Raw genomic sequence first — 144179 nt, 5'->3', positions numbered from 1 at the left:
AAACAAGTATAGCACATTAATACGAGTAACCTAATGTGATAGTTATGAAATGCATGACTGAAGAGAAACTATGCTCCCAAGTCAGTATCTTCCTCCTCAGTTGTTTGTAAGATTTGACTTATTTTGATGTTACTGAACTGTTTATGTGCTTTGGACATAAGTTTCATAAAATCAAGTATTTTATGATTTAGCATGTAAAACTGCTTTAGTGTTATATACCTTATTCAATGATCTTTAACGATTCATTCTTATCATATTACACATTTGATTTCTATCTTAAATCTTAACTTTAGCACGCATTTGTGTTACTTTACCCCAATATAGTGGAAAACCGATCAATTAGAAAGTAAAATTTAAAAGAAAATAACCTAGACTACCCAAATTTTTATGCAGTCTGGTACATTTTTAAATATTTGTATCTTCGATTTGTGATAGATAGTCAATGGGTGAAAATCATACAAAAAAAAAAGATCAAATTATAAATTCCTTCATTGTTGCCCTTGATTTTGCGCTAACTGGTAAATTGGGAATATTTGGCGAAATTGTATCAGTTCACATCATATTGTAATTGTTCCTTAGACTGATGATGTCATTATTACAACTATAAATCCACAGCCGAGGTACAGATTAAATTAATAGTTTCCTATCTATATATGCTAAATAGGCCTATAACCATAGAAAGGGGGCTTGAATGATGTTCGATTATGGTATGTTTACAAAAAGTTTAAGTATCATATTTGTGAGGAAATGTTAGGATATGAGCCCGACTAAAACAAGTGATGAACTTTAGATGCCTTTTGAAGTCACAGTTTAGTCTCCTTAGTGGTGATGGTCAACTATAGTAAAACGATAAAAGATACAAAGTTCAATTTAAAAGCATGTTAACGAAGAAAACACAACAAATTAATAAATTGCCCCTAAAACTTGAAAAGACATGCACAGTCCACATTATATCAAAATAAGAAGAAATATCAGTGCTAAGTGGGGCACCCGTTTGGCTATGAGGGCTGTACAAATACACAGCCAACCCAGGTTGGAAATGTGATGTTAAATCAGATGTCCCGTGAAGGGTGAGTTCCATACTTACATGAAATAACTAATGGCCTAATTTGCAAATAGATCACAACAAAAAAAACGTTATAATATTTTCTTCGTTCGGAAGCACGGGTTTTCAAAGATGAGAAAACATAAAATATTTGTGTTATATTGTAATACTTTTGTAGGAAATTTTGTGAAGCATATCATATAATATTGTTTAGTACGGTACTGAACAGTACTGAATGTACTGTCAAATCGAAAACCAAATGGTCCAAACTACATAAGACAATAAAAGTCCGGAATAATCCATAAAACTATATTTTCATGTTAAGACATTCCAAAAGCGGTCATACTTTACATTATTGAAGTATTGTTCCACATGCATGTTTCTTTTTCTCTACTATCTTTCTAAACTACATGGTAGATCAATCAATTTTCACAAAGTTTTGAAATAAAGAAACAAAGGTTCGACTTCCTCAGACAAAGTAGACCTTAGATGGATTTGGCTATATTTTATTTAGATCCTTTTTAGATCAGTCATTCAGCTTCCCACGTTTGCAAGTTCTTATACATCTTGACTTTCAAATATTTGGCTGTGAGCGATGAAAAAAAGTCATTAGCACAAATACCGTACTCCAAGGTAAATTCAAAACGGGGGAAGTCCGTAAAACCTGACAAATTCAAACCCTGTTATCAATGAAAAGTAGAATCTCAAAGCAAACAAATAGAACTGTGAACTATTGGTCCTCCCAATAATGATATCCCCGCTTCAAGTATACAAATTTAACAGAAGAGAAATCATTCCGAAAACATTTTACACTGTAAAGCATTATCACATGAAGCTTATAGCAAATTTCAGGAAGGTCTGAATGGTACTCCCGGAGATAAATGCGAAGAAAAATTTTCAATAATGGCCTGTGTGGGTTAGTATAAAAAGTAAAATAATAAAATTACCGAATTCCTGGGAAAATTCAAAACGGAAAGTCCCTTATCAAATGACAAAATCAAAAGCTCAAACACATCAAACAAATGGAAAACAACTGTCATATACTTGACTTAGTACAGACATTTCTTTATGTAGAAAATGGTGGATTAAACCTGGTTTTATAACTAGCTAATAGTTATCAAAGGTACCAGGATTATAATTTAATACGCCAGACGCGCGTTTTGTCTACATAAGACTCATCAGTGACGCTCAGATCAAAATAGTTATAAAGCCAAACAAGTACAAAGTTGAAGAGCATTGAGGACCCAAAATTCCAAAAACGGCTTCTCACTTGTATGACAGTCTCATAGAATTCCATTATATTGACAAAAATGTGCGAGCAAAACAAAGAGACATAATAGAGAAAATTGTCCAAAAATTGGGGTACAGCAGTCAACATTTTGTTATAATCTTAATCACTATGAAAACAAATAACTATTTCAACAAAGAAAAACAAAATGGCATATAGACACTCTAAAGACAAAGTACATAAGCAAAAATGAAAGACAAGAATATAAAAAATGACCATAGAACATAAACATAATGGAGGGATGTAAAAGTATTCGGTAAACAGGAATCGGATGAGTGATGAAGCTGAAACAGCGTCACACAGTATAACATGCCAACGCATAGCCATATAACAAATTTCACGAAGCTCTGATCGGTAGTTCCCTAGACAATTTCATACACGGCTTCTATATTTAGAATATATAAGTATTCGGTTATCAGGAAGATGATGAGAAATAAATTTGAAACCAAATCACACAGTATAGCATACTAACATAAAGCCATATAACAAATTTCAGGAGCTCTGGTATGTAGTTTCTATTAAAAATGCAACGTAAATAACATGGGACGAACGGCCAGATGGACATACGGACAGACATGATATTGTGCCAAGTCAAAAAAACAAACTATAAAAAAAACCAAAAGAAACACGTGTTTTGCTTCAAACTAAACATTACCAATTGGTATTTTTTTTTTCAACAAATAAGAGACGCAGTGATACATTATAATTATAACTTTATTCAGTAAATCTATCAAGCCAAGGAAACAGATTTAAAGAACAGTTCTTAGATTTGTAAGCTTTATAGATAATATTACTGTTAACAGCTGGATTCGAAAGGTTTGACCATTTTGTATACCTGTATTTCAGACATGCATACAAGAGTTTTTAGCTTATTTCATAAATATTATTATAACTTTGCATAATTTGACTTTTTTCCCTTAAATGAAGATGCATCTGTTTCCTAAAAGGTTATTTTACAAACATCTTGCTAAGATGTATGTTTACAGAATATCTCAACAGTGTAATTAATAGACTTTTCGTTCAAAAATTAACTTTTTAAATTGTTTTGACGACATTAAACCCGTAGTCACTGCGCACTCAGGACGTAGAAGGTAAATATAACAGGAAATGACCCAGACTTCACTGTATAATATAAGGAATTCAATTATTACTTGATCTATAGTATAAAATGACTCTAAAATTAAAAAAATGGCCACGACTTCAAAGTGATTGATTTTCTGAAACCAAACTTAAATATTTAACCTGAGAATCAACAGATTTTATTCAATCACATTTCAATTTGAGTGAACAGCGAAATTAGGATCAGAAACCTAATTTGGCAAATGTTTTAAAAAGTTCACATCAAAATTACCTGTGTTCAAAGTTTCAAGTTGATGTTAACATAACTTCGTGGTACTGGACGGACGACCGGACGGACGTTAAGACCGACAACATGTCCCTACCTACTATTGTAGGTGGGACATAACCAAATTAAGAAAGCCGTTGTATATCTGTTATACTTGTAGAAGCTTCTGTAATGCATGTATCATATGCTTATGTAACAACCCTTTCATTTAATGGTATTTTCACCTATTACCTGATGTAAAGAAAAACCATTTGAAAGTTGCATAAATAATCTATCAAACTGTGACCATTACCAATGCAATTTAACTTTCCGCGAAATAGGTATATTTTCCTAAAATGCAATTGAATTTCAAAGGCTTAGAACAAATTCGTGAAACAAAATGTAAATATATCATCAATTACTAGTTACCATAAGTAACAGAATAATTCTTTTGAACATCTTCTGAAGAATCTTTTTTAATAGATTTATGATATGTTGGGATTTTTTAATCCATGTAAGAGACAAAAAAAACGGCCCATAATATATTCTCCTTTAAATCTGCAACAGGGTTACAAGCATAACACATTTCAGGAATTTGCGTCAAAGTTGAATGCTAAAAGTTTCGAATTCTTTCAATTACTTACAACATATTGTAATAATACATTAGATTTTTACTTTGATCAGGCACCTTGTAGATTCAGAGAAGCGGTTAAAAGCTACATTTGGAGGGGGGGTGGTGGGGGGGGGATATAAATCATTTTGCCAAATATAGTATATGAGCAGTCCTATTTCTGTTGTTTCACACACAGACGTTTCTTTATGAGTTTTGCTTCCTCTTACCATCATTTAAAAAAATTGTGGTATAACGCATACTGGCAGACTTCTTGTGGGGCGTTAATTTTTTTTAAAGAACATTGACAAGAATATTTAAATAAAAAAACATAGTGACATGCGTTCAATTAGTTCATTGTATACTTGTTGTATTAGTTGGCTTTATATGTATACTTACGTAGTTGAAACTTTTCAAATATAATTAGTCGTGGTTTGTTAAAGTGTATATGGAGATGGGCCAAAAACACTTAATTAGAGATTTATTTTTTATAAAGCGTTCACTATACTGTCCCTGGCCAGATCTAAGCGATTAGATATGAATAAAAGTTTTTTTTTAAATTTCAATGAAGAATAACTGACTGTTTGTAATATATACCATTCTAGTTAGATTACATTACATCTATGCATGTGGAAAATCTCTTTGTATGGACCCATTTTTATAAATATTTTCAAATGAAAATGAAAAAATACACAATTTATTACTTTAAAGTTCACAGATATGAATTTTATCAATCAATCTATCAATCAAATTAGAGTTTGGTATACAGAAACAACAAACCTCTACCATACAACACTAAAATAATACAATTTCTACAGAATAAGAAAAATATATATTAAACTAGATTTCATTCTCCTACTGTGGAAAACTTTCAATTCATTGTATACTACTGCATGAGTAGCTGATATATGATTTGTAGTAGGGTTTGTTTTATTCTAATTTATCTATTCATTTATTCATCCACATTCATATATGTGGTGTTGTGTTGTTCAATATTTTTGGTGATTCTCTTTATTCCTTTATTGTATCATTCCATTGCGCTTTAGTTTGATTGTGTATCACGGAAGTACAATGGCCGTATTTCTTAAAAAAAACTGTTCAAGCCGTGTTTCATATAAAAACTGTTAAAACAATATTTATTCTTGTCTACAAATTCTTTTCCCTTTGAATTTCTATGAATTCGAATATGGACGGTAACAATTTTAGCGCGTTCGACATTAAGTGATATTCATTAATAAAATGACTTGTTTCTTTTTCGTTGTAATTGTTAATTCATATACAGCAGTATTCCAGACACAGAAGCTTCCTGACATTATTTTGTTTTTGTTTATTGAGTGAGGCCATAGTTTCTTACAAGTTACTTTATTGGCGCTATCATTGATCAGAGATGTGAAATTGTAATGTGCAGATCTAAAGGTCAAATATACTCATAGAAATATATAAAAAGGGGAAACGTTTTGAGTACTGACCCGCCACATGTTAAAGAGGCTGTTCCAAGACAAAAACTTTGTCTGCAGTTGCTAATGCTATCATATTTAAGTGTTATTGTACCTATTATTATTACATTTATTGTACATTTGGAGGGGGGGTGGTGGGGGGGGGGGGATATAAATCATTTTGCCAAATATAGTATATGAGCAGTCCTATTTCTGTTGTTTCACACACAGACGTTTCTTTATGAGTTTTGCTTCCTCTTACCATCATTTAAAAAAATTGTGGTATAACGCATACTGGCAGACTTCTTGTGGGGCGTTAATTTTTTTTAAAGAACATTGACAAGAATATTTAAATAAAAAAACATAGTGACATGCGTTCAATTAGTTCATTGTATACTTGTTGTATTAGTTGGCTTTATATGTATACTTACGTAGTTGAAACTTTTCAAATATAATTAGTCGTGGTTTGTTAAAGTGTATATGGAGATGGGCCAAAAACACTTAATTAGAGATTTATTTTTTATAAAGCGTTCACTATACTGTCCCTGGCCAGATCTAAGCGATTAGATATGAATAAAAGTTTTTTTTTAAATTTCAATGAAGAATAACTGACTGTTTGTAATATATACCATTCTAGATAGATTACATTACATCTATGCATGTGGAAAATCTCTTTGTATGGACCCATTTTTATAAATATTTTCAAATGAAAATGAAAAAATACACAATTTATTACTTTAAAGTTCACAGATATGAATTTTATCAATCAATCTATCAATCAAATTAGAGTTTGGTATACAGAAACAACAAACCTCTACCATACAACACTAAAATAATACAATTTCTACAGAATAAGAAAAATATATATTAAACTAGATTTCATTCTCCTACTGTGGAAAACTTTCAATTCATTGTATACTACTGCATGAGTAGCTGATATATGATTTGTAGTAGGGTTTGTTTTATTCTAATTTATCTATTCATTTATTCATCCACATTCATATATGTGGTGTTGTGTTGTTCAATATTTTTGGTGATTCTCTTTATTCCTTTATTGTATCATTCCATTGCGCTTTAGTTTGATTGTGTATCACGGAAGTACAATGGCCGTATTTCTTAAAAAAAAACTGTTCAAGCCGTGTTTCATATAAAAACTGTTAAAACAATATTTATTCTTGTCTACAAATTCTTTTCCCTTTGAATTTCTATGAATTCGAATATGGACGGTAACAATTTTAGCGCGTTCGACATTAAGTGATATTCATTAATAAAATGACTTGTTTCTTTTTCGTTGTAATTGTTAATTCATATACAGCAGTATTCCAGACACAGAAGCTTCCTGACATTATTTTGTTTTTGTTTATTGAGTGAGGCCATAGTTTCTTACAAGTTACTTTATTGGCGCTATCATTGATCAGAGATGTGAAATTGTAATGTGCAGATCTAAAGGTCAAATATACTCATAGAAATATATAAAAAGGGGAAACGTTTTGAGTACTGACCCGCCACATGTTAAAGAGGCTGTTCCAAGACAAAAACTTTGTCTGCAGTTGCTAATGCTATCATATTTAAGTGTTATTGTACCTATTATTATTACATTTATTGTACATTTGGAGGGGGGGTGGTGGGGGGGGGGGGGATATAAATCATTTTGCCAAATATAGTATATGAGCAGTCCTATTTCTGTTGTTTCACACACAGACGTTTCTTTATGAGTTTTGCTTCCTCTTACCATCATTTAAAAAAATTGTGGTATAACGCATACTGGCAGACTTCTTGTGGGGCGTTAATTTTTTTTAAAGAACATTGACAAGAATATTTAAATAAAAAAACATAGTGACATGCGTTCAATTAGTTCATTGTATACTTGTTGTATTAGTTGGCTTTATATGTATACTTACGTAGTTGAAACTTTTCAAATATAATTAGTCGTGGTTTGTTAAAGTGTATATGGAGATGGGCCAAAAACACTTAATTAGAGATTTATTTTTTATAAAGCGTTCACTATACTGTCCCTGGCCAGATCTAAGCGATTAGATATGAATAAATCTTTTTTTTTAAATTTCAATGAAGAATAACTGACTGTTTGTAATATATACCATTCTAGATAGATTACATTACATCTATGCATGTGGAAAATCTCTTTGTATGGACCCATTTTTATAAATATTTTCAAATGAAAATGAAAAAATACACAATTTATTACTTTAAAGTTCACAGATATGAATTTTATCAATCAATCTATCAATCAAATTAGAGTTTGGTATACAGAAACAACAAACCTCTACCATACAACACTAAAATAATACAATTTCTACAGAATAAGAAAAATATATATTAAACTAGATTTCATTCTCCTACTGTGGAAAACTTTCAATTCATTGTATACTACTGCATGAGTAGCTGATATATGATTTGTAGTAGGGTTTGTTTTATTCTAATTTATCTATTCATTTATTCATCCACATTCATATATGTGGTGTTGTGTTGTTCAATATTTTTGGTGATTCTCTTTATTCCTTTATTGTATCATTCCATTGCGCTTTAGTTTGATTGTGTATCACGGAAGTACAATGGCCGTATTTCTTAAAAAAAAACTGTTCAAGCCGTGTTTCATATAAAAACTGTTAAAACAATATTTATTCTTGTCTACAAATTCTTTTCCCTTTGAATTTCTATGAATTCGAATATGGACGTTAACAATTTTAGCGCGTTCGACATTAAGTGATATTCATTAATAAAATGACTTGTTTCTTTTTCGTTGTAATTGTTAATTCATATACAGCAGTATTCCAGACACAGAAGCTTCCTGACATTATTTTGTTTTTGTTTATTGAGTGAGGCCATAGTTTCTTACAAGTTACTTTATTGGCGCTATCATTGATCAGAGATGTGAAATTGTAATGTGCAGATCTAAAGGTCAAATATACTCATAGAAATATATAAAAAGGGGAAACGTTTTGAGTACTGACCCGCCACATGTTAAAGAGGCTGTTCCAAGACAAAAACTTTGTCTGCAGTTGCTAATGCTATCATATTTAAGTGTTATTGTACCTAAATGAAAAGCGCTTCGGACTCATCAAATTTATAAAATATTATTTTATATTTTAGGAACTAGATGAGTCTAACAAAATCATTTAAGTATTAATTTTTTCATGTTTGTATTTGAAGTTTCTATGAAAAAAATGAATAATAAAATTATTTATAGTTCTTTTTGCATTTTCTTAAAACTTCAAAGTAAAAATAAGTATCATTGTTGTGACAATAGACATGATAAACATGTTAAATTTTAAACTTGCAGTGAGGTGAGAATTTTTCTCCATGTGGAAGGCCTCACTGTGACTTTGAGATGAAGAACATCAATGAAAGCGTTTTTCCTTTGCTTTTTGTGTTTTTTCGCTGTGCATGTTCTGATTTTGTGTCATGGATGGATACCCAATATCCTTTCTTTTGCAATAAAAAGCAATATTTTTCAAACAGATTGTTAGGCTTGTAAAATGTAATCATCTTCAAATGAGGTGAATGGACTCTAAGACGTCTTCTTTTAGTATACAGTCTACCATCGACGTCCAACGATAACACCTTATTGAGTGTGAAGAATATTTGCCACAAATGGTAAAAAAAGTTGATTAAGCAGAAAAAGTACGAGAATAAAATAAATATTTGTGATTAGGCTAGATTTCACATCTAGAGTGAGCTATTCTCAGAAAATATCAACTGTTGGCGCCTGAACAGGTAAAGAGGGATGTTGATTCCATTGTGGTGTTGTGTATAGAAGTATGAGTGTCTGTATGAGTCTTTGGGTGTATATATGTGCCCGCTGTGAGTGTGTAGGTTTTCCCGGTCTGATGGATAAGTGACAAGATGCTATGTGATCATGTATATCATTACTCTGCTAGTGGACTATCAGTCCCCGAGTGTATCATCAGTTCAGAAGTCAATACCTCGGTACTGACATGATTTATAACAAATCTTTCTAAATTTGTCCGTGCTTTATTATTTCTATCGACAATAATATACACCCATACACTGAAAAGTACTTCTCTATCAATTGTACGTAATTCTCACAAAATTCATTGAAACCTTGATATTTTAACCAATTGTTTTATTTCAAACATAAAGCGATTTTTTATATTCAATTTCTGCAGTCCTTAAAATTTCAATATGATAATTAGATGTGGCCTCATTTTTACAAAACAAAATTCTGAAATTTTCTGTCTTACCTTCATTTTTATATGTGTAATTTTTTTGAGTTTTTTTATTAAACTTGATTATTCTCTTTAAGTAATTGATATATGTGAGCATATATCAATAGAAGTGTTGAATTAAATAATACCGTTTGATTGAATTGAAAACAAGTGAAAGAATTTGAAGCCTAAAATGCAGTTGCCGGCAAAATCCAGAGATTCTTTTATAATTAATTTCGTCCTTGGCAAGAGTTCATCCGCTGAGTCATTCTTCTTTCTTTTAATATTATTCCGGGTTGTACTTAGATATTATATTTATTTTCTTTATTACTTTTATGTATCGTATCGATATCGATCTGGGGATCCAATGCCATTTAAACATTTGTAATTGACTTTTAATGACCTCAATGTTAAACATGCGTATGACCATTTAAAAACAATTTTCTTTGTGTATATTTAAAGTCAAACTACAGGGGAATTTTTCTTCTAACATTATGATATGTTAAACATAAAGAAAAACTGAAAATTTTCACGAGTTGTTTTTTAAATGTAAATTGTAATTATTCAAAACGAAACAAAGACATTATTTTAAAAATCAACGGTTTTAGTTGCATTTCCGAAGGTATCAACAGCTCAGTAGTCAGCACTTTTGTGTTCACATATAATTTAATTATTCATCGAATTTTCTATAAATTCACTGTTTATTAAATGTTGAATTATTCGAAACACTATAAAGTTTTCTACCAACAGACTTAGATATTTAGCTTTTCGTATATTCAGCACAACTCTTTGGAATTTTTGGTTTTCAATGCTTTTTCAATTCGTAAATGATTCGATCGCAAGTTATGAGTCTTAACAGCACATTTGGCGTACAAAATTATAAACTTGGTATCTTTGATCAGTTTTAGTAAATATGAAATACAAATCTGATAAAAATTCAATGTTAAAAAATAAGATTATGGATAATTTCAAGAAGAAAGAAAACAAGCAAGTTCTTAAAAATATCTAGCCACGAAGTATAAAGCCCGTAATGGGAAAATATTACAAACCAACCCCATTTTCCTCTTGTAAAATGATATACATTTATGACTCGGTGTGAAATGAGGGCTAAAATGTTTTAAATTTTCAAATACAGATTCAGTTTATTCAGAATTTTGCATAAAATTTTTTAACGTTTGAAAAGTTTCAAGCTGTCCAAAGGTGTATGATAGAATCATTTCTCTCTTATATCATACCCTATTACCCTATTACTGACTATGGGTATTGCAGATGCAATAGGTTACGCGGATAAAAAATCGGATCTACACGATTGCAAATTCGATTTTATAGTAATGGTAATCGGAAAGGCAAGTAAAAAATATACTGTACACGATAGCAAAAACAATTGTTTTGAATGACAATCGCGAAAAAAGATGTTTTTTATCTGCCATAGTGAAAGCTGATAATCGGGTGGGATTTAAATTTATGTTCATTTGAAAAAAAAACATTTCAGCAAGGATGTACTTTTCAGAAGACATTGCTGAAAAATTTAAATTGAAAAGTCCCCAAAATCTTGAAACTGCAGAATTTAGTGATGCATGAGAGTTTTGTCTTTGAACATAGACAATCGCCATAACCATATATCAAGCTCTCATTCTTTTCGCAAGATGAATATCAATATAATAAAAAAAAGACCAGTCACCTGAGATCAACGCAAATTTTTTACTAGACGGAGAGCATTAAAAAGCAAAATTCCACTGACAAGATGCATTGGTCCTGACCTGTAAATTAAATACAGAGAAGAATAAGTATAGATGAGTACAGGTATACCCAAGGAAACTTACTTTATATAATATAATATAAATAGCAATAACTGTCATTTCCTAGATTTATGAATATCAGTTTCAAACGAAAAACTCTGTGCTAAAAATAAGGACAAAATGAACGGTTGTTCTTCTTGAACTTCGCATTGGGCCTTTCAACTATTTTGATTCGAGCGCCACTGGTTAATCTCATTTATACGAAACGCGCGTCAGGTGTACCAAATTATAATCCTAGTGTCTTTGATGATTTTTCGTTCCCCATTGTCAATTTTCTTTTTTTCGGACGGTGATGTTCATTTGGTTCTATATTACGGTGTTTACATAGCCTAGTTCATTAGCTAAGCCCTCATCTGAAGTGACATTATAGATTTCAATGCGTAATCTATGTTTAATTGGGAAACTATTATTACATTCTTATGATGCACATGTATAATGTTTTTTATTTAGTCTGGGAAACATGTTTTATTCATTAGTTATCATTGGCTTTCAATTAAGGCGACAGTGGTTTACCGGTGTTCAAATCACGTTAATCGATTATGATAAGACAAATCAAGATAACAAATAAAAACTGAGACAATCGCATAAAATAGCAATTTATTTGTCTATCTATTTATTTATCTTAGATCGGTACTTTGTATCTTTAGTGTTTTTAGTGCTTTTAGTATTTTGGGTTTTGTGTCGATCTGATTAGTAAAGCCTGTTATATCGAATATTTACAGTTTGTTCTTATGTTGTGATGTTAAATTACTTTCCCAGGTTAGGGTAACCCCGCGTCATTCTATATGTACCTTTCCCAAATGCGGAGCTTGTAATTCAGGTATTCGTAGGTATTTTCTTTGAGAAACTTAACAACAAGTACGACAGAATAAAACATAAGATGGATTGCAAGAAACACCAAACACATTAGACATTACAACATACAACACCAACCACTCCTCCATAAACAATTACCGTACAAACAAGGGCAAAACAACGACTAACATATCATTGTCCAGATAACATGACTTTTTATAGGCACACACTATGTTTTGATTAAATCATTGATTAACTTACACACAAACCTACCGCTTTGCATATCTAGATGATCTGACCACATGTCGTGAAACTGTGTTAAAAGAACCAATAGGACTACACAGACACAGATTTAGGAAAAGACTAGCACATTTATCAATAATTGTCCATTTACTTTTATAGAATAAGACAAAAAAGCAAAGATACAGATGCTATTTTCTAACATAGCTCTTGCTTAATATGCAAAGGCGCATGACATATAGGCGAAATGTTTTTTGTCACTTTCTGGTTAAATTCTTGAACGTCGTAATATAAGATATTGTCAATACCAACATATTTTGACAACTGTTGAAATCATTTCAAACCATAGGATCACGAAATCGTTAGATATGGCATTCATCTACGTTTTCAAAACATATTTCAAACTTTGTCCATCCTTTAAAAATCCACTTCCTATGCATAGCTGTTACTTTTAAAATATTTGGGTAATTTTGGTATCAAATGAAAGCTGAATGACTGGGGATCATTGTAGAACCTTTGTTGAATGATTATATTAAATAATAAAACAAATTGTATGAAATTGAAACAAGAGGGCATATATTGGCCTGTTTTTCAGATCTGAAGTACCACTTTTTATACTTCCGAACTTCCGAAAACCAGTGCGGTCTTGTATGCAATTAAAGGTATTGATGATTTTTCCAGCAAGGGTAACCGGAAGGTATTATTTTGACATGGAATGAGTGTCACTTTATTTGAAATTAAGACAAAAGAGCTATCAAAGCTTGAAATTGAGGAATTTAACATAGAAAGCAATGATACCATTAATTAGTGGTTTTATTCCACAACGATCATTGCAATCATACTACAATGTATTACAAAGGCGGATATACATGTATTACACTGGGAACTGGGATGAAAGTATTTTGTTACAATATAACCGTCTGTATAATAAATGCAAGATCAGGTGAATAAAAAGAAATGTTTTTTTAAATATAACATGATTGTGGTATGAATCAAATTCATGAAGTGTTAATTTTTGTCGAACCAAACTTGCCTTTGCAATTGCAACTATCATATATTGTCCCTTGTATATAACAAATAGTTGCTATAAGTATATTAGTATAAAAGGGTTACATCTCTCTCTCTCTCTCTCTCTCTCTCTCTCTCTCTCTCTCTCTCATATCACTAATAAATGTATCAACTTGTCTCCTATTAATAACTTCACGAACGAAATAAAAGTTAAATATATGTCTATCTCCGTGTCAGATAAATCATACGACTGCATGAATGTAAATATATACAAATTGAGGTAATTCTCAATTATTTTCGTGGAAAACTATCTTGTTTATCATATATATGTAGTATTCAGTGCATAGTAATAAGCATATCGTATGCATGGACAGAATGAACTTGCGTGGCTCTTATCTAACTAGATGTTTAATTAGACCAATACAATAAACAACAGACATTATCACAATATTCAAAGATTGCATGCATTTCAATTTAAACGTTGACCAATATAGATATATCTTAAAATCCGTGTATCTTTTGTATATTATTGTATAGTTTTCAACAACTTGTCATGATACAATAGATGCGCGTTCTTGATAAAAAAAAATACAGGAACTAGTTAGGAAACCATTTGCCAAAACTACCAGATATCCAAGGTCATCTGCGGTTTTTACAATAGATATTTTTCCTCAGTAGATATAAATGTTTGCATCGATTTAACGTCAGACATAGACGATCAAAGTGACCCTTTTACAAAAATATTGTATGACCAACAGCTTTAGATATAAGCGACTTTAGACAATGGACTAAAAACCCAAAATCTAAGGGCTCAATATAAAATGAACTAATATGAAAAATACAAGAACAGTTGTTATATCAAAAGCTTACAACGAAGAAACTATTTGAAATATACAAATGTAGAAATAAAACCTAGTTTATTTATGTGCATGTTCAAAGCCAGGAACCTCGTTAATTGAGATCATATCTCTTTTGTGTTTTTATTTGTTATTCGGAGAAGTTTGAGTTGATGGCAAATTTTTAATTTACACTGTTTAAATTATTTACATCTTTATGAGACTCGTGACATTTTAGAGCTGCGTGTATTGTACAGACAATTGTCAACTGTTGAACTCAGCCATGTAAATCCTTTCTTTGTCTCATAATTTCTTTCCTTGGCTGATTTCAGTGGCATTACCGGCCTCAACATTCTTAATTTGTTTCAATGGCACTACCTACCTAAGAATTGAAACAAAAAACATGAACGAATCACAACAAGTGCACCTTTAATTAGTCTATGGTATTCTTTAGAACATCTTCATCAGTAGAATATCCCAAAAGGTCTTTAGTAAGTCGTTTATATGGCAGTGGGTTCTAATGGTTGACGTGCAGAGTCATTGTTTTAAAGTTGAAATTAACAATCATTCAAAAACTTAAGACTAATCGGTTACATAAGCTGAATATTAAAAGTAAATGTATAGTAAGACAGCCATACATGTTACCCGAAACAAGTATAACAAGGGACGCATTAATATGAGTAAATTAAGGTGATAGTTATGAAATGCATGACTGAAGAGAAACTATGCTCCCAAGTCAGTATCTTCCTCCTCAGTTGTTTGTAAGATTTGACTTATTTTGATGTAACTGAACTGTTTATGTGATTTGGGCACAAGTTTCGTAAAATGTTATCAAGTATTTTTATGGTTTAGCATGTTAAACTGTTTAAGTGTAATATTTGTATAAATTTGGACCATAAGAGTGCTTGCATTGCTTTTTTTATCTTTTTTTTATATTTAGATATTATACAAACTATTATTATTGATTTTTATAATACCAGTTTATTTTATGTTTATGTAGTTGCGGATTCAATATCTGAATGATATTTTTTGTTCACCTTATATAATGATCTTTAACTGTGTAATCTAACGATTTTGCGTTTTATTATGTTACAAATTTGATTTCTATCTAAAATCTGAACTTCAGCACGCATTTGTGTTATCTTACTCCGATTTTATGGAAAGCCTATGAATTAGAAAGTAAAGTTTAAAAGGAAATGACCTAGACTACCCAACTTTTTATGCAGTCTGATACATTTTTATAACTATTTATAGGTTTGGTTTGTGATAGATAGTCATTGGAGGGAAATCATACAACGTTCAAAAGATAAAACTATAAATTCCTTCATTGTTGCTCTTGATTTTGCGGTTACTGGTAAATTGAGAACAAATGGCCAATTTGTATCAGTTCACATCAATTTAAAATTGCTCTTTAGAGTGATGTTGTCATCATTACAACTATTAATCCATAGCCGAAGTACACATTCAATAATATTTCTCTATATAAATATACTAAATAGACCTTTTACCATAGAAGAGGGGCTTGAATATTGTTCGATTATGGTATGTTTACAAAAAGTTTGTGTATCATATTTGTGAGGAAATGGTAGGATAGGCGCCACACTATGATAAGTGACGAACTTAAGATGCCGTTTAAAGTAACATTATAGTCTCCTTAGTGATCATGGTCAACTAAAGTAAAACGATAAAAGATACAAAGTGCAATTAAAAAGCATAGTAATAAAGAAAACACAACAAATTGCCTCGAAAAATTGAAAAGACAAACACAATCCACATAATATTGGAATAAAAATTAAGATATTTCTGTGTATATATTCCCCGCAATAAAAATCCTTGCTCAGTGGGGCACCCGTTTGACTGTGCGGGCTGTATAAATACGCAGCCAACTCCGGTAGGAAGTCAGATGTAAAATACGATGTCCTGTGAAGGATGAGTTCTATGCTCTCTGTATGATAAAACACCCTTGAAACTACAATTTGGTAGTCCATAGGTAGCTTTTTGAAAAGCAAAACTTCTACCCCTATTCACCATACCCTCATCTTCCAGTGGCAGTCCAAATATTCCCACCGTCATACCTATCGATAAATCTTGTAGAATCTACGTATTGTATAATTTGTTGATTTGCTCTCGTACTAAATATGCGTGATTATATATATATGCGTAAAATATCAACCATTGGATGCCAGGCAAGCAGGAATAAATTAATGAATCAAAGCAGAATATCAAACATATATAGTTTTATATAGAAAAAAAAATCTGCTTCTTAGTAACCTAACTTTATATCAATCAAATGAAATATGATACAAGACAAAGAAATAGAAAATCAAGAAAACGACACAAATAAACAAAGACATATAGAGGTGTTAAGATCTAAATCGCCCCAAGTATAAATTTAGTATTTGTTCATTAATTCAACAGAAACTATCCTAAAATGACAACACACTTAAAGATATAACAAAATAATTTAATTTTGGATGTAACACGTCTTCTGATTGGTTGAAATGTTTTTATCTATAAGGTTAGAGACACAATTTTGTAATGTGACCGTGACGTCATCAACGTTTTTTTTTAATGATTTCTTCCTTAAAAATGGAATTTAGAATTAAATTATAAGGAATGACTTTAATATTTTTTCTGTCTATTCGAAGTAACCTAAAACAATTGTGGTGCACACGCGTATCGGTTTATTCAGTGTGCATCACATTATTGATGTAATATATGAATATGTTAGATCTCTGTGTTCAGCGCAAACTGCTTATTTCAAAAGTACTATGGTAAATCGTCATTTTTTTAGTTCGTTATCCATTCTTCCGTTTCTATGTTATTCATTTGTTACCTATCGTCTGTTCTTACTTTTTTATGCTCTTGGTTTTTTTTTTACATATGTGTCCGCATAAGAATGTTTGCTTAAAATATCAACCACATATATCCTGTTTTGTTCATAGTGCACGAGAATGACAACTCGTTGATATCATTTATGCCTGAGGACATAAAACATAAAATAACTATTTGCCCTAATTTGCAAATAGATCACAAGAAAAACAACGTTATATTATTTTCTTTGTTGGGAAGCATGGGTTTTAAAAAATGAGAAAATTTAATATATTTATGTTATGTTGTGATAATTTTCTAGGGCATTTGGTGTAGCATACTATAGAATGTTGTAAAGAATGGTACTAAACAGTACTAAATTAAATGTTATATCAAAAACCGAATGGTCCAAACAACATAGGACAATACAAGACCGGAATAATCTATAAAACTATATACTAATGTTTAGAAATTCCAAAAGGGGCCATACTTTACATTATTGTAGTATTAATCCACTTGCATTCTTCTCTTCCTCTAATATCTTTCTAAGATATGTGCCTTGATTTGTATTCTTCTTTTTCTCTACTATCTTTCTAAACTACAGGGTAAAAGATCAATCAATTTTCACAAAGTTTTGAAATAAAGAAACAAAGGTTCAACTTCCTCAGCCAAAAGTGACCTTAGATGGATTTGGCTAATTTATTTTAGAATCTTTTTAGTTTAAGTCATTAAGCTTCTCACGTTTGCAAGTACTTATATATCCTTGGCTTTCAAATGTTTGGCTTTGAGCGATCCAAAAAAGGTTTTAACACAAATACCGAACTCCAAGGAAAATTCAAAAAGGGGGAAGTCCGTAAAACCTAACAAAATCAAACGGTCGAATTTATCAGTGAAGGTAAATCCAGAAAAGCGCATCGGTCGCAACAAATATATAAAATGTCATTTTCATTGACCCTGAGCGTATTTGAAAGAAAGCATCATTATTTAAGAATTGAATGCTTCTTTTTGTAAATTTATTTGGGTGTAAAAGCGTTGACCGAAGTACATTTTGTATGAAGCGCGAAAACGCGGAAACGCTTCATTATAAAAATGTGCGCACGGTCAACGCTTTAACAACCCTATAAAATTACTAAAAGAAGCATTCAATACTTATAATTACATTGTTTGGCTAGGATCATGAAAGCACGATTTCTATCAAGTTTTTCTTTTATTTACCTGTGCACTTTATTGTGGAAGCTGGTGTCATCATGAATGTTACATTTCATTTTGAAATGAAGTTTATTTTCAGAATGACGCGAGATTGCTGTTTTCCAATCAAAATAACGTATTATAATGAAACATACATGCAATGTAATTATGCAAGGTAAAGCATGCTCACATGAAGCCTAGAGCAATTTCAGGAAGGTATTCTTTGCAGACCCCATGAAAAATGTGAAGAAAAATTCCAATAATGGCCTGTATGTGTTAGTATAAAAGTATTCGGTAAAAAGGAAGTGGATAAGTGATGAAACTGAAACAGCGTCACACAGGATAACATATTTCAGGAAGCTCTAGTCTGCAGTTCCGTAGAAAAATTTCATACATGGCTTTTATGTTAAGAACATATAAGTATTCGGTAAACAGGAAGTTAATGAGCGACAAATTTGAAACCGCATTAAACGGTATAGCATGCTGACATGAAGCCATATGATAAATTTCAGGAAGCTCTGATTAGATTCTAATGAAAATGCGACGGAAATTACACTGGACGAAAGGACAGATGGACATACGGATGGACATGCTTTTGTGCCAATTCAGAAACAAACTATAAAAAAAAACAAAAGAAACATTTTTTTTGCTTCAAACTAAACATTAGCAACTGGTATAACTTTTCAAAAAATAAAAGACACAGTGATTGAGCAATATAATTATAACCTTTTTCAGTAAATCTATCAAGCCAAGGCAACCGATTTAAAGGACAGTTCTCATATATGTGTTAGCGATATAAATAATGTTATCGTAAACAGCTGGATACAAAAAGTTTTGACCATTTTTTTTTATATATCTTTATGATATGTATACCTATATTACAGACATGCATACATGAGTTTATAATTTTTTTCATAAATATTTTCAAAATGTTATTCAAAGTGTGTTTTATACCTTTGCATTATTTCATTTTCCCCCTTGAATGAAGATGTATCTGTTTCCTAAAAGATTATTTTACAAACATCAGGCTAATATGTATGTTTAAAGAATATCTCAACAATATAATAAAAAAATTAACTTTTCTATGTGTTTGGACGACAATAAAACCGTAGTCAATGCACATTCAGGAAATAGAAAGTCAATATAATAAGGAAATGACCCAGACTTCACTGTATAATATTGCGTCTGACATTTTCATACGGAATATGATTATAACTTGATACATAGTATAAAGTGACACTAAAAGAAAGAAAATGGCCATTACTTCATAGTAATTAATTTTCTTAAACCAAAATCAATTATTTAATCCGAGAATGAACAGATGTCACTCAATCACATTTCAATTTTAGTGAACAGCGAAATCAGGATCAGAACGCTAAATTTTTTCGCATATTTTATAAAGTTCACATCACAATCACCTGTGTACTAAGTTCAAAGTTGATGTGAACACAACTTCGTGGTACGGGACGGACGTCCGGACGGACGCTTAGACCGACAAAATGTCCCTACCTACTATCGTAGCTGGGACATACTCATATGAAGAAATCCGTAGTCTATGTGTTTTACTTATTGCATGTATCATATGCTTATAGAACAACCCTATTAGTTAATGGTAATTTTAACATCTATTATCTGATTTAAAAAATACGTTGTGAAAGGTGCAGAAATAATTTATCTAAATGTGAAATTTTCCCTTAAAAATACCATTTAAATTTCCGCGAAATGTGTATATTTTCCTAAAATACAATTGAATTTCAATGGCGCAAAGGCTTAGAGCATATACGTCAAATACATTTTAAACATATTATCATTTACGAGTAGTCATAACAGACAGAAGACGTCTTTTGAACATCTGAAGAATGCATTTTGATAGATTCGTATGTGCAAATTTTTTAATCCATGCAAGAGAAAGAAAGAAACTGGCCATATTATGTTCTCCTTTAAACCTGTAACCACTTACAAGCAGAACATATTTCAAGTATGTCAGTCGAGGTTGAAGTTAACGGTTTTGACTGCTTTCAATTAGATACAACACATTGATCAGCCATGTTGAAGATCAAGAAAAACGATTAATGGCTTCAAATGAGTAGAGCCAGAAACCCCAGCCAACGGCCCTGTAAAGGTGTGTTTTTTATGCTTCAATTGCTTGACTAAATATAATGTGTATGTATTGCTAAATAACTATTTTAAGAAAAATTGTATATCTACTTCATATTTATAAATACATTAGCTTGAAATAAGAATAGATTTCATTTTAATCCATTTTGTTTTAGAAATACATTTTTGTAAAGACAGTTACCGAATATAGAATATGATCAGTCCTAATTCTGTTGTTAAATACACGGAAGTTTCTCTATGAGTGGAGCTTCCTCTTATCCAACTTTGCAAAACATCATGGCCTGACGTGTACTAGGTATCGGTTAGTCCCTCGCTCTAAATTTCATAGTATATACCTTTTCATAGACTATCCAATTTAGCACATTTTTACAACTCATATTATAATTGGTCTATTATTAGTTTATTTTGGCTGACTACTTGTAAAACAGGTGTTTGTAAAAAGGAGTTCATTAACTAAGTTTTATGTTTTGTAAATTTACTCACTCGTTGCATAGCTATAATATTTGTTCATTTTGTGACAGTGAAAATCAGTCAAAATATGGGATTTCAAAAGGCCCTTGACTCTAGAATGAAAAAAAATGGTAGCTGCTGGTGTAAGTATGTATATTGATGTAAAGCGGTGTTTTACTACATGTACTTCTTTACATTTAAGATGACAAAATAAATTGACCAAAAACAGGCATATATAATTAAATCGCAGTGAGAGACTTACACGTTTTGAAATTTTTTTTCAATTTCACAGTAACTAAAGCTATACTAAATGTTCAATTCATAATGAAATGGGTCAAGTTCCTTAAGAAAGTTCAAAAAATCATCGTCAAGTTGCATTTAATAATTTTTCTTCACAAAGTTTCATAGTACATGTACAAACTGTTTTGTGTACAAAGTAATTGCATGGATGATAAATTACCACAAATATAAGATAGTGTGTGCTCTAATCAAGATATTAAGGACCATATTTGTTATTCTTTATTTGAATAAAAGAAACTTGCAACTGTCGAAAGAAAATTTAAAACCAAAGATTGTAATAGCAGGATATATAAAAATTAATGTAAAAACTAATTACAAACATATTATTTTTTTTTGATTTGGGACACAGCAGTTTATTTAAAAATAGCCCATGACAATTTTTGTTTTAATATCTTAATTACAGTACAATGAAATCTTACCCTTGTGGTTATTCATGCATAGTTACTTAGTACATTGGAAAAGTATGTACTATGAAAATTAGAAGGCAAATTCAAGCAATTTGATTGGACGAGAAGTTGTAAGTATGTGCTAATAGTACAAGAAAATTTAAATAAAAACAAAACATAGTGACATACGTTCAATTAGTTCATTGTATACGTATTGTATTAGTTAGCTCTATATTTATACCCTCGTAGTTGGAAACTTTTCAAATGAAATTAATCGTGTTTTGTTAAAGTATGTATGGCTATAGGCCAACACCACTTAATTAGAGGTTAAGATTTTCATAAAGCGTTTCCTATACCGTCCCTGGACAGATTTAAGCGATAAAATATGAATAAAAGTTTTTATTTAAATATCAATGAAGAAAAACTGACTGTTTGTAATGTATACAATTCTATTTAGATCACATTACATCTATGCATGTAAAAAATCTTTTTGTATTTAACGATTTTTATGAATATTTTCAAATGAAAATAAAAGAATACATCATTTATTACTTTGAACAACAGAGATATGAATTGTATAAATCAATCTATCAATCAAAACAGGATTTAGTTTGAAGAAACCATAACACTCTACCATACAACACTAAAACAGTTCAATTTGTGCAGAATAAGATAAAATAATTATACTGAACTAGACTGTATTCTTCTACTGTGGAAAACTTACAATGCATTGTATATAACTGTATGAGCAGTTGATATATTTAACTTTTAGCCGGGTTAATTTCATTTTAATATATTTATTCATTTATCATTCATATTCATATATAGTGTGGCGTCTGTTGTACTGTCCAATATTTTTGTTGACTCCCGTTATCCTTTTATATATCACTTCTTTGCATATTACTTAAAGTTTCGGTAATGTATCGAAGAAGTTTCATGACTGCATATATTTTATATAAAAACTGGGGAAAAGAATCTAACTAATGTATGAATAATAGATCAGGAGAATAACATACATGTACTCTTGTTTGAGAATACTTTTCCCTTTGAATTTCTGTGAATTAGAAAAATATACGTACGATAACGATTTTAGTGCGCGTTACACGTGCTTTGTGAATAACCCTAATCGGTACGCTCGAGATCAAATATTTGTAAAGCCAAATTCATACAAGATTGAAGTGCATAAAAACATTTAAAAATGCTTAAACGAAACACCCAGGACCGTTATAGTCTACTTAGCCAGTGTGAGGAACAACCTTGATATTCAGGACGTTGTTATTCAATCTAAACGCTTTGGTGTACGGGTTTGAAAATATTACCTTTCATGCTTTAGATTTCAAGATCTGAAAATAAAAATCCCATTAATGTGCAATGAAACTATAAAAGACTTTATTTGAATGGTCAAATTTGTGTCATCTTGTTCGAAACAACTGGAATTCATTTTTCATCTGTATTGTCACATGGTGTGCCGTTCTTAGAAGTAATTTTGGACTTTAAAATATCGAAATATGATCTTGCATGGCCAATGATAGAACATTTATTATTTACTCATTAAAGAATACGATGACACTGCGCTGTCTTCCGGTTCATCAAAACCATTTCAGCTATAAATGAGAAAAAGAAACGTTTGTTTTAAACACATAGCAATTTGAAGTTATTACATACACGCTCTGAGGAGCCTAAATTTAATGTTTTCGTGGAACAGGAAAATAGAGCTCATCAGAGTCTCAATGTCTTCTCGATTCAAAATTTGTGTAAACAATTATGATTTATATATAAATCTGTATTAACTTATCGGTTATTTGGCAAATTGTCTGGTGTCAGTTATATTACATAAAGACTTTACAATCACAAAGCAAGAATAATTTGTTTTGACCGTATAATCATATTCATAAATAGAATAACGTTATCTTTTTCATTCTTTTAGTTTAATGCATATACAACAGTATGCCAGAAACAAAAGCTTCTTGACATTTATTTTTGTTTTCGTTATTGAGTGTTTACATGTAAAGATTTGTTTTACTGACTGGGGCCAAAGTTTCTTACAAGTTACTTTATTGGCCCTATCATTGATCAAAGTTGTAAAATTATAATATGCATTTGTTTAGGCCAAACATACCAGAAATATATATAATTGATCGATATAAAAAGAGAGAGATGTTTAAGTACTGACCAATCACATGTAAAAGAGCATGTTCCAAGTCAGAAATCTCGTCTGCAGTTGTCTTTATAATATTTTAGTGTCATCGTCCTTATATGAAAAGCGCTTCTGAACCATCAATTTTATTAAGTGGTTTTTTTTTGTATTTTAGCAACTTGATGAGTCTAACTAAATCATTTTAGTCTTTGATTTTTTCATGTTTTTAATTTGAAACTATACTATAAGAAAATAATAAGAGAATATTCTTTTGTTCTTTTTGCTTTTTCGATGTTTTAAAACTACAAAGTAAAAAAAAGTATCAGTGTTGTGGAAATAGACATGATAAACATGTAAATCTTAATCTTGCAGTGATGTGAGAGTATTTGTTCCGTCTTCAGGGCTTCACTGTGCCTTTGAGATGAACAACAGCAATAAAAGCGTTGTTCCTTTGCTTTTTGTGGTTTTTTATTTTTTGCTGTGCATATTCCGATTTTGTGTCATTTATGGATACCCCATATACTTTCTTTTCTATTAAAAATGCAATATTTTTCAAACAGATTGTTGTGCTTGTAAAATGTAATCATATTCAAATGAGGTGAATGGACTCTAAGAATTCTTCTTTTAGTATACAGTCTACCATCGACGTCCAACGATTATACAATGTTGCGTGTGTGGACTATTTACCACAAATGATAAAACAAAAAGTTAATTAGGCAAAAATATTAATTAAGTACGAGGACAAAAACGATATCTGTGATCAAGTTTAAATTTTTAAACAAAAGTTTGGAGAACAACGAGAGTGAGCTGTTCTCTGAAGGTATCAAATAATGTCTGAACAAGTAATACGGGATGCTGATTCAATTGTGGTATTGTGTGTAGAAGAAAGGGAACATTTTTATGATTTTAAGTGTGTGAGTTGATATTTATTTTTAAGAATTTCAATTTATTTTTTGATAACAGATTATAAACGCAAAAAAAAAATGAAAATGTGGTGGAATAACATCATGTACTTTTATGGAACAAATTGCTTGTTTGCACAAAGTTAATATTAAAACAGGTAGATTTACACAGGAACTTTGTCACAAAAGGTATTTTAGAAAATAAATTCCGATCTATTTCATAGTTTCAAAAATAGTATATGAGATCGTTACATATAAAAGAGCATTAGACTTTGTTTTAAACTCTTTCAAATAAAACAAAGGAAACGATAAGGAATCGTTATATTCGTGGAAATGTGAGAAATATGCCATAGCCATACCACTCTCGAGAATATATTTTTAGGGAATGTATCACCCTCATCCATAGCTCTAATTCCTTTTCGGGTTTGGCTTTCTTTTTTTAAGGGGGTGGGGGGAGGAGTCCTATTTGGTTTTTTTTTTATCTTTTCAACGTTTGTATAAAGCTTTGGTTTCGAGCATCACTGAAGAGACATTAATTGTCGAAATGTGCACCTGGTGCAGTATTGGTATCGTTAATGTTATTGATATATATAGCTATGTACTACTAGATAAAATAGTGTTGCCTACGAATGTCTTTGATTAAGGATCAATACAATGTTAGGCGGGGTTACCATGTGAAATAGGACGACAAAAATTCAACCAAGTACAACAAATTACCAGTAAATTTCGACAAAAACATCAACAGTTATAATCAACTTTTTTAATAATTTTAAACTTATAATTTTGTACGTTTCGTCTATATAAGACTCGTCAGAGGCGTTCGAATCAAAACGGTTTGAAGGTCAAATCAAATATGATATTAAAAACCAAAAATTCAAAACTTTGTGCCAAATACGGATAAATCAATCTTAGTCTGGTGGTAGAAAATCTTAGTATTTCGAGTATTTCAGCATTTTATAAACAGTTAGTTTACAGGAAAAAAACATCAATGATATTGCATGTGAACACAAAAGTGCGAACAACTGGGGTGATGATACCTTCGGGGACGAAACGTCGTAAACGAGGCATTTTCATTAATCGAATGAGAACATAAAATATACTTAAACAGGTGATTAATTTTCATTTTACTCCGACACTAGTCGGTCTCCGAGTGGTAGCAATGTATCAAGTAAATAAAGGTTCCTATAAATATTTCTACAAAAGATTTTGCTTTATCACTCATATAATATAATATGTATACGGTGTTTAATCCCTTGGAAAAGTTTGTAATAAATCCTTCTCATTAAAACAAAACTATATTAAAACGTTTCCAGGAATTTTTTGTAAGATAATTTGCTTGAATTGTGAATGATTTGTTGGAAAATACTATTGTAGCTGTATATGTCAATGTTTTCATACCTTTAACACGCAAAGAACTTATTATTTCATTTATTTTCTATGCCATGTATCACATAATGACATTGTTCCATTCAATTCATACAAACCGAAATGTATGTTTCTGTAAAATAGTAGGGTGCCCAGTCAACAAATTTGATCGATTTGGGTTAACGGAATAACACACGGCTATATTTTATATCATTGGAAAGAGGAGAACAAGCCTCGTTGAAATATTGATGTCGTCGTTGTCTACAGTGGTCACGATTTTCTTAAATTTGGGTCAAAGGTCAAATCTAAAATTTCAAGGAAAACGTAGAGTCACGTTTAGACAGCTGGCCACCCCTACATATTTGCGTTTATAGCAAAATAAATTCGAATAATACAAAGGATTATAACTATAGTTTTTATATTTAGGACTAATTTGATAATTTTATTGCCAAATATGGTTAGAGATTGACATTTGTACTTATAGGGTGCACATTTACAATTTTCATTCAGCTGTTAAATAACAGTGACCTTGACCTTTTAAAAGTTCCAAAATCGGAATTTTTACATAAGATTCGATACAAGTGATCTTTAAAGATGTTTTTTAGATATTAATATTTATAAGTGGCATTCCCAAAACGTTATTTTTTCCGTCTTTTGATAGAAGGTGTTCGTCATGATTTTCTGGGTAAATATCCAATTTTCTTTTGGTGAACGTCGAAGCACATCAAATAGTACTTAGTTCCAAAACTGATGAATATTAACGCAGAATTGATTGGATTAGCAGATCTAATAAGTATATATTCGCTTTACAGAAATAAAAAAAAAAACTGCAAACGGTGAAAAAGGGGGAGAGTTTATGTTACAAGTTATGAAAACAAAATTAGAATTAGAAACAGCAGGCTAATCACTCCATCTTACACACTTATATCAAGTGTAATGTACATGAATTATCGAACATAAATTGGCATGAAGTTAAAGATTATCTGTAAAAAGAAAGTTTGTACAGCATCGATGTATTTTACAAACACTTGTAAACAACATCAATCTAATTAAAATATAGATCTCTGATTTCGTTATCCTCATTTGAGCTTATATAAAAGAGCACGCGAGTTAATAAGGATCAGAATTTTAATAAGAGCGAAACAACATAGAAAAATTGCCAAAGCTAGTAGTAGCTATTACGTTTCATTGTCTACTGTTAAGTTGAAAGCCCACCGACTATGTTTAGGTAAGAGAGCTAATTTCAGTTGTTCTTTTTTAAATCGCATCGACGCAAGTAACAGAATGTGAGGCATACAGAATACAATCTGATGGTGGTGGCGGCAACACCGTAAACTATTTGTATAGCTTTATATTTCAGAGGGCAGAGTAACTGGATGATTCATACTTTGTATATAGATCCACTGTGTTACGAAGTTTCCGTCATATAATCATTATCCTTGACCTCATATTCATGGTTAAGTGACTGCTAAAAAACTGTATAGCTTTTTTCGTCATGTGAATGTCTCAATTATCATGAGTTCTAGGATAACTATATTTGGTTACTAATATATGGTATCCTTGCAAGGTCTACATGACCGTCCGACATGATTCACCTGACCTCGACCTAATTTCACTGATTCAGTGAATAAGGTTAAGTTTTAGTGGTCAAGTCCGTACAGTCTCAGATGGTAGTGGGTTAAATATATTTGGTGTATGGAATGGTAACAAGGTGTACATGATTTTGCGGCAGAGTTCATCTGACCTTACCTCATTTACATGGAACATTGATAGTGTTAATTTTATGTAATACTTGTTGTATGATATAAAAATTAGGAGACGTGGAAGCAAGCAATTACATAGGCAACCGTACGGCCTTCGACAATGTGAAAAACTCATACCGTATGATCGGCTATAAAAAGGCCAGTTATGAAAAAAATGGAAGAATTCATTTGAAAAAAAAAAACTAACGGCCTGATTTATAACAAAAGCTAGTTTTTACGGTAATGATGTTTATGATCATACTTTTCTCAGATGACGTCCTTTCATTAGTTTTCAGTAAGGGAACACCCATTTGATTGCGAAAACAGGGAGGGAAAAAGGATTTTAAAAATGAATTACTTGGCCTGGTATGAACTGAAATAATTGACTTTGCACAAGACAGGATGAGAATGAACACTCTTCAATATGAAATGCAGGATAGTTGAGGATATGAATGTGTACAAAAGTGAAAATAAATTTTCGCGCCGTCAGCCCCATCCCTTTCTTCAGAATATAAAATGTTCTACCCTAACGGCGAGTACTATTATATCGGTACTTTGTGTGTTTTGTCTTCATGTTAGTTGTTTTTGTGCTTCATGCCGATTTGATAAGTCAAGCCATTTCAAACTGTTTTTGAGCATATTTTTCTTATGCTGTGTTGTTATACCATTGTCCAGGTCAGGGGAGGGTTGAAGGATCACAAACATGTGTAACCCCTCCAAATTCTGTATATGTCTGTCCAAAATCAGGAGCCTGCAATTAAGTGGTTGTCGTTGGTTGCTGTCTGTTGTATCGGTTTTTTTATTGTTGCACGAACGGTGGTATATTTTTGTTGTCGTTCCCACCGAGAGGGATTTAGGTCGAAAACATCATACAAGACTTTTGATGTGCCATATTCCGGGTGTGAAATAAAACCGACCGATTTGATTCTTATACTACAATTATAACAAAATATTTATTCAATAAAAAAGTTTAAAGTTTTGAAAAACAGACACAAAACAGATTTCTCCGAACAAAGTGACAATCTACAAAATTAGCTGGCTATTCACAACAAATAAATCAACCACACAACAAGCAAAACAAAACAAATGTTTTGAGTGACCTCTGTCCTTGTTAATGACCTAATAGTGTAAGCAACATGATTAATGGCACGAGATAATCCGTGTTTAATCAATACCAAAATTTGGACTTAATTTGTGTTTTTAATTGCTAATTTCTTCAAAACGACTTTTATTTCACGCATGCAATTTGGCACACACATGCACTGTGTCTTATTGCTTAAATCAGAGTGAAAAATATTGTGATGATACACGTAATAATTTTGCTTTCGATGAAAATAGGGTAAATTTCGGGTAAAATTTTACTCTTACTAAAATGCTGAAATACTTATATCAAAATCACTTAAATACTTTCCGATTTCGTTATATGATATATTTAATATATAAACTATATTATAGGTACTGTTTTAACTACCAACAAAGAACGCAATAATTTTATTTTTCATGTTAAAGATTCCCCGTACAATACGGTATCTGGTGGTACCCTGTAAAAATACGAAATTTAGAAAAACGTGACCACGGGAACTTACGACAATCATGATTGTAAGATATAATGATTTTCCTATAATGTGCACAAAAATCAGCCGTGTGTTATCCGTTAACTTTAACTCGTTAACTAGAGGACTTTTTGGACATTGGGCACCCTACTAAAAGGCAGTTCTTGTACATACAAGTATTGCACTTCTAAGTATCATTACAGGAGCAATATTTTATGGTAGATACGATGAAATATTTAAATATCAAAATTTCGTTTTCCTTTAGATGATTAAAAATAAAATATATTTTTATTTGAAGTATTTATTAAAATGCGTATTGTTTGATCAAAGAGAACAATAAATGCATTTAGTAATATAATATAAAGGGTTGTGACATAACTTTACGTTAGTGTGAAGGTATAAACATCTATATTACTAAATGAATAGAGTTGAAATTGGGTGTCGCGTTTTCTTCTTTTCATAAAATCCACGAATATTGTTTTATACCACAAAGGGGTAATGACCAGCGTAGTTTATTATGTGTTCATATCAAGATCTTTTGGGGGTATTTGGGGGTTAAAATCGGGAAAAGGCCAGTTCGGATCGACCGTCCTTCACAACGTTCGGCTCTGAAATTTACGTTCCGTCATCCTTTCCGTCATTGCACATCTGCCCGGCAAAAATTTAAATTAAATTTTATTTCGTTGCAGATACGGTAAATATTGACCTAACACTGAAACACTTTGTGATACACATTCCCTTGACGCTCTCAGCAATTTAACAACAGATTTTTACACGTCAAGAGCTTTTCTTTCCGGGGAACCGCCTTGATTCAACATGAAAAGGGTGGGGGATTACTTCAGTTTTCGGTTAAAAATAGGTACCGAAGTGCGGCTGGAATGTGACCTACCCCCATTCATATATTAATGCATAAAATTTTCAGCCCACTCATATATGGGGGTGGTTCTGAGCACGGAAACACCAGAAATCAGGTGCGGATCCAGGATTTAATGTCAGTGAATGTTAGGGGAGGGGGGCAAAAAATATTGTTCTGCGGATCGGAGCATGTTGCGAAATATTTTGGGTAAATTAGCAAAAATGAACGTGCCGTCATCATTTCCGCTTTGTCTGCAAGTATTATGGTCTGCTCGGCAAAAAGTGTACCCTAAAGGGTGGGGGGGATTACTTCGGTTTTCGGTTAAAAATGGGTACAGAAGTGGCAAAACTGCTAGAAGTGCTAGACAGATTATTTTTTTTATACCAAATCAGGGTCAGGATATTTTTTGTAAAAAATCCCAGTCAGTTTTCACTCTATATGTCACCAATTAAAGGTATTTATAAACACATATTATTTTGATCAGTGCAATGCATCCAGGGTATAACAATGACATATCCTATGATTAGATCACAAACGCCAATAGTTTCTGTCGGGAAGACTATATTCTTTTGGGTGTCATATTGAGTGGTGGTATTTCGTCTGTGACACGCTTCAAAAAGATTTAGGATCTTAATATCACCTTACACCAAAACTATATATTTATATTTAAATTATGAACCAAAATATATTTCGCGGGTATTTTCTAGTCAAAACGTATTTAAAACAAACATGTAAAGAAATAATACAAAAGCTTGCAATGAATATTTATGATAACATTTTTTTATTCTTTTTTTTTTTTTATTGTATAAAAATGCGTTGATGATATAGCATTTAAAACCCAAAAAGGTTGTCTGTTGTATGGAAATATGGTTAACAGGACCTCTCCCTTTATACAATAAAATATAACATCCCTTATCAATGTACAAATACACCTCAACACATAACATTGTAACAATATTTGTAATTATGTGAAGTACGGCGTAATATCAACGTGTATTTTAAAGTTTTACTATAGCTATTTTGTTAAAACCTTAGAATTTGAATTATACTGTAATAAAACGGAAAGCTATCCCATCGATAAGAATGCTTGGTTAGCAGTAAAACATGAGTATTGATGTTTTTATAAAGAAAACCCCAAAAAACAAAAATCGAAAACAAATGGGGGAAAAACACACACATATCAAAACATAAAGAAAAACGAAACAAAACACAACAGAAGTAAACTACTTACACTATAAATTACCATATAACTCTGTTTTTGAATACTTAAAACTATGCAGCTCAAACTGAATATCGTTCTTGGCATATGTATCAATAGGGTTTTGTACAGTACAGAAACTCTATATTCCCAATATTACCAGCACTTCGTAACTTTTGAACAGAAAATGCCAAGAAAAGCTTTTGAAGCTATATATTTAAGCTGCATTGTATATACTGTCGGTACGGCTGCTAGTGAATTGTCAGTTTTCAAGGATTTCAGCCGCTCAGTAGCCAGTGCTTTGGTATTAATTAAATAATACATTTTTACTTATTTTTATTTTGTAAATTATGCTATTGAATTAAAACTAAGGATGTCACCCCCAAAGGTCAAATTGATCACCAGACTCCACTAGGCAAACTTGGTTTTGATGACCACAGGCTTTTGCATATAGTCTGTATCGTATCTATTGTCTAAAATTTCCAAATAGTTTTCGTTTTTCCTATTGTCAATTTCCCCAAGAGAAATATATTCTCTGTTCAAACGTTTGGAGTTTACATATCTCAATTGATAAGTTACGCGCATGCGTGTTCACATCCTACAGACTTCATTCATTCCAACAGGAACCAATATGACACTACACATGTTTTACGGTCACCATCACGAATACACTGACCGATGCAATGGGTCTCCTATTGCTACAGGAGTGTTTAACAACTTTGAATTACCAAGACAGTCTAGCATGGTCGATCTACGTCTCAACTTATGGGAGACATGTTTTCGCAGTGTGAGACATTAAGACAGAAGAAGAGATGTCCGATATTACATTTTACCGAATGTGTTTTCCCGCTCGTTACAGTTTCCCCTGAGTCTGGTTCGAGTAGTGGTGCATGCATAGAAGAATGCATTTACCCTGTTGACACAGATGATATCGCTCCGTTATAAGAACAATCGATTCTCTCCGGGGTTTTACTCTTGTTGGTATATTGCAAGAAGAATTTACGAATATAGGTAGTTTAGAATACTACTGTCGCCTCTTCATCATAGAATATTGTTTTTGTAAATACATCGGGTACCAAAATCCATGTTTATGTGTTTGAAAGAGAATACAAAGGTTTTCTTTCTATGATATATGGGTTTGGTTTGAAATCCTTCGTATCAACTTCTAGGATAATAATAAAATCCGAAATCTTACAAATTTTTACTTAAGAAACATCTAAAATCATAATTTGGCGAACCTCAAAGACAACATACTAACCAGTGGATTTTTGTCATGATTCTTTTTAAAAAATCCTGTGTTCAAGAAAGAAATATTTTGGCGGGTTAGATATATGATGGACCCTAGTCTTTTGGTGAAGATCGTATAGTTGTCTTTATCTTTTTTTTTTTTTTTTGTGTAGGTGTTTTTCAGCGGGTTTTGGGTTTTTTTTCAAATCTGGTCTCATTCTCAGAACAATCACTCTTTGATCTTGATAACAAGAATAAGCACAAAAATTTAGAAAAAATAAAAATCTGATGAATAAGTTTATTTTTAATTTCCTTAATGAACAATCAGAACATTAAATTGATCCTTATTGAAAAATATTTAAAAATTTCTTGAAACAACAATGTGGTTTATCATCTACCATCCCTCATTATAAGGAAATGAAAAAAATCAATTTGAGGAGGAAACCTGTACGTTTTTGGGTAAATATTGCATTTTACTATGTTTAATAGCCACTCAGAATTAATATACATTTGCAAAATGTACCACATATTTTAAGTTTTCCGCTGAAGCCATTATTATAACCGGCTGTTAGTATCAATCGATGATTGAAAAAATCTCAAAGTAATTTCAACCAATAAATCATCTGCACACAGGCATATTTGATTTTTAAGTCTTCTCTTGGGAAAAGATCGTTGTATCGTTCGTGTATTCATGTTAATGACAAGGTGTTAACCGCTATAAGATTCGAATTCCAAAGCGGAAACTTTACTTAGATCATGTTACCTTTGCTTGGCATGAAAGCATTTAAGTTATATTAGCGCAGGTCTTTTGAAGTCATAGTGTTTGCTGCTTTGGAAATCTTACAATTACGATTTCTTCTTTGTGCAAGCATGTGGGTCTATACTTATGTTTACTTATGTTATCGAACAAATTATCTGTCTAGACTTTGAGACAATCAAATCATTGATTGACGTCGGCGGTATAACAAGAGGCTCCCAGGAGCCCGAATCGCTCACCTGATAAAAGAATGTCATGTTTTATATTAAAGTTTTACCTTTATTGCAAGCAGTTATATTTTTGAATCTTATTTAGAGATACGTTTGTAGATCTTGTATTGATGATCATTTTGTATGTTTACAGCTTATACCCATCTACTAAAGTTTTGAGATTCTATAGTTTTACTAAAATGCAAAAAGGATACAAATCATCATTCAGGGAAAAAACCTCTTATAGAGTCGGCATACAATTTTGGCCATATTATTGTGCTTAATATTATTGCTATTTAATGTTCTTTTTATCTATTATAGTTTCCGCAACAAATGAAACCCACAAAAATGGATCAATTGACGATTTCGATCATGTGACTTATTGTAGATCTTTTTATAAGGCGTCAATTTGCGATTTCGGCATTGTTGACTTTTTTGTAGATCCTATTTTACTGAAAGTTTTTGTTTTTTTACAGTTTCTCTTTATCTATAATTGTTTCTGCAAAATTTTGCTAAAAATCTGCAAAAGGAAATAACTCCTATATGGGGCCAATTGATGATTTCGTCCATATTTGAATTATTGGTAGATCTTATTGTTCTGGTCATTTTTACATTTCAGGAGCAATATCTCCTAAATGGATTGTCCTATTTTTTCTGAAAAAGGAGCTAGACCTTGACCTGCTGATAATTTTTACCTTGTCAGTTTTGCTCTAACTGTTTTGGTAGGGTTCGTGTTGCTCAGTCTTTAGCTTTCTATGTTGTGTTTTGTGTACTGTTGTTTGTTTACTGGTCTTTTACTTTTTAGCCATTGCGTTGTCAGTTTATTTTCGACTTATGAGTTTGAATGTACCTTTGGTATCTTTCGCCTCTCTTTACAAACCTAAAACTGTAATATTTCAAAACTTGTCATTTCAGGGGCAAGAAGTCCAAAATGAGTTGTCCCATTTTTTCTGGAAAATTGATAGGGAATAGATCTTGATCTACTGATTTCTTTTACCAAATCAGTTTTGCTCTTAATGCTTTAGTTTTTTAAGATATCAGCCAAAAACTGCATTTTCATCTATGTTCTATTTTTAGCAACAGCGGCCATCGTCGTTGATGAATCAAATACCCGGATAGAGAAACATTTAGAAAAAAAATGATAATATATGGATCAGCAGTTTCAATGGAAAATATTTTTAATAAACTTTTCGACGACGGACGACAGACATCGGACGCAAATTTATGGCAAAGCAAACATGACCTTTTATGTTAATACAGTACAGTATACTTTTATTTATATTGACTTAATATATTAACCAAATAATTCTTTCATGCCATGTTCTATGCTAATTTTAAAATCGGTAGCCATTTTGTTTGTCAATATCTTTATACCAATCGTTAGCAAAGTGTAAAATAGTGACAAATATAATGCCCATGTTAAAATGATCATAGAGCATGGCATGATACAATTATTTCGATTTTAATAGAAAATTTTGAACTTTAGTACTTCGAATCAAACCTGTAAGACACATTCGAAAGGCAGGCAACCATTTTTATTCGATGTAGCCAACACGTTATAGAAAACCCGCCGTTTCACGATTAAAAAAAGAAAAATTAGATGTAAACTTACTTTTGGAACTCTTTTATTTAATTTCCTAACCAGCAACACCAACACAAAAGTCCATTTTGATCTCTGCCGTTGTTCAAAATAGAACTGACGTTGCAATTTTAATTGTGACGTCAATCACGTGCACCCCTTGTTCTGATAAAAAAAAGAACATGGCTTTTGTTTACAAGCCGAAAGACGAACGTCATATTAGAATATTATTAAATTTTAATTGCATTGGTCAACTGGCATCAAATAGATAAAAACAAAAAAGACATATCATCTCTCGATCCATAACACACCTCGAGTTAAAGCTCTCAGTCCGATAAAGGAGTCTGATAGTGATACCAGTTCGGCATAGAAAATGCCATGTATTTATCAGTTACAAACACGCACAAACTGGTTGTAATTTTATGTACCAAAAAGTATTGATATTGTTTAAATCTGACACCAGTAACATGCGCAATTGTAACAACTAAATTTAGCACCTTTTCCAAGTATTCTGGCTTTCTTGAGATCGTGGGTTTCTATGTTATCAAGGTCTTTAGTTAACACTTTAATTTATTAGTCATATGAATATATTTGAAAAAATTCATAATATGATATACCAATTTGTTCCTTGATAACTATTATAAATGTGTTATAAACATTTAGGAATACCGAAACTATATTGAAAGGACAGCAAAAGACGGAAATTTATAAGTCATATGAATAAATTTTAGTAACACAAATTTGTTCCTTGATAACTATTATAAATGTGTCATAAACATTTAGTAATACCGAAACTACATTGAAAGGACAGCAAAAGACGGAAATTTATAAGTCATATGAATAAATTTTAATAAAATCCGTAATATGATACACCAATGTGTTCCTTGTTATAAACATTTAGGTTTACCGAAACGACTGTCTTTCTTCAAAATTGATCGGACGTCAAAAAAAGGAAAATCTTGCACATAATAATCATAAACATACATGCAAATGTAAAACTTCCTAACATGGGCAAAACTGAATCTATATAAGCAATTTGAGTATTCAGGAAGAGTAATCAGGTCTTGTTTTGTATAACTATGTACTCAAATGTAGTTATAACAGATTCGTGATGACGTGTGTAAGGTATATCCATGACTGCTATTTTGATTTGTCAAAATCGTTTCTGCATTTCACAAAAGATCTTATTAACAGTTGATAGGTTTGAATCGGACTTCGTTTTGTCAGTGGTCACTAGTTTCTTACTCACGAATTGTTTGACCGGAGCAATGTGTATGTGTCTCAACTCACTAAACATCCAGGTTTCTGTGGTCCTTAGAGACAAAGGTACCAGAATAGTCGTAATGATTATTCTCTGAACATGTCGTCCGTATCGGTCCATTAGGAGATTGTGTAAGTCTCTCCGGTTATCCCTTTATTTTTATATTCCAAATATGTAGTTTTCCAGTTTTTCTAGTAGTATTTCTCTGGTTTAACCATCTGATTTTTTTTTTAATGTTTGACTTTCAGCATACCTTGATAAGTTTAATAACAGGAACAGCTGTCATATAAGAATAAGAAGGTGTGGCCGGAATGCCAATGAGACAACTCTCCACAAGAGACTAAATGACACAGAAATTAACAACTATAGGTCACCGTACGGCCTTCAACAACGAGTAAAACCCATACCGCATAGTCAGCTATAAAGAGCCCTGAAATGACAAACGTAAAACAATTCAAACGAGAAAACTAACGGCTAATTTATATACAAAATACTGAACGAAAAACAAATATGATATACAGCAACAAACGACAAGCACTGAAAAACAGGCTCCTAACTTGGGACAGGCACATACAGAATGTGACGGGGTTAAACTAGTTTGAAGGCGCGCCAACCCTCCCCCTAACCTTGGACAGTGGCGTAACAGTACAACATAAGAACAAACTATATAAAAATCAGTTGAAAAGGGCTTAACTGATTAGATCGATACAATGTAGAAATACATATAACAATAAACTGCTTCGCCGAGCGCAGCTGGATACGACCGCAGAGGTCCAACAGTTGGGGCAAAAATGGACACAATATTCAAGCTTGATACAGGTCTGAATTTGGATTGTAATTAAATATTTGACACGTTATAGGTTTCTGACACAGAATAAATGTAGTCAAAGAACTTGAAATTGGTTGTATGATTTGAATTTATATTCAACTGAAGATTTCTTGCTGTTGTGCAATACACTGTGATGTTGCGCAATACTTAGTAAATCTGTTTTCAGACTATATACAAACGAATTAGCAAAATAAATTGTGACCCCCAAACTTTTTCTTTGGAAAATTGACAATTTCTTAAATCTTGAGGGAAAAAGAATTGACTCCCCCCAAAATTTTTTTTCTGTTACCCCCTCCAAAAAAATAATATTTGAAGAGAATTTTCTTTTGAGGAAAAAAAATTGCCCCCCCCCCTCAAAATTTTTTTTTTATTCCCCCTCCCAAAAAAATTAATTTTGAAGAAATTTTCTTTTTGTAAAATGTGGTACAAATTAAGAGACATCTATACACTTAAACACAAGTTATTGTCTGAAAACTAGAAAAATGCTTATTTTATACCCTTTTTGGCCCCTAATTCCTGAACGGTTTGGGCAATTACCCCCAAAATGAATCCCAACCTTCTACTTGTGGTATTGAACCTTGTGGTACAATTTCAGAGCAATCAAAATACTTATACACAAGTTATTGTCCCGAAACTAGACAAATGCTTGTTTTGGCCCCTTTTTGGCCCCTAATTCCTAAACGGTTGGGACCATCACCCCAAAAACAATCCCAACCTTCCTTTTGTGGTATTAAACCTTTTGATTAAATTTCATAGAGATCCATACACTTAAACTAAAAATATTGTCCGGAAACAAAATGTCTTCGGACGACGCTGACGCCGACAACGACGACGACGTGATACCAATATACGACCGAAAAAATTTTTTGCGGTCGTATAAAACAGAGTTGATGTGGAAAAGGTACTTATATATCCCCACAACAAAAAGACACTAAGTACAGATCTGAGAGTACTCGCAGTTACTGAGAGCGAGTTCGAAGCCAAAAACAACTAATAATACAAAAACATGCATCTAAGACTAAAATATTAATCAGTACACATTCAACATCCAATGGATATAGTGTAAAGACGTCATTAACAGTCAAAGAAAACCCGGATCTTGTGCAATGCCAAGATACAGGTATCGACAGATTGTAGAGCCATGAATGTGCATATGTGTATAAAATGATATTTAGTTTGATTTTAATTTACTTAGAAAATCAATATTAGTACCAATAAAAACAATATTCAAAGATCTAGTTATAGTGTTGAATTGGTAACCTTTTAGAATAAGTTGATTACCAAACTTCCAAACCAAATCCTTATATCTATGGAAGAATTTAGTAAAGGTTTTAAGTAATTAGTGGTAACGAAATCCCTGACTTAATAGGTACATATTAAATCAATATTTGTGCATCTAATATAGCAACTTAACTAGTTGTTTTTCCTTTTTAGACATTTTTACCTTCTTCATTATAGATTTTAATTCATTAAAATTGTGTCTGTGCGACTTTTTTTTTCATTTGCAGCTCTTATTTTGTCACGACGGTTTTGTAAACGGTGAATACTAGTAATTATAAAATACAAATTTAATACATTAGCGTATTCGTAACATTAAACCAGTCGCACTGATCTGGATGATTGATCTTCATATTTTATTGACTTGCACCTTCGACATTAAGGGTCAATTAAGAATAACACTGACGATACATCATAGTGTTTGCTTCCTGTTAGAACTTTTTATGTAAAGGGTTGATGTTGACTAGGAAACCACTTAACAGTCAAGTAGGAGTCTTCTATTTTAAGTTTTGAGGACGACATCGCCATTTGTTTTACGGTTAAAGAATATTTTTCATAGATGAACTTTTGCCTTTAGCGCTGATTCGGAGTCTAGCAATCACCAATCAAGCAAATCAAGCAATCCCAGATGACCACTGTCGTTTACCATTTGTCGACGCATCAAGTTCATCCCCTTTTATCGACCATAATTTGTCAAAAAATTACGATTTATTCATGGGAGTCTGGGACAAACCACCTGGTTCCGCTTGAGGAAGAGGAACTGATTTTGTCAGTTTTTATGGACTTCCCTGTTTGAATTTGCCTTGGAGTTCGGTATTTTTGTTATACCTTTATACTATATATCTACACAGTTTAAAGTAAAACACGTACTGAACCTGAGACTACTATAACATGTGTTATAGTAGTCTCAGACTGAACATTAAGAAATAAATAATGATATCATATAGATAAAATTAAGAAAAAAACTTTTCTCTTGGGAGGAAATAAATGACCATACCTTTGATTTTAAAGCATTTTATTCTATCAAATAATAATAACAAAATATAGCCTAGTCACCTCTTTTCGAAAAGATTTGTTTCGTAAAACGGTACAATTGTTCCTGCACTATTGGGGATTTTCAGTTCACAAGCACCATAAATAGCCATATCGTCTGGTAATTTTTCTGACAATGTTTCCCAATGTCCAGAAACAGTACAAAATACGTGAATGTCTTTGTACTCTGTTCCCCTACAATCTCCTCCTGCCAGAATAATTGATTTCTCTATTGTAAACATGCCGAAGTCTTTACATTCCTGAGTCTGGTCCGGTAATGATAAGTGCGACCCATCACTTGGGCAGAATCTAATGAAATGTTTCCTGTCAGAAGCAATGTAAATGAAAGAGTCAACAACACATGTTTTCATCTGTTTGAACGAATAGGGAATCTCCGCCACCTGCTTAACTGTTTTTGTACTAGGATGAAAGACATAGACAGCGGTTGCACTTGTTTTGCGATTTCCTTGTATGTCCAGAATGTCAGAAAAGATGTAAATCAAGCCATCAAAAACAACACATGATGGATTTAACGGAAGAGAATCTCCAGGGAGGTATGCCACTTTTTTCCATGAATCTTTTTTCGTGTTGTATTCTTCGATTTCCAAGACTTTACGACTCATGTATACACCCCCTACCACATAACAATGATTTCCATGAGATATCATGTTGAACTTTGCTCGTTTGCAGTAAAGAGATGCTCTTTTCTTGCATTTGTTTAGAAGGGGATCGTACTGATACACTGAACTTCCAAAGGACCAATAAACTATGGGTGGATTGTTTTCATCACCTTGAATACAGCAGCATTGAAACGGTTTGCTGATATTATTTCCCTTTTTAATGTCTCTATAGCATCTTTTTCTCATGTTTGAGTCAAAAACAATGGTTGTTATAGTCCGTTTTGACCCACAACTACCACATGTAAAAAGAGAATAGTAGTTTTTATAGTTTTTAGTTCTCGAACTGCCCACAGACCCTCGAGTTGAATTGCAACATTGATTGTTGCAAACTTCGCCTCCCTCAATGGAAAAGTTATTGTTCTGATTTGTGAAGTTGCTGCATTCGTCGAGTTTCTCTGTTTTTTTAATAATTGAGAGTGCCTCCGATTGTAAATTTCTTAACGCATACTCTTCAGCAAGCTTATAATATGCATCACAGTTAACTGCGTTTAAATTGGATATTAACTTATTTTCACAACATTTCAGTGTGTTGTGTAAATTTGATCGTTTAGCAACAAGGAGATAATGATCCATATTCTCAATGTCCAAGTTTTCATCTGGCTCATCCGTGCTGAGAGCTTTAGCTAGTTTTCTTCGAACTCTACCATCTGGCAGATTCTGAACATATTCGGCAATGTTAATTTGACAATCTCCGATATTGTTATTATTAGTTTCGTCTGAGTAAGGAAACGAATGTTTGCCACTGTCTTTTTGGATCTCGTATCCAGAGTAAAGAATTTCCTTATCACCCTGGATCATATATTCATTTGAAGGCAGATAATTATTTAATGCATCTGGAACCATACGTCCAGACAATTCTTGATCAATGTTAGTACCACCTGACTCCCTCGGTGCCATTGATAGCTCTCCTTTTGTCATCTTTGTGTCTGAAATATATAAAATAATTATTATACATCAATTTCACCAAATGTAGATCAATTTTATTTTTAACAATTTAATTGCAATCCTTGAATTTTACTGAATCAATATATTCTGTTTTCCCCTTTAAAATGCGAAAAATAATTTAAATTAAAGTTATACCTTGCCAATAGCGATGGTCGCCGTAAAATGATTTGATACTTAACAAACAGTCGGTGTTATAAAAAAAAAAAGTTGGAAAACCTAGATTTATATTTGGGTACAATTCATCGTTGGAATGTTTCCAAACCTATTCCGTTTAATTCTATATATAGAGTTTCTGACGAATTTAAACTGAACATAAGAAAAAATCATACTATAAGATATTTACTTAATGTATATTAAACATTTGAAACGAAACAAAAATGATTTTATTAATAATATATACTATTCATTTTATTAGAAAGTTTTGAATAGACACGTAAGAAACTACCAGTCAGATGTGTCTGTTATATTTATAGATCAAGTAAATGAAAATTTACATAAAAGATTGTTGTTATTTAGAAAAAAAAAGTTTTTTGAAATGATTAAATACCTTTAAATATCTCAAATAAAATGTTAGATACTAAATATACTGTCAAATTAAACACGATTTAAACGAAATACATGTAGTAAAATACATTATTTTACGAGATTTGGAATTAAAGAAAAAAATGTTTTGTAATAAATGCATCTGCATTATAATGTACATTGGTTATGAATGGAAAAGAAGAGCTCAACTGTATTGTTTTATGAAACAATAACCCCTTCATGTACTTGAACAAATCCAAGTACAAGGGAACATCATTTTTATTGCTCTTCTTCATCTTCAATTTCCAGCGATGTGTTCCAAACGACAAAAAAAGCTCACAATGCACAGCAAGTTTATAAGACGACTCTTAGCACGGGTTTGAGGTGGATTCTCTGTTAGATGTAGATATCGCTACTTTTGTGCATTACATTAATTGATTAATTGATTGATTGATTGTGTTTTGCCTAATATCCAATGGCATTTATAGGACTAAATCAAATTAACAAGTAATTAATACTAAATAGGTTCTGAAAAATGGATTAACCGGCATAAAAGGCGGGAAATTTAGACTGTCACTGAAATAGAACGTTATATTTCAAAGGGAAAGGCATTATATCCCGCAACAGATCACCTACGGACATCTCAAATTGTTGTTGAAAGTGTTTTACGCGTTCTCTCTACCAGTGGCATTTGTTTTAACGACCCTATTCGGTTTGGATGTGGCAGTGTATTTATACATCCCATACTTCCTAAATGGAGAAGTATAAGATACCAAATTTTAAACTTCAGGGTCATTGTTTGTGTTTATTTTGCACTGAAGTGCACCGAAGAACAAAAAATGCGGGGTAATATCAAAACTATTATAGATATAAAATACGAATGTTATGTCCACTTTGTTGTATTAAATCAAATAACATTTCTATCATTTGTATCTCATTGGTGAACTAATGAATCACAGTTTATGGCCAAACTCAGGAAAGACCCGTCTAAATTTCATATAATTGATAAATTCATCAACACTTTCCGTTATTTTGATGATATTTTTTCAATAAGTAATCAAGATATCTCTAAATATACTGCCGAAATTTACCCTTAGAAACTTACTTTAAATTAATCAAATTTAAACAGCAATACACTTCCTTTTATAGATTTTGATATTTCAGTTTTACACGGGAAACTCTACACAAAAATTCACGACAAAAAGGACGATTTTTCCTTTCTCTATTGTTAATTTTCCTTCTTCCTTTTGCCCCATATCACTGGGTTTATATTTCCCAATTGTTTGCTTTGCCCGTTTCTGTAGTGACGTTTTGGATTTCAAAGAACGTAATCTGTGTATTTGTTCTTTGAACAATTTGTTCGATTCGCTCGTGTATGTAACAACGTGTTCGATTTTAACAAACAAACTCTCTGTATTACTGAAAAATTATTACACCAGGTTTTTCGATTTCAGAAACTTGTCAAAACTTATACTAAATGTTATCGTCGCTACAAGGACATCATTCGTAAATATAAATCAACGTGCATACATCTTATACGTTCAGGTATTGTACATCCCATAGTTTATGGCAATATTCTATACAAAGCATAAAAATGTCGTCATTCACCTCAAAAGATAACCAGACCTTTAAACTGACTTATTCACAAAGAATATTACGAGACTGTTGTCAAGTCATTAAAGATGGCATTTTGTGGACTTAATATTGATTCACTTATAGGGTTTTGCATTTGAAGTTGGATGTGTACTGATTGATATTTTAGTCTAAGATACATGATTTTTTTTGGGGGTGTTATTGGCTTTGAACTAGCTTTCAGTAACTGCGAGTACTCTCAGATTTATTATTTGTGTCTTTCATGTTTTTGTGAGTCGTTTTTGTGTTTTGTATTGATTTGATAAGTTAAGCCCATTTCAACTGATTTGTATAGGTGCTTTTTATACCGCTGTCCCAGGTTGGGGAAGGATTGGGCGCCCGCAAACATGTTTAACACTGCCACATTCTGTAGTCCCGAGTTAGGCATGCAATTTAGTGGTTGTCGTTTGTTGCTGTGTATCATATATGTTTTTCGTTTTAACGCTTTGTGCATACATCAGGTCGTTATTTTTCTTATTTGATTTTATTGACATTTGTCATTTCGGTCCTGTTATGAGATATGGGTTTGGCTCAGTGTTGAAGGCCCTGACAATATGCACAGGTGACAATTGAAAATGGTTTCATTCAAGATTCAGTGAGCTACATCAAGAATCAAAGTAAAAGAATAGAACAAAATTATGTATTGTTTTCATAAAATACACATTTGATCAAACTTAAACAATGATATTTTTATTAAAGTTTACTGTAGACCCATATATATCCATACCAGTGCCTTCTTCTGGTAAGAGAGCATACAACGGAAATGTCCTGATCGAACGTGAAGAGTTGATAAACAAAAGCAAGGACATTATTCACTTGGTTACGGTTTACATTCACCGATATACCAAAAATAAAAAAAGAACAAAAAATATTCTTCTTAGTTATATATGTTAACAGTGAATTCAATCTTCTCCTCTACTGATAAACTTTTGACCTTTTAGGTTTTATTGTTTTTGAAATGTACTGCGTTGTCATGCAACTTGTCTTTTTATAATCAAATTATTGGTGTAAAATGAATTCAATAATTCTCTGTTTGTTTGTCTATGAGGTAATAAATATGATAACATATAAATGGTATGCTTCCGTATCGTGCGTATTGATATTTTGCATATAGCTAAATATCTTTACTCAAATTACACGTCGTAACATGATCAAGCTATTGAAAAGATTTTTTGAAAGTTGCATATAGCTTATATTCAAACTAATTTAATGAAAAATGAAATAGGAAAATCTATTAAAACTACACATAAGAATTTCAAAATTGAAGGAAAAATGTATATATAATTTAGTTCATAAAACACACATTCTGACGGAGCTTTGTAATATAAAAATATTTTGTTGTTGGATTGCCGATTTTTAATACTAGTATATATTTGTAATTGTTTTTTCGGAGGCAGAATTATAGTTTTTGCACAAAGGAATGTCTTCAGGGGGGTTTCCTATGGAAGTGTTCAATGAAATAAAATGGTGTCAACTACCAATGAGATTTGGGGTTTTTAATCTGTAAGTATCGTGTCTGGGGAATGGAAGCTCGAAAATATTCATCAAAATTAAAGTTCAATAAAGGTAATGTATTCTGGTTTTTTTACTCCAGCTCCTGTTTTAATTTTGAAACTCTTTCCATTTACTTAGAATGTATCATCGGTTCTAATAGAGATTATTCTCCAAGGGTACACCGCTGTATTACTGTAGAAATTGTTCTACTTTCATTAAACACTAAAATATAAAGTTTCGATAAGTTGAGCTTGATGTTATGCATCAAACTGTGCTTTTATCAAGTAAATCAATGTAATATTGTCCAGATTTCAAAGAGCTGGATTTGAGTAATTGCTATCATGCACGTGTGTCCTATGCATTGTAAGTGCCTCTAAAGAAAGGACTCTTTTGGGACTGCACTTGTCTTAGTGTTATATAGTTTCTAAACTGACATATGTTCCAAAAACTTTGCTCTTATATATTACTTAAATTTTAATGTGTTTGAAGGTTTTTATAATAAATATTTTTATGAGGCGCAAAGAAATTCAAATTCGGTGATGACCGAAAATTTTATTTTCTTGGAAATGATTTCACAACATCGGCCAGGTGACATCATCCATAAAATATAAATAAATTTTCAAATTCTAAAATTGTAAAGGGGGATTTAAATATCACATGGCATATATGAAATTCAATTACTTGATGAAGTATTAAATCCTGCTTTGGTAGACTTCACAATAGAAATAATTTCCATAATTGACTACAAAACTATTAGTTATATGACACATTTTCAAATTATAATTCATTACAAAGGTTCCAAAACCCTCTTGCGAAGTTGGCCTTTGGTAGAAAAGACTATTATGTTAGTTTCATTTTGATCATGTATTAAATAAGATATGTATATATGTATGCATCATTAGCTTCCAAACTTTGGTTTTTTTTAACAGCCCTTCGATTGTCCTTTGTAAAGAAATTCGTTAAAAAGATACTTGCATTATCTTGACTCCTGACATTGTGTTAAATAAAGGTTTCAGTAAAACGTAATGCACAGTTCTATAAAAATTCGACGGAACTGTACCATAAAATAAATGCCATATAAGGAGAACATAACATGTTATTTCTGTTTAATTTCTTGAAATTCCTAAAACAACGGTGTATAGAATTAACATAATTCATTTAAATGAAAACACGATGATTTCTATAGGTAGTATGAGCATGTATCGGTGTTAGAAGATAAGGCCATATTAATTTGTATGGATCACTCCCTTCTGTAGCTAAATTTAATTTTGACTCCTTGATTTTTAGGTTTTCCTTTTCCATTTTAGTTATTTATATTATACAGCGTCCTTCCCTTCCCCGCCTAATTCAGTAAGGAAAGGCTAACATAGGCACACATAACCAGATACATATAACAATATAAGTAAAAGGATGCAAAAAAATGGTCTCCAAAAATTCGTGACTGTTTTTACTTATTTATGTATAAATATTATTTTGATGAGTGTTTGGAAAAAAAATAGATTTGATATTGGCAAAAAAACTCTTGGTTGGCACTTCGTTATCCATGTGATAAACAGTGTACGCATTCGTTATCTTTCGTTCCTCATGTTCCAATATAATAAGGAAATATTTTATTTCTTCAAATCTGACATGAATTCTTCCTTATGAATCACTTTTATCAGTTTTAATTTTTTGTATTCTCTCTATTAAATATTTTTTATTTGATATAATGTCAAATTCTTGGGAAATTCCTAAAACACCTGCAGTTGGTTATCTGATATCATGTTTATATTTCAAACTATTTATTTGGGTCGAACTCTTTTACTGGTTTTTTTTAAGCTTTTAAAAAAATCAATATTCAAGTACAACAACATCATAACAGTAACTACGTTTTTCGAACATGGACTATTGTCTTAATTGAATCATTTTTTTTTTGGTGGTCATTTCGAGGGGGTTTCGCAATAAAAAGTGTCCGATAAAAAAACAAAAAAAAACAAAGAATGCTTAAGAAATTTTAACGACTTAGTACTAACGACAAGTTGAACAACAGACCCCGTGATTATAATTTGATACGACAGTGCGTTCTGTCTACAAAAGAGTCACCATTGCGTTCGAAGTAAAACAGTTTGAATATATGCCTCGCTTTTTGAATGATTTGAATGTTTTATTCCAGAAATTGGTAGTGACCTCGAGTGCTGTGGAAGACCATTCGATATACTCGTCCATTTACGCGTACTTATTTTTGGATTCACAGCTTTTTTTTTCTGAACTCCCAGTGGCAAATACTTCATGCATATATAAGACTAGAACACATAAATAAAAACAATAAGTAAATAGGTTCTGTAGAATGGATCAAACGGAATGAAGGATGGGAAATTTAGAAGCCATTGGAAAAAGTAGACATGTTTGATATGTGTAATAGTTTTGCCTTACACCGATTGTCCTAAGGACCACAAGTTGCAAAGGTTGTTTAGCGTAAACTCTTCTTAATAGAGGGATCGGATTTAAGTTCTCCACTCTGACTGGACGTGACTTCGTATTTATACAAGCAATCCACACTGTTTAATTATGCATCCCAAACAGCTAAACGAACACCCCTTTTTAACATTGATTTCACATCCTTGTAGGATAACTCTGATACTCGATAGAGATAAACTTCAGTTTCATAACATTTATTTTCTGAATCTTTTTTTTTCAAAATAAGCTGAACATTCAATTTTATGTATCGTCAAAAATTGAACTACACCTTCATTTTATAAATATATCTGAATATTCTGAAATTTGTCTTCTTATTAAATAAAACGTTATAATTAACAACCTGACTATACGGATGGATCTCACAATAAATGAATTAATAGATTTGAAGAGGCTTGGATATCTCCAGAATGTGATACAAAAAAACATGCACAAAGATTCATATTTCATGATCACTGATGTATATATATATGTATAACAAAGGTATAGTTACAACGATGTGTAAATTGTTTCCAAGAATAATATATAGGTCTGCTTTTGAATTTAATTATTTCGTTACATGACATTTTCAAAGAATCGATTAAAAGATTCGAACATAAGATGTATGAAAGTAAATATTCTTTACAAAGAAAATGTACGAAAATGTACCGTTGACCAATAAATAATGTGCACTGAATACTATTTGTTGGTCAACGTTACATTTTCATACATTTTCTTTGTAAAGAATATTCACTTGCATACATCTTATGTACTAACTACTGGGCTGGTGAATTCCCCGGGGACGAAACGTCCACCAGCAGTAACATCGGCCCATTAGGTATCAAAATTCACCGATGATACCAGACTTATAATTTGATACGACAAACGCGTATTTCGTCAATGTAAGTCTCACCAGTTCACGAATGAAGCAAAAAAAAAAAAGGAAAACCAAATCAATAACGAATTTAAAGAGCATTTAAAGTTGATATTCGAAAAAAAAAGTTCCACCAAATCTGACTAAGGCCATCAATGCCTCGGTGTTTTGAATGATTTGGATGTTTTATTCCAGAAATTGGTGGTGAACTCGAGTGCTCTGAAAGACCATTCATGTACTCGTCCATTTACGCACTCTGTATGAACGTGACGTGACTGTGTATTTATACAATCCACACTGTGTATTTATACTTCCCAAACAGCTAAACGAACACCCCTTTTTAGCATTGATTTCATAGAATAACTCTGATATTCATTAGAAAGAAACTTTCAAAGTATTTATTTTATGAATATTTTTTTCTTATAAATCTGCACATTCACTTTTATGTATTCATTGAATAACACGTTCATCTTATAAATATAACTTAAATCGTCAGAACTTTGTCTTCTTAGTAAACATAATGTACGATAATTAACACTTAGTAATTATACTGTGCGATAATTAACACTTGCATGGGTGTATCTCACAATAAATGAATTTATAAATTTAACGAGGCTTGAATAACTCCAGAGGGTGATACAATAAAAAAAAACACGCACACAGATTGATATTACATGATCACAGATATACATAATAAATAGTATTGTCACAAAGATATGCAAATTGTTTCCAAGAATAATATATAGGTCTGATTTGAATTTAAATATTTCATGAGACGACATTTTCAAAGAATCGATTAAAAGATACGAACATACTGTATGCAAGTACATATTCTTTACAAAGAAAATGTACGAAAGTGTACAGTTAGCCAATAAATAATGTGCACTGATATTATTTATTTATTACTTCTATGTAAATCAGATGTAATCGTCTCATATTTTCGGGGCTAACGCCACTCAGATATGAGAAGCCAACATCTTATACATACATTAATATACATTTCGAAATGTTTAAATGTAAAATACCAAATACATTAGGTTTCTTTATAAATATACTATGTATGAAAGTACGACGATTACATAATGTCGGATTTTCCTTTTCTTCTGCGCATTAACCTACTACAGTAACATTGTAAAACGAATGTATAAAATAAGATATCCGGTCTACTTGTGACTAATATTACTTTGATACGGTCAGCTAATTCAGAAATATTAAAATAATAACACAACACGCCCACTTATTGTTTTGTAAAATATGATTTCTGCAACTTTTCAGAATGCATCGATGATTTTTTTTTAAATATGCTTCGTCGTTATTGGTTGTAAGTTAGAAGCTTTCGGGAACTGTTTTTGTCAAACTTTTTTTCAAAACAAACAAAGGAAAATATGTACTGCACGTGGTTAAGTTTTATTAATGTCAAGTATTAAGTCTTTTGACCCATGTATAAAGGAAATTTAAAGTTTGAAATGACAAACGTTATCAACAGGATGTTCCTACCAGCCTTTCTTATAAAGGTTTCATATTTGATAAAATACTACAAAAAAACAAGCTGTCAAAGTTTTTATTTGAATTTGAAATAAAACAACCACAAATCTGTTAAAGGTCATATTATTGAAGGATTATATTTCTATTTTTATTTAAACTATGTAGGAATCCATTAGAAATACATCGGCCAACATCAGAGTATAATGAGGCATTCTATTCATTATTGTGACAAATAAGTAATTAAAAGTTCGTGTTGTGTTTTTGTCGCCTATGATAACAATATCATCTAAATTCAAATCAATCTCAAATGCAATGCTATTATATAATTAAATCAAACTTTTTCATTTTCTTCTTATATGATCTTTACGTGTAGTTTAGCTCACCTTGCAAATAGAAATATTTCAACCACTAGGTTTATATCGTCTATTATCTTTGCACAATTTCATCTTTCTTTAAACTGCAGGACTATTTTCAATAAAACATGACGTTAACAAGATTTAATTTTTGTGCTGAAAGCAGCAGTGATATCACATAAGTTGAAATTCTTACACAGAAAGCATTCAATTCTGAAACGGCAAATTGAACTCAATTGGAAATCAAATTTTAACTTCCCGAATGGTCAAGCTGTACCAAACTTGCCTAACATAATGTCTGAACCTTCTTTTATACTTATTAGATTTTCTCATGTTGAAATCGATTGTAAAATATGGCCAACAATGCTAGAAATGATGCTTGAGAGACACGTTGCAAAGATTCATCATTACCACGGGGAATATTCAAAACGCTTGCTTTCCGATTCAGTCGACGGTAACGCTTGCTTTCCGATACGCGTAAGGCTTGCTTTCAGATTTTTTAGATTGTTTAAATTTGGATATGTTTGGCTGCATAGTCTGTTTTACACGACAACGCAGTTCTGGTGTAAACGAAATCACTTTCATGTATCATTCGAAGAAACAATAAATTATGAAAATGGATACCTAGGTATTTATTTGGTTCCGTCAACTTCAATTTCATTCAAGAAAATTGGTAATTCATTATTTTTTTTAAGATTGTAGCAACACACCTTTCAATCCTCTTTGTAATTTTCTTTTGTAATATCGTAAAGTATGAGTTTCCGGAATCGGAATGCAAGAGTTCTGAATATACACCGCGATTACCTGCTTATTAGATGGCATACATGACAGCTATAATGCCCAATATGTGATTAGAAATATTTTGATCTTCTTCTCTTAATGTACTTAATTTTCAATTTCAAACAAACAATGCCGAATTGAAGATATCTTAATAATATGATGGTTTCTTCAGTGTCAACAGAAAGTCTTAATTCTGATGGGTAAAATTTCAAAGTTAAAAAAGCGAAAACAATTCTGAAAAGTTTTGTAATTGAACAATTGCTGTCAAAATATAAAAATCTTTTAAATATGAATGCATGCGTTTGCTAGCTTTGGAATAGGCAATGCTCAAAGTCACCAGAGAAGGAATACAGGTTCTGTGAAGGTTCGAGTTATGGGGGTAGATAATTGTGACTTGCATAACTGACAATATTTTACTCAGACAAACTTTAAAAGTCTTGTAAACAACTGTTATGTAACGTTTTAGTTGTTAAAAATAGTACTAATGACTTACACGTCTTTTGTTATTACATATTACATGTCAACTATTCATAACCCAATGCTAAGGACGTCTATTTACAGTTTTGGCAAACAGGTTTAATTATTTGATTCAATCTGTTTACTTAAGTTATAATTTTAAGAAAAGGTATATTAAGGTATCTGGAGTGTCTAAATGTTCAACGATAGATATTACTTAAACTCCAATGAAAGACGCAAATTTAAATATAAAAACTGGGGGTCACGGACATTGTTTTTTTGTTTTAATACATTGAAATTAAAGAAATCACAGTAATTTAACATGGATTATATAGGGGGAACCTAATTTTAACCTAATAACCGTATTGAGGAAACATTAAACGATAGAATTGGTTATAATTCTATTAGATAATTGCTTTTGATAAAAACTTCCTAAACATCAAATAAAACTTGAAAAATAATAAACACAAATTGTCCTGTTAAATTCAATATAACTATCTGCCCTTGATTTTAAAAGATTTTTTTTTCTGAAAATTTTGAATACACTTACCGGCACTTAATTTTTTGATAATTTAAAATAAAAATTTCATGTATTGGATGTTTCTAATGTACATGTATATTGAATGATACTCGGTGTACTATTTTTAAACCAAAAATGTATTTTTGCAACATAAGAAAGGATGCCCAGAAAAAGACACACAATCTACCTTAAGTCAAATAAAAACTAATAAATTTTGAAATATTGCACTAAAATGCTACCTTTCAATTGATATTTGAGTTAAGTAACCATAATAAAAACTTCAACAAACATCAGAAAAGTGTGACATATTCGGTATTTTGTTGATTTTAGCCTCTCCTCAAACAGATATGACATGATTTTTTATTAAATATTTCCTGTCATAAAAAATATCTTGAACAACATCTCTATCTCAAGTTTGTAAAACTTAGATTGACCTAGCTGCTTGTTTGAACCGGGAAAATTTGAATATGGCACCATAACGAATTTTATGGTCCTAATAGGTTTTTAACTCAATACAAAAACGCGAAAACAGTATGGCATGGTACTTAGGTCGCCATATGAAGTAAACTTTATTCCTCTAGACTCTTTACGATTTATGGCTTGACAAATTATTTACAATCTTGTTTATTGTTGAAGACTTTAAGCTGACCGCTAGGTGTCTTTTGCTTTTGGAAAAGGAAAAGGAGGAGTATTGTGTTTTTTATTCATGATCAAAAGTGTCGTCGGGTTGCTGACTCATTGACATATACCCACATCTCTTTTTTTTCATCTTGGCATTTTTGCAAACAAGAATCAATACATGTAAATCTTTTTTATTAAATTTAGTCAGATTCCCAGACAGTAAGGCTAACGACATTTATTCGTTGTATCCTCCTCATCACAAGTTTGTTATTTGATACCCGAATACGGATTATTTATGGGCTACCACGAACATCCCAAGCTCGTTGTAGAAGATACTAACCCTTTTTATGGTTTTTCACAATAATTTTTAGGTAAGATTTGTAATACTATGTATGTTTTCCAATCTTGGATTGTTGTTTGTATTTGATTTCGGTAACAGCCCGGTACAATGTATTTCGGTAACAGCCCGGTACAATGAATTTCGGTAACAGCCCGGTACAATGTATTTCGGTAACAGCCTCGAATACTTAATAGATTGGTTCATTGGTTGAACATTACTCCTTACATTAAACAAAAAACTCTGCAGATGCAATGTTTTAACATACAGATTAGACATGGGGCAATTTAATGCTTGACATACTGTTTAGACAATTCTGAAACTACGTTTCGTTTTATTCACACCTAATCTTTATCTGAATAAGAGAAAATGGCAATGACAACATAAGAAGAAGGATAGACAACATCGTGATCTAGCGAAGAAAAAAAAAGAAATTATAAAAACGGTTCACAAAGCATTATACAGAAAAACTAATGGTTGAACGTCAGAGTACCCTGCTAAAAACAGGAGTTAACTCGAGTGCTCCAGAAGGGTAAGTAAATTCTACCCCACTAGTGCATGGTAACGCGTATACCGTCGTGCTGCTCCAGTTTAGTAAGTAAAATACTCGTATCTGATGTTAATTCAGTATTTAGGAAAGGAGAATGGGATTATTGCTGTAAATTTAACCATATGTCGCAAAATCATTTCTATATTTGTATAGATGTTTTCGTTTCGCAGATTGTACATATAAACAATGACAGAAAACACAAGGAAGCGAAAATAGTCTACATGTGATATGATAAGACAAGATATTAAAAACAAATACAATCCTCACTCAAAAAGTTATTTACACAGGTCGCCAAAAAAGTTATTCACACAGGAAATGTATTTTGTTATCAATAGTTCAAGATTAGGCAACACTTGTGCTCCACTTCATTTTTCAATAATCATGTTACTATTTTTTCTTTTTAAAATCTTAAAACAAAATACACCATGGCGTCATTTTTATGGCGTCAAAAAGTTATAAAATCGTGTGATAAATGATGGAATCATGCATTTTCTGTTTTCAATTAGTTTACATGACCAAATAACCCCGAAATGTACCTTCGCCTTTATCATTTATTATTACTGTTATTTAAATGACTAGACAGTCAGTATTTTTTAACATGTCTATTAATTTTTGCTTCTTTATGAAAATAAGAAGACATAGTATGATTGCCAATAAGACAAATGACTTAGAAGTTAACAACTATAGTTCATATAAAGTTAGCTAGTATATCGATGCTTAGTACATTTGTCTCTTTAGTCCAGGTTTAAATCAGTACAAGATTCATTAGTCTATAGGTTTAAAGCAATACAAGTCTCATTAGTCCAGGTTTTAAGCAGTACAAGTTTCACTTGTCTAAATTTAAAGCGGTACACATTTCATTAGTACAGATATAAAGCACTACAAGTCTCATAAGTACGGGTTTGAAGCAATACAAATCTCATTTTTCCAGGCTTAAAGAAGACACATAAGGGAGTGAAATATATAGAATCGCAATCCAGTGGGTGTGATGCCTTAAGTAGCTCTATAATATTTCACAATTTTCTCAAATTATCTACATAATTCTGTCAACAAGAAATGCAATTAGTGAGTTCTATATAGCATTATTAAATATAATAATATTCAACAATATATCAAACATATGAAAATGAAAAGAAACGTGATACTCTTTTATTTTGGAGTATTATTATAAAAAAAATATAGAAAGCACTGTTTCCTTCACATCTACAAGCCATGGATCCTTGCACTATTTCTGCTTTATTTTTTTTGGTGCACTAGTCCTGAAACGATTCTAACTTTTCCGCATAGATCACAGACTATCAAATCATCTGAATATATTTGACTTCATCTAGGAATTTTATGTCATGATTTTTTTTACGATTTTGTTGCAACGGAATACTAATTAAATCTCTATGAAATTAAACAATTGGGGTTTTAGTTGAGAGCTATAATACTGATATGACTTTGACGTAACTTTGCTTCAAATTTAACGTTGGACAAGTTATATTAAGAAATTTAACCAATGGAGAAAACATTGCATTTAAAATGTTAAGCTGTAATTATAAGGTGTACTTTTGATCACATGAACAGAATGCAGCGGGACTATCTTTCTTTTATCTTGTTATATATCTTCTATTAAGAAAAAAAATATAAATAAACCCGATATCATTATTAATAGGAATCCTTCACACAAACTGAACATTTCTTGTTTTGTCAACATTCAATTTTGAAAGATCAGTGAGCGCATTTAATAAAATTGTAAACAAACCTTGACAGCCTATTTATAGAATAAAATATATTGAACGAATTTTACATTTTCTGTAAACGGTTTGAGTACGTCAGATCAAACATTCAATTTAGTGTCTCATTTCTTTTTTATTCTCTGTTATCTTTAACAACTTGTCTGCTTTATATTGATTTATGGCTATAATTAAGTGACAATATTTGGTTATTGATTGTAAAATGAAATAGTATGTATGCAAAAAGATTACCTTTTCGTTTTTTTTTATTCAAATTGGATAATGGATCCAAGCCAACGCAACGGAAATGTCATGATGACTATCTAAGTCACAATGACAAATATAATATACCATCGACAACAAAAATTTGCAAACAACACATGTCACGAACAAAAAAACTCAAAAGGAACTGAAATATATATTTAAATAAAAAAGGCAAGTACTATGGGAGGTATATTCATTTCGAATCGACATAGTTTACAATTCCTAGGACATATAGGATATGACTAATCTAATGGCTGGTATACGTCTATGAGACAGCAATCTAACTATACAAACGAAAAAGAAACAAAAGACATCTAGAGGTCAGTATACGGTCTTCAATAATAGGTGTCCATACAATAATTTAAGCTCTTAATTGCCCCGCTTCTAGAAAGAAATAGATTCCAAAATTAAGCGGATTTAAGCAACTGTTGGACACCGTACGGCCTTCAACAATGGGCAAAACCCATACCATTTAATCAGCTATAAGAGGCCCCGACATGACAAAAAGTGAAACAATTCAAACTAAATAAAATTAACGACCTGATAACAGAAAAACAACTGAATTACAGGCTCCTTGTTTGTTACAGGCACACACAATGTCGTGGGGATAAAAATTACCCCGGCCAGCGATGTAACAGCAAAACATATGCACAAACTTAGAAATAAGTTGGTAATCATTATGGCTTGATAAAAAATAGGTTAAAATTGTTGTTTTAGTGGGTATGGGCTTTTTAATTGTAATCTGTTATGTTGGGATTCAAACTTTGATTCTGAAAGCAGAGAATGTATTTAGTATTTCACATCCTCCATAATATGCATGCATTGACCACGTGCGGTTCGTAGTTGTTTGTCTTGTCTATACGTGTTTACTGTTTTTTAGGGAGGCGGGTGTTGGTGGTTGGTTTGGTCTGTGGTGATGTCCAATATTTTTGGTAATGCCTGGTTTTTTTTTAAACAAAATATCATAGTTTCAAGTAAAAACAATTTGAATCAAATTTTTTGTACAGATTATCCAAAATTTTGTATAGGGCACGACTTGCACGATATTGGGTATATATCTCCCAGTTGATGCTAAATTCCAGAGTTTGCGTTTGCTATCATAAATTTTTATCACAAATGTAGCTATATCTACATCTAGGAAAGACTGCTCAAACCAGTGCTAGGTGTCGTGTTGAACTTTCAGTCACGGAGATCATGTTGGTTTTTGATCCGTGTTAAAGGCCGCACTGTAACTTGGAGACAGAAAAATAGCAATGAATAGTTTTTAGTATGTATTGAAGTTATATTTTCATTGGTATTTCCTTTAAAAGAAGTGATGGCAGTGGCTTTCGAAAGTCGATGTCAACAAGACTTTGTCCTCTAAGGGAATAATAGTGGAGTATTGTATGACAAAATTCCCTATTTGACTCAAAGCGCCTTTATCGTACAATGGCCTTCAAAATGTCCATGCACTTCGTCCGGTCTCACAATTTCCGGATCTTATCAATAGCTGAATGGTTCACTTATTCTGGCATTGAACATGCAGTAGCATCTTGAATTGAATTAAACGTAATATTTGTATACTAAAAACCTAACTTGTGAAAAAATCTTACTTATTGGTAATCAATGGTTGTGGTCAGTTTTATTTTTGTGTTGTTTTTTTCTTCTTGACAATATAACATTTTATTTAACATTTAATAATTAGACAATAACAAAATATCAAAGATTGAGCAACACGAACTAAACTAAAAACCCGGGGCTGAATATAAATATATAAAGCGGCATAACTCGAAATTAATATTTTACAATATCACGCAGGCAACTTCAGAAAATTAATTGTGTCATAAAACTAGTGCGCTTTAGGAGCCTTGCATGCATCGCTCACCTTGCATGCATCGCTCACCTTGCAAATTTACCGCTTAATTGATCAAAGAGGACATAAATTCTAGCAAATTTAGCTACAGACCACTAAACTTTCAAAACATTTAGCCTTGTAGTTTCAGAGAAGCAGAATGATAAGTGATTTCCTGACCCGTGCAACGTTTGCCAACCAATCAATTGTATATGCAATTTAGTTAATATCGGAAGAGATATGTACGCGCTTACAATGTCAAACGGACGGACGGACGGATATATTTCTGTATCGCCGCGGGAGACACACTACTTTGATAGGTTTAAAAATTTGTGAAGCATGGTAAAACATCCTATCCAACGACCTAATAATAAGTAGCAGTTGTTGTATTTGATCGAGCTACACTGTTTGATAATTATATTATTTTAAAATCAACATTCTTGCACAGGGACTTCAATAATAAATGAATCACAAGGGGGTGAATGGGGTAAAGTAATATGGTCACATGGATTTTTTCCGACCGACAGTAACTCCAATGCAAAAAGGAGGTGATGGGGTTAATTTGACTATGCAGGGTGTATAAATATCATATCTGAATTGGAACGTCATCTCATTTCCCTTGTTAATGGAGTAATACCCTTTATGCATGTTAAGGAATGCTTACGCTTCCGGAGTACCAGATATCACCCCATATTTTGGTGGGGTTCCTTAGTCTTAAATGTGTTATGTAGTCTTTTGTAGTCTGTTGTCTTTTTGTCGGTTTTTTGTTTTTTCTAGTCATGATTTTATCAGTCTCTCTTCAACTTGTGAGTTTTCATTCCTCTCCGATATATTCCGCCTCTTTTTAGCAACCACTGGTTAATGCTTCCGTAAGGTGTCTTTAAGAACACTAGCTGTGTGGTTCTATCAAACGTACCATTTATTTGACTGGAAGTTCATTCCGGCTGACCCATCTTGTAGGAAATCCTTATTTAATGTATAGATTAATTTGTTCTCGCCATGAACTTGCATAAAATGCTTGCCCCTGATGTTAAGCACAAAATATTCAATCAATTATAAGTGTAAAAATTGGTAGAACCAATAGAACACAAATGGTTTTAAAAAGTAAAAACAATTTTTGATTAATCAAAGTTCTCCATTTCCATTCTCTATTCTATTAAATGAATTATAGAAGTCAAATGTAAAATTTGTGTATTGTCAGAAACAAACATTATGTGGTCTTTAAATCTGAAGTACCGTTATTTGAAAAGTATATAAAACCAATATAGGGGTGAAGTGGGTAGTATGCAGAAGTGAAATATTTCAGGCTTTTTTTCTATAATAGAAACATATTTTTCGCTTCTCCATTGTTAGATATAAAATATTTTTCTATGTTAAATAAAATTTTACTAAGTAAATTGAAACACAAGGACAAAATGTAGTAATTATCTACGTTATATCTACATGTTTGTAAAAGAAAAATGAACACAGTCTAATTCATTCTTGAGAAAACTGTCGTTTATAAGGTAGTATGGGAGTATTCCATCGTGATGGATCAATATTGAAATAGGAAATATTGATGCAAATGCAGATTCTTTGAGAGACTTTGTATTTCAATGAAAGAAAATCGTAGGATTCATCGTATCATAATTTTTTATTTTTTTTTCGAAAATTAACTTTTGTGAGGGGAGGTAATTTTACTTTTCTTAACAAAAAATAGTTTTAGAGCTATCAGCGAAAATTAATGTGAAATCATTCAGTTTTATTAATATACAATCATAACAAAGATGGCAACAAGGTTGCAAAGTCTGAAAACAAACACGATAACCTATACTTTTTATTATATTTTGTTTTCAAAATAGCACATTCAATATATACAATTTTTTGGCAAAGAATAAAACATTCAATATTTGTTTCTGTTGTTTATCCTCCCATACCACCTTAAGCTTAACTTCAACTAGAAACCAGGCACTTGTCACTTAGATTAGCTTTCACATTGTTTATAGATATTTTTTGGTAAATCTTAACGTTGCGTCAGACACACTTTGCCTGATTCCTAGTTAAAGTACAATGTAATATAGAATTAGATATTATGCTAATTTTGAGCCAAATTGAGCCTTTGAATGCAAGTGTCTATAATTAACCAAACTCTTTGGGTTTGACATCTTTTTATACCATTGAGTTGCAACTGGATTCTCTGTATTTGAATACAGTATATATCAATGATAAATATAACCCTTTCAGTATACATATCGTACGTAGCATTACCAAAACGTCATTTTAAACGCAACTATTTTATTTGACCTTATTTGTACAAATTGCCTTGATGAATTTTATTTCTCATAGTCTATTATATCAATTAGTCGATATGACCATTGGTACCCTGTGATGATCATGGCTGCCATTTTGATGTTGGTATGGTGATTGTTCCGTCTTCGTGAGCATGAAACACGACAACACAGTCATTTTAGTCTCTGTGTAACATTTGCTAATGCAACAGCGAAGGCCTGTAGAGCAGTAAATGGATACTGAAAGTCTAGAGTATATGCATTGCTATCTATGCGTCCAAACTGCATAACCTAAAATGAATGTTAAGCTATATGAATAAAACCGATCAAAGAAAGATAATCCAATACACTATAACTAATTCAATATGAGTGGTTTGACTTACTGATTTGTAATTTAATGTATGCGCAATAATATGATATAATATCGCAAAAGAAAATAACATATATAAATAAGCATATTGGTAAGTCAAACGAAATACATATGAAAAATATTGGAATTTAGGTTACTCTGTAAGAATATTCCTTATTATGGAGACATTAAAATTAAACACAAATACTACTGATTCAGTATAAAAATGGCACATAATACTGCATAGACATTAGCATGCCCACAACGATCACTTTAAGATTGACGTAAGATCACTTTAAGATTGATGTAAGAACCATATATTCAGAATTCGAGATTTGAGAACAATTTTAAATCGTGTAACTTTAAAAGAAATCGGGAAAAAAAATAAAGAAGCACATCTAAAAAATGTAAGGTAAAAAAAAAGAAGTTCTTGAATGGGTTTTGGTTAGAAATCAATAAACATTATTTTCTAATTTCCACCAAAAAATTATTCTTTCGAATAGTTATTTAAGTTTTGCAGGCCGTTAATTTGTTAGAAACTTCAGAATTGTTTAGTCTCCCAACATTATGGAAAATATTTGACCTTAAAATGTACTTTAAAAAAATCAATAGTGTAAACGATTTTCAAATGTATCCTTAAATTTTTGTCGGCATAATTCAAATGGTTCTGTATTCAATTTCCGTATGTTATTTGTCTCTCTAATAAACTCAGACATGCATGTGTCGTTTTTGGTATTCAACGCAAATTGAATCATCCGTAAATGGGTCTCAGTCATACAAATGATATAAAATTACCTAGGTTAGTTTCTTTGGAACATTATTGTATTAGCGTCTTGTCTGTTTTTGCTTTTTGTGCAATTACAGCAGAATATCAAAGGCTTCTTGCAGAATTAAGTGAGAAAATATGGCGACAAGATGTAATTTATATGTTGTTAGTTCTGAATGGCCGCATAATAGAGGCTTTTAGATAGATTATTTACAGACAAGCAATCGATGTAGAACGTATAAAATCTCATTTAAGATCTTCTGCGTTATTGTAACTGATGATTTAAATCCGACAAACTGTCGACAGTGAGACATAGAGAAAACATAAAGCTTTCAATGTTCTATAACAATATTAGAATGTTTTGATGGATTGATTGTCATGAACACTCAATATGGCTTATCGTGTAGTATACAGTTGAATAACTTATTTTCGCGACTTTCGCGGACAGCAAAAATAACGCGAATATGTCAAAAAAGAAAACAACTCTTCATTAACTTGGTTCGTCCGTATATGTCACACTTATATCTTCTTTTATATGAATTCATAACAAAGTCACGAAAATAAATCGCCTCGAAATCGACTTGAAAGGGCAAATTGTGAAAAAGTATTAACGAAAAAAAATTGGTCTCAGTGTTGCAGCAAAATCTATTTTTTTCAATATCACGGTTTATGTGATTTTAAAAAATCTGCCTCAGATTTGATAGGTTTCAGTCATATGATTCTTAAACAACAGGTAAGTATTAAACTTAGGAAATGTAAGAAACTAAAGGTCACCGTATGGCCTTCAACAATGAACAAAACCTACACTGTATAGTAAGCTATAAAAGACCTCGAAATGTCATATTCCTGACTTGGTACAGGCATTTTTCGAAGAAAATGGTGGGTTAAATCTGGTTCTATAGCTAGCTAAACACCCCACTTGTATGACAGTTGTTTATAGTTCTGTTATATTGACAAAATTGGGTGAGCAAACCAAACAGACATAATAATGATATGTAAACCTCGCAAGAACTGGGATTACTGTAACATGTGTAAACAGTATTGTTCACATTAACTTTATGAAAATACGAGGAATTGGAACAACAGAACTTCGATTTAAAAAAAGATAGGCGGAAAATACCAAAGAGATATTCAAACACATAAGTCGATGACCAACTGACAACGCCATGGCAAAAAAACGAAAAACGACCAAAAGACAAACAACAACATACAATACACAACATATAAAACTAGAGACGAAGCAACACCAACCCCACCAAAAACCGGGGGTGATCTCGCTTGCTCCGGTAGGGATAGAAACTTAGAAAAAGAATAGATAACACGATCAAATACCTATATTTTGTTTTCAATATTAAGCATAGAATGTATAGTTATAACAGGTGGCATTTATGTTATGTTTTTGTCTTGCTGAAATTGCTTAAAGAATAACACCCACCATGATTTCGACACTGACATGATTTATTAAATATTTTTGTTCTATATCCATCTTTCATAACTAAGGATTTTTTTTTTTTGTAAAACAGTTTGCCAATTTCTAAAATTCATTTGAAAACCATGGATCGTCTCAAGTTTGTTTTTTGGTTTCAAAATATCACTGAGCAAAACGTTTTAACGAAATGTGCATTCGTGCATCACATTTTGCACGTTTGGTTTTTCTATCATCTTCCTCAAATGTAGATATATGTTAGAGATTTTTGTTTCAATATAGGCTTTTTAAATTCAGACTTTCCATTTTTCGGCTTGAGTCCGCACTTAAAAACACTTACACACTAAATTCAGACTTTTGCATTATAACAAACCTGTTTTCCACGAAATTCAATTTGAAAGTTTTTGGCGGATTCCTGTGTAACTCTCCCTCCAAAATCAAGTTGATATACTTGACTATTTTCATTCCACATTGGAGCTTTGTTGTGCATAACGAATTGTGGCAATCCTTCCTGGCTGCTACGTCTCACTTTTTTCATCTGAAAAATTAGTTATCATTAAATGAATTAAATATAATAAAGAAGTGTGATGTGTGGTATACATCAATGAGATAATAACCCAACGACACAAATAACCAAGACACACATAGGTCAACATACAGTCTATAGTTATAAGAAGATGTGGTATGAGTGCCAATGAGACAACTCTCCATCCAAGTCACAATGGGTTTTGTCCCCCGCGGGACGCGTTGCGGGGGACATAGAAATACCGGTCGTCCATCCGTCTGTCCATCTGGTCTTGATAGCGCTCTGACGTGTACAATTCATGCCGATTTTTATAAAACTTATATCATAGCTTTATATCAGCAATGTCTCGGACAAGTTCGAAAATCAGTGCCGATCAACTATTTTTAAAAGAGTTATGACCTTGGAAATATTAATTATATGAAAAATGCCCTTGTTAGGTTCGTTCTCATGTGTACAATTCCTGCCAGATTTTTATGAAACTCATATAGGTTTATATCAGCAAGGTCTCTGACAAGTTCGAAAATCAGTGCCAATCAATTATTTTTAAAAGAGTTATACCCCTTGGAAATATTAATTATATGGAAAATTGCATTGTTGGAACTCTTATGTGTACAATTCTTGCCAGATTTTTATCAAATTTATATCGAAGGTTTATATAAGCAATGTCTCAGACAAGTTCGAAAATCAGTGCCGATAAAGTATAATATTTAAAAGAGTTGTATGCCCCCTTGGAAATATCAATAATATTGGAAATTGCATTATATTTGCTCTCAAGCCTTCATTTCTCCAAGATATTTGTAAAAAAGTTGGATAGATAAAATATGTGTAACGCGGGGTACATTGGAACTCTGTTCTTTTATCTTTCTACGCTTATGTTATTAAACTTTTTTTTTCAAATTAACAAACAATATAACATAACACTACAAAATAGCCATAAGCAGTCGACAGAAACTTCCTTAACATACCGGATAGTGGCTAGTCTGGTGACTATATTGACTGCATCTGTCCTAGATAACTGGAAATGAAGAATACCAACGATATGTCTGCTTCATATCTTGACTAACATCTAGAAATTGACAACGAGGTTTGGTTGAAACGAAACTTTTGACAAAAGAGATGACTTAAATTTTCAAATTGTGAACTTGCTTTCCATTTCTGTGTAGCAACATTCTAGAAGCGCCTGCGTATGGAGTTAGAATCTACCAGTTGATACTACACTCCAGTCCATAGTTTCCTTCATTGAGGGTTACTGCTTACAATGAGCCTATAGCACCAAGGGTTCCTTAATATTTAGTTAATAGAATGACATTTCTATATTGCCATAAAACCCAATAGTAGTTGCAAGTTAAGTATCAAGAATCGTTATTTATACACCGCCCTATAGACATTCATACTCAAACAGTTTTTTTTCTTTTTTGTGTTGGGTATACTCGTTATATATGTGCCTTTATTGATATAAAATTCCTTCGTTAAATCAAATATATCACTCCAAATTAATGTAAATAAGAAGATGTAGTATGAGTGCCAATGAGACAACTCTCCATCCAAGTCACAATGTGTAAAAAGTAAACAATTATAGGTCAAAGTACGGCCTTCAACACGGAGCCTTGGTTCACACCGAACAACAAGCTATAAAGGGCCCCAAAATGACTAGTGTAAAAACAATTCTAACAGGAAAACCAACGGTCTAATCTATATAAAAAAACGAGAAACACTTATGAACCACACCAACAAACGACAACCACTGAACAATAGGCTCCTGACTTAGTACAGGTACATACAAATGCAGCGGGTTCAAACGTTTTAAGAGGCGTCAACCTTCACCCTAACCTGAAACAGTAGTGTAACATTACAACATAACTAGAGGCTCTTCAGAGCCTGTGTCGCTCACCTTGGTCTGTGTGCATATCTAACAAAGGACACTCTCCACTATTGTAGACGGGAATAGACTTCATGATAAAAATCTCTATTTTGGTTGATCTTGTATTACTGATCTTTTAGTCTGTTTAGTTTCTCTCTATCTTCTTTAGTTTTTGCTCAAAACACAAAGGGTAAAAAAACTCCTTATTTAAGAGCAATCACACCTATGAAGGGTGACAGTCTACAAACTATATCGGCAAAATTTGACTTTTTAATAGATGTTGCCTTGCTGATCATTTTTGTGATTTAAAGTGTCTATTCATCTATTATAATTTAAATCATATAAGGCATAACGAAAAAAAATGTTTCTCTCTTAATACCGTAGTTTTCATAATAATAGGCAAAAATGAAAAAAAAAAGGTAAAATTTGTCATTTATGGGCAATAAATCCTGGGCAATAAATCCTATAAGAATTTGTCTGACAGTTTTGACGTATATGGACAATTGGTAGAGCTCATCATTTTGAATATTGTTGCTCCTTTCAGATTTTCTCTATTTATAATGATTCACAAAATAATAGAAAAAACTTGCATTTTACCCCTATGTTCTATTTTTAGCCATGTCGGCCATGTTGGTTGATGGGCGGGGTCATAGGATACATTTTTTAAACTAAATACCCTAAGGATGACTAAGGCCAAGTTTGGTTCAATTTGGCCCAGTAGTTTAAAAATTGACTTTAAAGGACAATAACTCTTTATGGGGTCAATTGCCAATTTTGGTCATGTTTGACTTATTTGTAGATCTTACTTTGCTGAACGATTTTGCTGTTTACAGTTTATCTCTATCTACTATAATATTCAAGATAACCAAAAAACTGCAAAAATTTCCTAAAAATCACCATTTCAGGGGCAGCAACCCAACAACGGGTTGTCTAATGCGTCTGAAAATTTCAGGCCAGATAAATCTTGACCTGATGAACTTTATAATCCCTGTCAGATTTGCTCTAAATGCTTTAGTTTCAGAGATATAAACCAAAAAGCTGCATTTTATCGCAATGTTCTTGTTTTAGCCATGGCGGCCATCTTGGTTGATGGGCGGGGTCATCGGATACATTTTTTAAACCTAAGATACCCTAAGGATGATTTAGGCAAAGTTTGGTTTTATTTGGCCCAGTAGTTTCGGAGAAGAAGATTTTTGTAAAAGTTAACGGACGACGACGGACTACGGACGCCAAGTGATGAGATAAGCTCACTTGGCCCTTTTGGGCCAGGTGAGCTAAAAAGACACACTAAAAAATATGAATTGAAATAGCTTAACTCGATCAAAAAGACATATAAACAAAAACAAGTCAACATACACTGAACGAATAAGTTTGATCTATGACACAATATAAATACAATTTTGTATAGATATAAGAAGATGTGGTATGAGTGCCAATGAGACAACCCTCCATCCAAGTCAAAATTTATAAAAGTAAACCATCATAGGTCAAATGTACGGTCTTCAACACGGAGCCTTGGCTCACACCGAACAGCAAGCTATAAAGGGCTCCAAAAATTACTAGTGTAAACCCATTCAAACGGGAAAACCAACGGTCTCATCTATATAAAAAACGAGAAACGAGAAACAATTATGAACCACATCAACAAACGACAACTACTGAACATTAGATTCCTGACTTAGGTCTGTGTATGCAAAGGACAATACATAGCTAAAAACTCGAAATTTTCCAAAATCTCTCAAAATTACGGCTTTGGAGAATTCTTCAGGCGTTTATGTTGATGATCTGTTTAGAAATAAACCAAATCATTGCTAGAACCTTAAAGTTCACACATTTGGCTATGATACAATAAATTTAAGTAAAGATCGAAAGTCTTTTTAAAAATGGCCCTTAAGTGAAATAAATTCAGGGGAAATTGGCCCACTCCTTTACAATAAACAACAGGTATAACGTTTCTCTTTCATAACAGAAGTGACAAATACCATTCGATATGTTCATTTATTGCCTGTCGTCATTATAGTGTTGCGTAGAAGCTTCCGCTGAAACTGTGTTGGTTTCCTTAAATGTGTCAAAACTTTCATGTCATGTCAACACAAATTAATCTATATTGACGAGTTCTTTGATTATCCTGGTCACGGCATAAATATGTAGAATAAAAGAATAAGCCGTCAGTTCTCTGCTGTGTGATAAATGAATGTCACAATTAATGCTAAGGAGCCCATACAAAAGTACTAAGTAAGGTCACATGACATTCACGTTGCCACAAGAAAGGCAATATTCTCAATACACTGTTCCAAAAAATTGTCCATGGCAAGCGTAGTTTCAAAGTGCAGATCTTCTTTTAGTTTGCAGTTTGGTACACAAGAGTTATCAATGAAGTGTTAATTTTTTTAACTCTACTTTTTTCAACTTCTCTGTTAATATGATTAGATTATGTTTTCTCAAATGAATGGATTTCTCAACTCTGGATGATTTGTCAAATTCAGACGGGATATATGATTATTGGTTTTTTAGGAAGTAGCATCAGTTGGGAATGTTGTTTTAATTTGACTGAGCTTTACAATTACATTTCTTTTATCGTAGGTCAACTGAATATTTAAAATTGATTATTTTAAAACCCGTTCATTAGATGTTATTGAAAATCAGTTTTCTTATGACATCTTTTGTTCGTATAAAATCATTTCTTGTTTATATATTTTTTTATATAAATGTCATTCTCAAAAAAAACTAAAAAAAACTTCTACTATATATTAGCATTTCAATACAAAAAGAGAATTCGAGTCAATAAGACAGCAATCAAACGATACAACTATAACAAAGAAAAGAATATTGATTAGACAAGAATACAGGCTATGATTTAAACGAAAACATTTTATGAAAAGAACCGTCTGATCAGTGAGAACAAAAAGTGTGGCGACAGAATACGTCGTTAGATAATATCCATAAACATTTCTCATGTATCAAATCTGAAATTATTAAATATTAAGTGACGTACCTTCTGTTTTAACTGAGATTTTTGAAACGATTCCAGGTTTTTATAACTAAAATTTTGATTGTTTTCTTTTAGACAGGAAGAAAGTTCCTCCGATGAAAGTTCGTGCTGTCGGAGATATTTTGATTTCCGTTTGAATATAGGACTGTGATGTTTACATTTGCTTTTCATTGCTTCTTCACGAATTTTATATGTTGGAGATTCTTGGTTGTCTAAACGCTTTAGAGGCGAAGATGGAAGAGATGTGCTTTCTCGAAGTTTACGTCCACTTGGGTAAAATTCATGATTTGAAAGAACATTTTCACTTTTTACATCTATGTTCATGTCATCGGCAATATCAAAACAAGTCTCATTATCGGAATCAACTGAATAAATACTGTCTCGATGTTCAAGGGACAATCCATTATCAAGTTTCGTTGTAGCTGTAGAAGCAGATGAAAAATAAAGTCTTCTTTCTTTTCCTGAATTACTACGAAGTAGTTGACTTGAATCGCATATTAACATAGATTCTTGTGAATTGACACGACGAATACTTATATTGTCATCATCAATGTACTTGATTGGACAATTCGCAAGATCTGCCCAACGATTGACTTCGTCACATCTGAGTAAATTCTGTACATCTTCATATAGATTGTTACTTGTATTTGAAGAAGGCGATTCAGGAGAACTTGTTTCAGATTTCACATCTGTGAACACTAAATTTTGAGCAACAGCATTAACATTTTCTGACATACTACATTTTATTCCAGGAGTTACATCACATCCATTTGATGAAGATGAAGATCCGGCTATCGCGCGAACTTTTGGAATAGCACCCTGATTTGAAATTTTGTCTTTAAGGATTTCCTGTGATTCACAAGAAAATGCTTTATTGTGAGCAAATGTGTCTGAGGCTGGAGACAATACCCTGTTTTTCATATTTGTCCCACGGCAACCTGACCCATTGATCCCATTTGACACAGGATTGTCCGATGATGTGTCAATGTAGAGATTGTCTTCCCGAGTAACATTTAACGTAAATTGTGTATTTAATCCATTTTCTGTCTCTATAATGGTAAGACTTTCTTCTTCCATACTTTCAATACCACCAATATTGAGGGCTGAAAAAACGCACATCATCATATTCAATATTGCACAAAAATGAATTACAACTTTTTTGGGGTAAAATAAAACTATATAAAAATAAGAAGTGTGGCATGATTGCCATTGAAACAACTCTCCATCAGAGACCAAGTGATATACAAGTTAGCAACTATGGGTCACCGTACGGCCTTCAACAATTAATTTGATGTTATATAAAATAAAACTGTAAAACCTGCTTCACAACATGCCAGACTAGGGGTTATTAAAGGCATGGAACTGGGTATAGACACATATCTATTGTTGAAAGCCGTAAAGGTGTGTATCTTTTCTTGTTTTCTTGAGCTGACGGTTTGCTTGGTTGCTTCACTAACGTACACCATATACCTCCTTTTTGATAGTAATCAGATAAAATAACGTTAAGACAGGCAATACCTAGAAATCTTATTCCTTAATAGAAAGTTTTATGGAAGCCATTTTAAAGTGGTTGACAGTTATTGCATATTTTTTGTCTCAGATAACTATGAACATTTTCCATCTTTGGTAGCATTTTCGTCTCTTTTTCCTCAACAATAACTTGATGTTGTACACTTGCTATATCGCTTCTAAAGTAAATTGTTAATCTATTTCAAATTAGAAAAATCAAAAGCTATATATTAAAGTTTTTACTGCAGATATATAAACTTTCACTTTAACTCACAAATGACACTGCGACAACCTTTTGCCCTATTTGATCTTATAACATAGAACTTGTATATTTTGTGTGTTCTCGGTAAATTGTGAAGAAAAATGTCTGTTAATTAAATGAACTTTTCTTCCTCTCATCCTATTACAATTAATTATATACATCTTACATATATAATCATCATCTGCGCCACTGCCTGCAGGTGTAAAATTAGAGTCTCGCGAGAGTTGTTGATGACTAGATTGCAATCCAGTGACTGTTATAGCCATTTGTCTAGGCTGAAGATGAAGTAGACTGGTTTTATAAACAATATTCCCAAGATCCTCTGGCAAAAATGGTGCAACACCATTGATTTGGAATTTTGTACCCCATATATTAGAAGTCACTTCCACTAAGCGGCTGCTCTACAATTACAAAAATAATATCTCTGTAAACACGCTTTAGCATTGTAAACCTTTTAAGAATTTAACTACAATTTTGCCGTTGAACATCATACACATAATGTTTTCCTATAACATTTAAGTATACCTATGTGGGTACGATATCCGTTACTGGCCATCTTTTTTTACATTAAAAAAATGATGCTGTTCAAGATGCTTTAAACATCAATCTTTATAACAAACAAAAAATACTTATGTTGCTTCATTTACACCGTAACAGCAAAAATTAAAGTACTTTATCGTCTATGTAGCAAAATAAAATCTCAGGTAAATATAAAGACTCCTTTCAATCTTCGTGACGCCACATATCATCGTATTTTTACTTTCAATTAGCAAAACGAAGGTTGCTACTAGTGGAGCGGGAACTACTTATCCATATCGTGCTCTCAAACTCCGGTTTTGGTGCGTTTTTTTCGTGTTTAAATCAATCTTTATTTGTTTATGTACAGTTTTGTCTATTCATTTTTTGTTCTTTCTTCTTTAATGGCAATATGGTTGTGTTGTTCAGAATATCAAATAAAAAAGCATTTAACATTTTTTTTCTTTCCTAAATTTTCTGTTGTTTATCATTTCGTTGGTTTTCTTTTTCGCCCATGGTGTTGTCTATTTCTATAAATGCTACATTTTTTAATGTTTTTTAATCTTCTGTCTCGTTTTGTTCTGTTATTTCAAAAATGTCCGACGAATAAAATTTTCAATTTCGAAATAAAAGGCAAAAATCCTTACAGATTACAAAAAAATCAGTGAACGTCTTTCGCTTCAGTTGTTCCTGAACAAATTATATGTAGGTTAGATACATGGTTTTACATTTTTAACCTGTTTATATTTTAATTTGTTCCTCGTTCAATGACACAAATGGACTAGAATCTATGACACACGTAAGGCATTCTACTTTCCAAATGTCAATTTCCCATTTTTCAACAGTGACATACCATTTGCTCCATCGATGGCGTTTACTTATCTAAATTGATACGTTACGCTTGTGCATATTCATACTATACGGACTATTTGGCGGCGTTTTGTCCAAGGTTATGGTTGTCTTTCTAACATTCTAAAACATCTAACCCCCTTGTTTTATTAATTTTGTATTTACATTTTGTCATATATCAAATCTATTCGTTCAGTGTATGTTGGTTTTCCTGTTTGAATGGTTTTACACTAGTCATTTTTAGGGCCCTTTATAGCTTGCTGTTCGGTGTGAGCCAAGGCTCCGTGTTGAAGGCCGTACTTTGACCTATAATGGTTTACTTTGACAAATTGTGACTTGGATGGAGAGTTGTCTCATTGGCACTCATACCACACCTTCTTATATCTATTCATTAGAGCAGGTGTGCTCCTTATACACAAACAGAGCTGTAAGTAACTTTAGTTGACTGATACGATATGTATGTATCGCAACTCACTAGCAACATGTATGTGCAGTCTAAGAGCGTCACTGATGAGTCTTATATAGAATAAATGCGTTTGGCGTACACAATTCTAATCCTCGTATCTATGATGAGTTTATTTAGATTTTTTTTTATACAAAAAAAGAAGCAAAATCTGTAATTTAACCGATTGTGTCCTATCACTGGTTGTGACATGTTCACTGAACGTTGGTAATGCATGTATAGCATGAGACGTTTGTCCTGCCTACGCACCATGTCGCGCTCCTTTTGGGGTTCATGCGATTCCTTGTTTTTTGCGCATTACCTTAATTTGTTTTCTTAATCGATTTGTGAGATTTAAACGACGATAAACTACTGTAGCCTTAATTTAAACCTTGTTTACCTCCGGTAAGTTATCGTCAAAGAGAAGATCATGAAGAGTTCTAAATGTGATTGATCTTTCAACTTTTTCTGCCCGAAATTGTTTGGGACGTTTTCTCCTCTGCATTCGTGGAGATCCACATCCTTCTGAAGATAAATCATCATCTGAGTCTGTAGAAGATTCCACGTCATACTCATAATGCGTAGTACCTGAGAGAAAGAAAAAAAAACAGAAAGAATGTACAGAATTTTATCACCATTGTTCTACAGCAAGACTTACATATGATATTGAACTGTACATGTATAGATATATCGTTTATTTACGAGCAAGGTTTACCATGAATTTAAGTCCTCAAAACACTACACATATCTATAGACGTGTGTGCAGATCATGTTTTAACAACCATATCATACGTTATAAAACTGTCACCTTTGAATCAATTTTACCCTTATCAAATTCATTATTTACAAAATTGAAACTTTCATTTAAAAACATAAAAATTCGAGTTAATGGTATCAAAATAGATTTACAATGTAGAAAAATCCGACATTGTAAATCTGTATACTTATTTGACAGAATAAAAGATAAAATTCTTAAAACAAGTCCTTTTGTTTTAAAAGACAAATAAATTTATGGATTATGTTTCAAATTTTTATTATACTATATGTACTTGCAGCTGTTACCTTTGGTCCATTGTGAAGATTTTTATTGAAACTTGTGTTTCCCATGATATGTGCATCAGCGAAAGTGTATACACTTTTATTGATACACATTTCTTGTGTTTGGAAAGGATAAATCATATTTTGTAAAAATTAAAAACACTCTGAATTAAACCAAAAGCTAAGAAAGACTTGTTTTTATCAGACAATTGGCGTTCCAATGGGAAGCAACTGTCCTTCTCTTTTAGCCGACTTGTTCTTTTATTTAAATGAATCGTTATGGAATATCTCTGTCACAGATGACCTCAGATATGGTCCATTTGTCATAGCAATTCCTACGTCCTATTTTCCTTGATTGTTACATCACCGAATGAAACTGCACGAATGTGCTTACCCTTTGCGAGCACCTGATATCACCTTCGTTTTTTGACTGTGTTTATGTTGCTCAATCTTTAATGTTTATGTAGTGGTTTGTAGATTGCCTTTTCGTCATATTTAGTTTTTTTGCCATAGTTTCGTCAGACTCTCTCCAACTTTTTGTTTTGATTCTCCCTTTGCTATCTTCTACATTTTTTTTTTATTAATTATTCATAAACTTATACTTTTTATGCATATTTAATCATATTCCATGGAGCTGTTACTTTTGATGCATTTTGAAGATTGTTATTACAAATTGTGTTTCTCCTTGCCATGTGCGTCGTGGAAATACAGTGTTTAAGAAGTATTGTATTTTTCAAGTATAAATTATTCCAAAGCAAATCAATCATGCATATTTGCAGTTTCTTATTAAAACTTACCATCTCCGACCCATGTTGGTTTAATTTTTGGATCGTATACAACAAAATCTGGACGTAATTTACTGGCTCTTTTTCCTTTTAGTAATGGAATGAGTCCACCGAGATATTCTAAGTATAGGATGTAGTGACCTCCTGAACTTTCTTCACCATGTCTGACCATTGTACAATACAATCGTTCAATACTTGGAGGCGGTGTACTGATGAACTCTCTTAATTTGAATGGGTCTGGAATGTAGCTCTGTAAGAAAAGAAGGATGGTGTAATCTCTCCATCCAAGTAACAATTTATAAAAGTAAACCATTATAGGTTAAGGTACGGCCTTCAACACGGAGCATTGGCTTACACCGAACAGCAAGCTATAAAGGGCCCCAAAAAATTACTAGTGTAAAACCATTCAAACGGGAAAACCAACGGTCTAATCTATATAAAAACGAGAAACGAGAAACACGTATGAACTACATAAACAGACGACAACTACTGTACATCAGATTCCTGAAATAGGACAGGCGCAAACATTTGCAGCGAGATTAAACGTTTCAATGGTACCAAACCTTCTCCCTTTTCTGAAACAATAGTATAACATCACAACATAGAAAGACACACTATAGTCTAGAATGATTTTTTCGAATATTTGAAAGTGTTTGGCTCATGTGTCGTTCATATCTTAGAAGAACACTAAGTAACTCCGTACAATTACCATTGTCCGTAAAATAAACTACAGAAAACAATAAGTGCTGAAACTAACATTTTCTTCGGTATTTCGTTTTCTGTGATAAACGTTTGATCACGTGATAATTCAGTTTAAACTGTAATCTTTTCAAGAAAAAATCATGTTGTGTGAAACAAATGTTTTAAGCAAAATCGGTTTGTTTTCGTTACTCAAGATATTAGTTCAATTTCAAATTGAAGAATGGTCATGGATAAGACCGTTGAATGTCATTATACGATCTTTATATATAAAATTGGCAATCATTTGTTTTAAGTTCCTTGTTTCTGTATACATCAAATATAGTTGTTCGTGCTATCGTTAGCCTTATATTGAAAGACAATATATACAACAAAATTAATAGGTGTGTGTTGATACACGTTTTGTACTTATTCATTATATTTGATACGTAATTACGGAATAAGCACGATCAGGTATGATCTTAATCAAACTGTTGTTTAATCATATATCTGGGGTTTTTATTCTTCAATTATCCTCTTTTCCAATGTTTAATATTCATTTTAATGTAGTCACTTTTGTGTCCTTCATGACTTTAATTATTGAATGCCTTTTACCGCTGTTGCATCGATCGTAAAATAATTAATTGGTATTACATTATGATCTCTATATGTCGTTAAGGATCACTGCTGTATAACAATGGAGATATAATAGTACGACACGAAAAGATACGGATGAAAATGACTTCATTGGCAAATCCATCAACATTTAACAGATCAAACTAATAATTCTAATTCATGTCATTGTATCTGGAACTCAATGAACATGATTCAGTTCCTGCAAAATCCTTTGTCGACTTCTATAGCAATAACGCAGTTATTGATTTGATACGGTAAAGTAATACTTTGGTAACTTAATTAGTCAGATATGAGGTAATATTCTGGTTATCAAATGATGATAGAAAGACTTTTTATGATATTGAATAATTTCTGTTCTTTAATGATGAATAATGTTGCTATTTTGGACTGTTCTTCATCAGATGTAACATTATTCCCAAACTTCACAACATTATTCATCTATTAATCTTATTTGCGAAAAGATAATACAATGAAAAAACCCATTGGGTTTAAGCATCGAACTTAAAGGTTTTTGTGTTCCTCGAATTTAAGTTGTTTTCCTTGATTTTGATACTAATGAAAATCTCTTTAAGTAATTATTTTGAACTAATCTTATTATCATCAAGTTTAATCTCGATTTAGAAACTTAGCAATAAGGAAGAGACGTACATAATATATTATTTGAGCCATCATTTTCGAATCGTGAATGTTTCAGAAGTGCATTTTTCAGTTTGAAACCTCTACCATATAACCTTCCGGCATATCTTTCATGTTTATAACACTTTGATAAAGCTGCAAATCCTTTGTTTTAAATATCAGTGCTTGTGAAATATGTTCGCAATTTATCGATGCCAGTTGCAAATATGAACAGACATAGACGTCAACATCGCCCACAGGCATTCAATAACTTTAGTAAGAAAACTTACTTTCGTCAAGTACTTAGTTCTGTAGGCAATACATAATAAGGGTGCCTTTATCGGTTCTCCTTGAAGCTGATAAAATCTTTCTCGCAAGAGGAATTTGAATAGCACTAACATGAAAGAGTTTTTTAGTTTAGTGGTTTCGGTATCGGTTACACGTTTTCCAGGAAGTCTTGTATCGCACAAACTGTCCATTATTTGAAATTAAGTGTAGTTTATTTTTAAAGATAACCAACCTTCTATGTAATGATCGCTGCATTAAAAGATGAATTTAGAATTGTTTAATGCTGTACTAATACACACTAAATAAGAACAATACATTCAACAGGTAAGTTCTGTAAAATTAGTTCAGAATCAAGGATAGGAAACGGAGACAGCTACTGTTAAACTATGGTATGTTAAATAGGGACAAAAATTTTGTCACGCACCAGACCCCTTACGTAGTTATCAGCGAATTGTTACAAGAGGGGCGAAAGATACCAGAGGGACATTCAAACTCATCGCAATCTAACATGCCCTCTTTTAGCAGTTGCAGACCAACTGTACCGAATATAACTTATGAATTTATGGTTAACTTGTTCTCTTTTTAATAACGCCTGAAATAATTGTACGTCATTCAAGGTATCAACCAATCAATACGTAATTTCTCATTTAACCACCGACCTTTCCACAATGTTCCTTGCTATTTTTATTTCTAGCGGACCAAATTACTCAAAGAGTTAAAATGTTTTAACAATAAAAGAGGGAATTCATCTTGGTTTCGTAAAAAAACGATAGTATGTCCATGCACACAACATGGTTTTATCTTAATCTGGTGTACCCAAGTGAAATATTTTCGATTTTTCCAGGCTTAATTTTTTATGTAATATTTGACCGAAAGTCCGCTTACGGTATTGCGAATATATTGTGAGGAACACAGACTATGACTTTCTCCTAATCATGAGAGACAGAAGATACCAAAGGGACATTCAAACTCGTCAATCGAAAACAAACTCACAATTGATGAACGGGGGTATAGTATGCTCACTAGAAACATGAAAAATGAATTATGTATTTTAAACTATTCATGATAAATACGAAACTAAAATATTACAATCATGTAATAAAAGAGAGACGAAAGATACCAGAGGGACAGTCAAACTCATAGATCGAAAACAAACTGACAACGCCATGGCCAAAAATAAAAAGACAAACAGACAAATAATAGTACAGATGACACAACATAGAAAACTAAAGACTAAGCAACACGAACCCCACCAAAAACTGGGGGTGATCTCAGGTGCTCTGGAAGGGTAAGCAGATCCTGCTCCACATGTGGCACCCGTCGTGTTGCTTATGTTATTACAAATCCGGTGAATAGTCTAATTCGGTAAGTCACATTCGTGAAAAGGGAAGGGTATTGTAGTTACGACATAAGGAACATATCCGATATCATCTGTGAAACGGTTATTCCATAACGGTCAACTAACTCGTGATGGCGTCCGTAAAATTTACGAAGGGATGATTTCAACTTCACCATTTGGAACTCTTGGCTTAATAGCTTCCTTGTGAGCAGCAATCCTCTATCAAGGAAATCATGATATGAAACACAAGCCCGGGAATATCGTCTCAATTGGGAGATATATACTCCGTATGCAGGCGCTGCTTGAATGTTGCTACATAGAAATGGAAAGTTCACAATTGGGAAGCTGAAATCATCTCTTTTGTCGTAAAGTTTTGTTTTCAAGCGACCCTCATTGTCAATTTCTAGATGTAAGTCAAGATATGAGGCAGACTTAACTGTATCTGTAGTATCCTTTATCTCTAGTTCGATGGGATAGATTCGTTCAACATAGTCACCAAATTTTGTATTATTTAGTGAGAGAACATCATCTATATAGCGGAACGTAGAGTTAAAGGATATTGCTAACTTCTTATCTTTCTTCCTAAGAGGTTCCTGTATGAAGTCAGCCTCATAATGATAAAGAAACAAGTCGGCAAGAAACGGGGCACAATTGGTTCCCATTGGAATTCCGACAGTCTGTTGAAAAACAAGTCCTCCAAACGTAACAAATATGTTGTCAATCAAGAAATCAAGCATCTTGATAATGTCAGTTTCAGAGAATTTTTTGTTTGAATCAGAGTGATTCTTTACAAAGTAGGATTTATCCCTCCCCAAGACAAGATACTTGTATCTACGTTTGCTATTCTTTTTAATGAAACAAAGTAATACCAACTCTTTCAATTTGTCTTTTAGTTTGGAATGGGGAATACTTGTGTAAAGTGTAGAAAAGTCAAATGTTTTAATACTATTGCAAGATGAGAGAGTCTTAGATTGTATGTACTCTAAAAGATCTTTAGAATTTTTTAGTATCCACATCTGAATCACGCCACCTCTAGAATAGGCAGTTTCACAATAACTTTTATTATACATACCTTAATTGTAGGTGAAAATAATTCCTGAACACTATGGCGTAGTCTAGTAGGAAGAGGTATCAGATGAGTATTTTTCTCATTTCGAACACAATTTTGTATTGTTCTTTGGCACATGAACTGCAAAGGCGCTACATGCTTGATAACCCAGGCCACAAACAAATTATGTCCCGAAGCCATGAATAATCTTCTATCGTTGTGACCCCAGCACATGGCAGTTAATGGCTTACCCTTTAATATAAAACTAAAGATATTACATTCTGATAAGCATTCTAATGTATTGTATCGTCATGATATATACAGAATTATGACACAGGAAAAAAGAGCGTGTATGCTTATTTATTGGCCTTAGATGGATTTGGATATTATTCTGATGTTCTTTTTGGTCCTATGCCTCTTGAACTATTTTGGTTCTTATACATCCTTGGTTTTCAAATATTCGGCGCCCAGGACGCATGAAATTTTAGAGTTGTTTTCACTTTTTACTGCATTGAGTCAAACCGCTGTTGGTGGACTAACAGTCCCCGAGGGTATCATCAGCTCAGTAGTCGGTACTTCCTTTCTTAAATTTTTGCGCCTGTCCAAGTTCAGGAGCCTCTGGCTTTTGTTTGTCTTGTATGTTTTTCTCATTTTAGTTCATTTATATGTTTTGGAGTTTATTGTGACGTCCATTTTCATTCAACTAGTACACATTTTGTTTTGCTGAAGCCCGCCTCCGGGTGCGGAATTTTCTCGCTGTGTTGAAGACCCATTGGTGGCCTTCGGCTGTTATCTGCTCTTTTGGTCAGGTTGTTGTCTCTTTGACACATTCCTAATTTCCATTCTCAATTTTATCTTTCTTAAATTGTCCGTTTATGAATTTGATAATTATTTAGAAACTAAGGTTTCATTTCCCTCAGGCAAAGTTGACATTAGATAGACTTGAAAATTATTTTTAAGTCCGTTTTTGGTCAATTAGTTCTTTTACTGTTTCAGTTCTCAGACATTCTTGGTTTTCAAATATTCGGCTTTGAGTGTTCCTGATGAAGATAAATCCAGAAAAGCGCTTCGGACGCATGAAATTTTAAGAGTTGTTTTCACTTTTTACTGCATTGAGTCTATACCGCTGTTGGTGGACTACCAGTCCCCGAGGGTATCATCAGCTCAGTAGTCGGTACTTCGGTACTGACATGATTTATAACAAACCTTTCTTATATTGTCCGTTTATAAATTTAAAAATTATTAAGAAACTAAGGTTTCAACTCCCTCAGGCAAAGTTGACCTTAGATGGAGTTGACAATTATTTTTAAGTACGTTTTGGTCGTATAGCTCTTTAACTGTTTCTGTTCTTATACACCCTAGGCTTTAACATATTCGGCTTTGGATGTTCCTGGGGAAGGTAAATCCAGAAAAAGTGCTTCGGACGCATGCATATTTTAAAGTGTTGTTTTCATTTTTTTATTGGAATGCCATGCTCACAAAGTATTATTACTTGAATACTTCATTAAACTACTATTTTCCAAATTTCAAGCTTTGAATCTAGCAATTGAGTCAACATTTTTAAGCTTAGAAATATCAAATATTGATCATATAATTATTTGGAAACACAAATGCAAACAATTATTTTCTATCCTGATATCTAAGATAAGGTATTTTGTTTAACAAATTGATAATCTAATTTTCTTTCGGTGTTCATTTTTATAACAAAATCAAATTCTTTTCAATCAGAATTTACATTATGTGAAAATTCAATTTTCAGAAAATAATCTTTTTCTTCACTAACAAACTTAAAAAGTAAAAGAGCAAAAATACCGAACTCCAAGGAAAATTCAAAACGGAAAGTCCCTCATAAAATGGCAAAATCAAAATCTCAAACACATCAAACGAATGGAAAACAACTGTGATATTCCTGACTTGGTACAGGCATTTCCTTGTGTAGAAAATGATGGATTAAACCTGGTTTTATAGCTAGCTAAACCTCTCACTTGTAAATTATTCTTTGTCAATTTAAATACCAAAAGCATTCAAGTGTTTGAAATATTATGTTCTGAAGAGAAACACAAACCAAAACATTATATGCTTTTATTCATTTATAGTTCTTTGAATTCTTTCATAGATATATTGGAGTAGTGCAAGTCTTCATACAACAAGAAAAGGTCGCAAAACAAAATAATAAAACAAAGATCACGCTATTACCTCAAAAACAAGTAAATGTCTTATTGTTAGTTCTAAGAGGTTCAGAAAACAAGTCATACCTTGTCAGATTTGATATTAAGTGACATTTTAGCATATTTGAAATTCTTGAAATTTAGAATTGATTTTCAGTTCAAGAAAATTCCACCTGTCAAATCTTTTTATTTTTATTTGAGTTTTTTGTAAAACATTCACAGCTTTTCTAGACTTTGAGCGAATAAAAGCGTCGTATTTTGGACACTTGGATATAGCTGAATATTGTCATTATGGCTTTTTTTGTGTCGTAAGGTTATCGACTGATTGTTTCATAATCCAAACCCTGGGTCATTAATATTCGACATATTAGTTAATGTTAAGGATATGCGATAATTACTGTAGATGTAAGTGCAGTCAGATGTATGCTAATAACCTGAGAGATTAGTGAAGTCTAATGTAAGATATTTACCTCTGACGGTAGTGAAGTCTTAATGCATAATTATAAGCGCTTATGGTAATGAAGTCAGATGTATGATAATAACCTGATTAGGCAAGGAAGTCTGATGTATGATAATTACCTGATTAGGCAAGGAAGTCAGATGTATGATTATCACCTGATTAGGCAAGGAAGTCAGATGTATGATAATTACGTGATTAGGCAAGGAAGTCAGATATATGATAATTACCTGATTAGGCAAGGAAGTCTGATGTATGATAATTACATGATTAGGCAAGGAAGTCAGATGTATGATAATTGCCTGTTTAGTTAAGGAAGTCAGATGTATGATAATTACCTGATTAGGCAAGGAAGTCAGATGTATGATAATTACCTGATTAGGCAAGGAAGTCTGATGTATGATAGTTACCTGATTTTAGGCAAGGAAGTCTGATGTATGATAATTACCTGATTAGGCAAGGAAGTCTGATGTATGATAATTACCTGATTAGGCAAGGAAGCCAGATATATGATAATTACCTGATTAGGCAAGGAAGTCAGATGTCTGATAATTACCTGATAAGGCAAGGAAGTCTGTTGTATGATAAATACCTGATTATGCACGGATGTCTGATGTGTGATAATTACCTGAGACAATAGTGAAATCAGTTGTACGATGATTATCTGATATGGTGATGAAGTCAGATGTATGATAATCACATATGACTGAGTGAAGTCTGGTAAATGGTAATAACCTGATTTGGTAATGAAGGCAGACGAATGATAATTACCTTAGATTTTTTGTAGTGGAGTTTGACGTACACAATACCGTATATTGTTGTGAAGTCTTGTGTATGATGATTACATGAGGAAACGCTACTGAAGTCAGATGAAAAAATAGTAATAGAGATGGTAATGAAATAAGATGTATGAGAATTAAATAGACTGTAATAAAGTCAGATATATGTTAAATACCTTATATATGGTAATTAAGTCAAAAGTATGATAATTACCTGAGATGTTAGGGAAGTCATCTATATGATAATTACCCGAGATGGTAGTAAAGTTTGATGTATGATAATTACCAGAGAGGGTAGTGAAGTCTGAATTATGATAATTAACTCCGGCGGTTGTGTAATCAGATGTATGATAATTACCTGAGATGGTAGTGATGTTTGATGTAAAAGTGTACCCTCTGAACTGTAGAAATGTACTTCATTTTGGCACTGAAGATTTGGAAGTCGTGTAAAACCGCCTAAAGCTAAAACTTTCCCACAATTTGACCATTCCATTTTTAAACCTAAGAGCAAAGTAAATGACAGTTTAGAGAATAATATACATACAAAAATAAAGAGATGTGTTATGATTGTCAATGAGACAACTATCCACCAAAGTACAAATGAAGTGGATGTAAGCAATTATAGGCAACCGTACTGCCTCCAAAATTAGAAAACCCATGTTAAATACCTTATATGTTAATGTTATATGCTAAATAAAGGACACTAATCTCATTGCATTGCGTAGGCATATGATAAAAACAAAAAGTTATTATAAAGAGTGAATTAAATTGATGTTGTCTGCCCATTGTATAATTTACGTCTAAAAGCTTTGTTATTAAATATAACGCAGAGTGTAGCAAAATAATGATAGGAAAAAAATGCCAATGGTAATAGTTTTTCATATAAATAAATTTCTAAACAATAAATACTAGTACCTGTTAATAATGTATGAACGATATGTGGAGAAGGATCGTCAGGACTTGACATCAGATAGACAGCTCCGTATCTGAAACAAACTGCTAGAATATGGGTCTCCTCTACAACAATACAAATAATAAGTTGATTAATTTGATGTTCAAAACAATATTGATAAACAATAATATTAGTGAACAATGACGAACGATTTCCTTACAATATAAGAGATAATATACGTATTGAATGTAGCATACAATCTCAATTATATTAGAAGAAAAATAATTCATATTGTTATTAAAAAGAGGTCTATCAACAATTCATCATTCAATTAATAAAAGATTTACCAATACCTCTGACTTGTTAAAAAATGATTTAAAAAAGGAATATACAGATAAATTATTACTCGTATGTTAGATTTAGGCAAAATAGTCCAAAGCTCGTTAATCAATTAAAAAGATACTATTCAAGGTAATTTACAAAAACTGAGAGAATCACATGGTTTCCGAAATCGTGTACGTCGATAGGGTAAGCGTCCACCACGTAAGCACTGAATATATGTATACTGTAATGTAACAAAGAGTATTTTTCCAGCATTGAATCTTAACTTGAGATGATTGATGTATTATCGTCAAGTCGTCTAGACAATAAGACAGATACATACATGATACTAGAATATTTAACATGCGATAGGTGGTAATTTCAAAACGAAAGCATGCCCATCATCATGGTGGTATCGGAATTTGTTAGCTAATTTAGAAACGGCACTGGTGATGATCTACAAACTGTACGTTATCTTTGGCGCTATATTATAAAAAAGTATATTAAAATATGTTAAAAGATAATTGACGGTAATAGCAAATATGCACAATACCTCAAGTACGAAACTTTGTTGAGTAACTTGCTTTATTCTTACACTAAAAAAATAGACTAATAGATAATTTTGTTTAAAGATACCTTTTGAGGATAAAGATTGTCTACTGGTCTGAGTATTTCCATCTGTTTCATCCATGTTGAATTTTTCGGACGACCATGCCATCGACACGATGTCCATGCCTATTTGTACCGATATCTGTGTTAACATTACACCTGCTGAACTCATCAGTATAACTTGACCGTCAGTTGTGCCGAAAATTACCTACAATTGCATCAATACATTAGGCATATTTTATCAAAGTGACCAAAGCAATCCCTATACAGATAATTGTTTAACGTGTCAATGAATTCATACAAATGTAATGCCGTTGTCACGAAAGTTATAATGTACTGCATATCATTGACATATCTCCCGATACAGAATTTTGAAAGTGCATTCCATATGAATCATATTTTCTATGAACTCAGTTAAGTCGACATTATAGGTAGCTCTGTACATAACTTTTCATTTGAAAAGAATACCAAAATAATTATGTGTATGCTTTCCACCCATGAAACTGTTTACATGATTTCTAGTTGGTACATTACTCGGATATATGAAATAAGATCTTGAACTCCGTGACAACATACACATTCCAATTACGTCTTGCACAGACTAGGTGAATATTACTTAAAAGCCATTATTAGTTTGACAAGAAAAGAATGGTTTTATGCATAAAACACTAATAAACTCTTGATACCATTAACTTCTTAAAGCCTGGCTTATATAGGAAGGTCGTCTGTCTGCTTCTTATCAACAAACTTTCATTTATATTAGACAAATTTATTACGGGTGTAAAATAAAACGGCGACTTCTTTTAAAAGCTAAGTCAGACAAAAATGATTTATGTATTAGTTGCTATTGGTTATAACTAGCTTTATGTTTTTTAAATTCTAGTTCATTTATATGTTTTGGAGTTTAGTGTGACGTCCATTTTCACTAAACTAGTACACATTTTTGTTTAGGGGCCAGCTGAAGCCCGCCTCCGGGTGCGGGATGTTCTCGCTGTGTTGAAGACCCATTGGTGGCCTTGGGCTGTATTCTGTTCTTTGGTCGGGTTGTTGTCTCTTTGACACATTCTCCATTTTATTCTTTAATCGTAGATCGGTCCTCTGGGACTTTTGTCTTTAAGTTAGTTGTTTTTTAACTTCGTGCCGATCCGTTGAGTCAAGCCATTTCATACTGATTTTTACAGTTTGTAAATATGTTACACCACTGTCCGAGGTTAATGGGGACGATCATAAAAATGTTTTACCACGCCACATTCTGTATGCGCCTGTCCCAAGTCAGGAGACTGTAATTCAGTGGTTGTAGTTGGTTGCTGTCTGTCATATTTGGTTTTCATTTATTTTTTTTTGTCATAAATCCGGCTGTTGTTATTTTTTTTTATTGTTGCACGTTTTGTCATGTCGGGGCCTTTTATAAACGACTATATGGTATTGGTTTTGCTCATTGTTGGAGGCCGTACGGTGATCTTGAATTGCTTAAGTCCGCTTCATTTGGACTTTGTTGGAAAGTTGTCTCATTTGTAATTATACCATATCTCCTTATGTTATATTATGAATAACATTCATACAAGAAATATAATTTTACTTCAATTATTTTTATTTCCAAGACACTAGAGATTTCTGTTTTATTAATTATATATTTAGATTCCAAATCAAATGTATCTATGCAGAATCCTCATCCAATTGAGCGGTATGTACTTTTCCACCATGTACAACTGTCCAGAAAACAATGAGTAAAGCAATGAATATGACACTACGATCAATTTTGAAGTTTGAATATAACATCAGCCATGAAAAGTCATCTGCTGAATCAGCATAAACCAATGGATCCATTGTCATTACCAGTATTGTGCATCTGACAATTCCTGAAATTTGTCAGTTCATCTACAGTGTAGTCTTGGGCTATAATTGACATCTGCAATTATCTTTTATACAAGGACTACACTTAAAGTACTCTCGACTCTTTCTGAAAAGTCATGCTAGCTGTACGTTATTGATACTGTAGAAAAATTTACACAACGGTGATAATACAAGAATCAAATGTGCTTGATATTCTTAAAGCATTCGTGTCAAAAGTAAAACAAAGCTAAATCTGAAGAGGACAAAACACAACTGCTCCGTGGACATATTTATGAATAATAGCTGTAGAACAATACAGCATATCTGACAGGCATATATACAATAATGAATACAATGTGATATATATGTCAATAAAACAGCAACCCAATGACAAAAAATATCCAACCAACATAGTCTTCAGCAATAGACATGCATGTGTCCATATAGAAACAATTTTCGTATATTCTGTGTATACGTTAGACATCCGGTAGCAAACTGAAGGATAGAAAACTACTATGGATATTATACATGGGTAGATGTTCTATCTTATTTATATATCGCTATTTTCACGGTATTCTGAATTTAATACAGTTTTTACACGGGTATATATATTTGACCATGAGTAAGCGCAAAGAGATATAAGTTGAAACGAAAATGAAGCACCAATTATTTGTTATTTAAAAATGGGAACTTAGACTAGCTTTTAAAGTTCACAACGATATTGTTAACAATAAGCTACGGCTTCTATCTAACAATAAGCATTTTTTTGACTCAGACACTAAACTCCACTTTGGTTTAATAAAATGGAAGTGCTTTTTCAAGGTAAATGAATATTGAACTAAAGTTTCTACCTTTTGGTCATCGGGTGTCCATATTCCACAAGTGACGTTTGAGTTATCCAGGTTTAACATGTATGACCAATACCGTTGTCCAGCAACAGACCCAACCAGAACAAAACCGTCACAGTAACAAATCAGTGCCATACGACCATCGTGAGACCAGGCAAAATCTGTCACCTAATAAAATATAATTCAATATACTTAAAATTAAATCACAGTTATTTATCAAACTGAATTGTTTGAACTGGACACAATTATAGTGTTCGTGACCGGAACGCGAGTAATTTTCGTAGCGATCTAAGAATCATACGCAAACATTTGTTCAGAGTTGCTGACTTATACAAATACTAATTCAAATGATTATCTCAACCACGTGATCTCAACTATATATAACAATCCATTATCACTGAACTAGTATACATATTTGTTTAGGGGCCAGCTGAAGGACGCCTCCGTGTGCGGGAGTTTCTCGCTGCATTGAAGACCCATTGGTGGCCTTCGGCTGTTGTCTGCTCTATGGTCGGGTTGTTGTCTCTTTGACACATTCCCCATTTCCATTCTCAATTTTATAACAGGCGGATATTGTTCAGGAAAATTATTTTGATTACAGGATCTGTTTAGGTATTATTATGTACAGCTGGGATAAATTCTTACCTCAGAACTGTCAGAATAATTTGTCATAAAACTGTTTTAAATTGTTCTAGAACAGTTCTAGGGTAAAATTGTCCAAATCTGTTCTATTGTAAAACATTTCTAAAGGATGTAAATTAGAGCAGCTAGGTGCATGTTTTTAAATCCTGACAGATTTTAAGAGAGTTTAGTACTGATCCTATCTTTCATTATGCAGTAGAAAGTAATGATGACATGTATATAGCAACTACGAAACTTAATTAATTTCATAAATCCAAATTCGATAAACCAACTAAAACGTATTAATTATCTTTCATTAAACAGAAGTCGAACGAAGGATCTAGTTAATGAAACATTTTTTTTGCACAATTTATCTTACAAAAGCAAAAACAACTAGATTTGCCATTGCAAGCAATAGCGAATGGCACCCTTCCCACATTGCCACTAAACTGCAGCCATTTTGAAATTCTAAAATTCCAAAATCAAACATCAATTCAGCACATGCCTATTAACATATCTGTAAAGTTTCATAAAGTTTGGAGCATTTTGAAATTTTTGAACATTTTTGCTGTTTCCATGGTAACGGTGACCATTTCCAAAATTCCAAAGACAGATGCCAAATTGGCACATGCCATGTTACATATACATACAGTTTCATTGGGTTTGATTTTATATTCATTAAGAAAATGCAGTTTTAATGTGTTTTCCCATAGGGTCAATGTTAAACTTTCGCCCTGTTTCCATGTCAATGGCAGCCATTTTGGAATTTCTAAATATTGTCTGCACATCTAGGCATACCAGGTAACATTACCATAAAGTTTCATTCAGTTAGGTCTAATAATGAAAGATTTAGAATTTTGATTTTTTTTAACATTTTTTTAGTTTCCATGGCAACGCTGGCCATCATGCACATTCCAAAGTCCAATGCACAACTTCACATGGTGGTCAACATTATAGCATAGTTCCATCAAGATTGTTCCATCCAGTTCCGAGAAATAGCGTGGACAAAAAGTGTGGAAGAATAAAAATAAAAAGAAGAAAAAAAGAACGGAACAATAACAATATGTCACCCAAACTCCGTTGAGGGTGCCATAAATACTTAAGATTACACAGGCAATGATCTGCATACAAAGATTTGTCTTTAGCATAGTTGTTATGTCTGTAGGAAAATTTAAATCAAATATTGCAATATGCAATATATTTTTTTAAAAATCCTTTGAAGTCGGAAAATTTAGAGGAAAGACATTAAAGTAGTATGTTCAAACAAAGTTGTATGCACACCAAATCCTAACTCTGAGAGAATGCAACTCGTTAAAGTCATAAGAAACCAGTTTATGGTTATAATAATGTAATAATGTAATAAAAATTATTGAATCAATGCGTATATAATAAAGGTCACTGCGTACGGAACAAACTGTCGGCGAATCAGAGTACGTATTCATCCTTGTTGAATTCGAAGGATCATATAATTTTAAGTAACAAGAATAACTTGGGTTCTTTAACTAACAACAACTATTTGATATTGTTATTGTTAGTGATATTATACCAATCATGGACTCATTGTTTTGTTTTAGAATTAGAGTTTAAGAGCAAGTGAATAAATTAAAATAATCGTTATCAAATTTAATAACACATGCAACACAGTTTGTAGTAGACGGCTCATAACAACATGCATGCACGCTTAATTGACGCCTATTCATGGTTTCAAAGTACTCAAGTAGAGACTCGGTTAAGTATTCGAGTTTTTGAGTATTTAGTTTTTGACTATATTAACATCCATTGTTACCTTACCAGTTTTATCATCAATTTACATTCAATACCGAAATTCCCTACAATGTCAAATAAGTTTCAGATTAAATCATAAAGCTTTCCTTGCAAGACAACGATGTTAAAACACAAGTATTTTGTGTGGTCCGGCATACAATGATAGTATTTTCAAAGCAAAGTCTCTCTCTCTCTGAAGTACGGGGTTACTGTTAATTCACCAGCATGAATATCAAATGAGCGTTTGAAAAATGACATTTGACTGAATCGGGTAATGGACCTAGACTTCCTTTTCGTGCATGACTGGCGAAACAGGAATCTTTAATATATCTGACATCAGATCTGACAGTTATGAGTAAAGCTTGAATACGAAACTGTTGCATTGTCAAAATATCAACCATAGTTTCACACATGAAGAGTCAATGGTCATTCAGTCCGTTAATCTGCTGTCTGGTATGGTGTATCAAGTTTAAGCACAGTACTAAAACAGCTTGAATCTATTATTAAGAAGACGATTTTAAACTTGACGTAATAATTGCGTTCTCATCGTAGCAGACTTATATATCAACTTCATCTGTGAACTCGTACATTATGTTAAAGCAGGTAGCTTCTATCGAATTGGGTCACTTGTCAACAATGTCTGAGAAATACCAAAAAACGGTTCATTGTATCGTTTTGATGCTTACGATGCAGCATGGTTTCCTTCCTTGGCATTCAATCTCGTCCAAATGATTATAGAAGTTGTACAAAAATAAAGGACTTAATTAAAGCTTGGAAATAGTGCGCATTAAATAGATTTTAAGAGACAATATTTCGCAATGTATCTACCTGATTGTTTCTGTCATTGATAAGTTCTATGGACCATCTTCCCTCATGTTTTATCCAAACAAATATTACTCCCTGTGAGTCACATGATGCTAACTTCTGGTAAGGTTCATTCCATTTTACTAATATAACCTACAAAATATAAATTTAAAAATATCTACAATTTTGGACATATTTGGTGTTCACTTGAAATTCATAAAGAATTTTGCCATACGGTATACACTTTCTAAGCCTGCCTTCCTAGTAGGGCTGTTAAAGCCAAATCACATTTAAACAGCATTCGTTTACTTCACGAGATTGTAGTATAGGTTTTGTGTACCATCAATATCATATATTGAAAATTGCAGCATCAAAAGCAGATATTTGAAAAATGCATTTATCAAAATACAAAACTTACGATGTTTTGCAATACACAGAGATCAATCAATTCGCATTAAAAACAAATAGTCCAGTAACGAATTGAAAGAAAGGAGGAACTGGTGTAGATGCATAGTCAAGAAAAACGGATAAAGCGCTTAGGGAAATCTAAAATTAACGAATTTACTACCCCCTACCCCTTTACAATGGGGACAATTGCAAGCAGGGCTATAGGAAGTTACTTGGCGTCTAATGGTATATATTTGCCAATGATTCAAATTTCCGACTAAGACCAAATGACGTATTTTATAAGTTAGCAACTATATGTCACCTTACGGCCTTCAACAATAAGCAACTTCCCTACCGCATATCAAGCTATAAAAGGTTCCGACATGACAAATGTAAACAATTGAAACGAGAAAACTAATGGCCTGATTTGTGTACAAAACAACAAACGAAAAACAATATAAGAGATATCAACCAAAGATAACCACTGAATTGCAGGCTCCTTACTTGGGACATGAGCATATATAATGTTGCAAGGTCAAACATGTTTGTGAGCGCTCAACCCTTCCATATCCTGAGACAGTGGTGTAACGGCACACCATAAGAATAAACTGTAAACTTCTGTTTGTAATGGCTAGACTCATCAGACTTGCACGATGCACAAAATCAACTAACATAAAGACAAAGAGACACACATTACCAATCTAAGAGTAAACGCAGTTACTGAAAGCTAGTTAAATGCCAATAACAACTTATATAAATCATGTTCTCTCAGTATCAATTAGTACACATCCAATGGATTTAATATAAAACCGTCATAAACATTCTGAAAAATGCATAACCTTACGCAATTCCAAAATATACATAATACATAACATCGACAAAATGTATGACCACAAGTTTTCATAAATGTATAGCAATACATGTACATATTTTGTAATGTTTTAATCAACACAAGCAAAATCATTGTTGGTACCGATAAAACCTATATTTAAAAATAGATGTCCATTCAAAGTGATCTCATTTATAAGAATGATATCCAAATCTAGAAACGGATTATTATTTCTGGTAATAAATGTTGTCAAGGAAACATATTTTGTACCAAACTTGTTTAATTCTAGGAAAAAATAGTTTCAATGGCAACCGTAAATGTGTACAAGTTGATACAATACGTCATGTTTAGTTAGAACCAGCGTAGGAAAACTTATTTGCTTTTATCTTTAAATTGTCAATATCATATTGAGTGTTTCCGAGTTTGTTTTTATATTACCTATTCTGCTTAATTTCGTTCAAAATCTGAAGTTCTTATAAAAAAAATCAATGACGTAATACGGAATAAAAAATCAATAAAACAAAAACCTTCAAAATTAGATTAGGAAACAGCAGATCGTTTGACATATAATGAGCTATATACTTACTTATATTACAATTGTCATAAGACATATATCTATTTCATCAATAATAATGAATATGAGGATTGACTTGTTCATCTACATTTAACCGTAAGCATTTATTTCCTCGTAAATAAACTTTTTTCTTTATCGAATAATACAGCAAATCTTTATCAAATGTGGATCGATATTGCAAATCAATATCAATGTATCCAATTTTATGTAGATTCGAGACGATGTATAGCTTAACATATTTCATAGGCACATGTCTATGTCGAAGACTGTTTATTGCCCTCAAAATGTCTGTTGTTTATTTTTTGTTGTTGGGTTGTTGTCTCATTGGCGTATACCCACATCTCATTTTAATCATGTTAACATAGAAAGACTTTTTTGCAATACCATATATATTGCATTGACATTTTCTGCATTGAAATATCAATACTGTACAAATTTGTTCTTGACATTGAACAAAATCATTTCGCCCACATAGTTTATGACGTCGCTGCATGAAATCTACTCTGAGGTACAGCCACCCTATAAATATATGACATGAGGTCATAATATCAGGTTAAGTGCTCTGATTTTGCTTTTGGTAATTGCTAGCATGGTTCGATACTGTATTGTTTTAATTAGTTGTTTCTTATACTGATTTTACTAATAGAGCGTATAAGATATACACAATATTTTAGATGTTTAAAACGTATAACATGTAACAGCAGTACTTCCGCATTAGTTATTTTCGTGAAAAACTAAGATGAAAGAGAGGCGAAAGACACCAAAGGGACATTCAAACTCATAAGTCGAAAATAAACTGACAACGCCATGGCAAAAAAAAAACAAAAGACAAACAACAGTATACAAAACACAACATAGAAAACTAAAGACTAAGCAACAAGAACCCCACCAAAAACTAGGGGTGATCACAGGTGCTCCGGAAGAATGAGCAGACCTTGCTCCACATGTGACACCCGTCGTGTTGCTTTTTTTAGTACAAACCCAGTGATAAGTCTAATACGTTTGGTCATATTCGGGGAAAAGGAGGACGCGTTTGTGGTTACGACGAGTGGAACATATCCGTCGTCATCTGTGAAACAGATATTTCATAACGGTTAACCAACTCGTGATGGCTTCGTAAAATGTTTGAAGGGATGATTTCAAGTTCACCCCTTGTAACTCTTGGTTCAAAAGGTTTCTTCTGAGCAGCAACCAATGTATTAATAACAAACGCAAGATATCTTTTGAAATGAAAAATAATTCCTTCCAAATTTAGTAAAAGAAAGGAATTATGGTATGAAATTATAGAGATGAGAATACATTGCAAATGGTCAAGATAACTTGTTGGAGGTTATAGAATCCAGGAACATTGATTATATGAATGGCATTACAAGACCGTCTGTTACATAAGTACATGCAATATTCTATATTCTAAACAAGTCAATTTCCCCCCTAGAATCTGTCTCCATTGACCATTGAAAAGTAGTGCAATTATGAATGTGTCTGTCAGTTGTAGAATATTGGTCTGGCGTCGTGGACAAAGGCATTGATCTCATCATTTCGTGTTTTAAACATAGGATAAAATCATTCCGGAAATTGTTTCTCGGATTGACAATTAGACATATTCGTGCTACAAGACAATCTTCATCAACTTATCTTAAGTAGCTCCCATCAATATTATTGTAGTGTAAAACAAGTTTGCCCATCAGTAATTGTATTTTAAATCAAATAACGTGAACTCAAACAACGCTTCATAAAAACCTCATTATTTTCCTTAGAGTTCGGTAACCGTAAGCGTTAGATTTGCCATGAAGGTCTACTCCAATTCCTTATTTCAATAAGACAATTTGATTCCAATTAAAAAGGCTATCTTCCAAACGATTACGAGATAGAGAAAGCATTTCATTATCATTTATTGCTAATTTTGTTTGTAAATCAATCTTTATAATCAATTTCATTTAAGTATATTGCTAACTTTTTGCAAATTTTATTGGGACAAACTGAAATATCGTGTTAGTTTTGTTTATTAAATCATCCTTAGTTCAGATGGTTTTCCCATGATGATGTTTGAGTCAGTTTCACAGTATTTCATCAGAAGATCTTTTAAAAACTTCGGTGCGCTCGTTAGCTTATAATTACATTGGAATATTTAAACTCGTTGAAAATTGAATTTCACAAACTTCACGTCATGCAATATCAAATATTGGGATTAACCAAAGTTACTGCTCGAATAATACGTCTATTAATGTTTTTTAAATCAATATTAAAAATGGAAACAAGCAAATAAAATTTTTAAAAGGAAAGTTTATCACAAGATATGAGTAAACAATAAATCAAAATCGTCACACTGGGGAACAAAGACAAGATAATTTCATTCCCTACAGTTCATCTAGACATATTGAAAGATTTTTATTAATGTCTTACGGACAGATTCTTTCCAAATAATTTGATTTTTCCAAAAGTAATTTAAAATTCGTCATGAGCAAAGTAATAAAAGGCTCATCGTTGACGTAGTTGGAAGCATGGATGTCAGCAGGAGATTCTTTGTTCACATCAAAGAACAGTAACGATTACATCGTCAACAGGATGCCTCGGAAATGGATCAGAACCAGGAACCAGGACGATCTTCAGAAACCATATTTAATGTTAAATTAAATCCTTTAATCATTATACAAAGTTTGTTTAAAATGTCAAAACTTTACGAAAACAATATTTGCAAATATTATGAAACTTGAAAGACTGTGTCATAGACGTCATTAAGGATGTTGCTGATCTTGTTTTTGTCTTTTTGTCAGATATTCGGAAACCTCTGGTTTTACCCATGTAGTGTCATTAAACATAATGACCGCTAACCCTTATTTTTCTTTTCATAATTTCATAACATAGAGTTTAAAAAGCCGTTGTTATTTATTCAAAGTTTTTGAAAGAAAAAAGGTGTCAATGTTAACTTTACAAAAATCTAGAGAAAATTATTTCCCGACAAATTTTCAATGGCATATATCACAAAAACAAGGGTACTCACCTTTAATTTTTTTCTGGTATATTAGTTCCATTATTAAAAAGCTTGTTTTTTTTTAAGAGAGCAGCCAACACGCTTAATTATAGATTTCTGAAAGCAAGTTCGTTTTCCTGCGTGAATTTTGTTCTAATTGAAATTGCGAACGCACTTACTTTTGTGATTATAATGGTTGCTCCATTTTAAGCAGCGTTCAATATGCGTTTATGGTATAGAACCATTAATTAGTACATATTTTAAACAAAATAGTTCCTACGCATAGCTGTATCTTTGTCAATAGGTGAAATATTTTGGTAGTTTTGGTATCAACTGAAAGCGTGGGGACGACTTGGGATCACTGTAGAACCTCTGTTGAAAGTTTCTTTTGAATAATAAAAAAGTATATAAAATTATAATAGGAGGGCACATTTGCCCTGTTGTTCAGATCAGAAGTACCTGTTTTTGTACTATCAAACTTCCGGGAACCAGTACGCTCTAATATGCAATTAAAGGTATGTTGAATTTTTTCAGCACAAGTTAGGAAAAGGTATAATTTCGACATGAAATGACTGCCACTTTATTTGAACTTAAGACAAAGTAGCCATTAATGCTTGAAATTGCAGAATTTAACATAGAAAGCAATGGGGCTGTGAATTAGTGGTTTTATTCCTTATAGTTGATTACTAAATCATTAATAGTTTACTTCTGCCAATGAATTAACGAGAGTTAGTATCACGCGAACATGGGTATATTAAGTTTAACCTATCTGTATAAATCATATAAATAACTTTTCAGAAATATAATCATCTACTCTTTACCCGGTATACAATATATAAATCTTGTAATATGTCTTAATTTTTAAAATTAAGTCAATCCAAGTCGTTTTTTTTTTTAGTAGAAAACCAAATTACGTGACGGATTATCGCTATGGTTTTCAATTCAAGACGATTGAGGAGTTTTGCGTCTGAAAGATGATGAAGATTTTTGTTACCTAGACTGAATATTGTTCAGATTAAGCATAAGTTGATGCTGTTGCTTATCACAATTAATGAGGAATTATATTAGCAAAACAATAGATTAAATATTTCAAATGAAAAATGAAGGAAATATTGTTTTTCTTACTTTTAAAACGTTGTACGTCAAACAAAATTTCAATCAGATAGAAAAGAGTAGGTTATCATACAAACAATTAATAGTTTTTCATTTCGTTTCGGAGGTTTTCATCTTTCTTTTAGTCATGTCAGGTTCTTCTTGTGTAAATAAAAATGCAACTGAAAGAGGTATATCCTTCGGCATGCAGTGATTTGACACTGTAGTCCAACATAGCTTTTATGTCTCTATAAACCACTTCATAAATAAATGTTAATACAGGAGAAATTTATAAAACAAAATATGTATATATAAAATTAAAAGTCCTGTATTGCAATTTCTAGAAAATGGTACAAAATGTAGATTTCTATGTATACTAGAGGTGAGAAAAATTAGAAGATGGCTCATACCCTATAAGATATATTTTTTTTCTTAAACTAAAAACTTAAACTGATGTTACACCAAACACCTAGGTTGGTTTTGATATTAGTAGGATGAGCTAAAAGCATGTAGAATGATTTTTTTTTATTTCAGGTATTCAGCGTTGACTATACGAAATTAAAAAAAAAATACAGTTCCAATTTTTTTATGAGAATATTCCGCCATGATCTGTTTGATGATCTATTTTTTAACACTCGATTGATACTTTTAACAGAAATATTTATTTTTGGTAATAAAAAATTTTAGAATTATCATTAGTGATTTAACAATATAAGATAAACCGTTTGGGCTACATTTGTATAGTTTACCTAAAAACAAATGCGTAGGTGCTCCATCACTACTTATTAGCTTTGGGGTTCAAGGTAAAATAATATTTGTTGCTTTAAAATTGCTTAGTTGCAATTAATTCATCATGCCGCTAGAAAATTCAACAAGTGCTTCACTGTACAATGCCAATCTTATAACATGGACAATTTTGTTTTCCTTTTTTATCCCCTTGGGTCAATGTAGTTCTAAATTTGGAAATTAATCCTACCAATGAATACAATTGAGATATTATGTAGATGACTACAATTTACAAAATCAACTTATAGCTGTTTTGTTGGTATAGTATCAGCAAACATTTTAGGCATTTTAGATATTTTGTTTCAAGCACTGCGGATAAATTTCGATTTGGCTGAATTTAATTGTATTTTACACAATTCTTTATATATATATTTTCAGAAATAGTTACGTGGTTTAATCAAGTCTTTCAATTACAGATACGAACTTAAACATCTGTTCATAAACCATATTTCGCATAGCAATATATACATAGACAAGTATCCTTTCAGCTCTGCACTGAAGGTGTCATGTACATAGACAAGCATCCTTTCAGCTCTGCACTGAATGTGTCCTGTACATAGACAAGTATTCTTTCAGCTCTGCACTGAAGGTGGCTTGTTGAGTTTTTAGTTGCTTGTGTCCAAATTCATTAATTATCATATAACGTCAATAATGGTTGATGCAAGAGTTGATGATAGTTTTCCAAGCCTTGCACATTAATATGATTAAAAGCACTCTTGATATTCCTTGGTAGTGTAGTGCGGCTTTCATTAATACTTAAAGTCACGAAATCTACCGATGCATTTTTGTAATAGATTCTTTTAATTGAAGCACGACATTTTATTTCATCAGTATGCCATAAATGTGATATTAACATGTAACATGATAAATGTTCGGCTGGATCTTTCTGACCTAATGGTTTTCTATCTTCAGTTTTTTATCCAAAAATCTTATCTAATGACAAAATTCCGTGATCCTAGAATTTCTCAAAATGAATTTCAATGTTTGTAGGATATAGATTTACTGATCTGTACTGGTAAGTTCTACTGGTCTATTTATCATCACAAGCTGTTAATGATTCGTGTACTATAGATAAAATTCAAACAAAATCACGTGAACACGAATCTCCCAGCTAGAAAAATCAAAACAAAGTTTAAACATTACAAAGGATTTCTGTAGATCTACATATTCAGTAAAGAACACTTCTTTTGTAAAGGGCAGGATGCGTATCTGTTTTAATTCTTCAATGAAATTCAAACTTTAATTTATTTGATTAAAGACTTCAGTTTGTGTCAGTTTTTAAATTGAGGTAATACAAAATTGAAAACAGTCACTAGTAGTTTTCGATCACAAAAAATGAGCTGACGTCACAGTCATTCAAGTATCAACTGACGTCACAGTCATGTATTCAAGTATCAACTGACGTCACAGTCATTCAAGTGAATATCTTACCACTTAACAAAACACATGTCTTAATAAACACCTTTAATTCAAATATTTCTGTAGTACTTGCGTTTGCTAAATATTTTCCCATAACAAATATGAGTAAAAATATACAAGGTTTGCCATTTTTTACTCAGAAAATTGGAGGTACCATATGTCTTCGACTGAATTTGAATCAATCTTAATGATGATTCGGGCGATTAAGAATGACACCTGGTTATTGTTGAATATGAATCAAAGGAGTGTTTGTTGCTCTCTTGCAGTCTTTTAGTTATTTATGTCGTTTGGTTGCTGTCTCATTAACGAATACCACACATCTCATTTTGTTCATATTACATCAGTATTGCTTTCATAGGTTAAAATAAAATCCAATATTTAATCATTAAAATTTTATAGCGATCTAGGATTGTCTTTTGTACATTTAAAAACAAAGTATTGAATAAAAATAACTTCTCAGATGTGGGATTGGTTTATTATATTAAGATAGTCTGATTTCAGTTGATGTAATTTCATATCATTATCAATAGATTACGTTATTATATAAACGTTTAGAAGAATGATCAAAGACAAAATAATTTCTGAACACGATTCCATTAAGAATTCAGTCATGAAAATATTAGATTGTACACATTTTTCCGATAGATTTCAATTGTCGCAGAAATATACATCATGCATTTTTATGAACAGTTATTTTCGAATTATGCACGATGCAGAAGGCTACGTGAGTTAACTTTGAATATGCCATAAGCACAAATAATAAGGTTGCTATAATTACAGTCGCATTTTAATATTTGTTGTCCTCATAAACATGTATGAAATGTGTGAAAATTATGAAACAGAAGTTATTTTACGCCGTTTTGGGATAACTGAGTATGTGGCTTTTATTTCTTGTACAAAACCATAGAGTTGATGAACTTATAAAAACTAATCAAAGATATGTATACAAGGCTGTTAATTTGGTACGTCAGACGCGCGTTTCCTCTCCATCCATGTAAGACTACTGTGTGGCGCTCTTTTAAAATGGGCTAAAAACACAGCAAAGTAGCTTTATTAAAAAAGTAGAAGTCACCATCATGTATTAATAGATTGATTATGACCAAAATGTTATAATCTAAAATAATCACATGTATTAATAGATTGATTAGGACCAAAATGTTATAATCTAAAATAATCACATGTATTAATAGATTGATTAGGACCAAAATGTTATAATCTAAAATAATCACATGTATTAATAGATTGATTAGGACCAAAATGTTATAATCTAAAATAATCACATGTATTAATAGATTGATTAGGACCAAAATGTTATAATCTAAAATAATCGATCTTTAAAATGAGTTCAATACAGACAGTCAAACTTTAAGATCTGAAAAAAATTATGTAAATGCACAAAAACGTTTATTGAGATCTACAACCATGGTTTTTCCTGCCTTGAGCCCTTCACATAAGCCTTTGGAGGGGTAAAACTATTTTTAGTACTAATAATAGAAACTTTAGTACAATGTATAGAAACTGGTATTAGCTTAATTAAGTCAACCTAAAAAATAGGTCGGGTTATAAGGAATGTAGGTTATTAAGATAATAGCGATTTAAATATTGGATAAAAAGATCGACAAGAGTAATCAATCAAACATTACAGTGCAACACTCCCTCTCTCACTTAGACGTTACAGGAATAAACTTCCTTTTCCTATGTAATTAAGGCTGTATAAGGCAATGATTTATTGAAGTGTTGTAACAGCTTCACTGATTGACAATTCTCAGATTCGTCATAACAATGACAGATTCCAATCATGAATATTGAAACTGAACAAAAAATCACTGGCGATTATCGATCTATCCTTTTATAACTGTATGAACCTTCAATAGAACCGTGAAATACAAACAACATTGATGATCATAAAGAAATAATAATTTAATGGGTTAGAGATGAAGTTATGGGATAATGTTTTTCCCTGTTACAAAAACGACTAATTGAATTTATGTATTAAAGATCTGCCTTGAAATGTCGTAATTGAAGCTCTCTATTACGATGAAGATGTCATTCATTTCAGATGTAACCATTGTTGTAGCAACTGTTGTATAATATAAGGGCTCCATAAATGATTACTGTTTGATTATGAATATGATGTTAGGTGAAGATTAAAAGCTAGTTGCTTTATGTTTACAATTTATTATATCGAATATTCTTTAAACACTTGTTAAATGCCAATATGAAAAGATAAGGAGTTTGATATCGTACCTAATATCAGATGCAAATCTTACGGCGAGTTAGCGGAGCGACCGAGATAAAAAAAAGTTTCATGAAAGTGACTAACTTTTCGAAAAGCGATTACGCATTTCAAGTCATCACTGTCGAGCTGCAGACCAGATATGTAGTCATTCATTCAGAAGTACTGGGAAATTGTGGGACGACAATATTAAGCGTATTCATCATATTGAAATTAATTCAAAGTTTCGGTTAACAAAATGTAGGTGTCTGGCAGATTCGAAAAGCGCTTACAATTTACAATTTAAGGCCAACCATGACCAAATATAAATAGATATAAGAAGATATGGTATGAGTGCCAATGAGACAACTCTCCATCCAAGTCAAAATTTATGAAAGTAAACCATTATAGGTCAAAGTACGGTCTTCAACACGGAGCCTTGGCTCACACCGAACAGCAAGCTATAAAGGGCCCCAAAAATTACTAGTGTAAAACCATTCAAACGGGAAAACCAACCGTCTAATCTATATAAAAAACGAGAAACGAGAAACACTTATGAACCACATCAACAAACGACAACTACTGAACATCAGATTCCTGACTTAGGACAGGTGCAAGCAATTACAGCGGGTTTAAACGTTTTAATGGTACCAAACCTTCACCCTTATCTGAAACAATAGTGTAACATCACAGCATAGAAAGACGCACTATAAAATATCAATTGAAATGGCTTAACTCAATCAAAAGACATATTAACACCAGTGAACATACACTGAACAAATAAATTTGATCTATGATACATTTCTCTTTAAGAGTACCCAAGACAAGAGTGACAAAACATTTCTTGGGTGAGCCGATGATCAAACGGACGAATGGACAGACAAGATGATTGCAATAAAGCCCATCCCCAAACTGGTTTAATATTATGACGTCTTGTGTAAGTTCGGGTCAAACCCCATCAACATGGTCAAATCTTCCCGCCGTCACAAAGCTGAGACGCCAATGTCATTAAAAAACGGTAATTGACCTAATTAAAACATTGGATCAATAACGTTATGCTTTTTTCTACTTTTATTAATCTTTTAGATTCTTGAATAGAAATAGACAAGAGAATATTGTTGAGTTCGCAGTGAACAAGGGTTGCCGATATGAACTTAAAGGAAGTCCACTGCTTATTCATAATGGACCGTCCCAAATTCACCCATTAAATAACAAACTTTCACATTGTTTTACATTGTTCTAAAACCCCGCTTATCTTGTAGAGAAAAAAATGCATGTCTTACTTACAGCAGTTTGTTGACTGTCAATTATATATACGATAAGCGATATATAATACGTCATTTAATATGCATCAGCGTCTAACACTTACAATTCAGCCAAGTAATTTGGAATCAGAAATCAATGTAATGATGATAACTAACCTTAGTCAGAAAACTAATATGAATAAATATATACTTCCTTTGAAAAAATAAGTGGAAATTATCGAAATACGACATAAACACGGTCCTATTCATGTACTTGTCTTTATATAACATATATAGTTTATGATGAATTTACCCTTGGCCTGTTGTATTAATTCAGCGTTTTAAATAACTGCACAGTGAAAAGCAATCGGACATTAGAAATGTGAGATGTGTTAACAAAATATTTTGTTTTTATGATGAGCCAAACATCACGCCTATTGTTCTGCATTTAATGTTGTAATTTCTGTCAACTTTTTTCGTCAAGAAAAAATAATAAGGTTAAGATATGTACTACTGCTTTGTTAAAGGAAACATGTCAAACATATGGAGCACAGTCTGCTCACCCTCCCGCAGTACCTGAAGAACCGCTTGTTGGTATTTTTTGTTCGTGCTGCTCACCCTCCCGCAGTACCTGAGGAACCGCTTGTTGGTATATTTTGTTCGTGCTGCTCACCATCCCGCAGTACCTGGGGAACCGCTTGTTGGTATTTTTTGTTCGTGCTGCTCACCCTCCCGCATTACATGAGGAACCGCTTGTTGGTATTTTTTGTTCGTGCTGCTCACCCTCCCGCAGTACCTGAGGAACCGCTTGTTGGTATTTTTTGTTCGTGCTGCTCACCCTCCCGCAGTACCTGAGGAACCGCTTGTTGGTATTTTTTATTCGTGCTGCTCACCCTCCCGCAGTACCTGAGGAACCGCTTGTTGGTATTTTTTGTTCGTGCTGCTCACCCTCCCGCAGTACCTGAGGAACCGCTTGCTGGTATTTTTTGTTCGTGCTGCTCACCCTCCCACAGTACCTGAGGAACCGCTTGTTGGTATTTTTTGTTCGTGCTGCTCACCTCCCGCAGTACCTGAGGAACCGGTTGTTGGTATTTTTTGTTCGTGCTGTTCATTCTTTAGTTTTCTTGGCAGTGTTTTGTTGACTTATTTGTTATTTCATTGTTTCATTGTTTTTTAAAAGGGTATTGTCGATGTCTCTTCGATATATGAGTTATAAATGCTGGTGAACCACTAGTCCGCGAAGGTATCAACAGCACAGTAAGGATTGTAGATGAAAAGAAACACAATTTTTCATGTATTCCCAGAGGGAATAAACAGATGATAGAATTTTTAGATATTAAACCAGAAGGCAGTTTTTATAAAAATACTTTCACGAATTTAAAAAAGAAAACGTCATGCTTCATAGCAAAACAACTAATTTACGGCCTTAAATTAAATTTTCTAAGTATAATTATCATTCTTAACAAAATCTTAAAAAATTATGAAAAAATTATTTTTGTGTAGGAAAGTAATTTTCTCTATTCAAGTTAGGTAATTTCAGCAAAAATCCATACAGATCATTTGAGGTCCAAGATGGCCGATTTAAATTTTAATTCTTAAATGATGCAAACTAAGAATTTGATTTCAAATTTGAATTACTGGATTTATAATTACAGAACAGGGACGGCTGTCATTTTTTTCAGAACACGCGAGTTCATGATCTAATTTTTTAAGTATCGCATCGTCTACGGTAAGTTTTATGTTTAACGTTGTAGATCATTCTTTGTCCTTTTCTTTATATTGTCTGTCCTCATGTCTTTAAATTTAACTTTATAAATCTGCTTAAAATATTCTAACACGAGGAAAATGAAGTTATTTGCCAATCTATATTAGCTAGTCCTGGAGAAACACAAGACTGATATGACGAGAATGTAATTACGGAAGTGTACTATCCATGCCTTGTAATGACACTTTGTTACAAATAACAAATCTTTATTGCCATTAGTATTGATTACTGATAATTCCACAATGATGACATTCGTCATTGGAATATTTCCTGGAAATTTCTTTATTCGCTCATTCTTTCGGTGAAACGAATCATTTTATGTTTTCCTATCAGGACTATTTTTTATCCGTTGAACTCCCTCCTTTCAATTTGTGGCTTTAAAGACCTTATATAAATGTGATATGGCAATTACAAAACGTTAACAAGTTAAGTACATGAAATAAAACCAGTTCAAATAAGCAAATTGTAAAGAACAATAAGGAGAACGGTTTGTAAATCAACAAAGCAATTATTGTACTTGTCAATGTACATAACATCCTTACAATTTTAACTTTTAAATGGAAAATTGATGTTTGAAGATTTCCTTTTATCATTCCTTGAGATTGTGTGATTTTGCGTGCTTTCATCTGAATGCATACGAATATCCCGGTGGTATCTTGCAGTGTCAAACAAGAACAGATTACACTTGTTTTGATTGATAAGAATTTATTGAGTGTTGCTTTTTCCTACCTCTGAAAAGTCACGGGAATCGCGCTATGAACACCACAAAATTTAGTAAAAACATTTATATCTATGGAAACCACTACAATACTGAAATTGTTTTAAAATTCAAATCTGTGTTTGATTATTTTATTTTCCCAAATTTACGTGACTGATTTGCTTAATTATCTAAATTTTGCTTGATTTAACTCCTATTGAATAAATTGATCTCTTTCTATATATTTTGTAGTCAGCATCAACTATCTAGATAGTTATTCATTAGAATATTATAGAATGTAACATATCGCTCTACATACTAATAATTTTTTTTGCAAAAACCAACAATGTTCTATATTAATTATGTAACATTATATAAATAGCACATAGCTGAGAGGGTGATAGATTAGATTGTTACCCCGAGAAAGCATTGTCAACTGAGGCGAAGCCAAGGTTGACAATGTCTTTTCGAGGAGTACCAATCTGCTCTATCACCCTCTCAGATATGTGTCATTTAATTTATTATACTGAATGTTCTGTTAAAACTGTCTATTAAATATCAAATTCAAAGTAATAAACTATGACGTCTTGTACATAACAATCATCCGTATTTATTAAAGCGCACACTTGAGCAAGCGTCTCCGTGAAGGGTAATATAGTATTTGCCATGGGATAGTATATAGATAACACATAGCTGAGAGGGTGATAGAGCAGATTGTTACCCCTAGAAAACATTGTCAACCGCGGCAAAGCTTTTTCGAGGGGTACCAATCTGCTCTATCACCCTCTCAGCTATATGTTATTTAATTTATTTTACTGAATGTCCTAACATTATTGTCTTTTACAGATGAATTTTATTTAAAAGTATTTTCTATGGCGTCACGTACATAACAATGATACGGGTATTAGAAAAATCAACAGAAGTGAAGCAAGATGTTTTATTTCAAATAATAGAATCTGAGCCAAAACGTAGAACTTAAGCATTGTCTTTAATAACCTGATGTAAATTCAATTCATTGTCCTTTAAATTATCGATTTTTGATTGGTCTGGACGAGAGGGTGACATTCAAAAAAATTGTCACCCGCTCAGCCATGCGATAGAGTAAATTAACACCCTCGTATTAGCCAATCAAATATGGCGTTTTAACGTGAAGTATAATAAAGTAAATTGTCTCCCTCGTATTAACCAATCAAAATCTGGCATTTTGACATGAAGTATAATAAAAAATATTGTCCCCCATGAAATATTGTCCGTCAGACAAAATTTCATATAAAAAATTATGAAATACTGTCCAGGACAATATTTCATTAGGAAACAGTGTCTTTGTCCATGAAATTTTGTCACCTCCTTCTGGACAATATTTCACAATGAAATTCTGTCCATGACAATATTTCACTATGAAATTCTGTCCATGAAAATATTTCTTCATCAAACTATTACAAAATTAAAAATAGTACACAAGCATGTAGCATGCATATTTTTAGATTTATAACTGAAATTATTTTGTAAAGTAAGTACTTTATATTTAGCAAACTAATATTTATTTTAACATAAGCTAGTTTCAAATTTGCATAGATACTTTATAAATGGTTAATTATAGATTAAAGAATTGTCAAACGTATGTTCCATTGTACTACATTATACTGTATAAATATAAGTAATGAACTGACAATCACTTATTTACGTTCAAAATTGAATGTACTAATAGTATTCGTAAATACTAGATTGACAAATCTTTTTGCGACAGCGTTTTGGAGGTACAGTCATGACAGTAGTACAATGTAACTGGAATATTAATTTGTGTTTATTTGTTATTATCAGTCAAATAAAACAGGCGCATAGCTGCCTTTACGCAAAAAATCATTTGCTTGCACATTTTTTTCACAAAAAAAATAATTCTGAAATTAAATTACGAATGAGTAGGAAGACAGGTCAACCGGGCTAACTATCCAGCTGACACTCCAAGTCAGTATTGGAAGCGAGCCTTGTATTTCTCCTTTCTTGACTATTTCATTGAAGAACTCACAGGACGTTTACTGGATAACTCTGATCGTTTTCAAGGCCAGAACCTTATACCTGCACGTTTGGAATCTTTGACAGCAGAGTGTATAAACAAACTATACGAAACATTTAGACACGACTTGACGGACAATCAAGAAGGCATGCCAATCAAGAAACCTTCAACTCTGAGGTAAAGAGATGGCAGAGACGCTGGTCGGGTCCAGATGTTATAGAGTAGCCCAAATCTCTGATGTCGTCTCTAGCAGTGACTAAAAAGGAACTATATCCTTCAATAGTTTGCAATCGTGTCAATCCTAGTTACAATGCCAGTAACTACATCAACTACTGAACGGTCATTTAGTGCATTACGGCGACTGTATCAATCATGGTATAGGACAGACTATCTTCGTTGGCGCTCATACATGTTCACAGAGAAATGAATATCGACACCGAGAGAGTTCTGCGATTATTTGCCTTGGCAAAAAATAGATATATGGACTTTGGATATTAACTTTACTTTAAGTCTTACATGCAGTATTAACATTTAATAATACAGGCTCAATACAATAACCTTGAAAACCGATCTTAGATTTATATCCCTCACTTATAAGTCAAGACTTAAAAGTCGCCGTTTGATTTCGTATTCCCATTGTCCGTTCGTCAAAAAGACTATTAATTCACCTTGGGTATCTGTGTCCCAAATGACCTTCTACCGTTGTCGTAGAAACCTCTCCTTTGATTCGAAAATTACCTTAGTGAGAAACGCTACGGTCGGGTGTCTTGCAAGAAGCAGGACCTGCTTACCCTTCCGGAGCACTGGAGGTCGCCACATTTTTTTTCGGGGTTCGTGTTTTTTATCTGTATTTAGTTTTCAATATTGAATGTTTTTGTTTGTTCTTTTGTGTTTTATCTGTTCCCGGGTTGGTCATGTGTCCTTTGATTGCCCTTCTATTGATAAACGCTTCGGTTGAATTGTCGACTGATCTTCCCGTTTTATAAATTTTATTTTATATTTGAAAACAACCATGTTAATAAGGAGTAATGTGAATTTCATAAGCATGGCATACCTGGAAAATGACCGAAAAATGATCATTTTCTGCATAAAAAGGTCCCAAAATATTACAACACTTATGCTTGCACTTTATTTTAGGCCAGCTGCGCCCCTGTAAAACACTGTAATGATATCATTATCCAACATGATATCTGTTGATAACCTCCCCTTCATGAGACAAAATTTTATGACAATCTGTCTATGAAATATTGTTTCAATACACACAAAATATAACCTCCCTTTAACAGGACAAAATTTCATAGTATTCATCTGTGAAATATTGGCTATATACAGACAAAATTTCACTATGGAAATTTGTCCTACTCTGGACATTTTTTCATAGATGAGGACAATATTTCACTATACATAGTCATGAAATATTGTCTTGGAGGACAATATTATATAGGACAATATTTTGCTTTACAATTACACTAATGTTGTACAGCGAATTAATAAAATCTCTTAAATCGTACAAGCATTTGATTTCCATAAAAAGAGAATCGAAAGATACCAAAGGGACATTCAAAATCATAAGTCGAAAATAAACTGACAACGCCATGTCTAAAAATGAAAAAGTACAACAGACTAACATCAGTAGTCAAAACACAACATAGAAAACCAAAAACTGGGGGGTGATCTCAGGTGCTTCGGAAGGGTAAGAAGATCATGTTCCACATGTGGCGTCCGTCGTGTTGCTCATGCAAGTACACACCCAGGTCACATTCGTGGAAAAGGGGACGGGATTGTAAATAAGACAATTGAAACATATCCGTATTCACCTGTGAAACAGATATTCCATAACGATTAACCAACTCGTAAGGGCGTCCGTAAAAGGAAGGGATGATTTCAACATCACCAATTGGAACTCTTGGTGTAATAGCTTCCTTGTGAGCAGCCATTCTTTATCAAGGAAATCATGATAAGAAATACAAGCCCTGGGATATCGTATCAACTGGGAGATATATGCTCCGTATGCAGGCGATGCTGAAATGTTGCTACATAGAAATTGAAAGTTTACAATAGGGAAGCTGAACTCATCTCTTTTGTCGTAAAGTTTTGTTTTCAACCGACCCTCATTGTCAATTAACTATCTTAATATTGCCGTTTCTAGTCTAATTTTTGAAAAGAAGTATAAAATGACATAAACAATTTCGCAATTGAAAAGTTGTGCAAATACGGCCCAGGAGTAAAAAACCTTACGGTTTCTAACAACTCAGCATTTTAAGTAAACTTTACAGAAAATGAACAATCAATGATATTACAAGTCAACTCAAAAAGTGCTGACTACAGGGCTAGTGACACCCTCGGGAAAGAAACGTCAACTAGCAGTGGCATCAACCCCGTGGTTGTAAAAACTCATCACAGATTCCAGGCTTATAATATTGTACACCAGACGCGCATCTACATTAGACTCATCAGTGGCGTTCAAATTAAACTGTTGAAAGTCAAAATCAAATTCGAAGATTAACAACTTTTAAAAACGGAAAAAAATGTGCCAAATACGGCTAAGGCAATCTTCATTTGGGATTAAAAACATTAATGTTTCGAAAAATTAAACATTTTATTTTTAGTAAATTTACAGAGAGGGTGGTCTCATACAAGATACAAATATGGTTAAAAGTTCATAATAGTGTGATATTATTTTGGCGTCAACTACCCAACAAATACTTTTCACTGGCATACGACTTGTGAAATATTATAATAACACGAGACAAAAAAATATGAATTCGAATTCAAAGTTAACGATATAAACTCAGGTTAGCTTCGAGCTTAGATTTTGTTCTAGATATAAGGAAACATTTTACAGAAATAAAATTTAAACTCATTTAAACCGGTCTGTTCAGCATTTGTTATCCTCTGCCAATTGTGCATTGCTAATTCTAGAGATACTTCTTCAGTAGGGATAAAAGACACATGTTACAGTATTGCTTTGCTTGTAAATGAAATTACACTTTATAAATTTCATTGATCCGAAGAGCTTTTTATGGAATTACCTTTATCAAGAATATTCAAACCTAAACATTGGAAATCGAAAGTAGAAACGTTGAAAGCGACAACCAATCAAACGCAAACTTTTGTTGAATACAATTGATGAATCTCATTCATATCATTATTTTTGCGTGACTCCTTTGCCTGAATTTTTCTAAATTTGATTAACTTTATTTTATTTGAATCCAAATTTTCTGAAGACATTTATTATTTACGAATCAATATTCGTCTTTTTAATGATTCCTCAGATTCTCACAAAATTGTGACAAATGCTTAAAAATCAACATACTACGATATTGATTAAAATAATATTGTCAAATGTTTTGAAAGAGTATGAGGACTAAAATATCATTCGTTTGATTATTCTTGCTAACATGATATTTAGATGATTTGTTGATTATTTAAGTTAATGTAACTCAATCTGAAGCGTTTCCGAGTCATTGTAATATTTCTTTGATTAAACTGAAATCCCTTGATTACTCTGGTCATTGTAATCAATGTAAATGACAAAAAATACCGAAACCAATAATTTGAACCCAATGTTTTAAATATCATCGATATATGTGCAGATTAATGAAGCAAAAAAACGAACTATACTTTTGGTTCTTCAGGAAAACATTGAAAAGCATTACTGCAATACAATGTATTTGGTGTTTCATTGGTACCTAAGACGAGGAAGAATTGCGTCAAATGAAATGCAAGCAGATTAAAGCATTTCTATTTATATGGCACGATACGAACTACCAAATAACTAAATCATCTACTGCATATGTTTTACCATGAATTAACTGTGTCGGTTTTTTATATCATAAAACAGTTTGCACTAGTTAGAACCACTGATTCGAGAGGAGTAACTTACAGAATATTACAAGAGAACAATCCAAAAGTAACACAGAAAACGCCATGGAGCTATCGAGAAAACACAAACAGTGAAAACAGATGCTAAGAAAGAAGTAGCTGCATTTATGCCCATCTACTGGCTCAAAAATGAAAAATAAATTACAGGAAAAGAATATACTCTGATTTTTATTGATAATCTTCATAAAACATCGAATAAGAGACGACATGCAATTTATACTGTAAGTAAAAACTTAAGCTTAATCGCCAATGTAATGACAGCACAGAGATAAAAATAACACTCCATAAAGTATGCAGCCGAATACTTTCTGAAGTTACCTTAAGGTTCATGTGGACCCTTTGGCTAAAATGGCTGCGTTTTCACCTCGAAATTTACTTTGAATACAGACAAATCTGTACATCTGGAAAAGTTTTAAGGCATAGCATGCCCTAGATAGATAAAATTTAAATGCATTGTATGTTTTAGAAAATTTAAACTTAACTGGATTTTGCAGTGCACTTTTTTTCGTCCCTGCAGAAGATGATAAAATTAACAAACAGTTAAGTTTCACTTGATATGGTCCACTCAGGTACACAGTTTAAACCACCAATTATTGTCAGGTATCTATTGTCCATCTATTGTCCATGTCAATCAATACAGTTCACTTCAATTATTACCTGTGGGGAAGTTCTCAAACCTCTTTCCCAACTTTGTTTATTTTGACACCTTCTTGAAGAATGAAAAAAGTGCACTGCAAAATCCTGTTAAGTTTTTAATTTTCTAAAACATAAAATATATTTGAATTTTATTTATCTAGGGCATGCTATGCCTTAAAACTTTTACAGATACACAGGTTTGTCTGTACTCAGAGTAAATTTTGAGGTGAAAATGCAGCCATTTTAGCCAAAGGGTCCACATGAACCTTAATTAAGAACGCTCAAACATTTCAAAACCAGCGGTGTATAAATATGTTCTGCTCTACATGACCAATAGGGACATAAAAATAATAGCCAAATTCATCTACGGTCAATTTTACCTCAGGAAGATTGGGCCTTAGTAACTTAGAGTGCATTTCTTTCTAACCTATTTTTTGTAAACGTTGTGTGGCGTTTGTTATCGTTTCCTAAACGCTACAAAAGTAGAAACAAATACATCGTTTAATCAGTGTTTACTGACCCTGTTTGAACTTTCAATAATGCATGCACATGTTGTTGGTTAAATGCGGTTCATTCAACCAAAATAGTTATAAATCTCAAGACTTTACACCGTTTTCTCTATTTCATATGTATGAAAGTTTGTTGCTTATAATTAAGATTATTTCTAACAGTGTTTCGGGATATTTTGCTTATACTGTTAAAGCATGGGTCCTTTGTCAAAAGTCTCCTAACTATTGTCTTGACTTAGAAAGTTATTCTTATATATTTTGGTTATGTTCATACGATATAATAGGCACTAGGGTGAAGATTTCACTGCAGTGTTTGTCGTTTTGCAGATTGTTCTAATGTTTTCTTATAATTTTACTAAAATTCAGGGTTGAAGTTAGAAACAAATGTAGCGTTTGTACTAACAAACGATGAACGACAAATTGTAGACGCATTTTTAGCGAGTGCATAGTTTTCAAAGTTTATGTAAACTTTGCAAACGTAGGTTAGAAACAAATGATCAAAATATGTACGCGCTTAGTCGTTTGCATCGTTTGTGTTAGAAAGAAATGCACTCTTAATAATTTCTTTTGATTAATCGACAGGGAAAAGAATAGTAAATTTTGTCAGAACCGAAGCGCTGACTAATGAGCAGATTATACCCTCATCAGCCGAAATATAAGTCAATTTTATAATTTTAAAATAGGGCTTAAAGTTCACCAGCAGTGGTATCGAAAAAATAAACTCATCAAAGATACCAGGCTTATAATTGTGTACGCCAGACGCGCGTTCCGTCTACAAGACTCATCAGTCACGCTCGAATTGCAAAAAGTAAAAGGTTAAATAAAGTACGACGTAGAAGTGCATTGAGGACCAAAAATCCCGAAAGGTTTTGCAAATACATCTTAAGGAATATATTTCTGGGTAAGAATTTAGAACAATTCAAAGTTTTGTAAACAGTTACTCTATTAACATTACCATGTGGACGATAATGAATGCCAGCTCAGAAGTGAAGTGTTCACAACTGATCAGGGGCTAGTATATATTTTCAATGTTTACTAAAAGCAAATATACATAAAAAAAACTGCAATATTGTAATACTTAAATACGCATTACAAATATTATATTGTCAATTAAGGTATATTTATACCCTTTTTTCCTATAACATTTTCCCATTGAAAAATGAGAAAAATGATAAATCTGTAAAATGTTCCATTTTAATCTTTGTATTTCAAATAGTATACACGTTTATGGTCGTTTATTTATTTTCTGAAAACGACTTAACCAAATTAAAACGATAAAGACTTCTTCTGTAGATGTTTTCCGGTAATTTATGAAATCAATTCCAGTAGTTTTATGTTATATCATATTTTATTTTGTTACTATCCAAAACATTTTAATATTAAATTGCATTTTAAGGCATCAGAACAGGACCGAACGTCGGAAAATATAAAAATTATAAACGTGGAGAAATTTTCTCTTTGCATGAAGACATATGATGAAATGTAGAGTTTAATAGAAGCATAACTGGTTTCAGTTAGGTAATTAATAGAACGAGAGACAAAGCGTCTCCAAAGACGACCTGACAGTGACGCTCATGCTTTTGTTTGATCAACGACAAAAAAGGCGACAATATATCATTCTTGTAAATTGGATCGATAAATATTTGTTCCTTGTGGCTGCTTTGTTGGGAATAAAGGATGATAAAACAAATATATATTCCAACAAGGATTTGACAGTAATAGAGTTTACGTCTAGTCTAACACAAATGAATGAGAGACATTCTGATAATGTCGCTATAGCTTGATGGTCAACAAATCTTGATGGGATCTTCTAGATAAAAATATCGGTATATCATCATGGGGGTCATTAAATCGACAAAATGAGTTATTTGACTAGAATTGCATCGTATATCACATTTTACGGTAAATCTCCATATATTGACAAAAGGGAGAAAAAATTACTTACCAATTTATTATGGGTCTGGTGGATCTCTAACCACAAATCAACTGATTAGAGAGGTTCAGAAAGGAAAGCAAAAACGTTGATGAAACTGATAAAAACAATGAAAAAGTTGGCCCAGTCAACAAATAAACAAGTATATAAAAATGTGAAAATCAATTTTCTTGTGGTATCCGTCAAAGGGGTAAGAAATCTTTGAAACGCAATATTTTTAATATTAAGGATATATTATATTATGTGTTTGTGTTATATTTCTGCCACGTAGTGTTGTCATTTTAGCGATATTTTTTAACATTGTCACAAAGCGGGAGGTTTGGCTAGCCATTAAACCAGGTTCAACCCACCATTTTTTCTTAAAATGTCCTGTACCAAGTCAGGAATATGGCAGTTGTTATCAAATAGTTCGTTTCTATGTATATTGGCGTATGTTTTTGTTGCACTTCAGTGTTCCTGTTGTTTCTTTGTTTTCCTCTTATAGTTGATGTGTTTCCCTCGTTTTAGTTTGTAAACCGGATTTGTTTCCTCTCAATCGATTTATGACTTTTGAACACTGGCATACTACTGTTGCCTTTAATAATCTCTCAAAAAAGAAAAGCAGACAGTGAAATCAAACTTTAAATGTAATTCTCCAAGAATCAATTTTAAAGGAATTTTATTTCATCAAAATTAATTACAGGGAAAGCTGCCACAATGAAAATTAAACTAGAATTTGATGCTTAATAGACAGCATTAGTACCAGGAAGGCTTAAATTTGAGTAAAAAAAATGGAAAAAATTTAAACGATCTGAAATATGCAAATTTAAATAAACTACACATGTTTACTGTCTACAGATTATTGTGGGCAATGTTAACAGCTTTAAAAGTATTGTATTTTAGCCGTATTTCGTGTTTAATACATGTATGAGGTCTGCATCCATCTAGAACACATTGGCCACACTGTTTTTTTTTTCTTTCTTCAGTTTTGACATATTTTTATTATACAACACCTGATGTACAGTAACCATAGCAGCCCAGAAGTCCTGCTAGTACACCAATTCCCATTTATAATAGAAAATATTCTATATTGTGAGAGCCTTTTGATATACCATTATTATAATTTCCTTACGTCTTTTTTCTCACCAATACAGTCAAAAATTAGAATAAATAAAATTATATATGAAAAAACAAAACTATCTTTTTTTCCAATCAAAAGTTCGAAAATTTAATCATTAACCAAACCTCGACTCAGAATAAATTTGATACAAAAATGTAAATGGGTAGGATACACACCCCAAACAGATGAGGCTAGTCCATGCATGAGAATTTTGTCGTCTGTAGAAACGACTCCAAAAATTTAGAGCCTATTTTGACTCTTCGTTACTCTTCTACGTGCTCAAAAAACTAAGGGCTTAGATCAAAGCATGCAAAGCTTTCCAAATATGAATAAGAGAGTTTTACTGATTTTTCATTCTTTACTTTTTAACGATAAAATTTGACATTTGGAAATCGAACCTAATAACCTGGTAATTTTTGGAAATTCAAAAATTATTATAATAAATCTGGATACCATCAATTCTTGTTCTTCAATTGCACACTTTTTGAAGCATAACAGCAGACATTTTGAAAGCTGTGCATAAATTTTTTTTTCACTTCTATACTCGTACTATGTATAACACATTTATTTTGTAAAAAAATGTTTGTGTACTCCTAACAACAAAATTATTATATTTAAATATACCTGTGTACGTTACTTTATTTAATGCCATTTTGTCCTAGGTTAAAGTTGTCTTTTAGACATTGAAACATCTTTTTTATTTATATTGTGTCATAGATCAAACTTATTCGTTCAGTGTATACTAAGTATATATTTTTTTTTTGTTTATTGTTTTTTTTTTTATATAAAGTTAAGCCATTTCAATTGATATTTTATTGTGTGCTTTTTTATGTTGTAATGTTATACCACTGTTTCAGGTTAGAGTGAAGATTGGCGCCTGTTAAAACGTTTAAACCCGCTGTATTGTTATGCACCTGTCCTAAGTCAGGAGCCTGTTGTTCAGTGGTTGTCGTTTATTGGTGTGGTTCGTAAGTGTTTCTTGTTTCTCGTTTTTGATATAGATTAGACTGTTAGTTTTCCTGTTTGAATTGTTTTACACTAGTCTTTTTGGGGCCCTTTATAGCTTGCTGTTCTGTGTGAGCCAAGACTACGTGTTGAAGGCCGTACTTTGACCTATAATTTTTTACTTTTTATTACACATTGTGACTTGGATGGATAGTTGTCTCATTGGCACTCATACCACATCTTCTTATTTATATGTGATTGTCCCATAAGAGAGTTACCTCGTGGTGGTTGTCAATACTTAAATCATAATGGTGTTTCCTCCATTATAGATTAAGTATAACGTCTTACGATTGCTTGTCTCTTTAATACTATTCACAAATCCTTTAGACCCGCGATTAAGAGATTGGCATTTCTTATATATTTTTTATATTTCTATAAATCAATCTTTCTCTTTTCTCATTAATGAATTTTTCCAAGTTGTTGTTCGAACAGTGCGTACACAACACTTTAAGGAAAACTATTTTCCCACAAAGTCTTTATTAAGTTGTAATCTATTCTTTAAAATTGAAAGGTAGAAACAAGTCAACAGATTTTCAACTTAGCACCAATAGTAGATTAAAACATATTTTAAACCTGAATCGAAATTATTTTCCAATAACATCATGCAAAGATGTTCGCAGTGCTATCTGTTAATATTTTTTTTATATAGCTCTAAGTATTGATTTAACTCTAACCAAACTTTTGTTCGTTTATCACATGAGCTTTTCAATCAATAACATAATGCGATATATTCATATGAAAAAGGTTAAGAAAAATCTGATTTGTTCAAAGTTATTTCACATTTATAAAAGTTTGTCATTAAATATATTTCCACTTGGATACTATTTCCGAATTTTCAATTAAATTAAGTCAAATATCGTACATTAGACGATATAAATGACTCTGGTGCATTAACAAAACGATTCTTTATGATTTTTTAATTCTGTATAGAGTACTGTTTTTATCTGGCATTCATCATATTGCTCATCAACATTTCCCTTTCGTGAGTAAAACACGTACTGTTATTGCTCAATAAAGTTCATTTTTCTCTTTCTTAGCTGGGTTATAGCAATATGTAAATCAATAGATAGGATAGTTAAATATGTAATAATATAACGGCAAATGGGGATATAAAACAAATGGCATATAATTTGATATTTCAAAGCTTATTAGGTTTGTTCAGAAAATTAATATAATGTCATTGTTTCTTGTCAACAAGTAAGACCTGACTCAAACATAAACACAACCTGACTTATATGAGTTTCGGCAAAATGATATTCTCGGAAAATATTTTTGTTATCTATGTGGTTGAAAATTATGAAAATTGAAAAAAAAAGTTGATGCATATCCTTATCCTTGTTGAATTTCATTGAGTATAAGTTTTAACAGTGGTAAATCATAATCTTAAATTTTTGATTTGAAATAATCTTAAGAAACTTACTTCACTTCTATGTCCTCGTAGGTTAAAATTTGACCTTTGGGGAGGATCGTACTTCCTACAATGGCTGGTTGTGAAGGTAACACCGACCACTCCTTTACCATTGCCTCCTGCCAACCATCCTTCCATGTAATACTGATTCCTGTTTAATTTCCATCCCCCTTCGTCTTCTGGTAGGGTATCTGGAACCTTTCCCATCCATGATAGCGAGTGTATTGTACACTCTGACCGTGTTGTGTTATTCTGCTCAAAATGAACATGCATGATTCTTCCGTTACATCTTGTCTGAAATAAAATAAAATAGACGTGTTACTACAGTAAGCAACAAGTTACAACATCTAATATTGATTTGTTGGTTATGAGAGATTGTAAATAGGTACTGGCAAAGCAAACATACTCTTTTTCGCACATAAGCCTGATATTCACACCCTTTTTGTCTATTTACCAAACATATTATAAAATTGGCATTAAATATTAATCAACAAAGTATGTTCAGGCAATGATGATTGAAGAAGAAGCACAAATTGTTTACCAAGGAATATTCTTTTAACAATTTTAAGTTTTCACGTCTGTCAAGTTAAATTAAATGGTCAAGTAAAATCACACAGAAGAAAAATTTCTTACACACGATCAAACATTTATGAATTTGTGTATGAAAACACTTCGAAACGTCACTTTTTTATGGTTCGAAGGAACGAGACAGCAGTGATTCAACCAAAGCAACTTTGAAATTATGTAAAATTAATAGGAAAAGGGAATCATGACAAAGAAGCAAGAGTTATTTTTAGATGGTGTTAGCACGTTTACATGATTCCAAGAGCTGTACAGGATGGGCCATAACCAAAAAAGAGAAAGATTTAAATAAATTATTACAAAAATAAATACAAATAAGGATTTCCGGTGAATTTTTGATTAACAGATTGCTTACCAGGAATAATTGGAAATCATAAATAACATTAGTGTAATAGTATTTATTACTGAAATTGTTCATAGAATAAGTATGATTTTGGAGGAAGAAATCCATGTGTTATATTTATCCACCCCACTTATTGAAAAAAGTTAAAGTTTTGTGACCATATGGTACGTATAGGTCTGTATAATATCTTGACTAGGGCTTGAAATTGAAAGTTTTAATGACGGCTTTATGATTTGGTTGACCGTTATTCAATATATCTGTCCGTGGATTTATTACATTTGTCGTAGCCACAATCCTTTTCTCTTTCCCCCGATTATTACATCTTCGATTGCAACTTATCACTTGATTTTAACTTGTCATGAGCAACTCGAAGCGTGGCACTGGTGAAGTAGGGACTGCTAGCCCTCCAGATCACATGTGTAAGTCCTCGATTTTGTTGAGACTGTGTTGCTCAATCGGTAATTAAGTATTCTGTCTTTGGCGTTCTGTCGTTTAACATTTGATCATGGTGTTGTCTGTTTGACTGTTTTTATTGTTCTCCTTGGTACTTTTTTCCCAGTGAAACACAAATAGTGGAAACATTTTAATATCTCTCTCAGTAGACGAAGTTAATATTATTTATTCAACTGAATATACTAAATCATACTAAATATACCAATATATTTGTATGTTACGTTCGGAAAATATAAGTTACCACTTTGATAAACCCGATAAGTGGTTTTTCGAAGCCATGTGAATTGAAACATAATTTGAGTTTATTTCTCTCTCTCAAAGTAACAAAGGCTAATCTATTATATCATGTATTATCCTTCCTAACGTGAACCTTTTAAGTTATCTAGCAAAATGTCTGTTTTTGATTCCGGGTCTATGAGTTATGTCAAAAAAGGTAAAAATGTCAAATAAAGATTTCGTCGTCCTGAGTATCGAATAATATTATTTTAGTATAGGCAAAGGAAAACAACAAACGTCAAGAAAGCATGGTCATTCCTCTGTTTATCATTTTCTTTGTTGTCGTGTTGAATTAAATAAAATGTTTAAGATAAATTAAACATCAATCGCTACTTCTTCAGGGAAAAGCAAGCAACTGCAACTAAATATATCATACTTTTATCAAAAAACGCATAGGTCATTAGGGATGTTATAACTCCTACAGTTAATGAATTTTAATTATTCTGGTGTCTTGCACTGAGCAAAATTTACAGTTTGTTACTAGATCGTCTATTCAAATGCATTATTACTGATGTAGTTTTAACGGGATGAATGAGTTATTTTCATTCTATTATAGTGATAATGATGTATTATGTCAAATCAGTCATTTTATTATGTACAATGACGAAATAAAATGTACCTTAACTGTAACGGTCTGCGTTAAATGCGATATCAATAGCACATAAGTAAGGACATGTATGCTATATGCAGGTTTTATTCGATTGTAAGTGTACATGAGGACACGTTTCTGACTCAAGCAGTGCGTATGTAGTTCAATTAAACGGGGGAATATCAAAAGAACTGTCTGAAACTATGCAAGACATTTTACATGGTTCTTAGTGTTTTGGTTTATGGCGTATCCGAAATATACAAACGAAGGAATATTAAAGCAAGAAGCTATGGTTTGTACTAAAAAGGTAACAGAATATTGAAATATCTTTTATGGACTTTTTTACACAATTTTTTTCTTCTTATGTTTTGCCCTTTTGTGCTCATGCAACAATCTAACAAAAGGTGTTGGTGTTTGACCAAAAATATTAACCTTTGTTCAACTTATTGTAAAAATCTTGATTCGTTGTGATTTTACTCTATACAAAATTTCAAGGAAATACTATAATAAGATCACGGAATTACTTTTGTTCTATTGCAGTAAACTGATTACATAAAAGTACGATATTGTCATGTGGACTGGAGTCAGCAAATTAGACTTGCCAATCCCTCAGTGTTTGATAAGCCAAATCAGACAACCTCTGTCCTGCCAAGTAATTGGAACAATCATTTTTTTTTGTAACACCTATCTAATAAAGGAACTCAGAGAAAACCAAAAATTTGTCATAGTTCATCGTATATCTCATTAAGAACTTTTTTTGTAATTTAAAGTATCGAAACCTGTCAAATAAAAGATAGTAACTCCTCAGTGTTTGATAAGCCAAATCAGACAACCTCTGTCTTGCCAAGTAATTGGAACAATCCCTTTTTTGTAAAGTCTATCTAATAAATGAACTCAGAGAAAACCGAAAACTTGTCATAGTTCATCGTATATCTCATTAAGAACTTTTTGTAATTTAAAGTATTGGAACCTGTCAAATAAAAGATGGTAACATTGACCTGGTTCCAACATGTATTTTAGTTTATGTTGTGTCTGTATACAGTTGAATATGATTAATGTTGAGTTGAAAAAAAAGAAATAGACGATAACTAAAATAAAGGCAAATAAGTTAACGAGATAATGCAAAATAAACCAAAAAAGGAAAAAGTAAAAATGTAAAGGGCATGTTTTGTAGGTCACTTTTTCGATTTTTCTCTCCGGCACAGTTTATTTAAATTCCTTTTTTGACCCCAATATATCTATAGAAGTTTTATACTGTATACGTAGAACACATAAAATACTAAGTTCTCTACAAATATAAGCAAATCCTGTTCCACTCACACCTGGTAGAAAACTCGGTGAAAGTGGGATTGGAAGCGAGTTTTAAGAAAACAAACATATTTAGACTACGACAATTAAAACCAAACCAAAATCTTTTTCACCTGAAATATTTCTAATTAAATTGATTCAACATTAATGATACCATTTCCACAAGACATAAAAGGGAATAACAGGAATCGCAAAAAATACAAATTGGTTATACGAATACGAATTACTTTAGTGTTAAAAATACGAACATGAATACTATAACATTAGAAATACGAATACGAATATTATAGTATTGAAAACTAGACATATCGGGTAAATTCACTATAGTTCTGATTTCCCGATGTTTTATTATCCTCTTTATAATCATGACTCGAGTTTGTGCAACATTCTGCTGTCCAAAGGATACATTTTATCTAACCACAAGGAACAGGATGTTAATTATAGATCATTATGAATATGATGATTTTGAATAAAAGTAAAAATCAACATTTTTTCGACCTCAAGTCAATGGTTAATTCTATAGCAGCTTCGTCTAGCAATATATATGTGAACATTACAAAAATGTGAAAAAATAAATCATTTTAAAAATAATTACAAACGAAAGTGAACCAACGCCTGGTGAGTCTGTAGTGAGTTAGAGTCCCTGAAGTGGATACCTCGGGTATGCAGGGTCGTTATGATGAAACACAATAATGTAGAAAGTCTTATAACAACAACACTGGAGGGACTGCTGCAGAAAATTTATTGATCGACATGTTTCGGTGCCTAGGGCACCGTCATCAGGATACAAATAATACATTGAACATACTTAAGTGTACAATCGGGTTGTCTTGTGACAACGTCATAGTATAGTAGTTGTTATGAAAGGGAAGTAATAGTGAAAGTATAAATAGAAAATGTATATAAATAGATTGTCAACATGAAAATGAAAGTAAATTAAAATTGTTTGTATATCAACTCTGTGTTATTATTGTCTCAGCTAAAAATGTTATAAATAGAATGTACAAACACATGTCTGTCCCATAGTTCTTCCGGTAGCTCATCTAAACATATGGTTTCATTACTGCTGCTTGTTGTCAGGTCTATGTAGTCTTCCTGAGTAAGGTCCATGACATAACCGTAATCGTTTGTTATGTATTGCGGAGTGTTATTTAAAGAAGAGTCGGAATCCGACAGGTACAGGTCTTGTTCCAAATCACTTGTTGAGGGTTTTTTCGGTTTTGAGGTGGATGATTGGTGATACTCATACGGTGATTTAGCTGGTATTGTCCTGAATGTAGGTGTTTTCCCGTTCCATTCTTTTTTCTGTACGGCTTCAAATGGTGGTCTCCATTTTTCTATTGCTTTGGCCATTTCACGAGGATTTTGTTGGAAGCTATTATAATCTTCTCTGGCTTTATCTGGGTGTTTTGATTTAAGGTGTGTTACGGCATTTGATTTTCTAGTGAAGGTTGCAACACAATGTTTGCATTCAAACATTGTTGCGACTGGTTCGTGGCGTTCCTTATGGTGTCTTCGTAAAGTAGAAATACTGCAGAAAGTTTTCGGGCATTTTTTGCAATTAAATCGTCTTGTGAAAGTTCCTGTAGTTTCTTTTCTTTTGGTAATCTTCGTATTAGCCATATCGTCTGTTAAGGCCCCAGGGTTCGGTGCTTCCAAATTTATGTATAAGAGCTTCTTCCGTTCTTAGTCTGACGTTTATGTTTTGTTCTGTGGTTGTTATGCCTGTTATGGTGACGTCGTGTTTATTGTGACCATTTGAGGTGAAGTGTTTCGAGACTGGTTTTGTATTATTCTCAGTGTTGATGTCCTGTAGATGTCCCCTGAATCTTTCTTTTAGGCTATTTCCCGTTTGACCAATGTATTGTTTTTTGCATTGTTTGCATTCTATTAAATACACCACACTTTCTGTGTTGCATGTAATTTCGTGTTTAATATCTATTTGGTAACTGTTTACGGTACTTTTTGCACTTTCTGCGGTTTTCATTAATCTACAGAGATAGCAATTCTTTCCGCAAGGGTGGCTACCCTTACGGGTTTGTTTGCGTACAATTTCGGTTTTTACTAGTATTTGTTTGATTGATAAGGCTCGTCTATATGAAACAATGAGTTTTTGTTTCGCGAGGGTTTGAGTTTCAGGAGTTCTTTTGAGGATATCTTTCCTCTGGTTGATGGTTCCGTTAAGATTTTTTATTTTTGGATGGTAGTTGATTACTAATGGAATCATATCTGGCTTCACGGGTTGGTCAGTTTCCTTTGGTTTTAACAAATCATTTCGATTTAACGACTTTGCTTTTGAAATTGCAGAATCGACAACCTGTCGGGGATAACCCCGAGTCAGGAGATGTTCTTTCAGACGGTTTGTGTGAAATTCGAAATCATTGATTTCTGTACAAATTCGTCTTATTCTCAGTGCTTGACTGAATGGAATACTTTCTTTTTGGTGTTTCGGGTGGCATGAGTTGTAATGTAAGAAGAGGTGCGCATCTGTTGGTTTTGTGTATAGAGTTGTGTGGAGTTTTCCTTGGTTATTAACTACCGTTGTATCTAGGAAATCGACCTTTTCTGTACTTATGTGGCTTGTGAATTTTATACTAGGATGGAATTGGTTGAGGGCACTGATGAAGGAATCTAGATCCTTGCGTGTATGTGGCCATATGAAAAATATGTCGTCTATATATCTCCACCATACTAATGGTTTAAGTACTTGTGTTTTTAGGAATTCTCTCTCTAATTTGTCCATAAATATAATGGCGTATTCCGGAGCCATAATTGTTCCCATGCTTGTTCCCATAATTTGCATGTAGTATTTATTGCCGAATTTAAAACAATTTTTGGTTAAGATAAAGTGCATAAATCTAAGAAGTATCCAAGTTGCTGGTGAATTTTCTTGTCTGTTGTTCAGTATTTCTTTTGCTGCTAGTATTCCTTCTCTGTGTGGAATGGTTGTATACAGTGAGCTTACATCTGCCGTTACTAGAAGGCTGTTGGGTGGTATATCGCCTAGCGATTCGATTTTTTGTAGAAAATGTGTGGTATCTTTAATATACGACGGTATATCTTTGATGAAAGGTTTTAGATAATGGTCCACAACTTTTGACATATTTGCAGTAGGAGAGTTTATTTGTGAAATAATTGGTCTACCTGGATTTCCTGTTTTGTGAATTTTTGGGAGAAGGTAAAATAGTGGCGTTCGCCAGTGTTTTTGTAATAAGAATTCGTGTAGAATTATACAACTCTATACACAAAACCAACAGATGCGCACCTCTTCTTACATTACAACTCATGCCACCCGAAACACCAAAAAGAAAGTATTCCATTCAGTCAAGCACTGAGAATAAGACGAATTTGTACAGAAATCAATGATTTCGAATTTCACACAAACCGTCTGAAAGAACATCTCCTGACTCGGGGTTATCCCCGACAGGTTGTCGATTCTGCAATTTCAAAAGCAAAGTCGTTAAATCGAAATGATTTGTTAAAACCAAAGGAAACTGACCAACCCGTGAAGCCAGATATGATTCCATTAGTAATCAACTACCATCCAAAAATAAAAAATCTTAACGGAACCATCAACCAGAGGAAAGATATCCTCAAAAGAACTCCTGAAACTCAAACCCTCGCGAAACAAAAACTCATTGTTTCATATAGACGAGCCTTATCAATCAAACAAATACTAGTAAAAACCGAAATTGTACGCAAACAAACCCGTAAGGGTAGCCACCCTTGCGGAAAGAATTGCTATCTCTGTAGATTAATGAAAACCGCAGAAAGTGCAAAAAGTACCGTAAACAGTTACCAAATAGATATTAAACACGAAATTACATGCAACACAGAAAGTGTGGTGTATTTAATAGAATGCAAACAATGCAAAAAACAATACATTGGTCAAACGGGAAATAGCCTAAAAGAAAGATTCAGGGGACATCTACAGGACATCAACACTGAGAATAATACAAAACCAGTCTCGAAACACTTCACCTCAAATGGTCACAATAAACACGACGTCACCATAACAGGCATAACAACCACAGAACAAAACATAAACGTCAGACTAAGAACGGAAGAAGCTCTTATACATAAATTTGGAAGCACCGAACCCTGGGGCCTTAACAGACGATATGGCTAATACGAAGATTACCAAAAGAAAAGAAACTACAGGAACTTTCACAAGACGATTTAATTGCAAAAAATGCCCGAAAACTTTCTGCAGTATTTCTACTTTACGAAGACACCATAAGGAACGCCACGAACCAGTCGCAACAATGTTTGAATGCAAACATTGTGTTGCAACCTTCACTAGAAAATCAAATGCCGTAACACACCTTAAATCAAAACACCCAGATAAAGCCAGAGAAGATTATAATAGCTTCCAACAAAATCCTCGTGAAATGGCCAAAGCAATAGAAAAATGGAGACCACCATTTGAAGCCGTACAGAAAAAAGAATGGAACGGGAAAACACCTACATTCAGGACAATACCAGCTAAATCACCGTATGAGTATCACCAATCATCCACCTCAAAACCGAAAAAACCCTCAACAAGTGATTTGGAACAAGACCTGTACCTGTCGGATTCCGACTCTTCTTTAAATAACACTCCGCAATACATAACAAACGATTACGGTTATGTCATGGACCTTACTCAGGAAGACTACATAGACCTGACAACAAGCAGCAGTAATGAAACCATATGTTTAGATGAGCTACCGGAAGAACTATGGGACAGACATGTGTTTGTACATTCTATTTATAACATTTTTAGCTGAGACAATAATAACACAGAGTTGATATACAAACAACTTTAATTTACTTTCATTTTCATGTTGACAATCTATTTATATACATTTTCTATTTATACTTTCACTATTACTTCCCTTTCATAACAACTACTATACTATGACGTTGTCACAAGACAACCCGATTGTACACTTAAGTATGTTCAATGTATTATTTGTATCCTGATGACGGTGCCCTAGGCACCGAAACATGTCGATCAATAAATTTTCTGCAGCAGTCCCTCCAGTGTTGTTGTTATAAGACTTTCTACATTATTTTAAAAATAAGTAGATGGTAAGTCCACCTTTTTTTCCAAATACATTGTTTTTATAATAAAATTTTTGCAAGCAGATATTTATAGCTCTTCCTTCTTTTTTTATAGGATGTGGAATTTCAAATATTTTGGAGTTGAGCATCACTGAAAAAAACATATATTGTCGAAATAAGCATCTGGTGCAGAAAAATTGGTACCATTAATGTTATAAATACCACTGGGTCGATGCTTCTGCTGGTGGACTGTTAGTCCCCGAAGGTATCACCAGCCTAGTAGCCAGTCATTGGGTCAATGTTAAGCATACAGTAAGTTCAAAAGGAAAAAATGTCACCCATCATCAACAAGCAATAAAAAACAATTTGTAATCATCCTTACAAAGAATATTTTAAACTTTTCTGTTCTCTCGAAAGGGCAACAGTTGTAGAAAACATGATATGTCTCATCTCATTTAGTGGTATATAGCCTCTGATTAAATTGTTGTGCTCCGTGGAGTTCTTTCTAATGACGGAATTGATTATTTGGTGTTTCTTTTTATTCCGATTGTGTCACATCACTTAATTACTGACTGGGTTTATATAAACGGTTTAATACAATCTTCTCTGTGAAAGTGTGATAAGAATTTAGATTACTTCCTCTAGAATTTACCACAGTGAATAATCATCAGGGATTTATAATACATTCTGGCTTCAGAAATATGCATCTGAATGTAGGAGGTTACGACAAAAGCCTTGCAAATACCAAATCTGCGAGGTAGGTCAATAGGCAAATCATGCAAATGGAACGTTTTGAACTTCCTATGTGTTTTGACTAACGATTGATTATGCGTAATATTTATGGTGTCAGTTGATGTTTTTTTTGCCACAATAAATGTCTTTTCAATGACGCGCGATTCTAAAATTTAAGAAAAAAAAGTAAAAAAATTTTAAAGAGCAGTTATACATGAAAATGACTAAAACTTATATCCAAACTCGGACAAGGACTGAAAGCTAAACATAAGAGAGAACCCTTCCTTAATTCAAAATGATTTTCTAAAATCTATAACCGCATAACTCTGTTATTATTTGTAAATAAGAAAACTAAATAACTTTAAGGCTTACCAATGATTGTACAGACACTGTAACAAACATGTTAAATGATTTTTAAACATTACTGAACATCAACCTCGTTATATAAACCAGTACAATTTCTCTTCCAATGTTCTATCACCTACTTAACACTTTCTAAAGTGGCAAAAGCTCTTAGCATTATTTGACCAAGCGTTCTGAATAATTAAAACAACCGGACAAATTGATCTCTTGTTAAGTAAGTAGCTGTACGATCGATTTAATGATAGAAGTCTTTTTGTTTCATATCATCAGAACAATTATACTTTGAAAAAAAAGATAAAGCTCTAGTTCAAACAACTGTTATGCCGACTAAAAATCTATTGGGATGTTTTCAGGAGGACTAGTTAAATGCAACGTATATTAAAATGACTGTGTATTCACTAAAATGAGTGACAACGTTTTTATCTCAAAATTAGATATAGAGAGAATAATAACATTGTTATACAGATTGCTTCAAAATTTAGAAGATTGTGTTGAATATTGACGATGACTTTGTTGGCGTCATATGTTTCTACATCTCTGTGGAATTTATCAATCAACTTAGGAATCGACAAGATTTAGAGCCTACATATAAAATTAAATTCAAAATAATGTGACCCTGCAAGTTATATATCAATTCAAGAGAAATATTGACAGCTATGATATGTACTTTTAAGTCTTTTATAGAAATATTAGTCACATTTTTCCAGAAATGATTCAAGTGAAATTTACGTACAAATACACGTATGTATTAGGATAGATAAAAATTGAAAAGATCATTTCCTACATCAAAGTGCTGGAATTTTTTTTATTTTTTTTTTATATATATGTCAAAGTTTAAGAAAACCTCATGCGATCCTCTATTTGTAGACGGATGCATGGGTTAATCCAAAAATGTCAACAGATGGGAAATCTCAATCAAAGTCTTTACCATCCTTTCTATTTTCCTCCACGTGAGATGTAACTTTGAGCGTCACTGATAAGTCATTTGTAGACGAAATGCGCGTCTGGCGTACAAAATTGTAAACCTGGTGTCAGTAATGTGTTTATTTTCTATTGGTAGCTCTTTATCCGATAAGTATACCAGACTACATGTTTTTATTATTTGTTGTCCTTATTTCAGAAAGCATATCTGACACACTTTAAGATAAGATTCACATCTCTTGCCTTTTCATATCGTTGTGGAGTAATCAGCGGGGAATTCAGATGGCATAAAAATCAAAGATGTAAAAAATGAGATGTAGTATGAATGCCATACACTCATTCATAACAAGTTTCATGTTAGCAACTTCCTAGATATAATACATGTACATATAAATTGTGTTCACGTTGTAAATCAAAGTATTGCCAAACTTTAACTTATTGGCGTATATTTTAGGTGTATTGAATTATATTGCTTATTTATTTATAGTTTAACCTGCTTGCAAAAGTATTAGTATGCATGTGTTAATGTATATATGTGTTATCTCCTTATATGTGTGCCTAAGTTGTAATAAATTGTCTTGTCTTGTCTTGTAATGAGTGAAATCAGAAAGTTTTAGTGTAATCCTTCCATAAGCTGATACATTACAGCTTGTTATTAGAAAACTAGTTGCTGCTTATTGAGCATTGAAAATATGTGTCAATCAATCTTTACGAACTTGTCATTTAAACCTTTTCCAACTTGTAAAAATTGATTTTTTGAAAAAAGTATAGAATAAAAACAAAGGTCTTTCGCTGAAATGTCAGGAATGTAGTTTTGCATTGTGGGATATTTATTGACTTCTTAGAATCATTAAAACAGACCTGCAGTTACCTTATGTAACCTGGGATCGTGTCTTTTACATTTGTTTAGCGTCAAGTCAAATTTTTATTACCAACCAACCAACCAGGATGAACAGAGACATAAAAAAACAAAAAAAATACCGGTACCTATACTAAACTTAACATGCATACAATTTAGTACAAATTGTTTCTAGCAAACTACGATTCAAGATATCTTTTGATTTGATTAATTAAAAATAGATTTTTAAAACGGTGTCACGGGTTACAAAATATGTATGTGTTCATTTTTATCACGGGATAGTCTGGATGGTAGAGTTTTGAAGTGTATGAATGTGTTAACCGAACAACTAACGATCAGTTTTGATGATACAGTCTTTTCGGTTTTTATCATATATTTAGTTTTTGTCTTGTCTACGACTAATATCAAGCGATGATTTAAAAAAAATACATTTTTTCAGACAGTTTTTGTCGTAGTTGACAGCGTCAAACATGTTTTCCGAGGAAGTACATTTCAGATTAGAATTGCGGATAAAACATTGCATTTGGTTACAGTTGCGATAGCATCTATGCAACATAGTTGCATTAATGTTTAAATATATCATTTGAAAGAAGATCATGCGACCATACTCTTAAGCTAGTCTCTACTAAATCCGAAATTACTTTTATCTTCAGGTTAGGTAGACAAACTAATATATAATTTCTAAGACAATAAAAGTATAAACATATAGATGTTGAATCAACTTATTTTATGTTTAACTTTGAACATTTATATCAACAATGATCGATTCAACCTTTAATTCAATTTGAATCCAAAGTGACTTCAGGTCGTAACTAATGCAGTGATCTGTCTCCAATTTAACAGACTAACATTTAACTTTCCCTATAATAGGTCTGCATGGAGGAATACAATAATTTTTCAACTTTCTAGAAATAATGATGTATTATACAACTGAAAACGATCGGTAAAATAGAAAAAAATCTCTGAAAAAGCTAATAAAGCACGACCATCAAACATTAAGTAATGCTGTTTAATAAGTTATTGGTGTCTGCTTTCAAAGACTTTATGGAGACACTCGGTTCTGTTGGAAATACGTCGATCAATATAAAAATAAGGAGATGAGATATCATTGCCAATGAGACAACTATAGACAAAAGGACTTTGATATAACCAACTGCAGCTTACCATACGACCTTGAACAATGAGAAAAACCCATACCGTAAAGTGAGCTATAAAAGACATGAAAAAATGTAAAACAATTCAGACGAGAAAACCAACGGCCTGATTTACAAAGAAAAACAAATGATAAAAAGGAACCAAAGACAGTCATTGATTTACAGGTTCCTGACTTGGGACAAGCATGTAAAGAATGCGACTGGGTTAAACACGATAGTGAGCGCCCTCCATCGCCTCCTCCCACACTGAGACATCAGTTTAACAGCACAACAGAAGAACAAACTGCAAAAATCAGTTGCTATTGGCTTGACTCATCAGATCAGCGATCAAAAGGAAGCACGGAAATAGGGACCAGAAGAACATCATTCTCAAAAAAAAAGGAAAAAACGGCAAGCCGTCTTATCTATCTTTACTGAGGTTTGCCATACACTGCAATTCATGACAATACATGATGATTCTCAGAATTAATGACATATTTGTGTACCCTTCGCCTCGAAGAAAATGTGCAAAAGCTCTCAAACTAAGATAGATCGTTTATAATCATCTGTAGTTAAAAAATTATACTGAAATTCTAGTGTTAACATATATAAAAATACAGTTTGTTCGTTATCAATAATAGACGTTTCAGTTGTAAAAAAATATCATTCAAAGAAAACAAACCTAGCAATCAAGATTGTTTACATATCATATTAAAAAAATAAAAAGGTTAAATGAAATATTTACGTCATACTTCAAACTGTAAATAATTGAATCGATTTCAATACCAAAACAAACGGAATAATTCAAAATAACAGAGAATAGCTATAATTCACATTAATTGGTCTATTAAACCAAAACAAATATTTAAGAAACAATAATCAAAACTGTTTTTGTTTTATAGATAATAATACCATAAAAATCTTAATGTTTAAAGTAAATTTTTAAATTGATCAAATTTCTGTAAAGGGGATAATAATTCCAAATTCAATCAATATATATCTGTTACAACTTCTATTAAACTTTTGACCAATTTATGTTCACTGAAATCTGAAACATCACTACAAACATATTATTATCCATCTTCGCTAGCAAAGGGTTATGATCCAGTTCCCTCTTCTCCACTCTTGGTAAATTAAGCCAACAGTTGTGATTACAAGGCTGCGCCATCTAACTGTAGATAAAAGTCACGCCCATTCCGACTACATCATTCTTGACCAATGGTAACACCTGAACTCTCGTCAGTGCGGACTAAGATGTAAAATGGTTGTGTCTAGTGTTAACAAAATTCTTGAAGCAGGAACCGAAAATATACGTTGCCATTCCAATATTTCCACTCCAAACATACCCAGGAACTTCAATTAGTTGATTAAGAGCTTTTTAATTGTCACTTAATACCGTCCTATGTTTTGAGGGTAAAGACTTGTTACACAATCAGCGCGTGACAATTGTTTATTTACATTTTCCACATTTACACGTGATCATCATAAAAGCGCTTTTTGATTGGATGCAACCAGTCATAACTGCGACCAATGGAAATCATTGTTGGATCCGAAATTATATCTTAATCCGCCAAGTGTGGAGTTGAGGGGATTGGATCGTAACCCTTGACTAGCGGAGAAGATTAATATCGAACTAACTAAGAAATTGATATTCGATGAGAAGGGAAACGAAATATCACTATCAAGGAATCGAGAGGAGAAAACACTACAAATAGTATAGACGGTTATCCCATTTGTTAAAGGATTTGAATGGCTAATTGTAAAATCCAAGCAACTTTAGACGCTTAAAAGTTGCCATTTTTTAACATACGATACGTGGACTGTAGCCATATGAATAAAAGGAGAACAAGACAAAATACAAAGATCAAAGAGTCGACACCAAACGAATGAACAAATATGACAAAAATAGAAATTTAGATCAAATAACTTATCGTAACAAAGGATTGTCATTTTTGGTGAAGAACAAGTTCATAGGAGGCCCCGCTTGTGAACATAACTAAAAATAATACCTTGTTATACAAATACTAATACAAATATATAGTATTTTTGTTGTTGTAACCTTTGAACCATGGAAGATGTTATTTCAAACTTTGTATAAATGAAACCAAAATATGATTGGATATTTCACAGCTATAGTTTCTTTAGGAATTTCTTAATGTTTTCAATTTTTTCTTAACTATCAGAAGGTGTTTGTGATTAATCGAAATGTATAAGTTTAGTCTAAATCCCGGTCGGCTATTCCTGTTCCGGCATCTCTTGTTTTGTGTTATATGCAATTTTATGTAAGCAGCTGTGTATGACAATTGTAGCAAGTATGTATAATTAGATCTCGGCTATATTCTGAATGGTATATGCCTGAGGTGAAAAAGATCACATCTGCTGAATAGCAATTAAGCATAAAATGCAAACTGACACGAATTTGATGTGTTTGTTCCTTATTATCTAATGAATCTATTCGGTTGTTATATTCAACTTTTATATTATGATAGGATACTTACAAGTTATATTTCTTGATTAACAAAATTTGCAAGTTCTTGGACAGTAAACACTGCGAAACGACGAGACCAAAACAGAAACTAATAACATTATAATTATCAGTGTATCAATTATAGTATACGGAGTAATAAAAGTGTAGCAACAAATAGTTTTAATGTTAAATTTCACAAAAATAAACTATACTTTTAAACATAACAATTAATAGATTATCGTAACAAAAAAAAACATACTGTGCAATGTTTACTCAACAAAAACATTATTGAAAAGTTGCTTAGGAAAATCTTAATATGTGCTAAACTTTTTGTTCAGTTTTTCATCTATATGATCCTTGAAATAGTATGGCCAACGACATTTCCCTCCTTCGCTATTGTAACCTATTCTTCAATTCTTAAGGTCCATCTGAATTCACTATTGAAACGCTTAAGTGTATTGGTCAACTGTCCAAAGACAAAGGCCGAAGACATTAGAACAAAAGATAAGTTTAAACCATTATACCGCAACCCAACAGTGGCAATATTTTCAAAATTGATCGATTAAATTGAAATAATTTAAGAAATTATCATTGCTATAGAAAAATATATAGATGAAGATAAGAAACAGCAGTTGAAGCACATTTTCTTTGCATTTGGTTTCATGAAATGTGTTTAGTAATGTTGAGTCATGAAATGAAACACCATTTCCAATCATTTTCATTAGACCTCACATGGAAACGGAAATGAACAGTGAATTGTTACTCATTCATTTGTTTTGCCTGTATTATTTTGATGTATATTGATGGAAATACGAGTTCTATTTTGGACATAAATCTACACCATTATCTTTAAATATTAGTCAAACTTCACATAAGGCAACTCATTTCCAGAAGTCCGTAATTTTGTTCAAAATTTATCCAAATTAAAACCTTATATAACGCACCCTTTCACATATATAATAGTATGTTCTGAAAAGTGTGAAAGGTGTTCCGCGAACAAATCATATATCTGATGGACGAATTGGCCGAGGATAAATTGACGAACAATCGGAATGGCGTACAACAATATTTCAGTCACAAATTACGTTCAAGGTAGCACACAAGGCTTTGATAATATTACGAAAAGTAAAAGTATTCAATTTGTAGATTAGTTTATATCTACTTTGTATGTTCAAAGAGACAAAAGGAATAGCACACAATATATTCTTGTCATCCTTAATATAGGAGAACAGAGTGTTTATCATTGGTTGCAGAGCATGCATGCATACTTTACAGAAATTATAGTAATCGAAAAGAAAAACAGATTCATCAATACTAAATGGTGTCGTGAAATACCTGCAATTGTATTCACAATGTTTGTCGCTATACCACAGACTTAAATCTATTTGATTTCATCATTATGTACCTTCACGTAGACATAAACAACACAAATGAGATTTGTTCCAGACGGTTCCATTTGGTTTTGTTGTCGGATATGCAAATACCAGTTTATCACTGTCTTCTTTAATCAGACAAATAATCAAACAAATGAAGTCAGAAGAGACACAAACATTATCCACAAGGATTTATCGGGTGTCAATCATTACTGGACATAGTCAATTACCATGTGTATCAACTGGGGGCCAGTAACACTAATGAGCATCAACTAATTACTGGATATAGTCCATTACCATATGTAACAACTGGGGTCAGTAACTCTTATGAGCATCAAACAGTTACTGGACATAGTCAATTACCGTGTTTATCAACTCGGGTCAGTAACTCAAATGAGCATCAACTAATTATTGGACGTTGTCAATTACCATGTGTATCAACTGGGGTCAGTAACTCTTATGAGCATCAACTAATTATTAGACATAGTCAATTACCATGTGTATAAACTGGGACCAGTAACTCTTATGAGCATCAACAAATTACTAGACATAGTCAATTACCATATGTATCAACTGGGGTCAGTAATTTTTATGAGCATCAACATATTACTGGACATATCACAATTATCATGTGTATCAATTGGGGTCAGTAACTCTTATGAGCATCAGCAAATTACTGGACATAAGTCTATTACCTTGTGTATTTCTTGGGGTCAGTAACTCTTATGAGCATCAACAATTTACTAGACATAGTCAATTACCATGTGTATCAACTGGGATCAGTAACTCTTATGAGAATCAACAAATTATTGGACGTTGTCAATTGCCATGTGTATCAACGTGAGGGTCAGTAACTCTAATGAGCATTAACTTAATAATTATACATTAATCTTATTCTAAAATATACTTTACCAGTAATCAAAGTTTCATCGGTAACAAGGATATATATTAAACGGTTAAAAGGAAATGAATTGATAAGGCAAATACCTATGATAGAATACCACTCCTGTTAAAGGCAGTTATTCGGCTTAATCAGAAATGCAAAATAAAGAAATTACAAAGAACCCATATATATTTTTTTATCAGTTGATAAAAATAACAATTAAAATCAATTAACTTTTTTTTCAATGGCATTAAGGACTTTTACTAAACCCGTTATTCATTGCTATATAACTTATTCCCGTTCAATTCACTTGAGCAATTTTCAAATTGGAAATCACGTTCCATGGATCAATTTGCAATACATATTATAACCAGATTCCATCAGATTTGTTTATGGAATGGAATTGTCTTTTCTACACCTAAGTTGGAATAGACAGAAGCATAACTATTATCAATTCAGCATGATTTCCCAAAGGAATGGCGATCTGTAAACGAAACGACTGACTATCAGAAACAGGGCTACAATTTTGCTGCATATAACATCACGATAAAAACTGTTTGTATCATATCCATTTATATTCTGTCTGCATCATTTATCTGTTTTAAAATATTCATTTATTAATGTCTATATTGGGAATCCTAACTGATACAGACCATCTGATATATGTTTTTCGTTTAAACAGGGTCATAACTTGTGAACTGAATATTAACACCAATGTAAATACAATAAAGAATACAGTTTTATCATTACGTACATTTCAATTAATACCTATAAAGTCATATTGCTTTGTTATTTTTCTTATAAGTTATGATGTCATTAAAAAAAATTATAATCTGTGAAGAGGATTCGCTTAAAGAAAATATATGTTGTTCCAATCAGAGCAATTCCTTCTTTGATTTCTCATTTTTGTACATCTTATTTAAAACTGATAAATTTCTATTTTACTATCGACTTTCTTTTCTTTTTTAAATAGTTGCACATCTTGTCATACCGGTGTCTTTTATAGCATACTATACGGTATTGGTTTTGTCCTTGTCGCGTACAGTACCCAATAGTTAAACAACCCTTGGTCTCTGGTGAATAAACTCATTACTCATAGATCGTTTTGTTTATCGATTAATGAAATACACAAACAAAACAGGTCGGATATAGTCTTATATATGTGCAAACCCACAACGAAGACAGGTCCCATTTTTCAGAATCACAATCGTTTCCTTTTTATTGTCCCTTATTGTCTGCATTCCTTTGTGTGTAATCGAGACAGATTTCGTAACCTGTATACTATTCTAACGAAAAAAAATCATGGTATACTGTAAGAAGACTCCTTTTGCTCTAGCTGTTACAAGAGAAACGGTAAGATTCCATCTTTGTAACATCATATGTGTATAAATCAGACAAATATTACAAGCGTATAAGATATAATTTATTGATTGCCAGATAATACTTTCAAATATATATAGATATATATCATATCCTATATAAATGATAAATGTTCATGTATGAATAAAACATTATATAGTATATTACATCTTTTGATAAAAATTATCTTTTTCATAAATGGATTTTGTCATAAATAAAATATGCTTTTCATTAATGGAAAGATCAGATTTTTTTATCGATATTGTAAAAAATCATGTTCACGCTTATTCGACCAAAAATAAATTGCTTGTCAATGAGAATTATTGTTGGAAAATAGGAAGTTTTTGTTTGGAGGAGTTTTGATAAAAACATAAGATCCTATTTATGGAAAAGGTAAAAAAATATAACAGTCTTTATAAAGATAACAGTTATGATTTGAAACTGCCATGCATCTTTATTAAAGCAGCAAAATAATCATGAAATATCTGTATACGCATTGGTATGGCGACGTATATCTAACATGCTCGTTTCAACCTATTGAAGATTGAGTGTTTGTTTTCCATTAGGATTCTTTAAATAGAAGTCTGTTGTCGACGAACAAGCGATGCCACTGAACAAAAGACTCCTCAAGGTGAAGTTAAGGTCACCACATCGAACGTTTAATCTGATGTTTCCCATTTCTTAATAATTCGAAATCAAGACTCCAATTTTAGTCAACTGTTGAATGTTAGTGTTTTTAATGAAACATTAAACTTTAAATAAACAGTCAGACTTTTAGGCCATCCATTCTTGCCTATGTGTCTGAGCATGGTTCTGAGCGGTGCTGATAAAGGTAAATCCTGAAAAACACACGGAACGCATCAAAACAAAAGTTCGTTTTACTTTTACTTACTCATGAATTACCTGTCCTTCTCCATTTCGACTTTTATTTTTCGATATCAAACATTTTGAAAAAGTAACATTTTCCTAAGTCGAATATGAAATAACGAACAATCTATTCAATAATAATCTTTAGGTTTTAAGGGATATGAGATCTTAAATAGTTTCTGTTTAATAAAACCAAAACTTTTGTATACACTAGGGACATTAGAAGTTAGTCTAATATCTATTTGTTTTAAATCTGTATGTTGACCTTTATCTAGATGTCTTTCTGTCACTAGTGTTATTGGATTAATGTTTTATTGGCGTATACCCAGATCTATTTTTTATTCATGTTCATTTACAAATGTACTTATGAATGCATTAATTTTAGTTAATTTCAAGATATATAGGAGTTTTTGTTGGAATTTTTTTCTTTTGTTTTTGCAAAACAATAGCTCCTTATGAGAAAAGTCTTTGCATTGAAATGGTTGGATTCAATAAATAATAATGACCTAGCATACTGAAAAGATTGAATATATTCACATCAATTTGTTTCATCATCGAACTCTCTCTCTCTCCTTGGCTGAAAACCCCATCTTTACTCAATCATAAGTTTGAAATGTCCATTGTCTTTATTTAGACCTTGATAATAAAATTTCCAAATATGGTAATTTTCATGACAAAATTCAGGTGTCACAAATGGACGACCTTTTCTTTTCTATTATTGCTTTTCTTTTCAATGGTTTTAGTGTTTCGGTGACGCCTTATTATGGAATTTCATTTTTCAGTTTGTTCGATATGCCCATATTTGTATTTACGTCTTAGATTTTAGTAACCGTAATATTTGTATTGTTATAACTTTCCTAAGAAAGGGATGTCGTTATCATAAATTGGTTAGAAGTCTTATTCTGGACATTGCAGAAGGTTGTTTCTTCATATGCCGTTTGAAATCTCCTCCGATGACCAGTCATTGACATAAGAGGATGTTCATTACTTTGAACATCATTTAGGTGTCAGACCACCAGTTCACTCACTCCAATTCAGAACATATGTAAAAGTAGCCCTTCCCTGACAAAAATCTTGCTTTTGGCGTCATTGTTTACTAACCAACACGTTTGCAGAAATGAAACTTTTGGTGAAATAGAAATATGTTTGGACCATTTTGAGCCAAAATTTACTTGTCGATGAGTTTGCTTTAAAAATTGAGGATTAATGCACGCCATTCTATACTAATCTAAGATTTCCAGAAAACCAGGGGTTATTTTTAGTAGTAGTTGAATTCCGAACGGCTGTGTTTCACTACAAGACTTTAAACATTGGTTGAAAATTGGCACGCAGAAAGATGGTTCATGTACAATTCAAGATATTCCTGGTTTTATGAAGTTAAACTTAAAGGTATTAAGAGAGCTGTGAAAATTGAAAAAAAATGGTTGAATAGATAGGGATTTTAGATTATGGTCTGACACCTTTAAAGTAACTGGGAGCATTATTTTATTATGTATTGTTTGTTATTGTTTTGCTTGCACTTGCATTTGTCCTTTTATTACCGATATATTCTACCAGTATACCGGTATCAAAAAGTTACTGTACTGTTTTTCAGTTCATTTTACGTTTTTTCGAATCTTTTATTATTATAATAATCGAGATTCAGTTGCTGATTGATCAAAAATCTAATCTTGCCGAGTGTTCGTGTATCTGTCTAATATAAAGCCAGGAAAATTGTCCGCGGATGTCTTTTATTTCTCATATTCTGTGCATATCTATACTTTCCCGAACGACTGATTATATTTTTACAATCGATATGTGCACAAGTGGTCGCTTCCTCTCAGTGCTTCATTGGTCAAAATTATGACTTCACGAAAAAAGGCGACAATGCCCGATGACGCCACACACAAAAAAGATTTTTTTTAAAGACTATTGAAAAAGAAAGATAAAATATAGATATAAGAAGATGTGGTATGAGTGCCAATGAGACAACTCTCCATCCAAGTCAAATATACCTTTCTTATAGTCAAAATTATTAGAAAAGTAGATTCTGTCATCATATCTCGTGCGATACGATATTTCTCCACTCTCGACAGTTCAATTTTAAATGAATTAGACAAATAAGTATATACTGTATAATTATTCAGCGAAATATCATAGTACATATAAATAAATTGTGGTGTTAGCTCTGTATAACCCCAGCTTATCCGATGGATACCGTCTGTAGTAAAGTTGTCAAATATATAGATGTTTATGTGTATTTATAGTCATAAGGGATTTCAGAATTGATAGCAGATCTTTATTAGTCTCCGTTAATTTATTCATCACTTTTCTAGACTCGGGTCGATTTAGAAATTGTCTTGTCTCTTTAAAGATCGTAGATATTTTACTTCTTTTTTGCTGTTTCATTGACGTATACCCCACACGAAAACATTAAATTCTTTTTGTCAAATAATAATAATAAGACTCTCGTTGCGATATGACTCAACTTTAAGCAATACTCAATCAATCAAACATTTTATTCATATTCAATATATAAGGTGTAGGAAACATTCATCGATTCCACTTTAGTATGCACAAAAAACAATATTATATTATATTTTATGTATCATTCAATAACTTTTCATTTGATTTAATGTTATGATTGTTTCTGTTATTGGCTGTTTTTGTTTATTGAATAGTAGTTTATAATAAAAAAAAAAAAATATTACTTTTTCAGCAACAGTAGATTAGTTTTCACGTTTAATCTGTATAATTATATTTAATTGAGATTTTAATATTTAAAAGTGATTTTGATGATGATAAAATTGGTTATACTTGTAACGATGTAATCATGGTCAATCATGTATTCTCTTATGGTTGCAGCCTGTTACCTTATTCTCGCATGTAGAGATATTTCTCCTATCCTCATGGATACATTTGAAAAAAAAGACTTAGAATTGTTCAATATTTTTGAATTTTTATTATGTAATTGTTTTATTGATGAATAAATGGGATGATATACAATTGGTGGAGAAAGGCCATTTGTGGTAACACGATATATGACATCGTGAGAAAACTCTATGATTTAAAACGGATGGATTTCACGAATATTAATGTCCTTGCCCGTTACAGAAAGATTGAAGATTATGGCCATGAAAATTCATTTCACCAACAAACACGCCATAGCAGTAAAACATGCATGAACAGATATATTTTTTAGAATATGAAATTTAATATGAGCAACAGCCTTGATAATACAAAATTAATGTGTCAAATTAGTATAATCTTCGTACATGACGTTTTGTGGAAAAATATCTTTTCTGTGTTTGTAATTGTTCACATCTAGATATTTATGATAAAATCATAATAAGAGGCAGTATCCCCCTTTTTCTTTCTTAAATGCAAGCAGTTATAGAGAAGAACTTCTATCTAAAGTAAAAATAAAATTTATGCAATGCACTTATATGTAATTATATCATGGATGGTATTAAGTCGATTTAAAAATATCCTTAATTTTCGAATTAAATTGGCCAAAGAGGGCTTTCATTTACCCTCTTGTTTGTGTGGTTCCAAAATGTACACCGCATTTTTATAAAAGACACCAAAAAAATGGAACCTTTAACATCATTTGATCTGTGAAAAGTTTTAAGTGGATAGTACATACATAGCATTATGAGTCAATGGAACAAATATCTATAAGACAAACGTCCTCAATGTTATAATACTTATCAATATAATTCCATTCCGATTGCGCCAGAAAGGAGAACGCTAAATGACAAATGGAAACAAATTAGAAAATGACTTACCACTTAAGGTTCTCATGTTTCCTGTTGATTCCTTTTACGATTTGGTCGATTTGTATATTCCTTTTTCGTCGTTCTTGTATATATCAACAAAGCTTATGTCAAACAAAGATGCTTCAAATGAAAACATTCACGAGAGTATGATGCGCTTTCAATAAAATCAATACACACACTGAGTCATTTTATTCCAAAAGAAGCATGGCTGAGAGGCCACCAAACAGAATAATTTAGAATACAGGGCGTTTACAGCAGTAAATTAGCTTACATATATTTTAAGAACTGTCAGTTATTGATTGTATTTGGTTAGGTATAAACCTAGGATCTGTCAATAAAGGAATCAATTTGTCTTCATTTCAGTATATCGGATTGCCATGTTATTGCAGTGAGGTTATATTTACTTGAAACTGACTGATTGGGCAGTGTGAGAGCGACATTAATCATTGTTGTTAATCTGTTTTCTATACGACATGCTGCTACAATTAATTTCCAATGCAAATTCAACTAGTATTAATCTTTTTACTTCTAATAAGAATACTGTTTTTAAAAAGGTTAGGGATTAACTTTAGGCTCAAACTACATATTCTGCTGTCTCAATAAATAAGGAAGGGGTCAAACTTTTTCAGCATTTTCTATTTTTTAATTTTTTGGTGCATCGAATAAGTGTAAAATATATTCACGAAGCGCCAAATTAGGTCTGGTAAAAAATGCATCTCAATACATGTGTTGTTATATGTAAAAAAAAAAACATAGAATGTTGATTTTCCGTGCGCACGTGTCAACATGTATTTTCCAGAATAAAATAAAGTTGCACAAGAGACTAAATTTTGGAAACCAAACCACGACATTTATAAATAGCAATATTGGATATGGATAGAACAGCAAAACATTTGAGTTAGGTCAAATTTTCCTGAGGGATTACATGCATTTACATAGTTTATAAACTGAAAATACAATCACAACGTTTCATGTATCTTTCTGCAAACATTTTACAACTATTGTAGACTTGACAAATATATTTAAGTGCACATCAACTCTGTGTGATAGGTAACTAGGGCAAAATTGTTTAAGTTGGTAGAATATTATGCACTTATATCTGTCGGGGAATATTACAAAGGTATACCTTAAAATGTAACATATGCGCAAACTTCTACGACTCATTGTGCATGGTCTTCTTTTATCTAACAATAACAAATTAATCAAATTAATCCCTTTATTGAGTTTGCATGATAAATGATTAAGAATAAGGCACACATTGATTTTCCATTCGAGTAGCCGCCAACAAGATTTTTAATGATTGAATCCAAGTTCATGAAATGAGGTTACTTTCGGTCTTAAAAATCTGAAGTACATATTATTGTTATTTTACTGACCTTTAGAACTACTGAACATAGTTTTGAATCCGTCCTCCATTGCTGTCCCTATAATTTTTCTTAAAAAAGTTTCCTTTGAACATCTGGATAAGTAGCAACCGTTCTTGGTCTTTATCATTAATATTGTGATACCATCAATTTATCAACATGACCGTTTAACTGTTAATAGAACATACGGTAGTGGAGCAATTTATTTGTTTTAGCTAGTTTCACTTGGTCCCCTTTCAGAAAGCAAAAGATGTTTTATAGTAAAATAATTCGTATGAAATACGTAACTTGACGAATATTAACTAGTTGTGGAGGAATTTCACTGGTGTGCCAATTAGAACAGGCAGTGGCGGGTCCAGATGGAGGCATAGAGGGCAAATTTCCACCTTTGAAAAATAAAATATCAATTTTTATAAGATAAAATCGTTAAAAACCATGTTTCCTCGTTCCGGCCGGTCCTATTTTTGTTGAGCCACGACATTCTGTCGCGGAAGCGAGACATGGCGGTCATAAATTCCGTCGTCGTTTATGGCAGTCAGCATTACGCTTTTAAATGGACAGCAGCAATCGCAGGCGAGACTCATGGTTCCGCGGAACCCTTTACGAATTTTTACTATAAATGACAGTTGTAATCATGTAAGGTCAAGTCAGAGGAATTAGACGAGTAACTTTGCGATAATCATTTTTGGTGTTCCTTGCAGTTATTGATTGAATTACATGTAGTTTTATCTATGCAGTGCTTGAAAAATGCACGCTACTGTAGAAGTAGCTTTTTAATTGATGTCTTCTTGATATATTTACGAAATATCAACTAAAACAGAAAAGAATAAATGATTAATATATTCCAATTTATCCAAAAAGAAAATAATGAAGCTTTCGAAGAATCCTTTCAGCTTTAGACAATTCAGTTTCGTAATTTCAAAAGAGTATATTGGATAGAGATTTGCATGGTTATCTTTAATTAAAACGTTGCTTTCTCTCTTAGTATGATTATGTCATTGTTTATGTACTAGAGGAAGTGTGAAATATTGGCTTTCTAAAGTGATCATTATGAATTAAACTCTATTTACTAAGTACTTGATAATGTATCCTACTGAGATAATACCTAGTAACATGAACATGCAGACTTGTCGGTCGGCTTTTATCGCTACATAGAATTATTCAGTTACAAAGATAAGAGCTGTGATATTGCACTCTATTGTCTATTAATTTAAAATGCATGAATGAAATCATTGACCAGATCAATAGAGGAAAATATGCATAATGGATGAAAAATGATCGCAATTTACCTACAAATTTAATGTAGTAGAATTTCCTTTTGAATTGGTTCACATTTAGTCATGTCGAGGCCATTTGTATCATACTGTACGGAATTAGTTTTGCCCATTGTTAAAGGCCATACGATGAACTATAGTAAATAACATTCTCGTGCTCGTTATTTGGTCTCTGATGTATAGTTGCCTCATTTGCTAACATGTCACATCTTCTTATTTTTATATTAAGAAAACAAGAAATTTGAAAGGAAACAAAAATGAAAAGCGGTATGAAATAAACCACACAAGAAACTTTTTTTATTGAAAAAAGGTAGTATTAATGAGTGGAAAATGAAACTAGGAGGTAGATATTTTAAATATATTGATATATTTTCAAAACAGCTCTACCAAAAATGTCATTTATATAAAATTGTGTTTTACACATTAAAAGCTGTTAAAATTATGTTGTTGACATTAAAAACTGTTAAAATTGTGTTATTTTGACATGTGGCCGTCTTTTTTAGTTTGCTATCACTTGGCGTCCGTCGTCGTCCGTCCGGTGTAAACTATTTCAAACATCTTCTCCTCTAAAACTACTGAACCAATTCAAACCAACCGTAAGCTGAATGATCCTTAGGGTATCTAGAATAAATTTTGTGTTTTATTTTCTGTTTCGTCAAAAACATGGCCGCCATGGCTAAAAATAGAACATAGGGGGTAAACTGCAGTTTTGGCTTATATCTCAAAAACTAAAGCATTTAGAGCAAATCTGACATGACGCTAAGTGTTCATTAGGTCAAGTTCTATCAGCCCTGAAATTTTCAGATGAATCTAACAACCCATTGTTGGGTTGCTGCCACTACATTGGTAATTTATGGAAATTTTGAAGTTTTTGGTTATTATCTTGAATATTATTATAGATAAAGATAAACTGTAAACAGCAAAAATGTTCAGCAAAGTAAGATCTACAAATAAGTTTAATATGACCAAAATAGTCAATTGACCCCTTAAGGAGTTATTGCCCTTTAAGGACAATTTTACACAATTTGTTTATCATATTTTCTAACTTTAAAAAATCTTCTCCTCTGAAACTACTGAACCAAATTAAACCAAACGTAAGCTGAATAATTCTTAGGTTATCTAAAATAAAGTGTGTGTTTTATTTTCTGTTTCCTCAGAAAACATGGCCGCCATGGCTAAAAATAGAACATAGGGGTAAAATGCAGTTTTTGGCTTATATCTCAAAAACTTAAGCATTTAGAGCAAATCAGACAAGAAGTTAAAGTATTCATTTGGTCAAGGTCTACCTGCCCTGAAATTATCAGCCAAATCGGGTATCTGATTTTTAGGTTATTACCCCTGAATTGATGACTTTAAGGAAAATTTGCCGTTTTCGATTATTATCTTGAATATTATTATAGATAAAGATAAACTGTAAACAACAAAAATGTTCAGCAAAGTAAGATCTACAAATAAGTTTAATATGACCAAAATTGTCAATTGACCCCTTAAGGAGTTATTGCCCTTTAAAGACAATTTTCCACAATTTGTTCATCTAGTTTGCATACTTTACAAAATCTTCTCCTTTGAAACTGCTGAATTAATTTCAGCCAAACTTGGGCTGAATGAGTTTCAGAGTATCTAGTATAAATTTTGTATTTTATTTCCTTGTACGTCAAGAAACATAGACACTATGGCTAAAATGGAACATAGGGGTAAAATGCATTTTTTTGCTTTTGAAGAAAATATGACAGATACAAAGAACATTTAAATGGCATTTTTAAGCCACTCATTAATATATAATGAAAAGCAAAAATAATCATTGATGAAAGATTTAAGCAAAAAATTACAGGTGAGCGATTCGGGCTCTTGAGAGCCTCTTGTTCTGGTAGCTGTTGAAAATTGTGTTGACAAGACTAGTGGCTGTCTTTCTGGTTACTGTTGAAAACAGTGTTGACATATGACTATCTTTTCGGTATCTGATAAGCACAGCAACAAATCTAAATTCAAGACTTGATAATACAACATGAATACTGTTTATATTCACGGCGTTAATGATGAATTTATTTATTTATGCTGAGTTCAATAAGGAATACCAAAGTTACATCTTTATATTTGTGTAACATTCTTGACAAGAAAACGGTCAAGAACGTGTTTATGGTATACGAATATAGTCATGATTTAAACTACACAACATGTTAGATCGGATTTTGTAAATGCAAATTTAAAAAGATGTTATAAAAGCTAACTTTTTTCCTCTTCTTGTTGACTGAATCTTTTATTTGTATGAGACAGAGTACTGGGGCCTCTCAAGGAGTATGAAAAGAGGAAAATGTTATGCTCCTCTATAAAAATGACGTCCGTCCGCCGAATCATTGAAAGTGATGTAGTATCTAAGTTGTAACTATCCATTTCACTGGTATAAGGGATACCAAAGTTATATCTAGGTCTGCATCATATCTTGGCTTTAAAAATCCACGGTTAGATTTTTGTGACAAAAGAGTCCTATTGTGAACTTTCCATATTCATGCAGCAACATTCCAGTATATCTCCAGGTTGATACGATACTCCAATTTTGCTTGAGGTGACAATCAGGATTTTCTTAATAGAGGCATGGTGCTCACAAGAAAGACACAATACAATGTTTCTTCGTAGTAAACTTGGTTGATCGTTACGGAATATCTGTGTTTCAAATGACAACTGATAGGTTTCATTTCTTGCCATTATAGCGTATTGCGACTCAGCAATGTATTTAAGTTGTCATGTACAACTTGCCGTTGTCATTAGTTGATTGTAAACTACTAACCATTACGGAGTACTTCAGGAGAGGATTGGTACCATCGAAATATATATTCGCGACGATTAACTTCTTTTTTACCCAAACGACCATAAATAATATCATATAAGCTATGGTTGCTTTAATCATTTTCTAAAAAGAAAATAATTATGATAGTAACAGCACGTATCTTCCCTTCCGTGTTTTCCAGAAGATCATATCATCAACTACGAAAATGTCTCGTGTTTTCAGTGATAATATCAAGTATTAAGTTTTGTTTGTTGGTTGGTAAGTGTTTCACGCCACTTTCAGCACCATTTGCTGTATCATGGCGGTCATTTTTTATTAGTGTAAGAAGCCGGAGAGAACCAACGATCTTCAACAGGAAATTTAAATCAAGTCAAAAATAGCTAAACTGTTAGCGGTAATAAAATGACCCACAAAGCATTGTGCTATTTTATAAAATATATGTTTTTT

The 144179-nt window shown here is 32.3% G+C and overlaps 2 protein-coding genes across 2 annotated transcripts; both read right to left on the bottom strand.

Annotated features, from left to right (window-relative positions):
• Positions 1–39712: 39712 nt before the first annotated feature.
• On the bottom strand, positions 39713–41574 carry LOC127725574 (uncharacterized). Its single transcript, XM_052232637.1, has 2 exons — positions 41507–41574; positions 39713–41352 (listed from the first exon to the last, which is right to left on the bottom strand). Exon 2 carries the CDS (start codon positions 41342–41344, stop codon positions 39767–39769), a length of 1578 nt encoding a protein of 525 aa, XP_052088597.1. The 5' UTR covers positions 41345–41352; positions 41507–41574; the 3' UTR covers positions 39713–39766.
• A 17469-nt stretch (positions 41575–59043) lies between these two features.
• Positions 59044–138545, bottom strand: LOC127725572 (tubby-related protein 4-like). Its single transcript, XM_052232636.1, has 14 exons — positions 138319–138545; positions 115010–115291; positions 88554–88682; positions 85344–85508; positions 82687–82867; positions 81753–81854; positions 81196–81338; positions 77458–77685; positions 72842–73079; positions 71407–71594; positions 69366–69600; positions 67432–68531; positions 62423–62587; positions 59044–59799 (listed from the first exon to the last, which is right to left on the bottom strand). Exons 2-14 carry the CDS (start codon positions 115268–115270, stop codon positions 59683–59685), a joined length of 3252 nt encoding a protein of 1083 aa, XP_052088596.1. The 5' UTR covers positions 115271–115291; positions 138319–138545; the 3' UTR covers positions 59044–59682.
• Between the last annotated feature and the right edge of the window lie 5634 nt (positions 138546–144179).

This window comes from Mytilus californianus, unplaced genomic scaffold (assembly GCF_021869535.1).
Source record: "Mytilus californianus isolate M0D057914Y unplaced genomic scaffold, xbMytCali1.0.p SCAF_15, whole genome shotgun sequence".
NCBI lineage: Eukaryota > Metazoa > Mollusca > Bivalvia > Mytilida > Mytilidae > Mytilus > Mytilus californianus.
Note: the sequence above shows the minus strand (reverse complement) of the source record. Positions and strands in the feature narration are given on the sequence as shown.

What these genes read in the sequence shown, in the direction of transcription:
- LOC127725574 (XM_052232637.1), bottom strand. Translation starts at nt 41,344, where the DNA reads ATGACAAAAGGAGAGCTATCAATGGCACCGAGGGAGTCAGGTGGTACT.
- LOC127725572 (XM_052232636.1), bottom strand. Translation starts at nt 115,270, where the DNA reads ATGCATGTTCATTTTGAGCAGAATAACACAACACGGTCAGAGTGTACA. An exon ending in ACAATCTTTATCCTCAAAAG is followed by an intron (nt 81,855 to 82,686) that starts GTATCTTTAAAC and finishes GTATTGTTGTAG; the next exon opens with AGGAGACCCATATTCTAGCA. An exon ending in AAACATCACTACCATCTCAG is followed by an intron (nt 77,686 to 81,195) that starts GTAATTATCATA and finishes TTTATATTAAAG; the next exon opens with GGTAAGCCATTAACTGCCAT.